This window comes from Gobio gobio (genome assembly GCF_949357685.1).
Source record: "Gobio gobio genome assembly, chromosome: 20".
Taxonomy (NCBI): domain Eukaryota; kingdom Metazoa; phylum Chordata; class Actinopteri; order Cypriniformes; family Gobionidae; genus Gobio; species Gobio gobio.
Window position 1 is genome coordinate 32,429,571 of NC_137113.1, and position 144,179 is coordinate 32,573,749.

Here is a 144,179-nt window from a genome sequence, read left to right on the forward strand (position 1 = left end):
TTTGTTCAGCTGCTGGCCCCCGGGTCAGCAGCACCCTATGTTGGTCAAAGAAAGAATTAACACTCCCATCCCTGAGCCCACAGAGTCCGGTGATGACGGTGCGCGCCACCCACGGGTCCCGCCACTCGCATCCCACTCTGTCGCCAGCCTCCTGGCAGAGCAGACCCCAGTGGAACGTGCAGTCAACCGTGCCCCCGCACCGGGACGCCCCTCAGCCTCCCATGTCAGGGCCGGTGACGCTGCATCGCTGCAAGCCCACACCGGGTACGTCTGTACTCCGTATGACGCTGGTGCAGTTTCTGGATGTCTGGCTTCAGCTTCCAGGGCTGTCCTGCTGGGTCGCGCGGACCGTCAGGCGCGGCTACGCGATTCAGTTCGCGCAGGTTCCTCCCTGCTTCCGGGGAGTCCGTTCCACTATGATCGGGGCCAACGCCCCCGTCATGCGAGCGGAGATTGCCACCCTACTGGCGAAGGGTGCGATCGAACCTGTCCCTCCAGCCGAGATGAATTACGGGTTTTACAGCCCGTACTTCATTGTACCCAAAAAGACCGGTGGGCTACGACCAATCCTGGACCTGCGCGTCTTGAACCGTTACCTTCACCGGTTTCCGTTCAAGATGTTGACAGCGAAACGCCTTTTTGAATGCGTTCGTCCGGACAATTGGTTTGCAGCGATCGACCTGAAGGACGCCTACTTCCATGTCTCCATTCCACCTCGACACAGACCGTTCCTACGGTTTGCTTTCGAGGGGCGGGCATATCAGTACGCAGTTCTACCATTCGGGCTATCATTACGAAGATTGCCGAGGCAGCCCTTGCGCCCCTTCGGCAGCACGGGGTTCGCATCCTGAATTACCTCGACGACTGGCTCATACTGGGTCACTCTCGAGAGCAGGTTTGCGGACACAGAGATTTGGTGCTCCATCACCTAGCCCGTCTGGGCCTTCGGGTCAACTGGGAGAAGAGCAAACTTTGCCCCGCGCAGAGGATCTCTTTTCTCGGTATGGATATCGACTCGGTCGCCATGTGCGCGCAGCTTTCGAGCGAGCGTGCGCAGTCTCTGCTGACTTCCCTTCGTCAAATCGAGGGCAAGAGTGCGGTTCCACTGAAACTATTTCAGAGGCTCCTGGGGCATATGGCATCTGCAGCCGCGGTCACGCCGCTCGGATTGCTTCATATGAGACCGCTTCAGCACTGGCTACACGATCGAGTCCCGAGATGGGCATGGCGGTCTGGCACGCTCCGGGTACAAGTGACTCGGGCCTGCTTACAGACACTCACCCCGTGGTCGAACCTCAGCTTTCTACGGACCGGAGTGTCCTTAGAACGAGTTTCCAGGCATGTTGTTGTAACAACAGATGCATCTTCCACGGGCTGGGGTGCCATGTGCAATGGACAAGCAGCCGCGGGCTCCTGGATAGGACCCCAGCGCCTTCTGCATGTCAATTGCCTCGAGTTACTGGCAGTACGGTTCGCCCTGCACCGCTTCCGAGCGTTGCTGAGGGGTCAACATGTACTAGTCAGGACAGACAACACGGCCGTAGTAGCGTACATCAACCACCAGGGCGGTATACGCTCCCGCCGTATGTCTCAACTCGCCCGCCATCTCGTTTTGTGGAGTCAGAAGCACCTGAGGTCCCTTCGTGCTATCCACATCCCCGGAGACCTGAACTGTGCAGCCGACGAGCTCTCACGGATTCAGCCTCTCCCCGGAGAGTGGAGACTCCACCCCCAGATGGTCCAGTTGATATGGGAACGGTTCGGCGACGCACAGGTAGATCTGTTTGCCTCCCAGGACTCTTCCCATTGCTCCCTGTATTATTCCCTGATCAAGGGCACCCTTGGCACGGATGCACTGGCGCACAGCTGGCCGTCAGGGCTACGCAAGTATGCGTTTCCCCCAGTGAGCCTTCTTGCACGGGTACTGTGCAAGATCAGGGAGGACAAGGAGCAGGTCATGTTGGTCGCCCCGTATTGGCACGGCCAGACCTGGTTCCCAGAACTTCTACTCCTTGCGACAGCCCCTCCCTGGCCTATTCCTCTGAGACCGGACCTCCTCACTCAGAGACGGGGCACCTTTTGGCACCCGCGTCCAGCGCTCTGGAAGCTCCACGTGTGGCTTCTGGACGGGACGCGGCAGGTTTGAGTAGTCTTCCACCTGCGGAGGTCGCTACCATCACTTCCGCTAGAGCTGAGTCTACGCGACGTCTCTATGCGTTGAAGTGGAACCTCTTCGTCACATGGTGTTCTTCCCGCCAAGAAGACCCCTGGAAATGCCCGATCGGGTCCGTGCTATCGTTTCTCCAGGAGGGGGTGGAGCGAAGGCTGTCTCCTTCCACCCTTAAAGTGTATGTGGCCGCAATATCAGCCTACCACGATCTCCTGGGAGACAAAAAGGTAAGTCAGCACGACCTGATCATCAGGTTCCTGAGGGGGGCGAGGAGACTGAATCCTCCTTGCTCTCCTCTCGTTCCCTCTTGGGACCTCTCAGTGGTCTTTAGTGCTCTGCAGAGGCCTCCCTTTGAGCCTTTGCGGTCGGCTGAGATTAAGTTCTTGTCTATGAAGACGGCTCTGCTGACCGCATTGGCCTCGTTTAAGAGGGTCGGGGACCTGTAAGCATTTTCGGTTGACGAAGCGTGCCTTGAGTTCGGGCCGGCTAACTCTCACGTGATCCTGAGACCTCGGCCCGGATATGTGCCCAAGGTTCCTACCACTCCGTTCCGAGATCAGGTGGTGAACCTGCAAGCGCTGCCTTTGGAGGAGGCAGACCCAGCCTTGGCATTGCTCTGTCCAGTACGCGCTCTCCGCGCCTATGTAGACAGTACGTGATGTTTCAGGACCTCAGACCAGCTCTTTGTCTGTTATGGTGGAGAGTGGAGGGGAAGTGCTCTCTCAAAGCAGAGGTTGTCTCACTGGATAGTGGACACCATTGTTTTGGCTTACCAGCAGCAAGGTCGACCATGTCCCCTTGGTGTGAGGGCACACTCCACCCGGAGTGTGGCCTCCTCTTGGGCTCTAGCGCATGGCGCCTCGCTAACAGACATCTGCAGAGCTGCAGGCTGGGCGACACCCAACACATTCGCCAGATTCTACAATCTCCGAGTGGAGCCAGTGTCCGACTATGTACTCGCCCCTACGGGTGGCCGGTAATGGGCCAGGCTCAGGTGTCTTCGCTTGCTCGCCATTCCACTCCAAGGACTGGATACGTGCGATATTTTCCCTCAGGTGAGCTCCCCGAGAGCCCTGAGCTCCTCCAGCACTGCTCACGCCGACATCAGTTCAGTCTGCCCTTTCGAGCCCAGACCCTCATGTCCGGCCAGGTGCTCCGTGTGCATGGTTCCCCTCCGGCGACCCCCACACGAGTATTTCCACCGTAAGCCTCCTCAGCGAGCAGGTGTCTTTCCCTTGGCAAGTCCCTGCCACCCCTAGGGTTAAAAATCCACCTTCGGCTGGTACCCTAGAGTTCTTCCATATGCAGCCCTTAGCGGGTCATATGTGTATTCTCTAAGTCCTCCCCACGGGTAGGCATCTTGGCATTCCCTCACTGGGATATGCTTCCCAGTGTACCTTGGTAATCCTGTGATAAGTGGGAGTCCTTCGTCCGTACTAGTCTTACGACAGGGTACTCACACTTACGCAGGGCACTGGATGACAGCTGAGTGGCGTTGTTGTATTGGAACCCCCATTCGTTAGTCACTAACGTACGTCGTAGTGACTGAACGAAAGGGAACGTCTCGGTTACGTATGTAACCCTCGTTCCCTGAGGAGGGAACGGAGACGTACGTTTCCTTTGCCACGTCAGCTGTGCTGCCTGGAACGCGGAGTTCAGTCTTGGCTCCTGCAGCAGTAACATAATGCGATGTTGCCAGCGTACTTCCTTATATACCCACGAGGTGGGGCGGAGTTACGCATGCAAATTCCGCATGCCCATGGCATTGGCACTGCCATTGGGCGCTGTTGAATACTCGAAGATGATTGGCTTCTAAGCGAAACCCCCATTCGTTAGTCACTAACGTACGTCTCCGTTCCCTCCTCAGGGAACGAGGGTTACATACGTAACCAATACGTTTTTACAGTGTACCGGCGTTATTACTCTGATCTTCAACCATGGAACTGGATAAATATTCTGAATGTTCAGATCCAATCTGACTTCTGACCTGTAATGCTGCCTGAATCATAATCATACACTGTTCGTTCCTTGGCCAGAGGAGAACTGGACTGCATGAGCCTGGTATCTCCCAAGGTTTTTTTTTTCTCCATTCTGTCACCTGATGGAGTTTTGGTTCCATGCTACTGTCGCCTTTGGCTTGCTAAGTTGGGAACACTTAATATTCAACAATATTATTGATTTGACTGCATTGACACCATTGTATGAGAACTGAACTGAGCTGGATGATGTCTGCATGATGTGGATTGAGGTAGGCCTGCTATTTTTATTTGACGAAAAAAACTTATTCTGATGGGAAAAAAACTTTCGTTTTTTTTTGGGAAAAAAAATTTTGGTTCTTCAAAGCTTCAAACGGATTCTGTGTATTTTTGTTTTGTCATCTTAATTTGGTAATTATTAAAGTGGAAAAATATGAAGTGTAGGCCTATTTATTTTATGCTTTTTATTTATAATTTATTCTGTTTTTCTCTGTTGTCAGAAACTCTGTTGTGAAAATTTGATAATTTGTGAATCCAAGTTCTGTTGTTGATCTGATCTGTATGCTGCTGTTTGCACGGTAAAATAAACCAGTGAAAAAAGTGTCTTTTTAACGGGTCACAGACACTCGTCAATTGTGTTTTTATTTAATGCCAATTCAATATTGTAATCTAATCAGTTAACGGTTAATAATCGGATAATGAGCGGCGGTTGTCGGTCGGGAAAATAAACCGAAATGAGCATCCCTAGTCATAAGATATTTAGGGGTATGGTTCGACACTAAAATTACTAAAATTATTATATTCAAAAAATGGTAGAAGAAAATCACAAACAAAAAAATGTTTGTGTTGTGGAGCTGTAGGTGCAAGTAGAAGTAGGGGAGATGCCATTAAAGATCAGTCAGCTCAAATTAACCATACTGGACAAAACTGCAGGGGCATGAAATAACACAACCTACACAAAAGGTACTTGAAGAATGTTGGGAGTATGGCCATACTAACATCAGTAGCTTTGGAAGGAGTGGGGGAAAAGAGGCAAAATAGATAGACTGTATGCTGCAAAAAAGACTGCTATCCCACCGTGGTAGTTATTCTGTTTTCTAGTAAAGATGAAAGCAAAAGACGTAAAATCTAGAGGCATATATCAAAATTTCCAACAGTATATAACACACTGTAAAAAATCCAACTTATGTTTTGAATGACAAATTCAGCTTTTAAAGTTTATTCAACTAGTTAACATGAAAAAAGTTTGTACAACTAATTGACCCTAAGTTGAGAAAACTAAAAAATGTTCTGCAGCTGGTTGCCTTAAACTTTTAAGTTCTCTCAACTTTTTTTTTTTCACAGTGCAGTTATGATGACTCAATACCGATATATATAGATGCATCCAAAGATCCAATAACTGGAGCTGCATTCATCCCAAAATAAAATATTAACATACAAAAAAGACCTTCAGATAACATCTCAGTCTCACAATATATACTGCTGTCCAATAGTTTTTGATCAATAAGAATTTTTATGTTGTTAGAAGAAGTCTAACCAAGGCTACAATTATTTTATTAAAATACTAATAAAATACTAATAAAAAACAGTAATATTGTGAAATATTATTAAAATGTAAAATAACTATATATAGGCTATTTTAAAATTTATTTTAAATACATTTAAAATAAATTTGTTCAACGCTGAATTTTCAGCATCACTCTTCAGTTAACATGTTAGAACATGTCAATCATTCTAATATGATGATTTGCTGCTCAAAAAACATTTATGATTATTATCAATGTTGAAAACAGTTGTGTAAAACATTTTTTTTCAGGATTATTGGATGAATAGAAAGTTCAAAAGAACAGCATTTTAAATAGAATCTTTTGTAACATTATAAATGTATTTACTGTCACTTTTGATCAATTCAATGCATCCTTACTGAATAAATGTATTACTTTCTTTAAGTTCTTTCCCAAAATATTTTTTGCACGTTGGTACAATGTTGCAAAAGCTTTCTATTTCAGATAAATACTGTTCTTATATATGGAAACACTGAAAGGAATGAAAAGTGTCAAAGCATTATATTTGTAGCCGGAAGATTTTGGTTTTATAATAATAATAAAACTCCTTACGCCCCTACTTTTTGAATGTATGCTCAGTCTTGTTTGTAAATTTTTCAGTTATGAAAGCCTTTCTGTTAATGTTCAAAAAATATATTATAAAAAAACTGACATCCCAATAAGTTCACACCTCAGTCCAGAGGATGGCGGTAATGCACCTCGTTTGTAAACTGCCGATAAAAACCAGAAGAAGAAGCATGCATCGCTCAGCGTTTACATTTCCTTGACGACGGACTGGACGCTAATGTGTCTGTGTGATTTGAGTAAAGTAGATTGTAAATTACTTCATTATACAATTGAATGCTTATGAAATGACAGAGTGCAAACGACTTTTGAGACATCTTATTGAGGGGATTACTATCTAAAGTCATCCCGAATTAACAGATATCCTCAACAAATGTCGAAGGGTGTTTTCTGCCGTGTTTTCCAGTTAGTTTTGATCCCTATTGTTTTTCGTCAAACAACTTGTCAGAACACTGCACAACACCACTCAACCGATTCAACAAACTCTTCGGTTTCACCTTCACCCGACGTGCTGAATGTCACTTTCACAGATGGAAGTGCTGTTTCCCCCACTGATGCAACCAATGAGCCCATCATAAGTTCAGCGGGTAAGAGGATGAATTTATGTCAGTAACATTTCTACATCATATTTCTCCCCCTAAATCAAAATAAATTAAGCTGCTTCTGCATAAAGAAAGGTTTCGCCGTTTTAGGACCAGTTCAGACCGACATCCGTGTCGCGTTCTAATTCTCTTTGTATTTTCCTTTCCTTCAGTGACTGATTCTAAAAGCACGATACAGAGCATCACTGATCCGACTCCATTGAGCACCGATCTGAGCCCATATCCCTTCACTTTTACTGATAACGCACCTACTAACCAGTCACGATCAACAACAGAAGCGACTAATGACTTGAGGGCAGAAATTAACTCTTCATATTCAAAAAACTCAACTGACCCATCTGCAACTGCTATACCGAAGGATACATTCAAAGATGGTAGTGCGGTTCTGCCCACTGATGCCACCATAGAGCCCATCAAAAGCCCTTTGGGTAAGTCGAAAAAAGCTGAATCTCATAAAGATATTGTTGTTCATAAATTAACCCTATTTTTAGTAGGAACAATTTTTGCAATGTGACATTCTCATGACAGTTAAAGCATTGGACTAGCTATCAAATTTGTATATATTTTTTTGCAAATCAGATACATTTGATGTAGGGGTGGGGGATATGACCAAAATCTTATATCATGATTAAAGTCATTTTATTTCACGATAATATATATATATATATATATATATATATATATATATATATATATATATATATATATATATATATATATATATATATATATATATATATATATATATTAGTGGTCAGGGTTCCTACGGGGTTTGGAAAAGTATGGAATTTGATTTGAGTAATTTCCAGGTCTGGAAAAGTATGGAAAAAATAAATCAGAGTATGGAAAAATATTTATGTTTCCAGACTATTGTCCCTATTTCATTTTCTAAATATAAAATTAAGAATTTCTAAATGTACATAATAAATATATACACAATCGTTTTTTTCAATGAATGAATAACTTGTAGCCTAGCTATGGCAGTAAAGGTCAGGCCTGTGTGTTCCTTCCTTTTCTCAGTTCAACAGTGGTTAACACAGCACTTTGTAGTTTGAGAAAGCAAGTTGGGTTTGAGGATAAAACAGAGTCGATAGTGGAGTCCTTAAAGGAATAGTACACCCAAAATGAAAATGTGTCATTTATTCACCCCTATGTCTTTCAAAACCATAAGACTTTATTATATTAACATTTTAAATATTTTAAATCTGAGAGATTTCAGTCCCTTTATTAAAGGACTTGTTCACCCCAAAATGAAAATGTCCTAATCATTTACTCACCTCTATGCCATCCAAGATATCCATGACTTACTTTCTTCAGTGAAAGATAAATTAAGGTTTTGAGCAACAAACTGAGTTGGTTGCCATTTTGGATGGCATTGGGGTGAGTAAATGATTAGGACATTTTCATTTTGAGGTGAACTAATCCTTTAAATATCTTCATGTGTCCAAGATTTCCAAGATTAACAAAAGTCTTATTAGTTTAGAATGACATGAGGGTAAGTAAATTATGATAGAAATTAAATTTTTGGGTAAATTAATAACCCTTTAAAAAAATTGTGACTGATTTAGCATTTTGATCGTTAAGGTCACAAAAGGCAATATTTTAATATAGGATTTCTAAATATTAGATAGCCTACATAGAGGTTTTGACTCCGAGTGTAACATACTTGTCGGCGCCGATAGCATTGTGGGTAAGTGCGTCGCCATGTAGTGCTGTTGTGCTTCGGGAGACCCGAGTTCGATTCCTGCCTCGTGGACTTTTCCCAATCCCGCCCCCCTCTCTTTCCCACCTTACTTCCTGTCTAGCTACTTTCCTATCCTAATAAAAGGCAAAAACGCCAATACTAAATCTTTAGAATGTAACACTTGTTAGCAGTTGAATTTGAAAACATTTTATCAGAACAAGTTAAATATGGTCGGAAAAATCTGTAGGAAGTCTGGAAATTCGAGTCTGGAAAAGTATGGAATTTTGAAATGAAAATTGTGTAGGAACCCTGAGTGGTGGGCATAGATTAACTTTTTAATATAGATTCATTCCTAAATTAATCTAGATTAAAATGGCTCATATGAATTCTGCCGAAGGCATTCAGAATATGTGTGCTACCCAAATAATGACTAAAAGTAAGTCTTTGCGAGTTTGCGGGTTTCTCAAGCCAGGTGGCGCATTAGACCAGGGGCTCATCTTCTGTTTCCAAAATGCATCACAAACTGCTTGAGAAAGCTGTTCTACTATGCTAAATTGGTGATGAAAATAAATTAATTTCAATAAGATGTGTTTAAGACTTGTGTTTACAAACTGTTTATTCAGTTAAACATGAATTTTGAACTGTAGACCTAGTACACAAGAGGTGGTGATGAACTGTTTACAGTCAGTAGCTTTGTGTCAATCAGTCCAAGCTCTATTTATCCTTCTTCCACCAGTCACTCAGCAGACCAGCTTGTTCACATTTTCTGGTGACAAACTAGATCTCCTCTTCCACAATATGGCCTGCTAAAGAAAAAAGTCTCTCGCATGGGACAGTTGTGGTAGGAGTCCCCAAGTACAGGCAATTTGGGCCATCTTATCATAGACAGCAGTGTGCTCTGACCACCACTTCAGTGGACACTGATCTAGACTGGCACTGGGCTCTACCTTGTTCCTCTCCACAGTATTGTCTTCTGGTGTCTCCTCATCTGATGATTCTTAGTCTGATCCTATCAGTAGCAGGGCTGTTTTCATCTTTGGTGGCTCAGGGTTCTCCTCCCCGAGTGGCTGCAGAGCAGGTTTTTCTCCCTTCACCAACTCACTTAGCTTTGCCCACACTGACTGCCTTTCTGCTCTGGGCAAGCACTTGAGGTCCTTAAATGGTGGATCTAGAACAGTCGCCACCTTTGATGAATAAAAAATAATAATTATCGATTGATGAAAATTTCACTTTCCAAATCCAACCTCCATATTTCTTCATGACTCATTAATCTATTCATTGACCGATCTACTGGCTTAACAGTCTATAATGGTCAAACAATGCAGTTATCTTCTGGTCTGACATACCTTAAGCCATTCCAGGTTCATATTCTCCCTCCGCTGGTTGAGGTCCTTGGTGAAGGCAGCCTTGAATCGCACAATATAGGCAGGATCATCATCTGAGATCTTCATTGCGTGCTGGAGGTGGCACAGGGCAGGTAGAACCACAGAGCAGGATACATACTTATCCCCACCAAGGAGCTCAGTGATGTACCTACACACACACACACACACACACACACACACACACACACACACACACACACACACACACACACACACACACAGAAACAGAGCAATAAATAATTAATGACTGATTCATTTAACTCAGATTACACATTTTTAAAGTGACATTTAAAAGAACTTGTATGCCAATTCATGAACCCGCTATCTTTGTAGACCATACCTGCATGCCTCCAGCAGTTTCTCTAGCTTTGCCAACTTCTCATATTCAGCATTTGTTGGGAGGGCCAGATTGTGCTTCTGCTGAGACAGCATTGTGTGCAGTGCGTCTCTGTTGCGCCTCACGCGCTTGATCATCTCAAGGGTGGAATTCCACCGTGTTGGAACATCTTGCACGAGTGGCTCCTGAACTTGTCCAAGGGAGGCTTGCTGGACATTCAGCTCATCTGAGTTGGCCGGACTCTGTTTGAAATGTCCGACCACTTTACGGCACTTGGCCAGTGCACCATAAAAACCACCTTCCCGAAGTGACATTACAATAGCTCTCTGTACAACATGCGCAACACAGGGCAAATGCTCGAATGGCAGTATCCTCCCTGCTGCCACCATATTAGGAGCGCTGTCTGTTCCAATAGTGCTGATTTTGTCAGCTATCCCCCACTGATTAGCGACGTTGAGAAACTGCCTGGCACACGCTTCTGCAAAGTGACGCTCCTCTGTTTTCATCACACCTAACGGACAGACAAAATAGATCAGAATAAGTACACTACTAGTAGTAAACAACTAGCAATCATCAAGAAGCAAACATAATGTGGTGGTAATACGTGGTGTCGTGGTAATGAATAGGCTAAGTAATTAAATAAAATTATGTAATTTAAAATTACTTAACGTAGCCTACCTAAAGCGATGAGGTGTACAGTGACGCCGAGGTAGTTATCGTTGTTGACAGATGACCAATGGTCCCCAGTCAGTGCTACACACCTCGCCTCTACCATCTTCTCATCTTTTGCGGCTTTCTCTGTGGCGTGCTGGTCATGTATTCTCCTCATGATAGTTCGCCTCGCAGGTAGTTTGTAAGATGGGTCACCTGTGGCCGCCTGGAGAACAAGCTCGAGCCCATCATCTTCAACCAAGCTGATGGGCCGGCAGCTGGTGGCAATCCACTGAGCGAGGAGATTAGTTATCTTGGCTGATAAATTTTTCACTAAATTTTTCAACTAAACATCGAAATAAATCTAATTAATAAACTAAATTAACCATTTAAACTAAATTACTGATCGAATTATTGATCTAAAGCCCACACTGTCACTGTATGATAATTGAAATGAACTGATGACATCAGCGTTTTTTCCAGAATGGCTATACAGCTGAATAAAATTTCCTGTTTAACACTGTAAAGCTGCTTTGAAACAATCTACATTGTTAAAAGCGCTATATAAATAAAGTTGACTTGACTTGACTTGACTTGACTTGATAGAGCTGTGCTGACGGGCTTGCCTCGGTTGCACTCAAACATAGTAGTTTGACGACGACTCTTCCCCTACACTACATCAGTGCTTGGCCCAGCATTTTCCGCATTATCTAAGGGATGCTTTGCATTTAGGTGGTACTTGAGACTGGAAGAACTCCTACAGTAAACTAATTCCGCATTGCACAAGGTGCAAACAACCTTAGTCTTGTCGTGGTTTCCATTGGGAAGCTTCTTAAAAATACATTTTCCCTGAAGCAAACCCAGCGGCTTCATAGCTGTATCCATGTTAGCACGTCACGTTTGATGTGGTAATTTCACAGTAGGCATACACACAGGTTCGAAGACTCGCCCCCTACAGTGCAATTCGTCTAGGTATACATCCGCGCTAAAATATCAAGGTGAAAGTCATCATAGCTTGCGTAGTATAGACCCAGCTCCCAACCCAACTTTGAGAATAGATTAACGGCGGAATTTTTTTTATCGCCCGATAAGAATCTCACGTTAATGCAGCACGTTAACGCCGATAAAGGCCCACCTCTAATATATATATAAATATATATATATATATTAGTGCTGGGCATCGATTAAAAAAAATTAACTAATTAATCGCACTTTTTTCTGTAATTAATCGCGATTAATCGCAAGTTTTTAATATTTTACGGTTTTAATATTTTGATATTGTAATAATTTCAGTTACTCTCCAAATTAATGTATAAACAATTTAAAGACAGCATATTTTAAATATGTGTTGTATTGTCATATTTTTATGAATGAAGGCCAGTATCACTGATACTAAAGTGTCTATGAAACATTAATGACGTTACATTACAGTATAACTGAAAGCTCCCAATTTCAACATTTATTAGGCTTTAAAAAAACAACTTTTAATTTAAGTGAACTTAAAACAATCTTTACATAAACCCAAAATAATAAATGTTATATACCCATGGCCTTCCCTGTTAGACATACAGAAATGTAATAGTTATCTTTCTTAACTGCATAAATAATAAATTAAATATAGATGAATCATCATTAAAGCTACACTCTGTTCCCGTTGTTCTTTGATGAACATTAATGACAGGCATCATCAGAGCTCCTGTCACTTTAAGAACAGCCGCGGATCTCACGCGCTGTCCCGCGCATCTCATTTCCTCACAACTCTTTAAGTTCATTTAAGACGTTATTTAACTAATTTAAGACTCCTAATATGAGAATACTCAAAATCCTCTGTGTTATTGTTTGTTCAAGAGCAAAAGAGAACTCGATGTGAGCAGGAAACTGACGCGAGTCTATCTATGCGTCGAGTGTGTGTGTGTGTGTGTGTCCCTTGATTAGCTGACACGAGACGCATCCACACAGACAGGACACTGACACACACACACACACACACAGGGCCGGCTCTAGCTCTTTGGTTGCCCTAGGCGAGATTGAGTTTTGTGCCCCCCCCCTTAATTGTTAAGCCCACCGGCAACTATAGTTGCCAGTGTATAGTTGTCATTTTCCTTCTGTAAGTATTTTTCTAGATATTATCCATGTTTTACATCTTAATGACACACAAGCAGACAACCAAATAAAGGATTTCAAGAAGAAAAAAAAAATATTAACTTCCTTCCTGTCACATGAGACTGCCAACTTCCTACCCCTACTTCCAGGGAGCACAGCGAAGGCAAACCCTCCCAAAGAAAGGTAATTTTCATGTTACTAATAAGTATTTTTTGTTGACATATATATATATCAACATAATCATGAAGGTCTCTAGAATCATCCAAACAAAACACATCTTACAACAGATCTATAGTTTTTGTCAAACATAATAAATTTGATTATGAATAAAGATTGATCTGTTGAAAGCAGTTATTTTGAGTTAGATGCTAAATGTTCTCCTCTTATTCATATTTGACATTGAAGGGGTGCATACGACATTTTGCCCACCGGCAACTATAGTTGCCACAGATTCAAATACGAATTTTCAAGAAAAAATGCAAAAACCTGGGGAAAATAAATGCTGAACATGCCATTCAGAAAAAATTGGGCACAAATGGGTTAAGTATTTATAAAAACTATTTAAACAAAAATGCTCCTATTGTTACTCCAAGACTTAAAAAGCTAATTATGACTTAAATGATACACTCTAATAAATTGCACATACAAAAATGCTACAAAGAACGTTGGAGGATATTTAACAAATTATGACTCAAACTATGGATGAACAAACAAAAATGCTTTTATAGTCACTCCAACACTTAATCAAGAAAATTAAGACTTGAAGGATCAACTGCAATACATTGGTCATACACAAATGCTAGAAAGAATGTTCAAGGATATTTACCAAATATTAACTCCAAAAACTGTGCAAAAACTCTCTTAAGCACCTGTAAAGACACTTAAGCAAATGATGACCCATAAACTGGATTAACTATACCCTCTACAAACAAAAGTGCTATTATGGATACACTGTACTTACCACTACAAAATTAAAATATATAAGTTCTTGTAGCTCTATCCCTATCTTAAATAATAAAAGATGAACAGTTGTTTCTGGCATTTCTATTCACCTTGAAAATTGACGCAGCATTAAAATTTGGCTCATCTGGATTTCCTTATTGTCAGTGAAATTTGTAGTAATATGTAGATAACTAGCTAGCTAGTGATAGCTTAGTGACAGCAATAAAACGTCCAATGCCGTCCAATATTAGTTGATAATATCGATAATACGAAGTAAATTTATTTCGTTTGACACCTTTATGGCTGAGATGAGAAGACTTACCTCTATACTGGGCTTTCTTTTGATCGTCTGCCTTTCTCTTTTTCCGTCCCTGTGTACTCGAGGGTTTAGACCGCTTCATTTTTGAAGAACGCGCCAGTGCTGAGCACTTGCCTGACATAACGCCTGTGCTAGACAATATTCACTTTCAATTCAATCTAATAATCAGGTTAAGTAATTAAACTTGCGGCTGAGGGGGCGCCCAAGGATGATCATGTTTAATAAACAGTATGTTTTATTTCGCTTGTTTTAATTCTATGCTTAATGGGAAGTAAGTTTAAGGGCGCCACTAGAGGGCGCCTGGCTGCGCCCCCAACACATTTGTCGCCCTAGGCAACCGCCTAGCTCGCCTATCTGTGCGTTCACACCGCCGCCGGCGAGAGCGTCAAAGTGGCCGGAAGTCATTCATTCTCAATGGGAGCCCGGCGGCGAGCTCCGGCGAGAGCGGCGCGGCGCGTCTTGGACGATTTGGGCGTCAAGGAGAGTTGAAGTCAGGTCAACTTTATGGTAATGAGCTATGACGCGGTTCGGCGGCAGCCGGCGGCAACCAATGGGAATGTAGTAGTGCTCCGCTTGAGATGATTCTAGAGAACGCAGCGCTGTAAACTTCGGTTCCGACCACATTAGTTCCCAAGCAAAATAGAGGAGGTTGATCACTGCTGGTGCGGCGGGTTTGATAAGAAGACGTGCAACATTATTTATCCACCACACAAATGGCTTTTAATTGGTTTATTTCGTTAGCAAACATGTAACTATAATTGTTAAGTTCTTTCCATCGATCTGCTTTTTTTAAACTTTCACATTTAAATTATTTCATGAGGTTATATTATACGGTTATACCCTACTTGTGGTCAGTCAGCACAAATGCCGGTCAACATGAATGTTTGCTTTGCAGCCCCTTTAAATGCCGTTTCAAAAAAGACCAAGCATTCGATCTACGTCAGAGCGGCAGCGCGTCCACGAATCTTTCTACAGCGTCGATGGCAGGGCGGCCAGAGCGAAGTTTGACGCTCTCGCCGGCGGCGGTGTGAACGCACAGTATAGCAAACGCCGGCCCTGCACACACACACACACACACACACACACACACACACACAGGACTTTGGCATACAGCGCGTTCGCTTGTGTCTTGTCACGCTTGGAAGCATTTACATGAATAAGAGCGTGATGATCATGTAATGCTAAGCAAAAATGGATATAAAAACGGACAATGCGTTATTTGCGTTAAATATTTTAATTGCGTTAAGCTGAAAAAATTAATCGCCCGCGTTAACGCGTTAATTTGCCCAGCCCTAATATATATATATATATATATATCACAATCACAATATAGTTATGTTTGCTTTGAATAAGGTTATGTTATCTTAATTTTTGATACCACTGAAATTTAATAATTCGTATCACCATTTTCAATATAATTTTAAAAACTAATACTAGCCTTAAAAAAACTCTCAAGCTTACTGAAGACAAATAAACAGTGATAAAGAAAGAGCAAAGAAACCCAACTACAACAGAATAAAGACAAATGAAATAGATCTACCTGAAAAATTCCAAGTACTAGAAATACAACATAAAATGTAATCAAATGTATAAAAAATGCATAGTCTTTATTAAATATACATTTATTCTTATTAAAGTTACAAAAGTGATTCAGTCAAGATCAGTGAGAGATTTTCTCTCTTTTTTGTTTTTTCTTTAAGACCGACGGTCACATTGACACATAGGAATGTGTATTTAAATTTCAAGCACAATTAGGCGGCAAAAAACAATCAGTTCAGTACTCTCTATGAGTAGCGGCTGCATGTTGCGAGTCTCTCAGACAGAGCTCAGAAACAGTCTTTCAGAGAGTATGCACATACAGGTGAAACTCGAAAAATTAGAATATTGTGCAAAGTTAATTTATTTCAGTAATTCAACTTAAAAGGTGAAATTAATATATTATATAGAATAGGGCTGGGTGATATGGCCCCAAAAAATTATCACAATATAATTTTCCATATCAGTCGATATCGATAATTATCACGATAAATGTAAAATCTTTATTTCTTTAAAGTTTAAAGGCATATTTTTGCTCCTGAGTGAAAGATAGAAAACAGATAGTTAATGTCTCTGTTACGTATGGTAACCCTCGTTCCCTGAAGGAGGGAACGGAGACGTATGTCGGTAATACAGACGAATTGGGATCACTTTAGAGAGCCCCTATCAGCTTCGAGATTTAGAGAAGAGGCCAATGGGCCATTGGCGTGCGAGATTTGCATCTCGCGCTCCGCCCCGCGCCGCGGGTATAAATAGGAAGCGAGAGCATCGCACTGATGTTTTTCACTGAGGAGCCGAACTAGTGGCTCAGCCCTGCAGTGATGGAAGGAACTGTGGCGACGGGACGTACGTCTCCGTTCCCTCCTTCAGGGAACGAGGGTTACCATACCTAACCGAGACGTTCCCTTTCAGTCGGTCACTACGGCGTACGTCGGTAGTACCGACGAATTGGGATCCCTATGGAAAACGCCACAGTTACTACCACTTCCAGCGCCCAGCGAGAGCCCCTCAGACCCCGTTCTGATGCGGGCGGGGAGATTCACGCAGGGAGAGTCACACTGCTGTTCCGCAAGACCCATTCAGCAGATTTATTGGATAATGCTGGGAAAGCGTGCCCGGAGGGACGCTGCGTAAGCCACATCATGCTCGGAGGGAGTTACCATGTGGAGAGTACACGTATGGGCTGGCCGTGGGCAGCACAACATACGGAAGTCCCAGAGGTGGCCCCGGCCTATTACTGGTGGGGGAACGACACCGTACTGAGACGGCAGAGAAACTCTGCCAAGGGAAAGACACGAGCTCGCCGTAGGGAGCTGTACCGTGGAGAATACACATATGGGACCGCCGTAGGGGTCACGACATACGGAACCCAGTCTGACACAAGTTCCACCAATGCATACAAGTGCCAGACCTGGCTCCGCCACATCCGACTGCCGAGGGGTGCGGAGGACTCAACAGGGTTCACCAATCCTGGGAACTCGACTGGAGAATATAGCGCACGTATCCGTTCCATGGGGAAGGGAGTGGCGCAGCAAGCCGACACTAGAACAAGAGCTTCAGTATTGCTGACTATGGGAAGCGAGCACACAAGAAGCAACCGGTTCCACACGTAGGCTATAAAACCTAGCGAACGTGTTGGTGTCACCCAGCCCGCAGCTCTACAAATATCTGGCAGCGAGGCGCCACGAGCCTGCGGCCATCCACTATCCAGTGGGCCATCCTCTGCTTGGAGACAGCCTTTCCCTTCTGCTGTCCTCCGTAACAGACGAAGAGCTGCTCTGAGGTCCTAAAGCTTTGCGTTCTGTCAACATAGACGCGCAGGACGCGAACTGGACAGAGAAAAGCCAGGGCTGGGTCTGCCTCCTCCGAAGGCAACGCTTGCAGGCTCACCACTTGGTCCCGGAAGGGAGTAGTGGGAACCTTGGGCACATATCCAGGCCGGGGTCTCAGGGTTACCTGAGAGTCACCTAGCCCGAATCCCAGGCACGATTTGTCGACCGAAAATGCCTGCAGGTCCCCTACCCTCTTAACTGAGGCCAATGCAATCAGGATTATTGTCTTTAGAGACAATATCTTAAGCTCCGCTGACTGTAAAGGCTCAAAGGGCGCCCTTTGCAGTGCGGTCAGCACCAGAGTCAAGTCCCAAGAGGGTATAAAGGGAGGACGAGGCGGATTTAATCTCCTCGCCCCCCTCAGGAACCTTACGATCAGATCGTGCTTGCCTAAGGACTCACCATTAACCAGGTCATGATTTGCGGCTAAGGCGGCAACATACACCTTGAGGGTGGAGGGAGACAGCTTTCGCTCCAACCCGTCTTGAAGAAAAGAGAGCACAGATCTGACCGAACACTTTAGGGGGTTTTCTCGGTGAGAAGAGCACCAGTCGACGAACAGGTTCCACTTCAATGCATATAGCCGTCTCGTAGAGGGGGCTCTGGCAGAAGTGATGGTGTCAACTACCCCTTGCGGTAGGTCACCTAAAAACCTCCACATCCCGTCCAGGGACCAGACATGGAGTTTCCAGAGGTCTGGACGCGGGTGCCACAGGGTGCCGCGTCTCTGAGTCAGGAGGTCCTTCCTCAGAGGAATGGGCCAAGTAGGTGCTGTCGCGAGGAGCACTAGTTGCGGGAACCAAGTCCTGTTGGGCCAGTACAGAGCTACCAAGAGGAGCTGCTCCTCGTCCTCCCTGACCTTGCACAGTGTCTGTGCAAGAAGGCTCACTGGGGGGAACGCATATTTGCGTAGGCCCTGGGGCCAGCTGTATGCCAGGGCATCCGTGCCGAGGGTTCCCTCGTTCAGGGAATAGTACCACTGGCAGAGGGTCGTGTCGGGGCGGCAAACAGATCGATCTGTGCGGCCCCAAAGCGACCACCTCAGCTGGACCACCTGGGGGTGGAGTCTCCACTCCCCGGGCAGCACGGGCAACCGTGACAGCTCGTCGGCCGCACGATTGAGCGGGCCCGAAATGTGGATGGCACGAAGGGACCTCCGATGCTTCTGACTCCACAGGAGATGGCGGGCGAGTTGGGACATGCGGCGGGAGCTTAGACCACCCTGTTTGTTGATGTACGCAACGGCCGCAGTGCTGTCCGTCCGGACCAGAACGTGCTTGTCTTTGAGCGGCCCCTTGAGGCGGCTGAGAGCAAGACGAACTGCCAGCAACTCCAGGCAATTGATATGCCATTGCAGTTGGGGCCCCGTCCACAGACCCGAAACTGCAAGCCCGTTGTACGTGGCACCCCAGCCCGTGGATGAGGCATCCGTGGAGACAACAGAATGCCTGGACACTTGTTCTAGAGGCACTCCTGCCCGTAGAAATGAAGGGTCCGACCACGGGCTGAAGGTTTGGCGGCATCTCGGCATCACTTGGACATGGAGGAATCCGCTGTGCCACGCCCACCTCGGGACTCGGTCGTGTAGCCAGTGTTGAAGCGGTCTCATATGGAGCAGTCTTAGCGGCGTTACTGCGGCTGCTGCTGCCATATGCCCCAGGAGCCTCTGAAATTGTTTCAGTGATACCACTGTACTGCGTTTGAACGTATTCAAGCAGCTCAACACCGACTGGACGCGCTCCTCGGTGAGGCGAGCTGTCATGGCTACCGAGTCGATCTCCATCCCGAGAAAAGAGATCCTCTGTACGGGACAGAGTTTGCTCTTCTCCCAGTTGACCCGAAGACCCAACCGGCTGAGGTGCCGAAGCACCATGTCCCTGTGTTCACACAACTGCTCCCGCGACTGGGCAAGAATCAGCCAGTTGTTGAGAAAGCGAACACCACGCTCTCTCATGGGAGCAATGGCCGCCTCCGCGACTTTCGTGAAGACACAGGGCGACAGGGACAGCCCGAAGGGCAGGACTTTGTACTGATATGCTCGTCCGTCGAATGCAAAGCGTAGAAACGGTCTGTGTCGTGGGAGAATCGAGACATGAAAGTACGCTGCAAACCAAATCTCGCGGACGGACGCACCTGAAGATGCGTTTCTGCGTTAACATACGGAACGGCATCCTGTGGAGAGAGCCGTTCAGGTAACGCAGATCCAAGATTGGCCGTAGCCCGCCGCCTTTCTTGGGTACAATGAAGTACGGGCAGTAGAACCCGGACTTCATATCGGCTGGAGGGACCGGCTCTATCGCGTCCTTCGCCAGTAGGACAGCGATCTCCGCCTGAAGCACAGGGGCATCCACCTACGCAACAGACGTGAAGTGAACGCCCCCGAACTTGGGCGGACGGATGACCCAGCAAGACGGGCTGGGGAGCGCTAGCCAGGCCCCCAGACCAAACAAGCGGGGTCATCGGTACCACAGACGTACCCGCAGCAGGGCAGCGAGGCGGAACGCAGGGACCCCAGGATGACATGGGAGTGGTCCGTGTAGGGGTCTGGGTCTGACACACGACCTGCATCCGCTGAGGGGGTGTGCGAGTGTGGGAAGGCCACTTGAGTGCGTTCCCACAGCCGGCACCCCCTGCTGGCGATTTGGAGAGGCACCAGAGGCTGACAAGGCATGGGAGCGTTGTACACCGCCAAGCGCGCTCTCCAAATGAAGGAGGGGCTGAACGTGGCAAGGCTTTTGTGGCGTTGCACACGGTCTGCCTCACCCTCTTCCTCAGCGGGGAACAAGAGCAGCGAGGCATAGCATCGCGCACTGTCGTCCACGCACCGCTGAGAAGAGGGGAATGAGAGTGGCGAGGCTTGTAGCGTCACACACTGCCATTCTCGCCCTCTTGTGGGGAGGGGAATGAGAGCGGCGAGGCTTGTAGCGTCACACGCTGCCATTCCTGAACTCCCAAGACCCAGAGATATTGGAACTGCTCTTTTTTTATATATATATATATTATTTTTGGGTACCACTGGCTGTTTTTAACCCCAGTGGCGGAACAGAATTACTAATGGTTTTCTACCCGGCCCTCCTCCGGGGAAAGAACAGTTCCGAACCAAATCCGGGTCAATGGTGTTTCTGGACCAGGGTGGACATCGTCTAGCCAAGGGCCAGCGCCGTGCGCAGCTCAACCTCGGCTCAGAACTACCCTTGTGCACTAAGCAGGGCAGAGGTGGCCTGCCAGTGGCACTGCCACCCCACCGATGAGGGTAGTGAGAGAGAGGAAAACTTTATACAGATTATGGCCCTATTGTTGTTCCATATTTTTGCACCAATAGTTCCACAACGCAAAAGCCTTCCAACGCACATCCGGGAAAGGCAAGGGGCAGGCAAGGTGATTTATGCGTTGCACTATGCCTCAGCCACCCGGGAAAGCATGGCTGTCGAGTATGAATCGGATTCAGCACGAGCGCCCACTATTATAGTGGGAATCTCAGCATCATCTTCATTTTCAACACATAACAGCCCTCTCTCCGATGCAGCGATTGACATCTGTCCTCTGCTAGAGCCCCAAACGAAACGCTAGGTCCCTTTTTAAGGACCAGCAATCCCATCTGTAAGCTACCAGCAGACACGTGAGACAGTGGGCGTGGCCGTGAGACGGCACACGGCGCGCTGAACACTCAAGCCCTTATGAAAAAGGCAAGACGAACAACGCGCCGACGTGGCTATGCTCACCCACAAACACAGTCTTGCGAAGGCGCCGAGTTACACGCGCTGAGCTGCCGTGGCAACCCGTGCTGTTACCCGGCAGCTAGACGGCACACGGCGCGCTGAACACTCAATCCCTCACGCGGAAGGTGAGATGACCAGTGCGTCGACGTGATCCGGTTCCCCTGAGAGAACAAGGATCACCCACGAAAACGGTCTCAACATGTTTATGCGAGAGGGATCGTGGCCAGCAGGACAGGAAACAACCGCATCCAGAAACGCACTGGTGGAATGACGTCTTGAAAAAGACGCAGTGTCACACCCGTGTTGCTCTTTTTGTGAGGAAACACTCTTTTCAGAAGTGCTGAAGAACCCAGGACAGACCGCGGCAACACACAGGAGATAGTGCAGCCTGTGTTTGCACTCAAGGAAACGCCCACCGATACCAACGGTGCTGTTTAAACAGCAAATGTTTCATTGCAGCTGAGTTCTCGTGGTTGCACTGGAGAAATGCCGTCACACCAGCACAGCGTCCTCAAAGTTCTCTGTTGATTCTTCTCTGATAGGTAAACAGGAAGTTTTTGACTCTTCATCTACGCCGTTCGGCTCCGAAGTGAATGAGGTCAGTGCGATGCTCTCGCTTCCTATTTATACCCGCGGTGCGGGGCGGAGCGCGAGATGCAAATCTCGCACGCCAATGGCCCATTGGCCTGTTCTCTAAATCTCGAAGCTGATAGGGGCTCTCTAAAGTGATCCCAATTCGTCGGTATTACCGACGTACGTCGTAGTGACCGACAGAAAGGGAACTGTGGTTTTAAACTATCCTTTATTAACACTTCCCAAAAAGGTGAACAATTGATCAAAACTTGATTTATTTATTACTAATAAAATAAATATTAATAGAGTAGTATATTATTAATATAAATAGAATATAAATAGAATAGGCCTATATAAAATAAATATCTATAGTAAAATCTAAAACTGCAATGATATACAGGTGCTGGTCATATAATTAGAATATCATCAAAAAGTTGATATATTTCCCTAATTCCATTCAAAAAGTGAAACTTGTATATTATATTCATTCATTACACACAGACTGATATATTTCAAATGTTTATTTCTTTTAATTTTGACGATAATTAACTGACAACTAAGGAAAATCCCAAATTCAGTATCTCAGAAAATTAGAATATTACTTAAGACCAATACAAAGAAAGGATTTTTAGAAATCTTGGCCAACTGAAAATTATGAACATGAAAAGTATGAGCATGTACAGCACTCAATACTTAGTTGGGGCTCCTTTTGCCTGAATTACTGCTGCAATGCGGCGTGGCATGGAGTCGATCAGTCTGTGGCACTGCTCAGGTGTTATGAGAGCCCAGGTTGCTCTGATAGTGGCCTTCAGCTCTTCTGCATTGTTGGGTCTGGCATATCGCATCTTCCTCTTCATAATACCCCATAGATTTTCTATGGGGTTAAGGTCAGGCGAGTTTGCTGGCCAATTAAGAACAGGGATGGTCCTTAAACCAGGTACTGGTTGCTTTGGCACTGTGTGCAGGTGCCAAGTCCTGTTGGAAAATGAAATCTGCATCTCCATAAAGTTGGTCAGCAGCAGGAAGTAGGGCTGCTCGATTATGGAAAAAATCATAATCACGATTATTTTGGTCAATATTGAAATCACGATTATGTAACACGATTATTTCACATGACTTTGGGAATGTGTTGCATTTATTAAAAAGACACCTTTTAACAATTCAATTGAAATTGTAACATTTGTTGTACTTTTTGAACTATTAAAATAAATAATATAACATATTCAAATCAAAGTATAAAAGTATTCAAGTAAAAATGTTAACCACAAATAAATAAGATCAACAATATGGTTTGGCTAGATATGCTTTTCAGGTATTAGTTTTCAGGTACAGAAATGTATCAAATGTAAAATAACATTGCATATTTGAGTGCATAAATTAAAGATTAATCCTATTAAACTTACAAAAGCTATTCAATCAAGAGCAGTGAGTGATGTCCTTGTCTTTTGTTGTTTGACATTAAACAGACAGCAGTAAAGGCTACTGCCCCTTTAAGACCTAATGCTCGGATATGCGTCGTCTTTCTCGACTGTACAAAGTTTACTTAAGGCATATACAGACTATGTCTGCTAGGATATTCATCAAGATGGACATGTTGACATACTTTGTGTGAGTTTGTCCGTTCAAGAGCAAGACTTGAAAGAGAACTCAATATTTACCCGGGTGATGACGGCAAAAATTACTGGTCATATTCGAAAATATGGCAGCACTCGCATGCATTGAACAAAGTTTACAAAGAGGAAATTATTTGAAAAATATGAAGGAAAAAAAAGGATGTTTACACTGCACCCCTGCTCTTGTCAGTTTTTGTCTCTTTATTAGACTGTCATAGGTCACTCTGTGTTTAATTTTCAAGTGGTTAAACAAATTCGTGGTGTTCCCTTCCGTTGCAGCCACTACCATGTAGCAAATCTTGCACGTAGCATGTTTCTGCTCGTCGTCTGATTCCTCGAAGCCAAACTGTTCCCAGACAACGGAGTTGGTTTTGCCTTTTTTGCTCACCAAACGCTGCTGTAACTGCCCTCCTTCTGCCATCTTTACTCGCGCAGAGTTTTTAAATTCCAGCGGATGATATGCACACGAGTCACTCGACTTGAGAGAGTTTGTGGCTTCGGGAGGGACGGATGTGCGCGTGCGCGTTTCATTCAGAACGCAAGACAAAGAGTGTTCTTGCAAAACTGAACATGGCAAAATAATAGTTTTTTCTCGATTGTACTATTTTGGTGATCGTTGGGAGCCAAAATCGAAATCGAAATTCAATTAATTGCACAGCCCTAAATTGCTCATTATGGTCTTATCTAGATTGCTCTTTTTCATGAGGGTGCTTAACTACTGCGGTTTTAAGGGAGTTTGGAAAAGTCCCAGAAAGAAGTGAGGCGTTTACCACTTCTAGGAGATCTGCTTCTAAACAGTTGAACACACTTTTGAAAAATGAAGTGGGGAGTGTGTCAAGGGGCGCAGGTTGATTTGTTTTTAAGGTGCTGTACCGTTTCTTCTAAAATTTTATTGTCGATTGCTTTGAAATCAGACATGGTGACTAATTTCTGAAATTGTGGACGAGTCTGTCTGACCTCAGCATAGCATGAGGATATACTGATCGCTTGTGACTGTATCTGACTCTACAAGGTTGGGTTCGGGCGCCAGGGGTAAAAACCACCACAATTATTTAGTTAAATTAATCATTAGAGTCATTACATATGTTGTATGAATCAAATAGAACAAGAAACCACAAAAAGTTGATTTGAAAGTTCTCTATTCAAATTCAATTCCAGTCATGTTGCATATCTCAATACATCATTCAATTCAAAAGAGAAAACAAAACAAAATACATAAATTATTAATTTCAAACCCAGAAACATTTACCTTTTAATTACCTCACAACAATAAATGAGTGACAAATAAATAAAATAATTAAATAATTCAAGGAATAAAGTGCAATGCAATAAACCTTTATGCAGGAAAAAATAAATCCAAAATACAATAAGGCAGCCGCATAAGGATACAGAATTCAGGCAACAAAGGGAAAATCATCTGGATCCAAAGTTCAACAAAAAAGAAAAAAACATTTCTTACCATGTCACTCATTAAACTACTGGGCATGAAACAATTCAATACATCACACACAGTATTTACCAAAAGTCTGGCAAACCCGAGCGCCACAAAAAACAAAACAAAGAAAAACCTCCCTAACTTACACCAAAACCTCCTCAAAACATCCTACCTATATTGCCTTAAATTAACGTCTAAACCACAGCATAACCGGATTGGGGAAACCAACTCTCTCTCTAACGCTCCACTTACACACAAATCGGCAATCGCTCTCCCACAACTTACTAATGCTTTACGAAGTTCAATGAGGGAAACAGAATACTCCAAATGTGAATCGTAAGCATCAGAACAAAAAAAGAACCACAGCATTAAAGGTAGCATTAACCCAATGCAACGCGGCCTACAACAGCAATATTCACAAGCCATCCACTAGCGTGACCATGACCGGGAATAACCCGCGTCTGTCAACAAAGACTAGAGAGAGAGCGGGCGTAGGAGAGAGAGAGAGAGAGCGAAAGACGCCATTACACTTCCTTAAATAACTTCCTACCTGGTTCCCTGCATATACGCTCCACAGCGCCACCCCAGTACGGAATAGGAAAAACAAATAATTGCCGAAAAAAAAATCCCCTAATATTCTGCAACCTGATAAATATGTATGCTCATCTACAAAATGTCAATACATGAAACTCTGCAACAACCACAGCATAAACCACTAGCTCCTGCGTTCGACATTTAGATTTCCGTCATTTGTAAATAATTTGGCCTTGCAATACGGAGTACTAATCAATCCAGGACATAATTCCATCAATATTAAAACCCTAGAAAATCCTCATCATCTGACTCTTCCATAAAAAATGTCAAAACTTCCTCCCTTTCCTTAAGATCAAACTCTGCGGCAGCAGGAAAGGCAGGCTTCAAATTGCACACATTGACTGTACGCAAGTCCTCTCCATTGTCCTCACGCACCACCCGATAATTTACTGGACCTAATTTTTCTACAATTCGATAAGGCCCAATCCATTTCTCTGCAAACTTAGCTGCAAATTGTTGAGAGGCCTTGGAAAGGGGATGTGCCTTCATCCAAACCCTATCCTTACTGGAGTAAGTCACATCCCTACGACCGGCATCATAAAACCGTTTCTGTTTCTCCTTAGCTCGACACAAGTTCTTTTTTACCATCTCCTGTAAATCTTTAATAACCCTGAGACTGGTCTGATGTGGTTCTAGAACACGCTCAAAAGGTCCTTTCAAACTTCTTTGCAAGAGTACTTCTGCTGGGGAGTATCCAGTACTCTCCTGTACAGCGGAATTTATAGCATACCTCAACTCTGGCAAATAATGATCCCAACTAAGGAATGAAACTCACCAAGCCTTGTGCCACAGGGAACATGGCAATCTTCATTTGTCGGATTCATGGCTCGAACCAAGGTCACACCTGCTTTTACGGAGGTTACTGTACGTTCTACAAAAAGACTGGGTACTGTCTGACTGTCAGGGTCTAAGAGGTCAACATAATTGCATGTGAAATCTTTCTCTCCAATATTTGGCTGAATTTTTGCCAAAACGTTCATTTGCGACCTGGCAGGGATCAGAATGGGCTCTAAAGTCACAGCACTTCTCCGAAGAGGGACTATATCCTGCGAACACAAGAGAGGGATAGACCAGATCCACAATTTCAAATTATTCTCTCTGAGATCAACTACAGCATGATGTTTGCTAAGAAAATCCCATCCAAGGATCACTGGCTGTGTTGCATTCCTAACCACCTGAACATCATGTGAAAACACTTCCTCACCAAGCCTAATAGTTATAGGTAACATACCAAGAGTATCAAGATAGTCACCAGTCACTGATTTTGCCAAGAGAAAGGATTTCTGAATTGGCTTTTTAGCGAGAGAAGGAATTTACATTCAGTGTTTCACTGATCAAGGATATCTCTGAACTGGTGTCAACAAATGTGACCAGTCACGGAAAGTAGGGACACAAGTCGGTTCTGGTGCATTTTGAGTTATTCCCAGATTCTGAAAGTGTAGTCTCCAAGCTTTCCAACAATGTGTAACACATGGAAATCTGATAATATTTGGAGAAGTTGTGGCCATTTGAAGGTAGGCACTCAAAAAACCAAAAAGTGGAGAAATCTGCCTCTAAAGATTCTAAAGATTCTGCAGTTCTCACCTCTCTCAGCTGCTGGGAGTGACAACAGGGCTCATTTACATCTCATTTACATAAGCCAAACCCCCTGTAAAGCTCACCCCTAAAGCTGTAAAGGGGGAGCAAAAAGGTGAGGAATGTGCCATCATAGAAAAAAAAAAAAAGTTTGCAAACAGGTAATATATAAATAAATGTCTCTTAGCATCAACCGGTAAAACTGTATAGGAAACTCTTATGTACACTGAATAAAAATCATTTTATTCACAATTAATAAAAATTATTTTATATGCAATGAAAGGTTTCACAGACTAGGAATAGGGATGGGCGATATGGCCTATAATTCATATTGCGATATACATTGCAGCCTCTTGCGATAACGATATAAATTATAATAAAACAATTTCAGAACAGGTTAAACAGACCCTGCTAAACAACTGCTAAATGTACTTTTGAAAGAAAGAAAGAACAGTTCATGTAGTTTTAAGAACATTTATTGTGCAAAACTGTAATGATACAACAATGTTGCAGATAAATAAAATCCAAGTACACTAGCTGCAGAGACTTTAAGTAGGCATTGTTTATATTACGGCTTGGAGCTTATGAAACCCCAAATTTCAATTATTTAACATAATTTCAAAATTATAACAAATAAAGGCTTGAAATATCTCACTTAGCGTCATGCCATAGACAGTAAAAAGTGCAAAACAGTGCAGAAGGCACCAAATGTAGTTTTAGTTAGGCTACATAAAGTACACAAATAAAAATAAAAATGTATTATAAAAATATAAAATATATCAATCAATCAAAACAGAGCTGGCCCTCTTGACCACTTTTACTTGGTAATAACAGCATAAGACAAAGGTCTTTGTGACACAGTCCAAATGATATCACATTCGCATCCTCTTCTGTGGACTCTTCTGTGTTGTGACTCTTCTGGGCATGTGATGTCTCTTGCCTCGTCAGCACAGAATGGCCTGATTTTTTCATATAGATTGGTCTGCCTGTCAATGTTCAGTCCAGGTGGGGCCAGGACAGGAAGACCGTCAATAGGGGGCAGATCTGCTCCGTTGCGCAGTAGCTGATATTCGACAGGTTGTGCATCACAGTGAGTTTTTGCAAGCACCACACCTGGTCTCTTGGCATCAAAGCTGTGACAGAATAAGCACATAAGACATTTTAAACATGGCAAAGTATTTTCTCATAAAAAACTGTCATGTGTATGTTGTTGCTATGTTATATTGTATGTACACAATGTGAAAGTTTCAATAAGTACCTGAAGTGCTGATAACTCTTGATCTGTGGTAGTCTACGGAAGTGGCGAGTCAGATGCTGCTGCCAGTCAAAAGTCTGGACTAAAACTTTGCCCTCTGCCGTTCCAACAAGCTGTGGGATATTGAGGTGACTCACAGAAGAGCTGTTTTCCACAACCTGATGAAAAAAAAAAAGAAGAGAGAGAAAAAAAAAAAAAGATCTTCAGTTAAATGTTCCATTGAAGCAGAACAGAAAACAGCACTGAAGTCATTAAAGCAAAGTAAAGTTAAAGTACCTCAGCGATGTCTGCCAAAGTGTTGAGTCTTGTCTTCATGTAGGCTTGCTTGATGAGTCCAAAGCCACAGTCAGGGGAAAACTTGGTGTGGCCAGCAATAAGGAAGTGTATTTCAATTTGATCGTGAAGCTTGTGTCTAACCCGCCAGGCAAGGTACCAGAGCATGAAGTTGTTCTTGTTCTGCCCACTGCAGTTGTCACAATGAAGGTCCACCTCTGTTTCTCCAACTCCAATGTTGCCGAAGAAATAATGCATGTAGCTGATGACTTCATTGCTTCCCTTAGTAGATGACATGCCTTCATCAATGAGGTAATTCACCTGTTTCTGCAGCCCTTCACAGGAAACACCAAATTGGCCACATTTCCGTGGGGTCAGGAAGTACATTGGTCCTGGCTGGAGAGGGTTTGAGGGAAAGTGTAACTGTAGGAGACAGAGGGAGAGAGGGAACTTGGATTAGAATGAAATATGTGTCTATTCATAACTGTCTAATAAAGATAAAAATTACTATATTGATGCTATTATGCATTTGCGCTATTATCAGGCTGCTTATTAAAGTAAATGTAAATGTGTGTGAAATATTACCTGCTGAGCAAAATCAAAACTGTAATGCATCCTAATCTTCTTGCTTGCTGGTAGGGACGGTCCAAAACACAGGTTAGAGCCAGAGCGAATCTTTCTGCAGGCAGCAGTCATGTCGTTGTCACGCAGGGTCAACTCAAAACCAAGAGGGAGAGCTGAATCCAAATGCAAATTTGTTTAATAACAAAAAAAAACATAACAAAACCACAGAGATCAGAGAACCGAGGAACAGATAACAGAATGAGTCACACCAAACGTACATCCATGTAGGACAAGACCTGACAAAGAACATAGGAGACACAAGGGGCAAACAAGCTCAACAAATTAACAAGTCACACCTGGGGGAGACTAGTCAACATGAAAAACTACAAAGAACTACAAAACAGGAAATAACAAAAGAGTCTTCACAAGACAGGGAAACACAGGCTGGAATCATGACAGAGCCCCCCACTTAGGGAGCGGATTCCAGACGCTCCACAGGAAACAGTCTAGGAGGGTGGTGGAATGGAGGCAGAACAGGGGGAGGGATGGTGGGCCAGGCCCGTGCAGGGGGACAGGACTTGGACCCAGACATGGCAGAGACGGGCCTGGGAGCATGGGCGGACCTGGGCCATTTAGCATTGGCGGACCTGGACCGTGGAGCTTGGGCGGACCTGGACCGTGGAGCTTGGGCGGACCTGGACCGTGGAGCTTGGGCGGACCTGGAGTCTTTGGGCGCCTAGGCCGAACCAGAGCCCCACCCACATGTGCGCCACCCACAGGTACATGGCCCCCCCCAAAAAATGTTCTTTGGGGAATTCAGGAGTGGAGTGTAGGGCTCGTGGAATGGGGTGGTCTCGTGGGTTGGAGCGGGCTCGTTGAAGGCTGGAGCGGGCTCGTTGAAGGCTGTAGCGGGCTCGTTGAAGGCTGGAGCGGGCTCGTTGAAGGCTGGAGCGGGCTCGTTGAAGGCTGGAGCGGGCTCGTTGAAGGCTGGAGCGGGCTCGTTGAAGGCTGGAGCGGGCTCTTGAAAGCCTGGAGCGGGCTCGTGGGAGGCTGGAGCGGGCTCGTGGGAGGCTGGAGCGGAAGAGGGCCTAGAGACAGAGCAGAAGACCAGGAAGGAGCAGGCTGAACAGATGACCAGGCTGGAGCAGGCAGAGCAGGCGGCCAGGGTGGAGCAGACAAGCACCACAGCAGCGCAGACGGTCTTGAAGCCCCCCACGGCGGAGCAGACGACCACCACATCAGCGCAGACGAGGTTAAAGACCCCAACGGCGGAGCAGACGACCACCACAGCAGCGCAGACGGTCTTGGAGACCCCCACGATGGTGCAGGCTGAGCAGGTGGCCCGGTTAGAGCCCTCACTGGGCTCGTGACTGAAGGCTGAGCCCTCACTGGGCTCGGGACACGGGCCTGAGCCCTCACTGGGCTCGGGACACAGGCCGGAGCCCTCTCTGGACTCGGGACACGGGTCGTAGCCCTCTCTGGACTCGGGACACGGGCCGGAACCCTCTCTGGACTCGGGACACAGGCCGGAGCCCTCTCTGGACTCGGGACACGGGCCGGAGCCCTCTCTGGACTCGGGACACGGGCCGGAGCCCTCTCTGGACTCGGGACACGGGCCGGAGCCCTCTCTGGACTCTGGACACGGGCCGGAGCCCTCTCTGGACTCGGGACAGGAGATGGAGTCCTCTCTGGACTGTTGACTGGAGGCGGAGTCCTCTCTGGACTGGTGACTGGAGGCGCAGTCCTCTCTGGACTTTGGTCAGTGGCCGGAGCGATCTCTGGACGCTGGTCAGTGGCGGGAGCCATCTCTGGACGCTGGTCAGTGGCGGGAGCCATCTCTGGACGCTGGTCAGTGGCTGGAGCCATCTCTGGACGCAGGTCAGTGGCTGGAGCCATCTCTGGACGCAGGTCAGTGGCTGGAGCCATCTCTGGACGCAGGTCAGTGGCTGGAGCCATCTCTGGACGCAGGTCTCTGCCATCTCTGCTTTGGCGCTGATCTCTTTGTCTTTTTTTCTTGACTCCCTGCTTGCTGGACTCCTGAAAATACTGAAATGGAATTAATTAACTGGTCTCTCAGCGCGATTGACAAGATTTTCTCACTGAGGAAAGGTGCTCTGGGAGAACCCACCTGCCCGGACGGGACCTTCCCCGCGGGCTACACGCGGGACGCCTGGAACAACTGGCAAGGCCTGTGCCTGGAAGTCCTGTCCGTGGAGGATATTGAGGATTTATTCATAATTGGCATTATGATAGTGGGGTTCCTATTTATCGGCCTTGGGATTGCCCTGACCTATCGTAAAATTGGTAAGACAGCTGCCAGTAAATTCACCCAGCCACTGTCTGTGGTAATTAAAGAGTTCTTCGTGGATGTGTGTGACCGACTGAAGGTATTAGATCAAAGAATGACATTGATTGAGGAGCTGTATCGTAACATCTCAGCCCGGACTGCGGAGACGCAGGGAAGAGTGGGCTCCATCGGGGGTCAGGCTAGTGAACTGCTACGCAGTATGTCTGGTCTGACCGTGAAATTGGATGAAATGTCCAGGTCCATTCATGAACCGGACGCTCGCCACTGACGCTGAGGATCAGAACGGATTGATTGATTATGGTCTGGAAAATTACAGAAGATCAGCTAAATGGATTAAGATATTTTCCCTCATCCCAACGTCCAGCTTGTCCCTATCTCTCGGTTGGGAGGTCAGCTTGACAGCTGGGTCCTGCTATCTTACTTTCGTTCCCTGTGCACGGCCATATCTCCTTTCAAGGACAAGCCACAGAACTGAACTTTGAAAACATCTTAAGTTATGGCTAACATTCTCACACAACACAGGAAGCTTCAAGACTCTTACTCGCATCACACACACCTCACCCCATCCCTGCCCCCATCCAACCGTCTGCCTCCCCTTTCCTCCTTCCTATCTCCCTTACTATTCCCAACAAAAAATCCCATCACGTGACCACGTGTACTGTGTGTTCTATGTATGTAATGTTTGCATGTATGCTTAGCAATCTGCATTTCTTTATTTCCGGAGAGCCTGTGGCGGCGCTTTAAATAGCTGCGGCTCGGAGGCTTGCTCCAAACTTCATTTTGTTGCATTGTACTTGTACATGTGTAATGACAATAAACTTGAATCTCATCTCATCTCGTCAGTGGCTGGAGCCATCTATGGACGCAGGTCAGTGGCTGGAGTGGCTGGAGACTAATCAACATGAAAAACTACAAAGAACTACAAAACAGGAATTAACAAAAGAGTCTTCACAAGACAGGGAAACACAGGCTGGAATCATGACAGTCGTTGTACACAGCCCTCTCTTTCTGCACAAGGGAAAGATGATCTTGTTGCTTCTTTACTGCTGCAGACTTTCTATCATCTGGGAGGTTTGCACTTCGTATCAGCTGCTCGTTCTTGCTTTGGCACTGCCAGTAGAGATCTGTGCGCGGCCGGCAACTTTTGATGTGTGGGAGAAGTTGGTTCCACAGTGCTTTGAAGCTGGTTTTACAAATTGCACGCTCACCTGAAAAACAGATATTGCTTATGGTTAATTGTATTGTAATTGCTAATAGTGCTTCGCATTATTTCACATTATAAGCACTCAACTCTAAATGAATGTTTACACATACCAAGCTCCTTAGCAGTCTTCATGTAAAGACGCCACACTAAGGCCTTGGACACATGGGTTGGCAGCAACTTCACATGCCAATCCTTATGCCCAGGCTGTCGGCCAGGCAGCATGATGGCATTGTCTTCTGCATAGTTTTTTATGAAGTCCACAACTCTGTTGATATCCTCAGGGCTGATGAACCTAGCTGGTGGACGTGGCAGTGAGTGCTTCTTCCTCAAACGTGGTCTTGCCCCATTCTCCTCATAGTGTTTCACTATGTCAGCCAGGGTGTCTTTGCCAATGCTGAAAAAAAGTGGCTGATGAAAAAACGTTTAACATAATGGTCTTGTTAACAGGCATCTTGTCACCTATATCAGAATGTATTGTACAAATTATAGGTACTGTTACTTTACTGAAGTAAATTTTATGATGAATACATTTTATTTTCACTACATTTTAGAGTCTGTACCTGTACTTCCTGGTTTAGTCTTGGTTTAGACCTCAGTTAGTGAATAGACCTGGTTTGAGTCAAAGGATTAAAAAAATCCTGTACATTAAACTCTTCATAAATACTTTTTTACTTTTGACTTATAACGCACATTTTACGGCTACGGATACTTTATACTTTTACTTAAGTAGGAATTTAATGTGATACATTTACTATTACGTTAGTAAATCCTTGGTAAGAATATTTAGTAGTACTTCCTCCACCACTGGCTAAAATTAGCATCACATTCAATTCAAGAATGCTAACAGGCAGGTTTACGTGGCCTAAGCCATTCACACCAGTCAATTCAAGCATTATTCAAATTAAAAGCAGATGCTAACATTACCATCTAAAAGCTCATTATAGTAATGTTTTTTTGGGAAGTGATAATGATACTAACGATTAACGGCTACAATTAAAACGACAGTCCTGAGCTATAACAATAGGTAACGTTAGGTATGGGAAGGTCTAAACATGAGATTCTTAGAATGAACACAAAACGACAAACTTTGATGTTTATGGAAACTCACCCCATAAGAAACAGAAAAGTATTCTTGCAGATCTCGTTGCCTCCAATTAAATAAGTCGTTCGGGTACACTTTCTCTTTGTCAGGGTTTTCTTTGTGGATGACTGTCTCCCTTGCAGAGAGTTCTCTTTTCTCCTCGTGTAGCATTTACAGTCAAAGTTACGGATTTTCCCCATTTCTCTGTCTTTATCCCCATCAAATGTTACTGCGATCAGTATGTCTGTGATAATCTTCGCGGCGTCCATCTCCATTGAATTTTGATATCAGATAGAGCCAGCCAGAGCTGCATAATAAGTAGCCACGCTTCCCGGGGAGGGCGGGGGCAATAACAAAAGAAACAAAAGCCGGCTTTTCCACACACAGACAATGACACGCCCCTACTGCATGCTACAATCTCCAAAAAACAAGTCGATTTCAACCTTAAAATGTACGCTTTTAAATATACCAATACTGCTATCTCAAACTCGGAGAGGCTTCTTTGTGATCTCAACTAACAGATTCTGCAAAAAAGCGAAAATCACCCATTTGAAAAAAAAAAAAAACTTCTTTCTCATTTTGCTTGAAAGTTGTGCTGCCGACTTGTGTCCCTGGTTCCCGTGACGGGTCACAAATGCTTGTACAGCAGCATTCTCAATGATAGCAAAAACATAAGGTGTGGGAATGACAGGAGTTACTGGTTCAGTTTGTTTGGGCCCGCTCATAAACTCAGCAAATACTTGGCCCATTGTACCTGCTACCAGTCGTTTCCTTGAAGTTCAACATCCTCCTCGACGAAACTGACATGATGATCCACAGCTGAGGGTAGATGGTCAGTAGACGATCGTAGGCCATATCTGTCACCCGAGAACCTGCTGGAGGGCCATTCCGTTGCACGACGATCCTGATGATGAGAGGCGTGTTGTAAGCGATGATCTCGATGATCCACACTTGGGCTGACATAATCTCGACGATGTAGATTGGAGCCGACGTGTTGGTCACGATGATAAGAAGTAGAGCTGGCATGTGAAGCAGCATAATGTGGAGGCAGGCTGGCGTGACGATCTCGATGAGGTGGACTGATGTGACGATCTCGATGAGGAGAAGCACTGAAGTGACGATCACAATAATGTGGAGATGGGCTGACATGACGAGCTTGATAATGTGGAGGTGGGCTGGCGTGATGATCGCGATGAGGAGATGGTACAGGTGATGATGGGTATCTCCTCGGAGATGAGAGTGGAGAGTAGCGATGTTTGTCTCGACCACGTTCTGGTGAGTAGCCTCTGTCTGGAGGAAGCATATTGAGAACTTTGCTCGTGCTGTTTCTTTAAATGACTGACTTCCATCCTGAGAGACTTAACATCAGCAGTTAGTTGCTTTACTGCAGTCATGATTTCAGAAGAAATGTCCCCAGTTGAAGTTGTCTTTGTGGACACCATAGCAGAAAGCGACTCTACACTGGGTGAAGTTGAAGATGAGTTCAGTGTCAGGCTAGTCTTTTGACCGAGATGGGAAATGGGTGCAAGCCTGAGAACTTCCTGTCCCCGTTCCCATTTACCAGCAATGGCTAACGCTTCCTCTAGGCTAGTAGCGCCATGCTCATGACATTTTGCTTGTAGAATAGGGTCAAGACCGGCAATGAACCGTCTGAATCTTTCCATAGCAATGGCGGATTCACCATAATTTGGAAAAGCTTCCAAAACCATTCTTGTAATTTCAGCGGCAAATACTTCCAAAGGCTCTTTGGGCATACGCGGTCTGGCATTCACAAGGGTCTGAAAATGTAGCAAAAATAGTTTCCTTCCAAAAACATCATTCAATGCAGCAACACACAGTTCATAGTTCTGTTGTATCTCTGGAGACAGGGAGAGCCAGTAGGCCAAAGCATCTCCACTCAACCGCGTAGGCAAAATGGCGGCCAAATCTTGTGTGTGCGCATCAGCACAAGCTTTAACAGCGAGCTCTAATCTGGCTTTCCATAAGGAAAAACTGTCTTTGTCCCTACCACCCCCATGGAAACACGGTGGAAGATCAACTTTGAAGTGCAGCACCTTTGTAGTGCGATTAGCAGAAGCCACATTCTCTGTACGACGAGCCGTTGTGTCCAATTCGTTATCTTCCAGAAACTCGTGAACTTGAAACCGCTGCCACCAGTCTGTAACCCTTATTTTCTGCTTTGTGCACTCCAGTCTCTTCGGCGTGGATGACATGAATAAAACCCGGGTTACAATGGTGGTGATTCACATTTCTTTGTTTAATCAGAAGTATCGGCATAACATTAACTGACGCCAAACTCACTTTCGTACAACACTTGTCTATCTAGTGTGCTTGCTACTGCGTTCCCTTTCGAGAACGGTCTCTCAACATGGCGTCAGAAGCTGACGCTTGGGGACTCCCTTCCTTCCTACATTACTGAAATCTAATTGCACAACGCCAGTGAAGTTGCAACTCTCATTGGCCAATGCCAGTCAAGACTGGAATGGGATTCCCCCGACGAGCCTACTAAGAGCAAGTTGGATTCCTGGTTCCTTCACTCGGGCCGCCGAGCTGCCGCTCCGAGGAAGCGAGCCCCCTTCTTCCCCGACTTGCATGACGAGGCTGCCAAAGCCTGGGCTGCGCCCCAATTGGCTCGCACCCACGCTGGCGGGCCGGACATTTTTTCTAAGGTCGACGGCGCGGAAACCCGTGGATACAAGCGCATTACGCCCGTCGTGGAATCCATTGCAGCTCATCTCTGCCCTCTGTCAGCCTCGCTGAAGGCGGGTGCTTCCCTGCCATCGAAGCCCTGCCGCCTGACAGCGCACATCGCAGATAAGGCTTATGCCGCCTCTGGCGAGGCAATCTCTGCACTCCACACCATGGCGGTGCTCCAAGTCTTTCAAGCTCAGCTCCTGAAATCACTGGATGAGGGGCAGGCGGAGTCTGACGCGTTCAAAGATCTACGCGCGCCGACGGATTTCGCGCTGAAAGCCACTAAGAAGACAGCCCAGGCAAGGCATTGCTCAATGCGCAAATATCTACCACCAGCCTCTTTGGGGATGCAGTAGAGGCAATAGCGGAACGCTTCTCCGAGGCGCAGAAGCGTTCCAGAGTGATGAGTCACTTTCTCCCGCGTCAAGCTGCAGGGCAGCCCCCAGCTCGCAGCAGATCGTCATCTGCATCCAACCGGTCACCGAAGCGGGCCCCCTCTACTTCCACTTAATCTGCGCCGGACCCGGAACCTTCTGCCCGTACCAAGTACCAAGACCCCCTGGCAGAGACCTCTGAAGTCAAGGCACAACTTCAGGAGGGGTGGCCGTTCCGGAGGTGCTCCGCCATCGGAGCAGAAGCCTCGTTCCTGACGGGATGGCCCAGAGGAGGAGAATGCTGGACGGCGAGCCCGCCGCAAAGCGTTTGAAATGTTCCCACGAGGTCCCCTTGGCGGTTACAGGCGACCACAAGAATGTTTCTGTTGTTTCTGTTTGCAATGCAATAAAAACTGTTACAACTTCAAAAAAAGAGCTTTTTTCTCCTCCTCCACCAACAGCTGTGTCTCGCAATCTAGGTTCAGACGAGAGGTGGCTGATAGAGTTGGGCTCGCAGGCCCCCCGTGTAACGGGCGGTGCTCCCGCCCTAGTTTTGAACGTGATACCTCTGCGGCAGCGGTTCACTCGCGACGCCCTTCGCTTACACGCGTCTGCGCCTATGAAAACACTTTCACCGGAAGGCTCGCGCTTGCCTGTAAGCGGCAATGCACGACCCTCGCAGCCAGACAACGCGACCATTCGTCCCGGGAATTTTCCGAACGCGGCCTCGATATGCAGCAATGTCACTCGGAATGCAGAGGGCGAGGTTATTCGCCCCCTGTGCCATTTCGCGAACGCATGGCGGTACAATCAGATTGGTTACGGAACACAATAGAGTACGGATACACACTTCAGTTTCGGCGCAGACCACCCCGGTTCAATGGCGTGGTCACATCAATAGTGTCGGCGCACAACAAACCAGTGCTGAGACAAGAGGTTCTCAATCTCCTCGTGAAGCGCGCGATAGAAGTGGTTCCGCCTGGCGAGAGAGAGAGCGGATTTTACAGCCGTTACTTTGTGGCTCCAAAGAAAGGTTGTGGCCTCCACCCGATTTTGGACCTGAGACCCATCAACACGCCGCTATACAAATGCATGTTCAAAATGACAACACTGAAGCAGATCTGAGCAGAGCTATTGGCATTAGAGCACATTCAATGAGGGCAATTGCCTCTTCATGGGCAAGGCAATAAGCCTTTGCGTCCCAATCAAGGACATTTGTATGGCGACTGGGTGGTCTTCGCAGAATACCTTCGCGAGATTCTACAATTTGGACGTGTGCTCAGTAGCCTCTCAAGTCCTGGCGGTAGGTCTGAGCCATACTCTGCCTTCGGCTTCTACCGCTAGACAGGCGGGTGGTTTCGACCAGGTCGTATAGTTGGAATTCGGGGGGCGGAGCCTACGCCGCATTCAGACTATGGGGGCCACGCGCTGTGGTGTTATATCAACAAGGTACGAGCTGGTAGCCCGCCTCTGTCCTGTTATACACACGAGTTTAAGCACTCCTCACATATGCCATGATAGCGCTCGCGGCGGCCACTCGCCAAGTGTATGGCGTTATTGTGCCCGGCATAGCCGCTCACATAAGTCATTCCCTATTATATTACTCTCACATAAGGAAACAGGTAATATGTCATAACCACATATATCAGTCATATGCTCGGTTGGGGTTCGTTCTATGTTGTTATACTGTTCATAGCTCCGCTTTTGCCAGGCTTCTCTTCGCTGTTCCCACGGCGTTGTTCTATACAGTCCCCACGCGTCAGATTCTGACGCCATGTCGAGAGAACGTTCTCGAAAGGGAACGTCTCCGGTTACTGTCGTAACCTCGGTTCCCTGAGAGACGGGAACGAGACATGGCGTAAGCCACCGAGCTCACAGCTCAGATCTGCTGTACTCTTGTCAGTCGGAAGATTCTGAGCAAATGCCGCCAAGACGGTACATTATATAGCGGTTGGGCTCCGCCCCCTTTCGCCATCTTGTCTGGCATTGGCCAGTGAGAGTTGCAACTTCACTGGCGTTGTGCAATAAGATTTCAGTAATGTAGGAAGGAAGGGAGTCCCCAAGCGTTAGCTTCTGACGCCATGTCTCGTTCCCGTCTCTCAGGGAACCGAGGTTACGACAGTAGCCGGAGACGTTCTCTCTTTCCGAGCACTTCTCTTTCGGACCCGCCCCCTTAAAGGGGCCGAGGCACACAACTTTCTAACTAACATATACTGTATATAACTCTGCATAAGACACCTGCAAATACATGAAAACATTCTAAATAGATTATTAGTGTCTTCACATCCACTTCACAATTTCTTATTCTTCCTCTTCTCTTTTTAACACAACATGAATTTAACTAAACCCAATATAATGAATTAAACAATTAAACAATGAATTTCAAGGTTACAGAGGCTAGCAATAGCAAGCTAGCTTTGAAATATGTTTGTCAGATCATAATTATGTTAATCTTATACCATGCTATAGTACTGAACTAAAGTGGTGTAAAGTTCAAACAATTTTGGAATGAATTGTGGAATGTGTTCATGGATTCACTTGCTGATATTAAAGGGTTAGTTCACCCAAAAATGAAAACTCTGTCATTAATTACTTACCCTCATGTCGTTCGACACCCGTCAGACCTCCGTTCATCTTCGGAACACAAATTAAGATATTTTAGTTGAAATCTGATGGCTCTGAAAGGCCTCCATTGGCACAATGCACGGTACACTCTCAAGACCCTTAAAAGGTACTAAAGATGTCGTTACAAAGTCCATCTCACTACATTGGTTCTACAATAACTTTATGGAGTGACGAGAATAGTTTTTGTGTGCAAAAAAACCCTAAATAACGACTTATATAGTGATGACGATTTCAAAACACGGCATCATGAAGCTTCGAAGCGTTATGAATCAGTGAGTCGATTCAGCAGTTTGGATCGCCAAAGTCACGCGATTTCAGCAGTTTGGCGGTTTGACACGCGATCCGAATCATGATTCGACTCACTGATTCATAACGCATCGAAGCTTCATGATGCCGTGCTTTGAAATCGTCATCACTATATAAGTCGTTATTTAGGGTTTTTTTGCGCACAAAAACTATTCTCGTCACTCCATAAAGTTATTGTAGAACCACTGTAGTGAGATGGACTTTGTAATGACGTCTTTAGTACCTTTTAAGGGTCTTGAGAGTGTACCGTGCATTGTGCCAATGGAGGCCTTTCAGAGCCATCAGATTTCAACTAAAATATCTTCATTTGTGTTCCGAAGATGAACGGAGGTCTTACGGGTGTCGAACGACATAAGGGTAAGTAATTAATGACAGAATTTAAATTTTTGGGTGAACTAACCCTTTAAAACAGTAAGCCATGGGTGAGTAAGCAACTTAAGTTTAAGAGTCTAAATTAAGAGCAAATTGTATGGGTTCAGTATGGGACAGCCTAAAATTAATGTCAAGTCTAAATAATGGGCGTAAAAAAAAGAGTGGAAGTGGGCAGTTATAAGTCAGATAGTGTTCTTGTGGTGGAATTTAATAAGTTTTATACTAGATTTGAATAGCAGGATTGTAGCATGAGGAATGCAGACTTTTACCATTCACTTCAGGATGGAAGCCTATCGTAACTGTGTTTTACAAGCTATATATTGAATCGATTTTAACGTTTTCATTAATTTGTTGGTTTGCCTCTTTGAAAGTAAAAAAAAAAAATGCACTGGCAAAAGTTGTAAATAACTGTAGCAAAGTACTGTATGTGAAATTGCCTGGGTTGTCAGATTTATTAAATATGCAGGTGATTTAAGAAAGCGAATCATATTATATCTGACACATCTCACCCCTCATGATTCATTTCAGACTCTCCCTTCAGGATCTTTGTATAGGGTCCCCTTAGCCAGGTCAAATAGATATACATTTTCGTTTATGCCATGTGCTATAAATTTGCTCAAGTAAAATAAGAGAGGTTTTTTTAAAGTTGGTATTTTAATGCATTAGGGCTGTAATATTCTTGCTGGTTTGAATGGGTGCCTTTTGTAGTAAACAAATGTTGGGAATTTGTGTAAAAGTATGAGCACTCTAGCTCAAATTCAGTGATGCTGAAGCAAAAATTGTTACAACAATACCTGTTCTCCCCCTACTTTTAAATATACTTTGTAAATGTTACAAGTTAAAAGTACATAAGTATCTTTAAAAGTATGGATATACTGTATACATAAATAACTATTGAGCTATTCCACCCTCATCACACTGGTAAATTCAATGTGTGTTGTCTCGCTCCTGCAGGCTGCCTGTGTGATGTCACACCTGACTTCTGTGATATTGGATGCTGTTGTGATGTCATGGACTGTGGTGTCCTGAACCTTAGCTCTGTGTTTAACAGCTGTGGCCAGGATGCGGGGTAACAGCTACTGTCTGTCATTATATGTGTTCTCTAACCTTTGAATGTGCTTTAAAACGCAGCTCTCTTTGTCACATAAAGGTCTGGTGTCTGTCTTGAGAGCTGGCTGATGTTCAGAACACAAATTGATCCAGCACTGGTTACTCTCACTGAAAGCCTATTTTGTGTTCAGAGAGAAGAGGGTAAATCACCATAAAGTATTTTCACTTCATTGTACTCCAGTCCCTTACTCTTGCAAAATTCTCTTAAGGCCCTGATATACTTCAAGCTAAATTGAAAAATGAACTGTTGAGGTAATTTCAAACAAAATCAGGTCAAAGCGAAGTTTGTTTCAGTGGGTCGAAACAGCTTGCCAAAGCAAACTTTCCGTGAAACTTCAAACTACCATTGGTTACAAAGGGTGGGTTGCACCAATAAGGGTTAATCTTAAATCAAGATTAAATCAAGGTTTATCTAATAATTATGTTGCATCAAACTTTAAAACTTTACATTTAAACTATAATTTTTATCCTGGATTTAATTTATATTTAAGATAGATTAACTTTAATCCTGTTGCTCCATAACTTTTAACTCAGATTTAAATCTCAATTAGAGATTAACTTTAAATTTACAGGTGAGGAGGTTTAAATAAAATAAAGTGCACCTAAAATTAAAATATGTGGCTGATTGAACAAAGATAGACGTTCTTTGTGTGGGTGTGTCATCAGGACTCAGACGTGTTTATTACAAATTAAAATTAAAGCACATTAAGCCAGCAGAGTGTGACGGTCGATCCTTATAGGTGCAACCCTCCCAAAGAGTTGTAATTTTAATTGAAAGCACAATTTGTACTAACATATCCACATCAGTTTTCACTTACATGACAAATCTGCAGCACTGGCATGTCAATTTTTCATCTGATTTAGATCACCTCTCAAAAAAAGAAAAAGATATGTGAATAAACTGCTAGATTTGGGCACTTGCGATCCATATACAGTACCAGTAGCTGTATTTGAATCACTAAAAACAGTGGGACATTCTAAAGCAGGGTTCCTCAAATCTTACCCTGGAGGTCCAATGCGCTGCAGAGTTTAGCTCCAACCCTAATCAAACACACCTGAACATGCTAATCAATGTCTTCAGGTTCATTAGAAAACTACAGGTAGGTGAGTTTGATTAGGGTTGGAGCTAGCATTGGACCTCCAGGGTAAGATTTGAGGAACCGTGTTCTAAAGCATTTAATGTGAAAAAAAGCTTGGTGTGCCTTAATGTACAATGAATGACCTTACTGATGATGCATACTACATGCAGGCAAACAGATGAGCCCATAATATGAACGTGATAAATGGCACGTTAAAAGTTTTCTTTATGATTGCTTTCTATGGGAAAATGGGTTAGTTCACCCAAAAATGAAAATTCTGTCATTAATTACTCACCCTCATGTCATTCCAAACCCGTAAGACCTTTGTTCATATTCAGAACACAAATTAAGCTCTCTGACCCCTCCATAGACAGCTATAGTATTTAATTAACACTTTCAAGGCCCAGAAAGGTAGTAAAAACATCATTAAAATAGTCCATGTTAATTTTATGAAGCGACGAGAATACTTTTTGTGCACAAAAAAAAAGACTTTATTCAACAATTTCAACATGTCTGTGCCAGTCTTTTATGCAGTTTACGTTGTAAATACAGTGCAGCTCCTGCGTCATCCTCACATGCATGCATTGTGTTGCTCACATGAACAGCATCGGCTGCCGTACAACTCGAAAGCGCTGCACTGTTGCATAAACTGCTTAGGAGAATTAATTTACGTTATTAAATTACGTTGCTGTCTATGGAGGGGTCAGAGAAGATGAAAAAAGGTCTTACGGGTTTGGAACGACATGAGGGTGAGTAATTAATGACAGAATTTTCATTTTTCGGTGAACTAACCCTTTAACGTGAAACTTTGTGTCATGCGTTCATATGCATTGTTCAACTACTTTCTTGTACATAGTATGTTTTATAAATAAGATGTATACTGAATTTGGTCCTCCAATGTCCCTGTCTTAACCTGTTAGCCTGCACCCCCGCTTTTGAAAAAATCCTAAGAAATGGCATAATCAGACTAAAACCGTTACAGTTAATGATTCCTTTGCACTAAAATCATAAGTATGGCGTCATTTGAAAGACACTTGGCAGTTTACTGTAAATTCAAAATTATAATTATTTTCATAATCAAAAATAGCTATAATAAGCTTCAGAGTTTTGTCAAGTTATTAGAAATATATTTGTATGAAATATCTTATATATAATATACTGCCCATTCAGTTTCAGTCTCCCCAGAACACTTTCACACCTCTCTGGTCTATTTATGGCTAGTTATCTTATTCTTTTGTCTTCATTGTAATCACTGACGACTCTCTATTCAAACTGTTCTATTCAAACCTCATTTCTTTGATCAAACTTCTCACTTCACCTTCTAAAGTGCTTAACATAACTTAATGCATTTTCTTTATAATGGTTTTCTATGGGGAAATGTATAACGTATAATTTAGACTGTTGTGTTCGTAATCTGGCCGCTTCTGTTTAACTGTATTTAGTATGCATCATGTTCATCATCATCTGTATACTGGATTTGGTCTTTAAATCTCACTGTCTTAGTATGTTAGTACTCAGTACAATATATATATATATATATATATATATATATATATATATATATATATATATATATATATATATATATATATATATATATATATATATATATTATCTGTATATATATGTATATCAGGGTCTTTAGTATGTATACCGTGCAAAATATGTGAATTGCCCTCCTACTACATTTACCAAAATGTGCAGTATACAATAGAGCATACAGAGTACTGTATCCCACAATGCATTTTTGTTCTCATTAATTCATTTTCTTGTTTCATTGTTCTCATTTGTTTCATTTAGAAAAACAAAATCGCATTGAAATATTTGGAATGTTAATCATTGCATACAGTAAACCGTTTTACACAATATTTACTAATATTTCTTTATTTATTTCAATTATATTAAAAAAATTGCAGTAAGCAGTAAACACATTTCCACACATGCCTGTTGTTTCAAAAATCTTTGCTTGTGCTTTATTTTCTTCTCTCTGTGCTTAGAAAAACAGTCTGCTGTTCAGACTTCCTCTGCTCGTTATCAGTCCAAGTCCCTCTATCCACTCTTACTGAGAGAGCTTACAGCCTTCAACAGTCCAAAAAACAAGTTTTACAAGGTAAACTGTGATCACAAGTTGCATATAGCTTTTTATTAGCGTCTTGTAGCTTGTACTTAAACACTATGTCATAACCAGGGGCTGGCTTGCTGGCAAATATACAAGCTAGCTTTAAACACTCTATAAGATTACCTTTGCTTTTATGCTTCATTTTATACAATTACAAAAGGAAGTACATGGATTGCACTACTGTTATGTTACATAGGCAATACATATGAAAAGCATTTAACAGTAGCACTGCTGGACTTTGTCACAGGTTGATGATGTCATTCTGACCTATTATGACCGTACATCTATAGTGAGAATACTTAAACAGCCATCACCAGGTCCGGCGTCATCTGCCTGCATCAACCACAATCCTGCAAGTATGGGCAAAAATGTGTTAACTAGACCTGGTTTTTGCTAAATAATATGAATAGTTTTATACAGATTTATGGTTTCTTTTCCAGGGTTCTTGCGTTCAAGTTCTCTATCTTGCTCTCGTGCTGTGACAGCACGCTCTTGTGCGGATGACAGGAGTTTAAATGCTCTCACTTACTACACTGGCTTCAGACTACTGAGGGTGAGACTAAAGCTCTCTTCCAAAACTTGAGAGTTGAAACAGAGAGATGTCTGCATAGACAGCATCTCAATGGAAAGGCTGTTCCAAACAGTAGTATATTAAAGGTACACTGTGTAACTCTTGGCGCTCTAGCTCTTAATAAACAAAATTGCATGCGTCTTGTGGAAGAACATTGTAGCCGGAGCTACTTCTCTCTGTTAATGTATATGATGAGTCACGCAGTACTGGGCTACTTAAACATTTATAGACGTACCATAGTGATTCAGGATAAGACTAAAACACGGATTGGAAGATGGATTCATGATGTCATCGCTCATTATATAAATTTTGTACATTAAAGAAAAAAAGTTCTTCTAAAATACCTCACCATGGCAGTACTGGATGTATTTTTTGCAGATAAGGGCAATCCCATACTGCATTGCCACAACTAAGTAAAAATTCAGTCAATTAGGAGGTTCTATGTCAGCATGCGGCATTAGAAGTTAGACGTGTATGTAAACATGCATGCACACTAGGCCTCATTAAAAAAATGTTGAGTAGAAATCATCCTACATCTGATCTTACGATAATTTCTCAAATGTGCGTACGTGTGATCCAGAGAACGAACGTACGTACAAAAAAACGTGCGTACATCTCTTTTCTAGATGTGAAATTTATAAATCGCAAATTATCTTGCTGAATGGTTTCAAAACTCTTCCTTGTAAATACCCAATACTTTATGTCATTAGTATATAAAAGAGCACCAGTCAACATTCAAATTCCTTTACTTGTGAATCACAAGTGGTAAGAATAGGTTACATTTCCAAATACCTGCAAGACACTTACTGTCTGCTACAAGGAAAAGTGTGTATGTCTGCTTAGATCCTGACGTGGTTCTAAGAACTTTTCCACATCAAAGACCATTTTTATAAATATGATGATCATTGGCGTGGATTTTAGCAAACGCACACTCTGATCAAATCTGTGCATACACATGTTTTATAAATGAGGCCCACTGTATTATTATTTACCCAGATTGACACAAGTTGTGAAAAATCAAGATTAATAAAAATCTGTGTACTTTCTTAGTAATTAATTATTAGGAGTTAATTATTTCCGGACTGGAGAATGTTAGAATGACCCAAATTGATTCAGTTTCTTAATAACTGAATTGATCTTTTCTACAGTTGATTTAATATTAATTCAAGCAAATGGCAAAAACACTGCCTAAACAGTCATCAGCTTTTCTTATTTGAGTGAAGAGAAATGTTCACTACAAACTCCATGATAGTACAACAAGGACTCCGCTTATCCATCAGTTTCTCTGTCATCCCAAACTGAAATCGCACTGCTATATGTCATGCTCTAGATTCAAACTGAGGTTTTTATGAAGAAAGGGCTGTATCTGTATTTTAAAATGCACGTTATTATTATTATCAATAATAAATTAATAGTAAATCAAATTCATATTAAACAGCTGAAACGTATTTAAAAACAGTGGACTGGAAATATACCAATATTTTAATTTCTTGACTGTATTTATTTTAAATATAGTTTAAAGTAGACTACGTTTACATGACATTTGGTCTTCTCTACATGCATTTTGCAGTATTAACTAATGATTAATTGATTCCTTTTAGTCATTTTAGATTTATAAGTTATTAATAGTTTTAACGATGGATGATTTATGAATATTCCTTGAAAATAGACATCCATGGATGCCTATTGTATGCATATTAATAATTTAGCTTTTGTCTTTTAGGTTCCCAGGGCCCAGGTGGAGAACAGTCCAGAGTTGGTTGTGAGTTGCATTAAAATTATTTTAATTATCTGTAGTGATTTACTTATGGTTTTTGATCCCAGAATGTTTACACATGTTTTGTTTGCATTGTCATAGATCCCAATCTCTACCGTGAGAAACTGGCCTGAACCACTTGAACAAAACGGCTCATGTCTGAATGTGGTATCAAAGGTCAGTGCAGAGGTTTGTGGGGATGCACATATTATTGTCAGAATGTACATAAGTGAAGTCTTTCGTTGTTCTCATAGGTGGAGTATGTGATCGAGTACACAAGCAAAGGAGCGATTGCAAAAGCTACACTGAACACAGAACTGCTGAACACAACTATAGGCAGACAACTACTGCAAAAACATGTGGTTATATTCCAGGTAACTTTAACTCTATATACAGTTATGGTCAGACATTAAGATACACCTTGCAGAATCTGAAAATGTTAGTAATTAAAATAATAATAATAGGGCTCATAAAAATTGCATGTTGTTTTTATTTGATAAAATTACCCCATTCAAAAATTATATTAATCTTAAAACCATATTACCTGGATGATCCATGGCTGTTTTTATGTTTTATGATAGTTGTTCATGAGTCCTGAGCAGTTAAACTGCCCAATGTTCTTCAGAAAAATCTTCCTGGTCCTACACATTCTTTGTTTTTGCAGCATATTCTGCCTATTTGAACCATTTATGTATGATTTTGAGGTCCATCTTTTTTTAGGGCAATTGAGAGACTCTATTATAATTAATAGACAACAACTATTATAAGTGAAAAACGTTGATGGAAACAAACATTAAGAACTTTTGAACAGAATGATCATTCTAAATGTGTATTAATTTATCTTCTGGGAAACGAAATATCTGAAAGGCAATGCTAAATAAAAATATATTTTTTTTTTGTGGCATACATCCGAACAGATTGTATGGGAACTGTTCTGTCCATTAGCTGTTAATTGGATTTTGAGATCTGGGAGGAAGATCAGAATACAAGCTTCTAGTTAATTGTAAGAAAGGGTTTAACCAGACTAAATGACTGAAAAAGTCCAGCATATGTCACCAAAAAGTCTGTTGTTTCACCCAGAAGATAGAGATAACATTTTAATAAAGAATTATGCAACATTTTAAACACCTGTTGTTTGAATGCCAGTTGGCCACACTCACTCAACCCATGGTCACACTCACACCTCCATCACCTCCAGAGGGGCTGAAACCTGAATCACCACTAGTTGGGTGGTTTGGTGAAAAATCACAACCTGTATCCTTTCCACTTTACTGTGAAATTGTTTTTGTATCAGAGTGCACTACTAATTAATCTGAGGTTAAATCAAATAAACTGAGTGTTATTATTTCTGTATAGCAAACATTAATTGCCATGGTGTGCCTAGAGTGTGTTGGAGAATGAATGATAGAGAAATTATTTCAGAGAATTTGCTGATATAAGGTATCCAACTCATCATGTTTCTGCATAGTTTACTAGTCATTATAAAGCATAACTAACGGTGTCTACCTGGATGCTCTCCACCATTAGATGCTGGTGCATAGTTTTTGGTTGTTGTTTTCAAGGTGACTTTGTTTTTGCTCATTTTGCTGACCTATCTGTGGCATTCATTTCACAACTTATTTTTACAATAATGATTGTATTGCAAATTAATTTAATATTCAAGTGAAATTCATATTTATAAAATTCTTAAGCTTGTGAATGTAAGACTGGTTGTATTGGTTATGTCTGTTTTTTTGTCAGTATTTCACTATGGGGTAAGTTCCTCCAGTTACATTTGTGACCTAAATCTGGAATACACTACACAACTTTTAAAATCGTACCAGATTTTAAAACACTTGGTATCATAAACTTGCCGTCTTGGCAAGTTAAATGGTTACACATGGAAAAACTGGCCATCATACACTAAACATCTGAGGATTTGATGGTGTTCCTCCTAACACACTAACTCATGCAGAAACTTGCGCCTTTTTGCTAGGAGGTGAATGAAAAAGGAAAACAATGTGTTCTAAAATCGGCATAAAATATCTAGCATGTTTGATTCATCCGACTGAATGGAATCACAGGGCGTCTCTCAATCAGCTCCCTAGTTCATTAGTCAAGGCACTGATCAGGGAGTCAGCCATTTTAAGACCTATCTCAATTGCTGAATCCTTCCCGTGCACTGAAACGTTTGCTCCCTAAAAAGTCCCACAATGAGCCAACTCATTAAACATAACACATGATATATGTTTTTAAAAATACAAGTCATTATTTTATTATATTTCAGCATAAATCACTAGGCAAGGTAATGAACATAATCTAGCCAACATTTGTAATTTATTTACAGCTGAAATGTTGCTTGAAATGTACTTTAAATAACATTACAGGTAATACCAGAAAGAGATCTGCTCTGCTGTTGTTCATAAATACCAGTAGTGATGTTGTACAATGAGGATGTTGTCACGTTAACGGAAATAGAGTCATCAGTGTCCCAATGTGTAGTGAGACAGCAATATACTGATTCACGAGCTCAGGAGCTGATTAAGACACACCCACAGTGATGCTAAAAAAAATCATGTCCATCACACAATCTAGCCACACGATTTTCTGATTCAGAAAGTGGTCAAATCCATCTGCCCAAAATTTGCAGACTGCAATTTATCAAGACGGCAAATTAGAATTGTGTATTCCAACTTTAAATGGATCAAATTCACCCAAAAATTTAAATTAAGTCATTTACTCACTCTGGTGTTGTTCTAATGCTGTATGCCCTTCTTTCTTTTTCGAACCACAAAAGGAACATTTGATAAAAAATGAAAAAAATGTCCCGCTTGTGCTCATCCATATAATGGCAGTGAATAGCGATGACAATGGCAATAGAAAAACTAGCATTAAGGTTTTTCTTTTTTAAATGCAAAAGTATCACAGAATGATCCCATTTGTGGCGTATATTCCTAGTGTTTTGGGGGTATACAGTAGGGTTTGGTGAAAAACAAAACAAAATTTTATGTTTAGCAAAAGTCCTGTGTGCTTAAATATTAGTTAAATATTTCCGGACTGGAACTCCAGTTGTCAGTTGACAGATAAAAGGACAGTTGACAAATATGAACATAATAACTTGTGATGAACACAACAGATATGTTCACCTCAGAGAAAAAAGGATTGTATTTTGTCATGTTTTTATTATTCTGTTGTTGTTGTTTTTTTCATAACTTTGGTGTTTTTTCTGGGTGAGTCAGAGTAAAACACAGCGCTAATAAAGTCTCATAAATGTGCAGTCATCTCGCATGGGATCATTCTGGGATAATATTGCGTCTTCTTTTAAAAAGCTTTATACTGGTCACTATTCACTGCGATTACATGGAAGAGCACAAGAGGAGAAGTAAAGAAAGAAAGACATACTGGATTAAAACAACACCACGGTGAGTAAATGATGACTAAATTTTTATCCGTTAATATAACTAATGCAAACCAAATTGTGACCATGCCATGCCACTAATGCTATTTTTAATTAGGGGATTAATTGCAAATATTTACACCTGCATAGTACTGAGCTTTAGGTAAGGATTTAATGCATTTCTGTGATGAATATGTAAATTCTTTGACATTTGTGGAAGTTGACAGTTTTGGGGTTGTCTGAGGATGGAGGGTGTTCTGCAGATCTCGGTAATCGCCCCCCTGTTCTTTTTAAACAAAACACTGTAACTGGCTGCACCTTCAGGTATTACACCAATTTACTACATCATAACTTTTTACCACTTAAAGCCTGAAGACATGATGCAACTTAGTACTTGTATATGTCAACATATATGACAAAACCAACAACATAATAATGGTTCTATTTTGATTTTTGTCTTTTTGATTTGTCTAGGTCTTTGTCCAGTGACTGTGGAGTGTTGAGGGCTGAGCTTTTGGGTATTTTAGCAGGGGTCGCAGTGCCTGATCTGATCAGTATGACTGCAGGCTCTCAGACAGACCAGAGCCGAGTCATTTCAAAAGAATGCTCCCCACCAGCTTCAGTGAGTGCTCTGTTGCATATTGTTTGATGACACTTTTGTCAGTTTTATTAATAATCCTTTCTTGGATTAGTGGGATTTAAATAAACACCTACTTGTTTTTTATATTTGATTGCATAAAACTGTTGTACAGTAGTTGTACGAAGCATTTTCGGGAAGGTCTGTTTTACGAGCAAATGACTCTGTGTTTTGAGCGAATCAATCAGGTGAACCAATGATTCAATGACCCATAGAGACCAATTTACTTAATTCCTGAATAAATCAGCCATTTGAACGAATAGAATGAATGAACGACTCTATTTACTCATTAGACATTTAACACCACCTACTGGCAGTATCGGTGCACACCAGTTATGTTTGCCACTTCCTGTTCCAACATGACTGGTGAAGCATTAAAGGGCATATTGCAGGTTAGAGACTCCAGTGAGTCAATGTATAGAAAAATCATGTAGGAACTAGATTTTCTTTAAATATACTTTAAAATACGCTATTAAGGCTTTTGGAGTCGTTTTTGTGAGAATTTTACTTCTGCATCTATAAATGCCAAAACCGGATGTGACGTAACGAGAGGGAGTGCGGTGAATTTCAATGATAGGAAAACAATGGGTCGCAATGACAGTTCGGACGCTGAGGACATTATAAATGTTTATTAATACTCATATGGCAGACCACAGCCATACAATTATGACACACAATTAGGGACAGACCAGGATTAGACAGAACAACGATCAGAGGAGACAAATTGAGTATTCGTGTGAGGAGAAACCGTGGAGAACAGGGAAGGTGTCTCGGTGAGAGAACAGTGTTAGTTTATAGATAACGCTAGCTAACGATGCGAAAACTGTGCTCAGATTACAATACTGTACAGATTATTATCATATCAAGCAATAGCAAAGCTGGTATTGGTCATCTAGGATTATTGATTCTTACCAATAACAGAAACTAATAAGCTTTGACCATCAGGCATAAGTCACACTAAACATATACGTGATATAAGTTAGCGGTTCCTCATCGCGTCTGATTTGGTAGTTAGCAAATGTTTTAAAAAAGACTTACGGTGCACAGTTCACATTTTCTCTGAGCTGCATCTCTGACGGATCCGTGACCGTCACATCTCCCGCCGGCGGCCGACCCACAGACAGTATAACGTTAGTGTTATTGTATGTGTTTCATGTCATCCTTTATTCATTCATTCTATTATGGGTTTATTTCGTGCCTATTCACCGATAGTGTGAGGATGCATATGACGTTATGAGTATGTATTTGAGTGAACTTGAATGTACATACATGGCATGAATCAAATATTTACATTACCAGCAGTCCAGCACATAATTCCAAACTTTTTTGAAAAGTGCAAAGTATGCATTTGTGTTAATGTACATACTTTGTATTCATCAATGTTGAAATTGATTCACGTAATCCCATGTTAACATGGTTGGAGTACAATAATTTACCATGACAATGATAAATTGAAAAAGAAAAACGGTTACACTTTATTTCGATAGTCCACTTTAAACATTCTACTAACTATAAGTAACTATCCAACTACATGTCAACTAACTGTCATTAGAGTATTAGTTGACTGTCAGTAGACTGGTAGGTTATGGTTAGGTGTTAGGGTTCAGGTTTGTAGAATATGTTGAATTGTAGTTGCCAAGTTACTTATAGTCAGTAGAATGTCTGTTGGGGGACCAACAAAATAAAGTTTTAGTAAATATTAATCAGACAGTCTACAAATACTCTAATGACAGTTAGTTGACATGTAGTTGCAAAGTTACTTATAGTTCAGTCAGGACCACTTTGAGAATGAAATTTATTGACAATCTTTGATTTGGCGAAAGGCTTAGGCTCAAAGATGCTCGAGCTGCCATACTAAACAGCTTGAGATACATCCTTGAAACATAATCCCCCAGCCTTCATAATAACCAAAAGTTTCTTAGCACATATTACAGAAAGAGATACAATGATAACAATAGAGTTCTCCACAGAATCTGATACTCGATAATGAAGATACTAGGAGGTGAAGGGGTGGAGGTGGGTGTAAATGTCTGTGCGACAGACTGAGGAACATGAGTTTGAATGAGCTTAAATACTATAGTTGATTAGAGTAGGTGGAGTAACAAATCAGCTGAGCGTCAGCTGATATAATTTAGCGATCAGTGGTCTGCCTGAACTACGCTTGAATTCCATTCGATCACTCAAGCTCCATTTAGTAGAATGTCTAAAGTGGACTATCAAAATAAAGTGTTACCAGAAAAACTACTGAAAACACAGACTCCTACTGAATACCAACTCCCTCTCGTGACATATGACGCAATGTTAAAAAAAAAAAAAAACTTTTTACAAGCGGCCAACGAAACAGCCACTTTATCTACTAAATTATATGTCCTTATGTCCTTTTAAAATATTTTAAATCCTGCATTACCTTTTCATATGGTATTTTCTTCATAAGGTTATATATTCATTTGGAATTTTTTTTTACCTGCAATATGCCCTTTAAAGGGTTAGTTCACCCAAAAATGAAAATTAGCCCATGATTTACTCACCCTTAAGCCATCCTTCGTGTATATGACATTCTTCTTTCAGACGAACACAATCAGTGTTATATTAAAGGGGTCATGAATTGAGAAATCAACTTTTCCTTGAGCTTTTGATATATAAAATGTCATGGTAATATAAGAATATCCTGTAAGTTTCAGAGCTGAAAACTTCCTTGTTAGTCAAAGAAAAGCTTTTATTGACACAAGGCCCAGCAAACGATCAATCTCAGAATATGCCACACCTTGACGTCATCTTGTGGTGAAACACTGCCTCAACAGAAAAAGAACGCCTGATTCTGTAGCCCTGCCCACCGACTCGTGCCTGAGAACTTCTAAGCAATAAACATACCGCATAAGCTTCATTCGGATTCCGGTATTATGAATGCATGGATGAACTTTATTTTTAATGAATATCCAGCTCACGTGGGGAGGACATTGTGCATGTGTTCCTTCATTTCACCACGGATTTGTTTGTAAACAAGAGACTGGATTTGCATACAGGATGAGATTGCATGAATGAATGAAGCAACACACTAATGTGAGTAAAAAAAAATTTTTATATGTGATAGTATTGCATTGTTACAGATCGTATTGATTATGTGTACGTGTCTAACTGAACATACCTTAGCACACTGTCAAAGGCTGAAGAATCCTTTATTTGAGGTGTTGTTGGTTCATTGTGATTCGGTATCAAACTTATGTATGGGCCAGGGCTCGCAAAGCCCAATGTCGCGGGGCTATGTGTTTTTCAGACGGGCTACCAAAACGTAAGCCCAGCCTGCCGACTAGAGGTGGGCAGATCGATACTAATATCGATAATATCGATACCAACGTTGGTATCGGTATTGATCGATACCAACGTGAAAATATCGATACTTAAGTTTCAGTTTCTCTCGTTTTGCGACCTGGCCGTGTTTGTCAAAATGCTGCTGCTGTCACAGAGCAGAGCAAGCTCTCAAGAGTGCTGCTCGTGCTCGACGCTGCTCTCCTCCCCCTCTCCTGTGTTGTACCGTCACGTGACTCACCACTAGCGCTACCACCAGCAGTCAGGCGCGCGCGCCACTCAGCCGCGCATTTCTAACAGCAGTCAGTCAGAGGCGGAGAATGGCAGCAGAGAGAAAGAGGAGCGTTGTATGTAAAACTTTGTGACTTTGTTTATTTAAGAAAAAAATCCTGAAAAGAAGTGCACTAAAGAGGAGAAACATTTTTTGTTAACATGCTACTTGAAAAGAGATTTTGTTTTTACATTTTTTATATTTGTGAAGTAATCATTCTGTAACTTTTTGTTTATTTAAATAAAACAGAAGTAACCAAAAGTTGTTTCTGAACAAAAGCTTTTGTAGTACTGATTAATAACCCAAAATGCAAATCACAAAAACAAATTAAAAGTCATGAAAATTCATTTAGATTTAGGTTGAAGACGCATCCACCTTAATTATTAAAAAGTATCGATATTGGTATCGGTATCGGCGATACTGGCCCTGTATTTACTTGGTATCGGATCGATACCAAATCTAGCGGTATCGCACACCTCTACTGCCGACGAGCTATCTTAAATAGTATAATTCTTATAGTTAAATTCCTTTCTTGATGTGCATTGTTCACTCTCTAGACTTGATATTTGAAGGGCGCGCGCGCGTGTGTGTACGATTCGCGGTTATATCCACCGATTGGGTGGGCCAAGTAATAAAAAAAATAACATTCCAATCAATCCCGGGTGGATCAGAGATAAATCATTGTGTTTGTTTGATAAAGACATTTTGCGAGCCCTGTGGGCGATTCATTTCGGTTGCCGTTTCCCCACGCGCTTTCAAAACAATTCCCACATATACTGACAGGGGAGCTGAAGCTCATTAAATATGCAAATATTATCCAATCCTAGCCATGAGCGTATACTTCCAAGTCTTCAGTGCAGCACACCCATAAAAACTGAGTTACTTGAGACTCAAAACCAGGGCAGAAAATAGCCTATTACTTATTCATTATGTTTTTTTTATTTTAAAAACCACACAAACGTCATAAATTGACCCCAGACAACAGTTTAAAAAAAGCCAGTTCATGACCCCTTTAAAAAATGTCCTGGCTCTTCCAAGCTTTATAATGGTAGTGAATGTTGCACTGTTTTTGAAGTCCATAAAAGTCCAACTATAACTGCATCTAATTTCCGGCAGACCGTCTTCTGTATTCAACTTACGGAAAAAGTGTAGCGCCCACGCCTCTCGCAGTTCAAAATGCTTACGCTACGTCTGACGAGCGTAACTGGTGTGCAATGTCAGAACAGAACTCTCAATAAATCATTGGCTTAAATTATTGTTAGTACACTCAAACTTGGAGCAATTAACTGCATTTGCACATACTATTGATTCATTCAAACAAACTTGGTCCCCTCTTTTCAATACAGGAGAATTCCTCTGTCAAACTATGAGAAATGTGCCTCTCTTTGTAACTTGTGTAGCTTATATCCTGTACCCATTACTTTTCATATCATAGTTGAAATTTTACTGCCCTTAAATTTGTTGTCATCTCACCCAACCTCTGTTGTTCATGGTTAGTTCATGTTAACTACTGCATTAACTAATGTTTTGGCAATATAGTGTGTATATATATATTATATATATATATATATATATATATATAGCTGTAGAATATCCCAATATGTTCACAAGTTTGTAAATGTTTCAGGAATCATGCGAGTCTGGTTGTCTCCTGCCCGTGTCTCTATCATTGAGGGTGCTCTGGGCTCAAAGGGGCCTCAGGGCCCTGCCACAAAACCACATCTTGGGTGCCCAATTTATCTTTGGCTGTCAGAGACTGAAGGTATTAAGCATAATGTTACTGTTGAGCCCTGAGATGCTGACATGATTTTCATATACGTGTCATTTTTAAAAAATACACATTTCTTTGTGTAAAACTTTATTGCATAAATACCTTGTACATCTTTAAGTTCAAATTTGTATAAATATATATGTAACACGTTATGATTGAGCAGCTGAAATTTTGCACACACAGTTAGAGGTCTTTTGGAAGTTTACATGAATTGTGGTCTTCTTCTTGTCTCCAGTGTCCTCTTCGGTCTTCTGTCCCATTGACCACTGAGGTGATGTTCTCTGATGCTACAGTTTACCCAGAAGCCCCTGTGGGGGAACGTCAATCTGAATGGAAGTTTCCATTTGCTTTTTTTTCCAGAGGGGTTGGAGAGTTTGATCTTTAGTTCCTTTAGTGCCAATGATGGAAGAGTTTCTCAGACATTATTTAGAGAACATGTGTAATTTCTGGAGCACCCGTGGCAGCAAAGACAATTGGAAAAGACGCAATGCATGGCCTCTGTGGATGTCCATATGTTTGGAAACAAATGTTTTTATTTAGTTTGATGTAAATAGTTACTCATATAAAAAAGATGTTTTAGTTTTTTTTTTCTCTCCCACACTCTCACTGTTGACTTGTCAAATAATTTTTTCATAATACACAATTTTGATCATTCTTATGAGACTTCAATAACTTTACTATGATTACTGTATTTGTTTCTGTGCACATAGTTAAACAGATGAACTATGGCTGCTGGGGTGATTCCTGGCAGACGGGCAGCAGCTCCCAACTGAAAATCAAAACACAATTGGTTACTATTCTATGCAGGGCTTGACATTAACACCCGCCAAAGACAGCCACTCCCACTAGCCACTTTGGCGGGTTGAATATAATTTCAGCCTACAGCCAAATGAAATGCCCGTTGTATCACAAAATATTACAATTAAATTACAATTCTTTATCGATTAACTTGCAGTTAGTGAAGGCGGGATAGGCAGAATCGCGATGAATGACACAACAGAAGTGCTCTCTCTGTCGCACGCGTGATCAGTTCTCCTTGCGCCTGAATAGTCAAATACACGCGCACACAGATGTCAACATTTCCGTCGTGTGGAGTATATCTCATGAACACAGTCAGTTATGGCTTAAGTGTACATAAACAGGTGGGTAATAACTGGATATGTGTCTCAGAATATTACGTTGCAACGCGTTGTGTATGAATGAAAATAGGGATAGCTCACTTAACGTAACTGGAGTTGATGCAAACACTTTATTCCAGTGGCGGTTCTAGACCACAGTAACTAGGGGGGCCAGGCAGGGGCCACTTGTGCTTTTAGGGGACACACTTTAACATTTATCTTAACCAGTAGTTAAATAGGTAGTTCACCTAAAAATGAAAATTCTATCACCATTTCTATCCCCATGTCGTTCCAAATATGACTTTCTTATGTTGAACACAATATTAACTTATTTATTTTATTAAACTGTTGTATAAGATCAGTATCGCATTTGCACTCATGCTATTCTGGGTAGAAAAACAGAACTTGTGTGATATTGCACTCGTTACTCATGTTATAGCCTATTGCTTATACTGTAGTCTATATCATGTTGTACATTTACATTTTACATTTGCATTCAAGGTACACATTTTACATTTAGTCAGTTCTGTCACTTCTTACTTTCCCTGGGAATCGAACCCATGACCATGGCATTGCTAGTGCCACACTCTACTGTTTGAGCTACAGGAAAGCTCAATGATGTAAATGTGAGGGCGTTTTCACACTGGCAGTTTAGTTCGAATAATTGGTAATGTGAAAGTTGTCATGCGGACCCAGGTGAGCTGAGCTCAGGGGAACTGAATTCGAGACTGCCTGAAGGAGGTGGTCTGAGTTCGGTTGCGCAAATTGCGCTCAAGCTGTGCCGCGATTCATGTGAATGTGAAAGCAACAAGGACTAGGGTGCGCAAGAAAAGTAACCTACACACGCATTTTGTCAGATGAAGATGCATTTAGTTCAATAAAACACATGTAAGGGATGATAGTGTTGATGATTTACCTTGGATACGAGCGAGAGGGAGCCTGCGGTGTAGAACGCGGACGCGGGCCACAACAAACCAGTGTTTTACCAGTGTAAAAACGCTCTGAGACTAAAACTCAAACAGGGGCATTTCTGCCGCATATCTTGAATTTTATTGACATTCTAACTAAGAAGCACTGAAATGGTTTGGTTTACGACATTCTAACTAATAGGCCTGCAGGTTTTTGGAACAACACGAGGGTGAGTTACATTAGGTGTTTTTATTTTATTTTTGGGGTAACTAACCCCTTTAACTTATTTTCCGGATTATTGAAAGTCTTTTTTATTTGGCCATGTAGGCTACTGTATCACTCTGCAGTCTCTACACGTGAAGTAAAATAATTTCAAGTATTTGAAAAGTAATGTATCTGTAATATGATCATTCATGCTCAATTTATAAAAGTAAAACTAAACCATTTATTTTACATGTTGTGTAGCCTACCTGCTCTCTGTTAGCGGACTCTTCGCAAAGTTAGCATAAGTATAAAAACAAACATCTAATACTCTATAAGCAACACTGGAGAATTTGATAAAATAATATTATTTCTCGCTATATGTGAACAAGACTGAAATTATATTATTTTCTGTATCTTTTCTCGGGTATGCATCTCTGTGGTGAAACACGTTCTTTCATTGCATTGGTCATAATTTATCTTTGGCTGCATCTTCCTAATTCAGAATATGATTAAAGATTACATATGTGGACGTGTTCGGAGAAATTAGCCATTGAAAAAATATATTTTAATTACCAGTATGTTTAAATGAACGAAATGACTGAATGGAATTCAAAGTCATCAAGTCAGTAAAATTAATCTACAGTATCACTGCTGCATATGGGTGAAGTTACACACAACACAACGTGTATAAGAGAGCTTATTTTTTCTAAAATTAAGTGCGTAGCAAGCCTGCGTTTTACAACTATTTGAGTGAATGCAGACTGAGTGACGAATCATTCATAAACAGACTTCTTGAGCGCAACCTCCTCATTGTTTCTCTGCATTGGTTATTGGTAATGACACAATAAAGTACTATTTTCATCACATACCGCCACAGCAAAAACTGCATATTGCAACCAGTTTCAGAAAATTGTTTGGTGCGATATGATTCCAAATTTAGGGGGGGCCAAGATTTATGACACTCCCAAGAACCGCCACTGCTTTATTCCCTGCAAAACTCTCACAAGAGTGCGTCACAAACTCCATTCCGTCCACAGCATTACTTAATAAAACAAAATAACTAAATGTTAGCAACAGAAAATAATCCGCACACATGGGTGCTCGAGGCGCAAGGCGCACACACACAAAACGCAGTCAGTTCAACAGGGAGCGACACCTCTTTGGCCACACTGTTTTCATACTCGTTACAATGTCATTAATGCTAATCAAACAACTACAGGTGTTAAATAAATGTATACATATTAAATAAACCTACTGTATCTTTTTTTTAGAGAAATGTACTATTGTTTTTGTAATTTGCTTCTTTGTTCTTTTATATAGCCTAACAAAAATAACTCTATATAAAATTTCTCATTAGCCATATTGCCCACCTGCACACCAGCTGATATACACTGTAGTCTTGATTTGGGTGGTCACTCTGCATTGAAAGTTTGAAAGGGTTTTAAATCTTCTAAATCAAGTAAAATGACTCAAAATCAAGTAATTTAAGCTTGCCAAAGTCAACTTTAATCATATAAAATGTAATTTCCAAGCAGTAAAATTGTGGCCAGTGAAAATGCTGAGTGGCTAGTAACTTTTGAAAAGCACTAGCCACAGTGGCTGGTGAGCAAAAAAGTTAATGTCAAGCCCTGATTCTATGTAATGGCTGATTTTGCACAGAAATGCAGTTAAGCAGCAAATACACATTTTCTGTCCAGTTTTGAGAAGCGTTTGAGACGGAAATGATGCTCAGTCTCACTTGCCCACTTGTGATCTTAATAGCAGGTTGAAGCGGGTCTAAAAATAGGGCTTTCTGTGAACACCACACAGTAATTTCTTAAAATGACTACATACTTTAAACACTTAATACACTTGTACAGCTTGACTATTCATTTGTTGGAAACCAATTCTTTGACTATTCTTATTATTTCTGCAGAAAGCATGTGTGCACATGACACATTTTCTGTAAAAAGTAATACCTGCTTGACTTAAAATTGCAACAAATGTGCTGAATACATCAGAGCTCACTACAGATGCTGTATCCCACAATGCAATGCACCTGATTTGCTCAAATGTTGAATAAATGTGTGAATACTTAAAACTAGACAGTTTTAAATGGTGAATAAATCAGTACATCGGGGTGAAATAAACATGTACTGAGCTCAGGTGACAACAATGTAGCATACTTCTGTTTGAAATGGTTTATAGTTTCAAATACTACATTTTAAAAATAAAAGTAGAAAATAAATAAAATAAATAATAAGTAGAACAGTTTATACTACACTACAAGTGGTACGTTAGTATTCTGGTTGAAACAATGCCTTAGACTCCTGGTGAAGCTAGTGAATATTTACAAGGAATTCTGGTTCCCTTTCAGTCGGTCACGTTTGACGTATGTCGGACGTCACTGACGAATTGGGACGTACGTCTCCATTCCCTCCTTCAGGGAAGAGGGTTACCATACGTAACCGAGACGTTTCCTTGTTTAGTAGTTGGTTTATAAATACATATGTTGAAAATGTCAGTATCAAACCGCATTCATCCCCGGAATCTCCTACTATGTAATAATACAGTGAAATAAAGAATTGACCAGCGCATAACATAACTTGCATTTAAAGATACTAAGAATGTATGGCGAAGTGACTCATTTCTGTCACTTGTGGCACCAAACTGACAATAATGACTGGATTCTTACATTTTGTGATGCTTGCCCATGTAAAACTAAACTAACCTAAACCAAATTGCTGGAGTGGTGGTCAGAAGAGTCCGGCCCGAGAGTGTATCTCAGTCGGTGTGCTGCTCTGCCATTTCTAGGGCTGTCAGATTACTTACTTCCTAAAACAATCCCAGCAATGTCACTGATAAACACTATTTGAGGCAAGATGTGTGTCCGTTAGATACCTGAGCTCTGTTCAAATCTTGTGCCACTAGTGTTACAGAGATGACACACTTCACCTTTATAGGCGCAGGTCTTACTGTGCTCGGTCGCATGCTATCCAGAATCTCTCTGACCTCCTGAGAGAGGGACACGGGTAGAGTCAGATAGTCAATGTGCTGTGGCAAATATAGACTCTCCTCTGCTTGCATTCTTTCTATCTCTCTCCTCTGCTTCTCACAGTGTGGGCGGTAAATAGCTACAGGAACAGACAGAAGTAAACGATGCACATTAAAGAAGTTCTGCAGGTGCCATTTCAGTTCACACATAACTGCCATTAATTTAAAAAACGCAACACTAAATGTTTTGAAATGTTATATTACCTTCGACTTTCAGTCTCTCTGAAAATTCTAGATACGGGCCAGAGAGTTCTGGGAATGCAGAGGCCAACATCTGGAAAGAAACATCTTTATACTGCAGCACCTCCACTCCACTGAAAAAGAAACGGGCACTTTCAGGACTACAGTCATTTATTCTCATATTAGTCACTGAGATCTCAATGAGATTAAACAATAAGGAATCAATTATTTGCATGTGTTGCAAGTTAAAGTCTTACTTGAGAATGGAGCTCTTAGTCTCGCTGATGTTGACATCTCCCAGTTTGTCCTTCCAGCGAGTGGCAGAGAGATGTATGGACTGCAGGGCAGATAAAGCATCATTCAAACTCACTTGAACCCGAAGAGCTTTATTATAGCGCTGCTCAGAGACACAGCCCAATTCCTCAAAACCTGTAAATAATAAACAGTCATAGATGGTACATTTAAGGCTTTTTAAGACCTGAAGATATAAAAATGAATACTGTTGTGACTCAAATACAGCTGACTCAAAGACATTCATATTATTCATATTTTATGCGGCCGGTGGTCAGTTCACAGTCGTGACAGAAATACAATTTTTTATTAAGGGGCAATATTTGCCACCTTAAATTGATTTCCAGGGGCATTTTTACCTCTATAAGGCCATTTTTTTCTAAACGTATTAGATGTATGCATCACCTTTTATATCAAATTCTAACATTAAAATTAAATTAAATTAAAAATGATAGTATAGGGCTGTTACTAATCAAATTTAATCATTATGAACAAAATTCATCTTTGCAGTGCAGAGGTGACACAGAAACAGCATCAGAAGTAGCATTAATATATTTACAATTGCATAAATAATGCTATGAGATGCTATGAGAATATTTAAATATGTTTAATTTTAACTTTTTATTAACAGGTACTTTAAATATGAAACTAAAACCTCCAGTAGGCGGCGGCAAGTCATTGTCTTAAGTGAGTCATTTATTCAACAGATTTGTTTAAACAGCTGATTCATTCGGAAATTACCGTCTTTATTGAATCATTAATTAAACTAATTCGTTCAAAATGTGGATTCATTCAAAAACGAATCACCACTCTGTGTTGCTTAGAGACTTGATTCTGCTGTGATTTTGACATTTTCGTTCCGAAATAAAGGAAAAACAAACAATATTGTGTATAAAATGTAACTCACAATGTTAATTTATTTAACTGTTGTATAAAATAAATATTAAATTTGCAATCATGCTGATTTTTGGGAAAAGCGGCACTCTTGCTCGTGTCATATTGTAATATAACTACATCATATGATATAAATATAAGATAAAAAGTAATTGGAGCAAAAATACCAGTGCATCTTGAAATTTGGGGGCATATAATATGGAATTATTTTTGTCTAAAAAAAATTTACATAACTTTATAAAACTGAACGCAACTTTAAAAAACTGAACGTAACTTTTTCAGAAACTATCAAAAATATGCCATTACAAAAGAAGAAAAACACAATGAAAATGAGAAAAAAAAATGAACTCAATCACTCAAATTTAACAGCCTCTTCAAATACGCTTCATTCTTTGTTAATGTTTTTCAAAGATTCGTTTTCACAAATCGTGGATTCCGAATGCATTGCCAGATTTCGCTTACGTTTCTCAGTTCCCTTTCGAAAGGGAACTCGCGCTGCGTCAGCTTTGACGCTACGGGGAACGCCTCCAGCGTGACTGGTGCCTGAAATCACATTGAATCACGTCAATCCTATTGACCGGCGACAGCCTATGATGTCATCAAGGTGCGACCAGGAAGTATATAAGGGCGCCTTGCCAACATGACAGTATCTTTTCGTCTTCAGGGACTGTTTTGCCTGTCTTCACGTGAAACGTCTACAAGAAGGATAACAATGAAGTGTGCTGAGAACGCCACTTCTGCAGGTGTGTTTTGAATGTGTATCTTGCGCTTTGGATACACACACACTTTGCGTTTACTGTCTGGGAGAAGAGCATGCTGAGAGGTTTGCGAACCTCTTGTGAAAGTATTTGTGAGCGTTGTCCTCTGGAAACGCTCCGCTCTCAGTGGGACCTCTTCTCGAGGGGAGAGGTTTCAGCATCTGGGAATGGCCACGCTCGAGCTGAGGCTGAGCGGCGTCTAAATACCAAAAGCGCTTCCCAGATGGATCTGGCTCGTCGCTTGGAGACAGTTATGGTTCTTGAGGACGATGCAGATCGCGAGAGGCGGACCTCGGCGGAAGGAGCTGGATTTATGTTCCTCCTCCTCGTCTGCTGCTCTTCCACTCGAGCAGAGGATGGGTGAGTCAGTTAAAAATGCTGAAGCTTTTCTTACCATCCTGTCCCATGTACGGGAGTTGCTGGAAGTCATGGAACGCGCTGCGGGTAGACTGCAGCTGCCTTTGCGGCGCGTGAGGAGAAAGGCTGAGCGTCCAAACAGTTCGGACGATCGGTTTCTCTCCGCCCATGACCTCCCAACTCCTGGGAGTCTTCCATTCCTTCCAGATCTCCATCAGCAGATCTCGAGGGAATGGAAGAAACCATACTCAGCCCCGCATATGTCGACATCGGCGAGCTAGATGTCGCTGATGTCGAGGGACTGCCTGGCTGGGTATGTGTCGATGCCGCCCGTGGACGAGATGTTATGTTTATCTCGCCTCTGGGCGGCCGGCGACACTGTGGCTCCCACCCTGCCGGTCTAAACGCCTGAATGGCAGGGCGTACATGTCAGTGGGTCGCGCTGCAGCGGCTTTGCACACCACAGCTGTGTTGCAGGCTGTGTTGCAGGCGGACCTGCTGAGGGACCTCGATCAGGGGGGAGGGACCCCCTGAGGCGGTAGTCGAGTCGCGCCGGACCGCGGGTTTCGCTCTCCGGGCCACCGTACAGATAGCGCCGATGGCGGCGAGGGTGGCCACGGAGAGACATCTGTGGTTAAACCGTTTGGACATCAGGGAGAAGGAAAAAATCCTTTCTCCCTGATGCCCCGGTTTCGCCATCTGAACTTTTCGGCACCTCCGTAGAGGCGGTGGTGGGAAAATTCGGAGAGGCGAAGGCGCGCTCGGCGGCATTCAGGACATGCATTCCGCTGAGGTCCGGGACCGCGCCCAGGCAGTCGGGTGTCCCCGGCCCGTCCCAGTCTGAGGGCTGGAGACGGGAATAGCGAGCCAGCGTCGCCTCTCGAGCGCCCCGCCGCGGAGGACTGGGGCGCAGGGGAGGCGGGACACCCGCGACAGGAAGAGGAAGGAAGCCGGGGCTGGTAACCGGAACCAGCGCAGGCAGCAGACTCCACCCCCCGAGGAGCGCGGAGATGAACGCTGCCTTTTTTCCCTTCCTCTGGTTTTTCCCCCGGGCGCTTTTACATCAGGCCGGTGGCCTATGATGAGCAGAAAATGTAAGATTCTGCCGGCTCGCCTGGCTTGTTTGGTGAAAGCGCCCCCCTCAGGATGGCGGGCGGATACTAGCCTTATGGCTGGCTGGAAGCACCGCTGGGAGCGATCGGTGAGTCCCCCTCTCTGAGGGTGAAACATTTTCAAAACTATGTTTTTCAGAACTCCTATACCTTCGCTCGCCTGAGAGGTTTTTCTGGGGAAATTTGGATCGCCGCTGGATCTTCGCAGGGCCTGCAGCTCCCTGTGAGTAAGCTAAGAACGATCTTCTTTGCAACATTATGTGGTTGTGTGTGAATACCTCACTTTCTGCTAGTAGAGTCTGCTGCCTCTCCGTGCTATGTTTTCCCCCACTATGTGGGTAACTGATTCGCGCTCTTGCCCGAGGGCTTGTAGTGTAAGAGGCGAGCTGTGTTTTTTCCTAGCGTAAAAGTGGGAAGTAGCTGAAGACCGGGTATGCACTAACGCACGAGCTGTAGTGAGATCTGCGCCCAGCTCTGCGGGGCTTTGGGAAAAGGGTTTTTGGGGCCTCATTGTGTAATATTAGAGGTGATAATATTTTTTTCCCGGGCCCTGAGTAGATCTAGTGCGGACTTATGTCGCACCACTTGGCCTAGGCTTTGTCAAGGATGGGAGCGTTCCCTTTTAATGAAGATGTTCGCCCCTGGCCTGTCTTTTTATTTAAGAACATGGCGTTGTTTATGCATCCTTGTTTCAGCCTCCTCTGTTACAGAGTCGTCCGGCCAAGGCCCGCCCCCTTCTCTGCGTTCTGGGGTCACAAGTAATGCAGACATGGTGGTGCAGGAGACAGCGACTTCGCCAGTGGTCGTGGGGTGGAACTAAGCGTCTTTGCGCCAGTGGCGATTAGACTTTATCCGCTGTTTCCGCCTTTCGGAGCTTGGTGGCCGCCATCTGCTGGCGGCCCCCGGCCTTTTCCTGGAGGATGGTACGGCCGGTGGATTTCACATTTCTGTGATATTGTTCCCTTGCTTTATGTCTCTGCTCCACCTCCTTTAGGGCCCGGGTCGAGCTGAACATCGGATAATCCTCTGTCAATACGGTTTGGTCGGATGCTCCCCTGAGGCCCGAGCATTGCCAATGGCTGACGCCCTCGCAATCAAGGTTGGCCGCTGCATGGAAAGTAAGACAGCCGCCCCGATGCAGGTGACGTAAGTTGTACTCCGCTCGCTTTAGAGGGTCTTTGTTTAAGCACTTCCGCTGAGTACACTGCTGTTGGCAATGTGATTAGGTCCATGTTTGTAGGCACTGCCCAAGAGACTGCGCCGTCCTGGGGGCCCTAGGACACGGCGAAGCAGGTTGTCCCTAGCTGCCTCTGGGATGGAGCCAGCCCCAGGTGCGGGCATAGGAGCCAGCTGGCTTTGAGTGGCCAGCTTGGACGGTCTGGGCAGTAGGACTTCAGGACAGGTAGTAGGCGCTAACCGGCCTCCTTGCAGGAAAGTCCCGACACCGTGGCCCACGAGTGGGCCTCGGAGGCTTTTCTCCACTGGTGTCGACGTCAGCAGTGACCCGTCATTTGGCCCTGGGGATGAGTCCCCAGGTGTTAACTGGATTTCCAGGCCTTCGTCAGCAGCAGACAGCTGCCGTCAGCCCAGGTAGCAGCAGCCAGCCTTCTTAAAGTCTCGGCAGGATCCTTGGAATCTGCAGACCCCCTATTCGGGGGATAGGTCCTGCCAGGCCTCCCTGAGGGGTAGGCTCCCGGTCTGGGTTACCTTCGCTCAGGAGCTAGGCCCTGTTCGGCCTCCCTGAGAGCCTGCTGTGGTCAGCAGGCGCTGCCTGGTCTCCCCCGAGGGGGCACCATAGGCATTAAGTCCCTCGACGGATGGTACGCCTCCCTATGGGCCTCCCTATGGGCCTGCTGTGGGGAAAGCAGGCTCACTCGATATCCTCTGCGGATGGCGTTCCTGGGCCCCAGTCACTGGATGGCTAGCATGAGTGCTAGTGGGTAGTAGGCCTCGTCCGGCCTCCCTGAGTGACCTCCCTGGAGGCAAACTCCCGGTGCCCAGCCACTGTGGCGGTGAGCATGAAGTGCTATGAGTAGCACCTTCTACTATCAGGTGGTAGGCACGGATGGCCTCCCTGACGACGAGCTCACGGTTCCCGATCGTTGTGGCAATGAGCGTGAAGTGCTACGAGTAGCACGTTCTGCTTTCAGTTGGTAGGCACGGTCGCCTCCCTGAGGGCGAGCACCCGGTTCCCAGTCGCTGTGGTAATGAGCGTGAAGTGCTACGAGTAGCACGTTCTGCTTTCAGTTGGTAGGCACGGTCGCCTCCCTGAGGGCGAGCTCCCGGTTCCCAGTCGCTGTGGTAATGAGCGTGAAGTGCTACGAGTAGCACGTTCTGCTTTCAGTTGGTAGGCACGGTCGCCTCCCTGAGGGCGAGCTCCCGGTTCCCAGTCGCTGTGGTAATGAGCGTGAAGTGCTACGAGTAGCACATTCTGCTTTCAGTTGGTAGGCATGATTGCCTCCCTGGAAGCGAGCTCCAGGTTCCCAGTCGCTGTGGTAATGAGCGTGAAGTGCTACGAGTAGCACGTTCTGCTTTCGGTTGGTAGGCATGATTGCCTCCCTGGAAGCGAGCTCCCGATCCTCAGGCGCTGAGAAAGCGGGTGAGACGGTTAGCGAAGCGCTACGGACGGCATGTTCTGCTACTAGGTGGAGGCATTGCGCCTCCCTGGAATCGTTCCCTGGTCCCCAGTTTCGGTAACGGAGCGTAGCATGGGCTACTATCAGGCAAAGCTGCACGGGCTTCCCTGAGGGGATTCGCTTGGAGTAGTAGGCCCACGTGGCCTCCTCTGAGGGCACGCTCTGGCTCATGGTTTTCTGGAGGGGTCCAGTCACTGAGCAGAGGCCGGCTCCCCGGCCGCTATGGTGAGCATGAAGTGCCGTGAGCGGCACGTTCTGCTGTCAGATGGTAGGCATGGTACCTCCCTGAGAGCGAGCTCCCGGTCCCCAGCCGCCGTGGTGAGCCTGAAGTGCTACGAGTAGCACATTCAGCTAGGCTGTGAGTGCCCGATGTCTTTGCAGTTGGTAGGCCTGCTTGGCTTCCCTGATAAGCGAGTCCCTGGTCTTCCCAGCTACCTCGAGGGCTAGCACGACTGCGATCAGGTATCAGGCCCGTTTGGCCTTCCTGAGGACGAGCGCTGCTGTTGGATGCGCAAGCGGTCTATCAGGTTACCAGGTGGAGGCCTCTCTCGGCCTCCCTGGGGGACGAGTTCCCCAGGCGGGAACACACAACTGGCTTTATGCTGACAGCTAGTGGCCACCCGCTATCAGGCGCCGGTCTCTGGCCGTTTCCGAGACCTGAAGGCGGTGTTCTTACCCTAGCACGACGAGGTGTCACTGCGGCTATGCGGTCCCGACAGGACGGGACCTTCATAGTGTGCCTACGGCATGGTTGCCTACCGGGCAGGCTTATGAGCTCCTCTCAAGCGAGGGTCTGTTGTGAGCTTACAGCCTCCTGGCGCTGATCTATTGGTGGTAGGTCCCGAGGGGCCCCTCCCGATATATTCAGCCTATAAGGCCTTTGGCCTCCTAAGCACGTTTTAAAATAAGTGCTTGGTAGATCCGAGGATCGAGCGGCTTGACTCCCCTCGCTAGTAAGGGTTTGAAAGCACTTCGCTGAGCGCTGCTCTCCGGGATAACCCGTCTCTGAGGTCTGGCTAGTCGGTGGACTGCCTTTCTTGCAGCACCCTAGCGGGATGTCTCTTCGGAGGCGAGTACCAGAGGCTCTGTACTGTACAGACAGGGTTGACCGTATTACGTGTCCCATACTAGACTGGGTCACCTGGTCAGGTCTCCCTGGTGGCATTCGGTGATAATCTCCCGAATAGTGACTGGCATAGGGTTCCCTCGTAGTTCCCTTGCCACGCTCCCTTAAAGGAACCCCTTCTAAGTCGAATGGGTTGGTTCCAGGCCTTCGAGCAAGGCCTGGGAAGGACCTCATGTGTGTGAAGGTTTCCTTCTCAGGTGATAGCTTGGGCTATGACCGTAGGGAGCGCTGTCACTGACAGCCTAATGTGACCAGAAGGGGAGTGCTTCAGGCATTTCAGCAGAATTTGCTTGTCTTGACAGTTGTCACTGCCATTGGGCATGCACTCCCGTCGGCATGGCGGCGTGGGTATATCGTTCCCCGTAGCGTCAAAGCTGACGCAGCGCGAGTTCCCTTTCGAAAGGGAACGTCTCAGGTTACAAATGTAACCATTGTTCCCTGAGAACAGGGAACGAGACGCTGCGTCGCTGTGCCATGCCGCAGGGCCTGCCTGCCGAAACAGTCCCTTCAGACGATAGATACTGTCATGTTGGCAAGGCGCCCTTATATACTTCCTGGTCGCACCTTGATGACATCATAGGCTGTCGCCGGTCAATAGGATTGACGTGATTCAATGTGATTTCAGGCACCAGTCACGCTGGAGGCGTTCCCCGTAGCGTCAAAGCTGACGCAGCGTCTCGTTCCCTGTTCTCAGGGAACAATGGTTACATTTGTAACCTGAGACGTTTTTCGTTTGCATTTTTGACACAAACCTCTCGTGGGGGCGGGCTTAACAGTGATCTACTCTGATTGGATATTGAGGTTTTGATGGACAGGTGCTCTCTGGCCTGGAAGTACAGACATCACTCAGTTGTGCGCATATTGGAAAGATCTCGCTGTGATTTGTGCGCAATATGTCGAGCTTTGTATTAAGTATGTATATAATATTTGACCTTCGATCGTCTCAGGCTGTAAAGATGAGCTCTCAGGATCAACACGGAGTGGCATCATCTTCCTCATCCCCTTGTCCTTCAAGGCAGCTTGAAGTAAGTTAGTGTTACTGAAGTAACCAATAACGTCGATAAAAGTTTTATTCATGTAACGTTACAGTGTGCAACAGTTCGTTGCGGGTTATTATTGTCATTCACAAGTTTGCAATGTCATTATGTCATGCCATTATGTTATGTAATTTGATTGTTTGCTCTTTTGTACAGTTATTATATTCAAGGACTTGTATTAGTTGCGGGTTATTATTGTCATTCACAAGTTTGCAATGTCATTATGTCATGCCATTATGTTATGTAATTTGATTGTTTGCTCTTTTGTACAGTTATTATATTCAAGGACTTGTATTTGGCATAATATTTCGCTTTTTTCACATATTGCTTAATGTTTTTTGTTACAATAATCGCTCTTCAGGAGCATGGTAGACCCCTTTGTAAATGTGCCTTATTTGACCACTTGTGATGTGTATAATTTAAAACACATCTTAATAATAGATTTGAACATGAGCAAAGTTAGATGAGTTTATAGCAACATGGATTCAAGTCATTGACAATATTTCAAAACAGTTGGCATTTTGACCTACTTAATGTTTATTTGATTTTGCAGCAAACTTCTGATACTGACCCAGATGGTGGTTCCAGAGATCCAGTGCCCTTTATCTGAACAGAGATTGAATTGTTCCCCTGACATCACTGAACTACCCGAGAGCTATATGTCCAGTCACTTGATATTATAAGAATGTGCTTTACTAACATTTTACATCTGACATTAAAAAAAGAAACTTACAAAAACATATGTAGTTACATCAGAAATTTAACATCACAAGTAACTTTGTAAGACACTCTTTTGAAAATAAATGATAAAGTGTGGTCTTTTCTTTTTTTTAAGAGGTCAAATTAAACAATTAAAAGGACATAAAAGTGTATTAAAAAATCGGTTCTAAACCCTGTAAAAAGTAAGCTCCCTTTTGCACTGCAATTTTCATGTTTTCTTTAAATTAATTTATACTTGTTAAATGTGCAGTGGGAAATGTGATTGTCTGGGTGCATGCACTGACAACAGAGTAGCATATTCTGTGGGTTGGCATTCGTTCCATGCATGTAATGTCAAATAGAACAGTGATTTTAAAAGCTTGTCTCTCTGAAAGAAGCAGATGTCGGTGTGCTTGACCAGACAGTTTATACTATATAAAATAACTTTTTTTTACTTCAAATGTTTGTGTTACGTTTGTGCTTGAAAATAAACTTACTATCCTTAATTGGTCTTGTTATTTAGCATTTTAGGCTTATTTTAAGCAGAAAGTATGTGTATTCTGCACATGTATTTGTTGCGAGTGTAATTAGGTTATTTTATAGTTAAGATGTAGGCTATCACTGCTTTGTGACTGTGTAACTTTTGGGGAAAAAACAGTCCTGCACCCTGTTGAGGCTCTGTTATAAAGCACATACAGTATTACTTAAATTTAACATGACTAGTTAGTATTTTACTACCTTGAAAGCGATAACGATGTTTCTTTTGATATTTTATATTTTATAATGGCGCTCTGCTCTGTTACTACTCGATCTTCATGAAGTAGTAACCGTGCGCGACCAAGTAGAGTCAGCGTATCTCACAGAATCATCTGCTGGTGAAAATAATCACTACACGATTGCTCCTATAACCAGCAGCTGCTGTGTTTTGATAGGGCGCTTTTTTTGCAATATATGCTGGTTGTTTTGAACAAGTTGTAAAACGGGGACAGCTCCAGTCGGGGACAGAACACCAAATTCCGGGACTGTCCCTGGGAAATCGAAGGTCAAATATTATTTACATACTTATTAATCAAAAAGCACGACATATTGCGCACAAATCACAGCGAGATGACATCTGTATTTCCAGGCCAGAGAGCACCTGTCCATCAAAACCTCAACATCCAATCAGAGTAGATCACTGTTAAGCTTGCCCCCACGAGAGGTTTGTGTCAAAAAAGCAAACGAAAAACTGAGAAACGCAAGCGAAATCTGTGGCAATGCATTCAGAATCCATGATTTGCGAAAACAAATCTTTGAAAAACATTAACAAAGAATGAAGCGTATTTGAAGAGGCTGTTAAATTTGAGCGACTGAGTTCATTTTTTTTCATTTTCATTTTCGTTTTTCTTCTTTTGTAATGGCATATTTTTGATAGTTTCTGAAAAAGTTACGTTCAGTTTTATAAAGTTGCGTTCAGTTTTATAAAGTTATGTTCATTTTTTTTTTTGACAAAAATAATTCCATACAAAAATACCAGTGCATTTTGAAATTTGGAGGCATATAACTGCATACATCACACAGTGAAAGTGTAAATGACAAACTCGATGCCAGCTCGCATAGCCTACATTATCTTACATTATCCATTATTCTTCTCCTTCTCTCTTCCTTTTGCATGCAGGAGACAGTAGGCTATGTAATATGCTGTCGTAATTGCCGCAAATTGTCATGAGAACGAGCAAATCCTCAAGTTTTAATTTGGTAAAGTATTTAGACAAATCTAAGTGTCATCTAAAATTTAAGAACTCTCAAAACTAAAAAGACTTAAGACTTTTTATGGACTTAAATTTTGGAGTCGGGAGGGTTACTTTTACTCCATTACAGTTACAGTTAGCGCTATATAAATGCAGTCCATTTACCATAAAAAGTAATGTAATCTGATTACTTTTGGATTCCTTCAAGGTCATGTATAAAGGCTGCATCAGAAATCTGAAGTACCCGGATGATCTACTTCTTCCGGCGAGATTCTGAAGTGTGCATTCCAGGGCTCCAGACTAACTTTTTTCACTAGGAGCACAGTGGCCCCCAACTGAAAATTTTAGGGGCACAACCAGAAATTTTAGGGGCGCACACCGTAAATTAACATGCTAACCAAATCTACTAATTTCCACTGTATTACTAACAGGGATCGGAATCGTTAAGGTTTTAATGGTATTACTACTCTTACCGATACTGCTTATCGATCCGGTACTTTAACAGTATTCTTACCGGTTCTTTTTATTATACTTTATTTATTTTATTTTTATGAAAAAAAAAAACATAATTAAGAACATAAATAACATGGCTTTATAATCTGAAAAGTAAAATATCTATAGCAAAAGAAACCGCAAAGTTTGAAAAAAATATAAACATCCATTTGTAAATAGACCAGTGTGCAGGCGTTCAGAAGGTCTGCTAACATTAATATTACAGTAAAGAACAAACCTACAAAGAAATCTAATAAAGTAATGAAATGTAAAATAGCACTGCATAGTTTTCACTGTATAAATTGATAGATTAATGCTTATAAAAGCTAAAGTTATTAATTCAAGAGATGTGAATATTTTCTATTTGCCTTTTGTTCGATTCTAATTAATGGCTCAATCGTCAGCAGGTTTATTAGACGCTGCCCCTTTAAGACCGATCGAATGTAGAACTAATAATATCATATTCTCCTATTTCTCCAAACTATTTACGCCCATTTAAGATATAAACTGTTAAAATAACTACTCTCCAATCCGGTCATTTTGACACCGGCGGCGGCTATTTGTTGTTTATTTGATGGTTTAGACGCGCACACGAAGAACTAAAATATTAAGTGCAAGTCGGTCCATTTCGCAGCACACACACATAAGCCGCCTTGAAGTTGGAAACAGCGTCTCTTGCTTGGATTATTGTGCATTTAATAGCTCTTTATTATCGAACACATCCCGCAGTTTAGCAACAGTAGAGACTGCAGTTTACAACAATCACTGAATCTGGCGTTTAGTTTAGGTTTAGGGAGAAATGACAGCGCAGCTGTGAAGGGAAGCATGAGCTCGACGAACACGGCTATAGGAATAGTTTTACCTCATACCATCTTTTTATAATTCTTGGAAGCCAAAATCGAAAATAAAATTAGATTAATATCACAGCACATCCCTAAAGTTTAAGCAGACTAAACTTTTGTGTAGTTCTCTTGGCCATCGTCCCTCATTAAGCTGACTGTGGTGTTGTGTTCGCTGTAGCTCCACGTGAGAGAGCTCACTCGCTTTCTCTCTCTTCTGGATTGCGAATGGCAAAAATGCATCACGGACAAATGGTTTAATATTCTCTCATATAGAAACGGCTGGCAAAGATAGAATTTGCCAGACATAACGTCTATCAATTATAATTAGTAAGTGTATTTTCTTAATTTCTCCTGTACCGACAGCAGGCAAATTTACTGGTCGCACATGTGCGACTGGATGTAAAATTCAGTCGCACACTCTCAAATTTTAGTCGCAAAATGTGACCATTTAGTCGCACTCTGGAGCCCTGCATACAATGGACACTTTACTAGGCCAAAAGAGAGAATTTATGAATGGCAGTGAGGCGACGTTAACTGACACTGGTAGGTCACATGATAATGACAACATGGTGTACGTCCAGATTCAGTTGATAATGTCAACCAAATACGCTGTTAATATAGATCATCCAGCCACCACCCACTCGAACCTTTGGTTTTCTGTGATTTAGATATCTGCACCCGATCGTCACATTACAATTATTCTAATTATTCTTAATAATGATATGGTAACATTATACTAGGCTGCTTTTAAATGAACATTTAGCTTAAAGTAAAAGCAAAATTGCATTTCCTTAATAGCCTAAACACAGGCGTTACAGGCTTTACTTACATTACCTTCAACCATAAATTGTCACGGTTTCCGTCACTGCAATTTCCCGAACACACAAGAATTTAAATACATTCATCCCAAGCAAAGGCCAGATATGTGGGCTTTATTGTCATATAGGCTACATTCACTTGATTCGTCGTGGTTAACACTCCCACAATTTTTTGTTTTTAATTCTCTTTTCAAAATTTCTCTCTGATGTGTTTTGCCTGCTTAAACGAGTGATTACGGCAACTGCATAGATTAATGAGAGAATGTTAATTAGTGCTTGATGAAAAATTAAGCTTTAAACACCTTAAAGCAGCACTAGGTAACTTTTCAACCTTTATAATATATTTTCAAGACTCTTGTGATGATACATCGACTTACAACAGGTTGAATGACACGTCTGCCATAGCCTGACGGGGTCTGTATCGTTTTTAATCGTACTTTTAAACTTCGGGTTTCGGGTAGTAACCCGAGAACAAAAAGAACTACAAAGTTCGACCGCTTTACGGCATATACGTCACTTCCACCACCACCCCCACTTCCTTAAATTCGGACGTGCGAGCCCAACTATCATTTGTTTGCCGAATGTTATAGTCATGGCCGAAGCAGCACAGAAAAATAAGAAAGCAAAGGTTTTGTCGGAGGAAAGCAAAAAGAGGAAACGAGAAAGTGATCGGATTAAAAGCAGGACGAGGATCAACATTGGGCCAGCGTTTGCTCGTTGGCGTGAGCTGAAGGAGGAGGGGCTACATTCTTGCAAGTAAATACATAAGACGTACAAAATCATATTTTAGGATACCTAACATGTCTGTGATATTTGTTTATTTGTCTTGCCTCAAGCTATAATGCAAATCGATTTTTCAAATTTGCAGATTCATCTATGGTAGCTTGATATTATAATATTGACGATATATGGTTATTACCTACCACTCAAACATTGAATTGAAGTATCCTATAGATTCTGTAAAACGGTAACCAATAGACTAGGCTACTATAATGACGCTGGCTTGTAAACGTGAGCATCGCGATCATTTGGCGTTTGAAAAAAAATAAAACCCATGAAATTATATTTATATGACATGCTGAAACATATGCCACTGTACCTGGGATGAAGACATTTCACACGCGACGCAAGCAGAACACCTGCATGTGAACTCCTCCTGCAGTGTTCAGGGCTATCATGGTTGTCATGTCAATAAATGCACGTGCGATGCATCCCCTGTGTAGGATGACAGTTTACGACAGAAGTAGAGGACAATACTGTTTCCCAACTGTAGGGGGACCCCGAGAGCAAAACCTACCTAGTGCTGCTTTAATATTTACATCATGTTGGAAAACATTCGTATCAAAATAATTTCTGTTAAGTTTTGTATATATATTTTGCAAGTTCTCCCACTTAGAAATCATGGAGGGGTCTGAAATTGTCGTCGTAGGTGCATGTCCACTGTGAGACATAATCTAAAAAAAAAAATCCAGAAATCACAATGTATGATTTTTTAACTATTTATTTGTATGATACAGCTGCAAATAAGTATTTGAACACCTGAGAAAATCAATGTTAATATTTGGTACAGTAGCCTTTGTTTGCAATTACAGAGGTCAAACGTTTCCTGTAGTTTTTCACCAGGTTTGCACACACTGCAGGAGGGATTTTGGCCCACACCACCACACAGATCTTCTCTAGATCAGTCAGGTTTCTGGCCTGTTGCTAAGAAACACGGAGTTTGAGCTCGCTCCAAAGATTCTCTATTGGGTTTAGGTCAGGAGACTGGCTAGGCCACGCCAGAACCTTGATATGCTTCTTACAGAGCCACTCCTTGGTTATCCTGGCTGTGTGCTTCAGGTCATTGTCATGTTGGAAGACCCAGCCTCGACCCATCTTCAATGCTCTAACTGAGGGAAGGAGGTTGTTCCCCAAAATCTCGCAATACATGGCCCCGGTCATCCTCTCATTAATACAGTGCAGTTGCCCTGTCCCATGTGCAGAAAAACACCCACAAAGCATGATGCTACCACCCCTATGCTTCACAGTAGGGATAGTGTTCTTGGTATGGTACTCATCATTCTTCTTCCTCCAAACACGTTTAGTGGAAATTATGACCAAAAAGTTCTATTTTGGTCTCATCTGACCACATGACTTTCTCCCATGACTCCTCTGGATCATCCAAATGGTCATTGGCAAACTTAAGACGGGCATGTGCTGGTTTAAGCAGGGGAACCTTCCGTGCCATGCATGATTTCAAACCATGACGTCTTAGTGTATTACCAACAGTAACCTTGGAAACGGTGGTCCCAGCTCTTTTCAGGTCATTGACCAGCTCCTCCCGTGTAGTTCTGGGCTGATTTCTCACCTTTCTTAGGATCATTGAGACCCCACGAGGTGAGATCTTGCATGGAGCCCCAGTCCAAGGGAGATTGACAGTAATGTTTAGCTTCTTCCATTTTCTAATGATTGCTCCAACAGTGGACCTTTTTTCACCAAGCTGCTTGGCAATTTCCCCGTAGCCCTTTCCAGCCTTGTGGAGGTGTACAATTTTGTCTCTAGTGTCTTTGGACAGCTCTTTGGTCTTGGCCATGTTACTAGTTGGATTCTTACTGATTGTATGGGGTGGATTCTTACTGATTGTATGGGGTGGACAGGTGTCTTTATGCAGCTAACGACCTCAAACAGGTGCATCTAATTTAGGATAATAAATGGAGTGGAGGTGGACATTTTAAAGGCAGACTAACAGGTCTTTGAGGGTCAGAATTCTAGCTGATAGACAGGTGTTCAAAAACTTATTTGCAGCTGTGTCATACAAATAAATAGTTAAAAAAAATCATACATTGTGATTTCTGATTTTGTTTTTTAGATTATGTCACTCACAGTGGACATGCACCTACGATGACAATTTCAGACCCCTCCATGATTTCTACGTGGGAGAACTTGCAAAATAGCAGGGTGTTCAAATACTTCAAATACATATATACTCACTGTATATATATATATATATATATATATATATATATATATATATATATATATATATATATATATATATATATATATATATATATATATATATATATATATATATATATATATAATTTTTTTTTTTTTTTTTTTAGAAAGCTATTAAGGCCCGGGTATACTTCGGCCGTCCGCGTTCGTGCACCGCCCGCATGACGTAATTTTCGTCACTCGGAGGGCTCGCGGCCGGCCGCACACCCCGTCCGCGCGCAGCCCAAATTTTGTGACCGCGCGGACGGTCCGCGTGCAACAGCGCATGCGCCAGCAGTACAGAAGAGTCCACTAGGTGGCAATAAACACAGTATTGAGCACAGTGTTCAGCCGTCGAAGAAAGTTGTGTGCAAAGACCGGTTTAAAAACAACACGCTTGGAAAAAAAAGAGAGAATTTTTGATTCTTCAGTGTTTCTTCCAAACTATGTAGCAATGGTGGATGCACTACAGTTCTTCTCCGATCATGCCCAGCGAATGTCCCGTTGATGACAGGACTCAGTGCTGCCCTCCGATGTCTGGTGGAGCATAGACACTTTTTTACTGCGCATGTGTCGAATGCGATCCTCCGCGCGCATCCGTTGTGTAGTATACTTTGAAAGACGCGCGGACAGGGCTGCGCGCGTGACGCGTCCGGGCGCGGTAAGTGAAGTATACCCGGGCCTTTAAGCGGAAGGTTTTTTTCCTTTGTGTTGCATATAATGAACACTAGGAGGTGCTCTAGGCATATGCTTGATTAATTCCTTGATTAGTTTTCCCTGAAGAGATATGCGCGTTCGTTGCGTTTTGTTACGTGTCTTTATTAAAATCAACACATTAATGATTTATCTCTTATCAACCTGTGACCCACCGGCAATAAGCTGGAATATAGGTTATTTTGTATTTGTATTATATTAAGTTTTAAGTGATACCATTGTAATTCTGACAGTATTTCTAATTCTCAAGTAATTAGTTATTTGTTTTTTGACGTAACTGTAATGAATTACAATTACCAAATTTTTGAATCCTGATTACGTAACGCTGTAACAAAATTAATTCTTTTAAATTAATACCTTAAAAAGCAAGAAATTCCTTAAACCAGATCGTTAAATGGTCTAGTCCGTTGGTTGGAGAGTCACAGTTCTCCAGCATCCCTGTATACTAGACAGTTACAGAGGATGGCTACCTCTATTTTAAATGATGACTCCCACCGTTTGCGCAGTGAGTTTAAGCTTCTTTCCTCTAGACGGAGGTTTTTAGTCCCAAGATGCAGAACAAAACGGTATAAAAGCAGCTTTATTCCTGCTGTTTTAACAGTGTTGAATAATAAATAGGGTTTTTTCCGTGTATGTATGTTTATATAGGTATAGGTATATGTAGATATGTAGGGATGTGTATTTGTATATGAAGGTACAGGTTTATATACTAAGTCTTGAGTGGTGGAGCCTTGAGCACATGTATCATAATAATTTTTTTTGTTTGTTTGTTTTTTATGATACGGATGCCTTTTACTCATTATGTCATCATCATACTGCAAAACAAATTTACCTGCGGGCATCAATAAAGTAACCTAACCTAACCTTTTCTCAGCAAGCAGTCATATAATGGATCAAAAGTGACAGTGTTTTAATAATGTTAAAATAATGTTTAATAATGTTACAAAAGATTTGTATTTCAAATAAAGGCTGTTCTTTTGAATGTTCTATTCATCAAAAACCTAAAACACAATATTTGGATCATTTTTAAACCATCGTTTAAACCAGTGGTCTTCGCTATTTTTTTCAGGAGAGCCACACTGATAGGATAAAATCAATAGGAGAGCCACTTTTACCTCAAAGTATCAAAGGTTACATCCAGTCATAAATAGCATGTCTGCTTATCAATCTGTCATCCCTGAACATACAATATGCAATGCAATAAATACAAAAGGTAGATAGTGGGTATGCATAATATATTTTTAATGTAAACTTTATTTTAGTGCTGTCAATCGTAAAAAAAAAAAAAAAAACTAGATTATTCACACATTTTTCTGTTTAAAACACGTTTTTAATATATTTTATAATGTAATAATTTCACAGTAAATCACCAAATGAATGTAGAAAAAACAAGCATTGTTCAATGGCATCGTTTTATGAATGAAGGACAGTTTCACTGATATTAATACAAATATTAGGCCTACTGATGTCTCTATGAAATAGATTCCCCCATTTAAGACGTTATTTAACTAATTTAAAACTGTTCTTATGATGATACTCGACAAAACGGACATTTTGGCATAATTCTGTGTTATAGTTTGTTCAAGAGCGAAAGAGAACTCGATTCTGGCGCGCTGTCTGTGCTCATGATGCTGGCGTGTAACCCACACCACTAATCCTAGTTGATATCATATGCACGTAAAAAGTCATTTTGGTGTATAAATCACACGATAAATACAATTTGTGTTACAGATACGCATTTTATGAGAATGTGTTGATCAATAGGAGTACATTCGGCGGGTAAAAGCTGGAAAGACAGTCAAAACAGGCAAGTCATGGACGTAAGAATAGAGCAAGTTTAAATATCCTTTCTAGTCTATATTTCCATCTTGTAATTCCACTGTTTTTGGGTATTTTTTTATATAAATAAAGTGTCTGCTCTTTTAGCCTACAAATAGATTTTTTAATAGGTTATGTTATAGCCCTGCTTGTTTTTAATGAAATATAGGCTATGTATTGACTGCATGATCATTTCACCATATTATGTACTGCCATGTGAGCTGCAAATTAAGCTGGTGCGAGCCGCGCAATGAGTAACACTGGTTTAAACCATAAAAAAATATGCATTCCTTTTTTTTCCTTGTTCAGCTTTTTAAAATATGTAAAGGCACAGCTTTGTGCAGGAAATATTTTCTTTTTACACTCTAGGTACCTTACAAATCTTACTGTACCTCTGAGAGTGAGCCGTAGGTCAGCATTGTCTGGTCTGAGGGAGGTTCTGAACTCAGCCCTGCTTGTGAACATACGGTATGGCTCTGTCACTCCACGTCCAATCAGATCATCAATTAGAACTCCGATGTAGCTCTGAGTGCGTGAGAGGGACACCGGGGGCATGGAGAGAGATGTTCGACCTGCATTGATCCCAGCACACAAACCCTTAACAGAGAACAGAATAAGCATGCATAAGAGACAGCCAGAAAACACTGGAAAATAACACTACCATTCAAATGTTTGGAAACATTTTATGTGAAATATTTTAAAAAGATGGACACTTTTAATGAATTTAGGATGCATTAAAGTGATCAAAATTATTGTGAAGACATTGTAGTGTTGCAAATGACCATTTCAATTTTAAATAATTGCCAAACATTGATGCAGTCTTTTTTTGTTTAAGATACACAGCTTGATTTACACATCATGCTTTCTCCGATATGTGTTGTCAACCATCTGCTATAGTATCGCAATATACAGTACACTATAGAACACCCGAGAAACAACTCCATTCATTCTCTGATATAGGAGAGGATGAATTGTCTAAACTTGTTAAATCTTCTAAATCAATGAATTTAATGTCAGACATTATAACTACTAAGCTACTAAAAGACATGTTTCCTGAAGTTGTAGAACCTCTTCTTAATATTAATACATTGTTATTATTCAAAAACGTTCAGGCTGGCTGTTATTAAACCACACCACTACTTGATCCTGGAGAATCAGTTAACAATGGACAGATCAAGATTTCTAGAAAAAGGTGCATATTCCAAACTACAGTATGTTCCTTTTAAAGAGAAATTATATCTATGAAGTATTTCAGTCAGGTAACATATTTCAGACTGTATCATAGTACAGTAACTGCACTTATCAGAGTTACAAATGACCACATTATTTTGGATAGACTCGAAAATTATGTTGGCATTAATGGAATGCCATTGGTATGGAGTGCTGCAAGGCTTAGAACTAGGACCATTGCTTTTGACTTTATATATGCTACCCTTGGAATATGTTATTAAGACACATGGAGTTAGTTCTCATTGGCCGGTTGATAATACTTAAAATATCAAAATCAATTAGGGATGGTAAATATTTATCTTTGGAACAGTCTTCCTAACGTTGTTCAAGAGGCAGACAGACATATTTTCTGTCAGTTTAAAAAAAAAAATTTAAAGACCCCCTGTACACAGTCAGTAAAGACCCTAATGACTAGACAAGCCTTTGGCAGAGATCCCAATGGCCAGCTACAGCAAAGCATCATGCATGGTCCAGCTGGGACCACAATGCATATTTTAACAACTAGTACGAGCATTGTGCAAACAGATAAGCCAGTCGTCTAAACTGCAACTCTACCTTCATGTTTCAACTTACTGGAAAGACTACAACCCCACCAATGTTCTCACCTAATTCATGTCTCCACCTAAATCTGAGCTGTTTTAGTTCAGAAAAAGACTTGTGAAAAAGTGAAAGTGAAGTAACGTGTGGCCAAGTATGATGACCCATACTTGGAATTTGTGCTCTGCATTTAACCCATCCAAGTGCACACACACAAATTAGTGAACACACACACACCGTGAACACACACCATATTGCTGCGGCGCCCGGGGAGCAGTAGGGGGTTCGGTGCCTTGCTCAAGGGTCTCACCTCAGTCGTGGTATTGAGGGTGGAGAAGGGTGGAGGAGGAGGGTTCTGGTTATTCACTGCCCCCACCGACAATTCCTGCCGGACCTGAGACTCGAACTCGCAATCTTCCGATTACAAGTCCAACTCTCTAACCATTAGGCCACGACTGCCCCTACGTCATATACCAGGCTTTATTGTAACAAATTCATTCCGATTGATGAATCCAAACAAAACAAAGGTCCACATTACATAAACCTGACAATAAGCTCATTAGGCTATTGTTATATGTATAACAGTTAGTTCCGATCCTCGAATCTGACTGGACGAGAGGCTTTATAAGACTATTGCTATATCACCAGTATCAGAAGCACTGCTTGTCACTGTGTGTTCTAGACAGGCTGACAGTAAGTGTAGCTTACATTACCACTTATTTTTAAGTAATTAAACGGCCCATTCAACTAATATGATCAAAAACACTGATTCATTCATTAATGAAACAAGGTGTTCAGATTATTTTTATTTTACACCTTGCCACTTTACAAGCCTCAACTGACCAGCAATGCGTCACCAGGGTAACCAAATGGCATGGGATGCCTTGACCTGAAGAAGAACAGACGCAGGAATCGCACATGTTCATTCGATCTGTCTCTCTCACTCGCTGTCTGTTTAGGCTTATTTAGTGCAAATCTACGGAGCCTCTGTACAAATCACAATGGTACACAAAGTCTTAATTAAATTTTAAAAAATGACATTATTTACTCTTGTTATTATTAAATTATTTAAAATTCGATACAAATGCATGAAGTGTAAAACAAGAAGGATATAGCTTTATGAAAGAAAAGAAAACACGTGAACATCGTGGTTGCTTGCATTCCTCTGCAGTTGGCTTGTCAGTATCGCGGTATTACAATATTGCAGTTATCACAACAGCCCTACCTGTGCAGCTGCCTCCTCATAGCCTGTGGTTCCATTTATCTGCCCAGCCAAGAAGAGACCCTGAGTGCTCTTTATCTGCAGCCACGGGAAGAGTTGTGTTGGACAGACATAGTCATACTGCACTCCATAACCTGGAGCAAAACATTGACAACCTTTGAGCTTTCTGTACAGCCCATTGCAGATCAACACAGTGAATTACAGGGTTCTTGCAGGTTTCAGAAAGTCAAATTTAAGACCTTTTTAAGACATTTTAAGACCATAAAGATTGAAATTTAAGACCTATACGATGCATTACCAAAATTATTTAAATCAAAGAAATAATAAAAAAAGCAATAAAGCAATGACATTAGTAACCCTCCACAGCCAACAACGTGCCAAATGCCCAAAACCTTAGGCCCAAAATGAAAATAGGCTAAAACAAACTTGCCCTCAAATAGAATAGATTACAAAACAGCATATTAATAGCCTAATAGAGATTGAACAGGGGATGCACTAGGGTGATAGGATAAACTAGGGATGCACGATTTGGGGAAGATTTCTAATTGCGATTATTCTGGTTAAAATGCAATTTTTATTTTTAATTTTTTTACAAATTAAAAGTGTATGCATATAACATTTTATATATTAATGTTTATATATTAACGAGACTAATAATAATGATTATATTCAATAAATACAAATATTTAACAAATTAGAAATATTACTATTACAATAACATTTTAATTTTAATTATTAAAAAAATTAAAAATAGAGTATTTAAGAATAAATATAACAATATAATAATAATACTAATAAAATAACATTTATATTTTACAGAAAACTTATTTTACAAAAAAAAAACCTGCTGGGTTACCTGTTAATATGCAGACAGCCTATGACTAAAAATCATTAGAAAGGTCTAAAGATTTATTGTAAAAAAGAAATAAAAAAATAAAGAAATTCTGTGCTTTTTATCTGTGATATCAATTTCTTAAAGTCTATGTATTTAATATGAAATATGAGCCTCTTATGCATCCACTGAGGGGGAAAAACTGTACATTGGAGAAAAACATATGGGTTGTCATATAAATTTATTTAGAGAGAAGTATTATTTTTCATATTTGTTACCCAAACGTTTAATTCATACTGGAAGCCAGAGGGCGCCCTCGAGCAGAAACTCCACATTTCCCTCAGAGAAGTAATCCTTAGCCCTAATGTGAAGCTAGCGATGTAGGATAAACTGAAGATAGAAACGCTTTGACTGATGAAACGAAGACAATAAACACGACTGCATCAAGCTATGGTGTATTTGAGTTCTTCAAGCCTTCACTATTTTCATAATAATAAGGTATGCAGTGCTGATTGAGTGCAGACTTTATCACTGTTTAGAATAATATAAAACAATGCATGTCTGCCTCATTCTGTCCAGAAAAATACAAAGTTATTAAATGTAGACGTATTTTGCGGGCAGGTAATTGCATTTATCATGGGATTTGTAGTTTTATCACCGAGTACGTGTACCAACACCCCCAGAAAGAACTACAACACCCCGAACGAACGCTCTGAAGGCGGAGCAGCAAAGACTCTAGAGCTCCGCTTTCGCGATTCGATACTTTTTTGCTACAGTGTAACGTTAATAACTTTCTGCAGCCAGCATTTCTGGAAATGAACGAGGATAACACTTTTTTTAAGACCTAACTAAATTAAATTTAAGACCTCGGGCGAAAATCTGGCCGTTTTTAAGACTTTTTAAGGCCTTAAATTTAAAAAAAAATAATTTTAGACATTTTAAGACCCCGCGGGAACCCTGTATTACCCATTTTATATTTACCTGCCCCTTACTGCCCCATTTTTTACTGTCTTAGTTGGCAGTTCTTTACCATAAAATAGCAATACATACATACATCATATATATATATATATATATAAAATGTAAACCATATCGCACAGCTCTATATATCATTTTTGGATATATATTATATCCACATACAGATGATGCACTCATGTAAAACGTTATAAACCATATAGCAAATCTTAAGACTTCTTTTTCGTCGCAGATTGTAACTATATTATCATCCAACTCTTTATATAAAGTTGGATATAAAAGTATGTCCAATACACGTAAGGCGATTTATACTATATACTATATACTTTATAGCCAGGGTTTGAAATGAACTTTTTCACTCACCAGCTAATTTGGCAACTAAATTTTAAGTTACCTGCCATTCAGAACTTCTATTTAGCCATGATAAAAATATCAGAAATAAACCAGATTTTCAAATTGTCAGCTTAAATTTTAATATATATATTATTAAAGCTGATTCTGAATCATTGAATGGCTTTCAGCTTTCAATGTCAGTCACTGTTTGCGGATACCATAAAAATTATATAAAATCGAAATAAAAACATAATTCATAAACATAAAAACATAATTCTCAATGAAACAGCATTCATTTTGTTGTAATTTCCAAATACAGCTCACTCTAAAATTAATGTTTAATGGTAAACACGTTGAACATCAGCAGCCATGCTGCCAATTAAAAAAGTGATCAGCTGTTTCCTTACAAAAGTAAGTGTATTGAAGCCTTACCTCCATTGACATCCATTCAAAAAAGCCAACTCATTCTCACTCCAAGGAGTCCAATAATAATAATAATAATGAAAATCATGCCCCAAAATATCATGTCATAATGACAAAATCATATCCCCACATAGTGCCGATAAACGCAGTGACTCCGGTGTGAAGTTACTGCAGTACACACATAGAAAACAGTGTGTTCACATTTTTTAAGACATGGCATGGCACTTTTCTTAGTGTGCGGCACTCTTTAGGCTTTGTTTTGGGGAGGGGCTCTGATAGCGATGTCATGCAAAGTGATTGGACATCATTTATGAATCATTACCCGCCATGTGCCAAATTGGCTAGCGAGTCGATGTTACCTACCATGGTTGATTTTAAATCACCCACAATTGGCGGTTTGGCGGGTGCTAATTTCAAACCCTGTACATAGCGTATCTCAATGGCTTTATTGCTTTTATCATTGCATAATGTAAACTGTATTATTTCCCCACTCAAATTTGCTAGATACAACTATACGAAACAAATATATTAATGTCAACATCCTAATTTTCTGAAAAGTGCTATACAACTAAATTTGACTTGACTTGACTATAAATGTACCTGGAGAGCAAATTTTTGCGCGTTGCAGCCCAGGGATCTCTCTGATGAGGCAGAGCTGCTTCTCAGGGGGCATTGTCATTGACAAACCCTGAGGGTATATGAGGTCAGAGGTCAGACCCTCCGGTTCCAGCCATACCTGGTGTTGTCGCCCTGGAAACCGAAGCACCTTTGACTCAATGGAGGGGCAGTACCTGTGAAAAATGCTGTCAGATTTAACATTTGATGCAAGCATTCACTTAACAATGCCCCATTCACATCTTGTTGAAATTAGCTTAATACAATATATAATCAGTCTATAAATTCAACTTGAAATGCTCCTCTAATGCCAAAACAGAGCTATGAACTGGCAACAGGCAACACTGGCTGTGCTAAAATGGTATATAAACTAATGTGTGTGTGGTAATGTACCTAGCTACCTTTGAATGCTGAGGCCACTGCCATTTTGCTTTTTATATGACAATAGAAAAGTGGTAGAGGTTGAAGTTTTCATACGATTTGGAGCTCCAGCTTGAATTTATGAGGATGTTAACAGCTTTACTAGTCAGAAATTCATTATTATGGTAATTCCAAAAAGACTTGACCTTAAGCCATAGGAAAGTGTTAATTTTGGTGCTCAAACATTACCTGGGTCCTTTAGTGTCTTGCTGTATGTGTGAGTTAAGGTGGCTGCTCTCTTTCACCACTCTGTCTACCCCAGGAGTGGTGTACGTCAGATAACATGGAAGCTGCTCTTCAGGCTACACAAACAATTAACAACATGTTGTTTACTAATCCAAACAATGATGACACTGAGATTTTCAAGGCACATCATATGACAGCTTTGTGTGAAGAACCAAGGGGTTGCAAGGCTGAAAAGTTTTAATTGACACGCATTTAGAAGTAGCCATGACAAATTTTTTTTTTTTATCATAATATATATTTAAAAGTTTCAAAAATCAAGAGCATTGAGTGATATTTTCTTTGTCCTTTTTTGTTTAATATTAAAAACATTTTTGTTTGATTAATATTGAAAACAGACAGCAACAGGAATATAAGGCTGCTGTCACTTTAAGAGCTAATCACAGATCCACTGATACTGTACACATACATTGTCTTTCTCGGCTGCTTACATTCACTCAAGCCATGCGTTTACTAGGATACTCGCAGAGACTGCATTTTTTTTCAAATATAATTTTGTGAATATGTCCGTTCAAGCACAAGAAGACTTGAAACAGAGCTCATTTCAATATTTGTGGATGTGTGCGCACACTAAACTTCCCACACAGCACGTGAGTAACGAATTGAGTTCCATTTTGCATCTTCTTGTGATTGAATATTTAAATTAGCAAGGCTTAAACTTTTGTGACGATGCAGCACTAGCCCGTCAACTGTCCCGAGTGTAGTTCACGATTATTCACGTTTATGTTCTCACAACGTTGCATTTCTTAGAATTCATAAAAATGTTACTGGCCAACTGGCGATTCACTCCGCTTCAAATACTCGCCAATGCTAATTTTTATTCGCATTTGGCATTTGGCGAGTGTTCATTTTAGGCCCTGAGTGAGTAAGCAAAGTAACCCGAGTGAGCACAGATGGAAGCATGCAGGTCATGTACTTCTATGGAGACCTGTGCCCGCCAAACAACTGCCATTGAGAGAACTGAAAATTCTAACAGATAGCTTTCAGTAGGCATTATAGGCCTCCTTGTGAGGAACCAAAATTTGTGTTTTTTGTTTATTCTTGTTATTTTGTGCGTAATGTTTTAGTCATGATTTAAATGGGCAGAATGCAAGCTTACCAGTGAATAACAATGAATATTTGGCTCTGCTACTCACACAAAGCTGTTGTATAACTTCATGGAACATAGCACACTACTTTTATGTAGTTTTGTTTTTCATATGTGGTAACTATGTTATATGGGGGGCAAAGCTGCGTTTCTTTCTTAAAAGAGGAAAAATTCTCCTTATGAATTTTATATTTAGTCAGTCATACAGATTTGGAATGACAGCTTTGGTGAGTAAATGGGGTGAACTATTCCCTTAATACTTTAAATGATTAGCTAAGTATAGCATATGACTGGTAATTCATACCGTGCAGTGTGTGTGTGTATTGATGAAGCTGAATGGAGTGGGACTTGGGTCAGGCAAACGAATAAGGGTGAGGGAGAAGTCGATCGTATCCTTGATGATACGGGGAGGAGTACCAGTCTTCAGCCGGCCAACCTTCAACCCTAAAACTTCTTTCAAGGTATGAGAGAGACCAGCACAGGAAGGCGGATCACCCATTCGCCCCCCTGGAGAAGTGTTTTGGCCGATGAAGAGAGCACCAGACAGGAAGGTGCCAGTGGTCAGAACCACTGAGCGGGAATGGATTTCACCACCTCCATGAGCTGCCAGAGACGACATTTGGTCAAAACATGAATCTGTCACTCTGTTATTAGGAAGAGTAGAGTATGATGAGTAAATGATGCTCCTCACCCAAGCGTATTCCGTAAATTTTGTGTCTTCCTGGTTTCTCTGGATTAGCTGTAGTCAATAGAAGGTCCTGCACAGAGCCCTCTAGGATGGTCACTCTCGGTGTAGATAAAAGCTCTGACTGAAAAACAGAAGGTCAAGATGGTGTTACTATGAAACCCATAGAAATCTATGCATAGATGTTCCTTGGCAGCTGTTCCTATTAGGGGTGGCACGGTTCACAAAACCCACGGTTCGGTTTGTATCACGGTTTTAGGGTCACGGTTTTCGATTCTGTACGGTTCTTGTTGTTTTTTCTTTTAATCGTTAACACTCCAGAAATGTACTTCAGCATATGATATATAGCTTAATTATCCACCATTTAGGATACAGTGTTAAAACAATTGTTATATCATGTAGAAGTGGTTCCTAACTGGCTGTCTCCTGCTTACGCTGTCTACCGAGTCTGACACATTGGCATAAAATTTTTAATGTTAATAATGTCAATTTTGATCAGAACAATGCACTGTGGCTTTAAATCAGCGTGAGCAGCTGACCTGATTAACATGAAAAATAACAAATTTCACCATGAAATCATGTAGTGAAGTGTTCCGTTTCACAATCACCATATGACATCCAGCGCTGTGAAAAAAAGAAAAGAAAAAAAAGAAAACACCACTGCCAGAAGTTTTTGCCCAAACTTCAAAGGCCTGTTTAAATTATTAAAACTAGAAGCATATCTTAACTTTAATGTTACGTTTATCATGTGAACTACTTATATACAACATGTTATATGCATGTCTGTTTGGGACAGAGTGGAACACGGTCACATTTGCAGCAGATATATGCAGCCCATCATAAATCAAAGCATGAGACAGACGGGTCGGACGAGAACACCGGAAAATGTGACAGAATGGACAATATTCGTCTGTATTTGCAATACACGACCCGCGGTTCAGCTGCGCGAGACAAACACTGCCAGTGTGTGAATGCACAACTGCAGCTCCCGCTCTCCATACGCACTGCTTATGACGCTCGGAATGTTCCATTCGGCGACTAGACTGACAAGCATGACAGATAACACACGTGTATACGTGCGTGTAAGTCTCCATTTGTTTTATATGGAGACGTACACGCTAATATTACGTCACGTAGACACGTCAGTAACATGTAGCTGTTGATCTATGCAGACGTCTCGGCGGCGTCACGTTAGAAGTTAACGTGTGGATTACGTCTGCCCATCTGAACGTCACAACGATCTAAGTTTAGAAACGCGACTACGTGCATGCGACATGCGTGTGGAGAACATCTGCCCGTCTGTCCGTCAAATGCCCGATAATTTAAGCTATTATTAAAATAGATTAAGTAATTTAGATGAAGTGGTAATTATTAAATTAGATTAAGTAAAAGCACATTCATAGCTACTTGAGTATATTCTGAATGTATGTTTTAAAAAATTGTTCTATGAACTTCTTGAAAGCTCATTTGAACCGGGTTGCCGAAATGAAAGGAGGCCAAACAAATATGAAACTATTAAAAATAAATATAAAACTGTTCTATTGAGATTACTGGAAAATGTTCTACCAATTCTTTCAAAAGCACAAATATATATTTAATAATACCCACACAACTACTCCTTTTAGACAAGGGCCAGTGTTCTGCTGTTGTGCGGTTTGGAACTATTTTCATTGATTATTGTGTGAAATGTCAGTCATTAACAGTTTATCTGCAGGCACTCTGGTTTTCTAACGATTTCTTTTTTATAAGCTAAAAACTGCACATATTAAAAAAATATTTACAAATTTGTGTTTTACTTGGTATTTTTCCTCAACTTTTGTCTCAATTGGCAGTTAAGTTTCATTATATTTTAAAATATATATATTTTCCAAATTATATTACCCAGAAGTAAAACATTATGTGAATTTAAAGTGGCTGCGTTAAAAATAGAAATATAGCCTAAATGTATGTGACGTTGTTGGTTCCCATGGCATGCACTCTTAAAAAAAAAAAAAAGTGCTATAGTTATGGCACTAAAAGTGGTTCTTGGTCGTAATCTTAGGGGAACCACTTTTGGTGCTATAGCACATGTTCTGTATATGGTAGCGGTGCTATATAGCACCTCAGCCAAAGAACCGCTGAAGAACCCCTGAAGCACCAAGATTGGTGCTATACAGCACTTAAAAAGGTTCCCCTATGATTACGAGCCAAGAACCACTTTTATTGCCATATAGCACCTTTTTTTAAGAGTTTGCTACATTTTAATGTTTTAATGATAAGATTTTCTTGGCTATACATTTTGAATTTCACTAATGAAGGGCAATGCAAAGCATTAAATCAACCAGTGATCAACCAGTTCTCTAAAATAGCTCAGAGTGCAAGAACAACAATGGAGTAAGAGGAGGATGTGTGGTGGCAGAACAGTGGAAGAGCTGGATATTGTGGACATGTTTCTAATGAATTAAGGGCCACTATTGTAGACCATGTTCTCAATCATGACCTTAAAGGGTTAGTTCACCCAAAAATGAAAATTCTGTCATTAATTACTCACCCTCATGTCGTTGGACACCCGTAAGACCTCCGTTCATATTCGGAACACAAATGAAGATATTTTAGTTGAAAGCTGATGGCTGAGAAAGGCTTCACACAGGCCTCCATTGGCATTCAGTACATTGACACTTCCAAGATCCATGAAAGGCACTTAAAACGTCGTTACAAAGTCTATCTCACCACAGTGGCTCTACAATAATCATACAATGCGACGACAATAGTTTTTGTGCGCAAAAAAAAATCAAAATAACACCTTTATCCAACTTGTTCTTGTCTTCCGTGTGCGCCTCCACGACGCATGCGCGAGAATATGACGTAGCGCCGGTGTTCGGGAATCGATGAAATACACACTTAAGCTCCATTTTGAGCACTACGCCGAGACCTAAAGCACGATCAATGTAGAATCCAACAGCTTAGACACGCGCGTCTTCCTCTGCTCGTAAACAAATCGCTTCTGGGTCATATGTCCGAACGCCGGATCTGCGTCATATTCTCGCGCATGCGTCGTGGAGGCGCACACGGAAGACAAGAACAAGTTGGATAAAGGTGTTATTTTGATTTTTTTTTGCGCACAAAAACTATTGTCGTCGCATTGTATGATTATTGTAGAGTCACTGTGGTGAGATAGACTTTGTAACGACGTTTTAAGTGCCTTTCATGGATCTTGGAAGTGTCAATGTACTGAATGCCAATGGAGGCCTGTGTGAAGCCTTTCTCAGCCATCAGCTTTCAACTAAAATATCTTCATTTGTGTTCCGAATATGAACGGAGGTCTTACGGGTGTCCAACGACATGAGGGTGAGTAATTAATGACAGAATTTTCATTTTTGGGTGAACTAACCCTTTAAAACGACTGAGGTGGGTCAAAAGGTACAGCCGAATGTTGGGAGAACAACAGTGTCTTCAATCATTCAAACGTTTGTAGACAGAACATATATATATATATGTAATATATAATATATATAATAAGACATTGTTTTCTGTACTGTACTACAGTAAGCCATTTGCATTTTACAGGATACAGTAAATATACTTTATAGAGACAATATAACACACAAACACACACACATATACATATATACATACATATATATATGTATATGTGTGTGTGTGTATATATATATATATATATATATATATATATATATATATATATATATATATATATATATATATATATATATATATATATATATATATATATATATATATATATATATACACACACACACACACACACACACACAACCCGAATCCCGGAAAAGTTGGGACGTTTTTTAAATTTGAATAAAATGAAAACTAAAAGACTTTCAAATCACATGAGCCAATATAGAACATAGATACTATATCAAATGTTTAAATGTAGAAATGTTACACTTTTGTCCACTAATTGAGCTCATTTCAAACGTACAGTGACGCATTGCTGCCACATACATATTTTTTTCACTCAATTATGTCGTAATAACGAGATCTTATGTCGTTAAAACGACATTTTTCTCGTTAAAACCACATATATTTTCTCCTAATAAGGGCATGTGTTGTAGGTATAGTGATGTGTGTATATATGTCTGTATCCACATTAGAGAATTTATTTAGCCCATGCCTGTCACATTTGTTTGAAAAGCAGAAAAATAGGCTCATCCTCTGCCTGTATCAGTGGCAGTGCCCATTGCACGAAATTGTTGTAATTTAGAGATGTAGCCTACAGTTCCGTACTACGGTGACGCATTGCTGCCACATACATATTTTTTTCACATAATTATGTCGTAATAACGAGATCTTATGTCGTAAAAACGTCAATTTTCTCGAGATCTTATGTCGTTAAAACGACATATTTTTCTTGTTAAAACGACATATATTTTCTCCTAATAAGGACATGTGTTGTACAGTGATGTCTACAAAATATGCCTGTATCCACATTAGAGAATTCATATAGCCCATGTACCTTTGTCACACTTCCATGTCTGAAAAGCAGAAGCAAGCTCAGTGTAAAATAGGCTCTTCCGCTGCCTGTATCAATGGCACTGCCCATAGCACGAAAGTATTGTAATTAATTGATGTAGCCTGCAGTTCATAACAGCCATGGGTAACAGGTGCCATGGACCGCTCATGTTCGCATTAGTGGCATAACTTTAAAGGTCCCATGGCATGGCATTTTTCTATTATTTTATAGTGTTTCCTGAGGTGTACTTATATTGTTAGTATGATTTTTACATCATAAAATGTCATAATTTAGAAATAAAAGGCATTTTGTCTATACTGCTGTTTGCCCTGTGGCTGACTGCCCTGTTTCAAGAGGCGTTTCTGCTGTGAGACTTCAGTAAAAAACGCCCACTGTTGTGATTGGCTGACATCTTTGCATTTGAAATGAGCGGAGGGGGCGTGGTTTAACGAGGTCTACGACGCACGAGCTGCTGCCACTGCCAGAGAGACGGATGGACCTGAGTTCACTTCTCATCAGTTCTCTCAGCATGTCTCAGTTCAGGGTGAACTGTTGTAGTTACTAGAATATACTTCAGGTTATTAGTTTATTTTTTAGTCGGAGGGGCTGTCACTCATGTCAGAAAGTTAGTAACTTTAGTAAATTATGGATCAGCGCTGACTCGAGACGCGAACCGTTTAGAACGATTCAGTCCGATTTGGTGAACTGGTTCGGTTCACTAAAAAGAACCGATTCAAAAGAATGATTCGTTCGCGAACCGGACATCACGGAGACGGAGCGATTGCTAACAAAGTTATTTATAGTAACTACTGAGTTGTGAGAGCGCTGTCTGTCATCGCGAGTTTATTGTGTTTGTATCTGAGAGTTCTGAATAAACACGAGTCCCAGTCACACCGAGTCCGTCTTCATCATTATTCTACCAACTTTGTATCACATGCAATGTAGCCTACCATTACAGCGAGATGAACGAGTTAGTAAGTTTGATTAAAGCATTATTTCTAGATATGTTCCAATCATATGAAAAGCGTCAGTGACACGCATTGAGTAACTTACACAGCGCAAACAAATACAACAGCAGTAATCGAATGTAATCCAGTTTATTGTGGGGTTAGCTGGCTAGCCTAGCCGGATATGCTCACGCTTACCCCCCTTCTGCTTAATCTCACGCCGCGTTTGGTGCCTCCGCTGTGGGCCAGATGCAGTACTGGGGGTCGGGGATGTTGAAGGCCGAGCTTCGGCGTGCGTGAGGTTTATCTCTAAAGATGTGGCTCTGCCGATGTTAAGCAGAAACTCCCGACTGTATGCACATTTTAGAACAGATAGACGCGACGAGGACGTACAAAAACACTGACTCACAAGATAGAAAACACGAAAACACCGTTCTGTCGGGAGAGAGAGAAGCCACAGCGTGTGCACGAAGAATAAATAATTAGCTACACATAAGAAATCACTGATCACAGATCAGAAGGAACTGAAAAAAGACTTCTGTTTTCATTTGTACATCCAAACACTGAGAAACTGCCAGCGTTCACTCGTTCACAACCCATGATCTCTCCAGCGTTTGCATGGGCGTGCCAGATTCTCTGGGCGGAGGAAAGGGAGGTAACCGTTCCTGCTTGGACGTCAAACCAGGAGACTTCAGGATTGGCTCGTCTGGCCTGTCATTTTCTCAAAGGCAGAGAAAGACAGCCAGAACTGGGGTTTACACCGATCAACATTTCTATCCACTTGGGGACAATATTCAGGCTAGGGGAACTCATATTAATGTTGAAATACCTCATAAAATGAAAATTTCATGCCATGGGACCTTTAACCTAGAAATCACGGACCCCGGTGCACAAATATCATAACTATCTATAATAGGCCTACTGTATTATATTGTATGTTATACTGTAATGCATATATTCTAGAAATGTATTAAAAAGAAAGACGCTTTCAGCCTTACTCAAAGGCTGCAGAAAGAGGCCAGTGGGTTCGTTACACACGTCAATCCATTCCCTGCGTTCTTATTTTGCTTCTTATGTATTAAATATACAGGCAATTAGTTTATGAAACCTTGATCAAAATTAAAATACAATTTATAGAAAACGAAATTCACTTTAAAGAAATGATTTCAGCAAAACAACACTCAATTTAAAATCATGTCTGACCCCTCTCCATGTCTCAAGACATATTGCGTGTCTTATAGCCTATCTTACTCATGCTGCTCACTTTTCATCATCAACATATGAAATTGAAACAATAATATAATAGGCTAATATTTAAACATATAGCCTAACTATGAATCTAAATAGGCTACGTTTTTCATGTAGCCTACTCCACTCCAAACGCTTCAAAATTTATTTACCAAATTTACTGGGCAAAGTTTTTAATTTCAAATTTACTTTCTGTCACAGGGTGTTTTGGTGTTGGTTCATGTTTCTTGTTTTTAGTTTATCATGTTCAATGTCATGTTTACTGTCACGTTTCTAAGTTTGTCATGTTCTGTCAGGTTTCCTGGTCTTGTCATGTGATTTCCCATGCCCTCATGTGATCTTGTCGTGTTCTGTCATTGGTTCATTGTTTAATCACTGTTCACAGGTGTCACTTGTCTTGTCATTAGTCTTTGTGTATTTAAGCCCTCATGTTTGCCATGTGTCTTTGTCTGTTATTGTATGTGTAACGTTATGATGTCATAACAGGAAAATTCCAGATCAGCTTGTCTGGGCTGTCATTTTATCAAAGTCAGAGAAAGACACCCAGAACTCGGTTTACACTGATCAAAATTTCTAGCCACTTGGGGATAATATTCAGGCTAGGGGAACTCATATTAATGTTGAAAAACCTCATAAAATGAAAATTTCATGCCATGGGACCTTTAAGATTTATGTTGGAATAAACTGCACTTGGTTCGAGCAACTTGCCTCTTCAGTGGAAATTGTTACAGAATAACAGACCGTCAATATGGACCCAGCAGTTGCCCGCCCTCGTCAAGGCCAGCGTCCCATAGAGGACTATGTCAAAGACATAGTCTATTAGGGCTGCTCGATTATGGAAAAAATCATAATCACGATTATTTTGGTCAATATTGAAATCACGATTATGTAACACGATTATTTCACATGACTTTGGGAATGTGTTGTATTTATTAAAAATACACCTTTCAACAATTCAATTGAAATTGTAACATTTGTTGTACTTTTTGAACTATTAAAATAAATAATATAACATATTCAAATCAAAGTATAAAAGTATTCACGTAAAAATGATAACCACAAATAAATAAGATCAACAATATGGTTCGGCTAGATATGCTTTTCAGGTACGTCTAACATTAGTTTTCAGGTACAGAAATGTATCAAATGTAAAATAACATTGCATATTTGAGTGCATAAATTAAAGATTAATCCTATTAAACTTACAAAAGCTATTCAATCAAGAGCGGTGAGTGATGTCCTTGTCTTTTGTTGTTTGACATTAAACAGACAGCAGTAAAGGCTACTGCCTCTTTAAGACCTAATGATCGGATATGCGTCGTCTTTATCGACTGTATAAAGTTCACTTAAGGCATATACAGACTATGTCTGCTAGGATACTCATCAAGATGGACATGTTGACATACGTTTTGTGTGAGTTTGTCCGTTCAAGAGCAAGACTTGAAAGAGAACTCAATATTTGCACGCTTAGAGACGTGTGCGCGCTCTCGGATGAGCGCACAGAGACACATTTTCTCACAGCGCGCGCGGCTTGCCGGCTTCTCATTCGCGTCTTCAGGCACTAAACCCGGGTGATGACGGCGAAAACGACTGGTCATATTCGAAAATATGGCAGCACTCGCATGCATTGAACAAAGTTTACAAAGAGAGAATTATTTGAAAAATATGAGGGGAAAAAAGGACGTTTACACGGCACCCCTGCTCTCGTCAGTTTTTGTTTCTTTATTAGATTGTCATAGGTCACTCTGTTTAATTTTCAAGTGGTTAAACAAATTCGTGGTGTTCCCTTGCGTTGCAGCCACTACCATGTAGCAAATCTTGCACGTAGCATGTTTCTGCTCGTCGTCTGATTCCTCGAAGCCAAACTGTTCCCAGACAACGGAGTTGGTTTTGCCTTTTTTGCTCACCAAACGCTGCTGTAACTGCCCTCCTTCTGCCATCTTTAGTTTACTCGCGCAGAGTTTTTAAATTCCAGCGGATGATATGCACACGAGACTCACGACCTGAGAGAGATTTGTGGCTTCGAGAGGGGCGGATGAGCACGTGCGCGTTTCATTCAGAACGCAAGACAAAATAAGAGTGTTCTTGCAAAACTGAACATGGCAAAATAATCGTTTTTTCTCGATTGTACTATTTTGGTGATTGTTGGGAGGCAAAATCGAAATCGAAATTCGATTAATTGCACAGCCCTATAGTCTATGTCTATGAACTATGTCATAGTTCATACATTATCATGGATTTTTTGCCCTGGGATGAGACCATGTTGAAAAGGTGCTTTTGTTCTGGTTTGGACTCTGACTTTTCAGCCCTAATGCCCTCAGAGGAACACCCCTGCACCTTTAGGCAATACGTTGATTTTATTTTGTTTTTAAGTGGTCATGCTCCAGGCCACGTCCATGCGCCAGGCCACGTCCATCCGCCATGGCCATCCACGGCTCCGGGTCCGGTTCCTCCCATGCCACAGGGTCCAGGTCCTCCCTCGCCACAGGGTCCAGGTCCTCCCTCGCCACAGGGTCCAGGTCCGCCCCAGCCACAGGGTCCAGGTCCGCCCACGCCACAGGGTCCAGGTCCGCCCACGCCACAGGGTCCAGGTCCGCCCACGCCACTGGGTCCATATTTGGATAAATCAGGCTCTGAGTTTTTACGTTCTCCTCGTAGGCGATTTATTCAATCTCCACCAAACTCGGTCAACATGAAACAAAGATACAGAAGATGCTAAAATGCGAACGGATATTGGATATCTCAAACGGTGTTGCCATGGCGAGAGATTAAATAAGGACAAAAAAGGGGAACAGAAATTCTCTCATATCTTGTAAAATCATATTTTGATTTAAATTAAATTAAGATTGTATGTTCGGTAATTGACCTTGGATTAATTTAAAAGGACTATACTATTTTTCAGATCAATATATTTATTTATTTAAAATATTTCTTTGAATAATCTATTCTGTGTCTGTGTGTGCTGCCCTCCCCTCAATGAACAGAAGATGGCAGAATTGTGTTAGTTTTGAAAAATTCCATCTCTCTTTCCATCTGCCAATCACTCTTGTGTGTGTGTGTGTGTGTGTGTGTGTGTGTGTGTGTGTGTGTGTGTGTGTGTGTGTGTGTGTGTGTGTGTGTGTGTGTGTGTGTGTGTGTGTGTGTGTGTGTGTGTGTGTGTGTGTGTTTATGTGATTTATTAGGGACACAAATTTGTATAATGACATGGGTATTACACTGGTATTACAACGTAGTGGTTAATGAGGACATTTCATGTGTCCACATAATAAAAATATCTTTAAAAACATACTAAACAATGTATTATTAAAATGTAACCAAGTAGCTTTAAAAATATACTACAAATTACAATGTAAACATGGTTTATGAGAACATTTCCTGTGTCCCATAAATCAAAAAGCTTTAAGGGTGTGTGTGTGTGTGTGTGTGTGTGTGTGTGTGTGTGTGTGTGTGTGTGTGTGTGTGTGTGTGTGTGTGTGTGTGTGTGTGTGTGTGTGTGTGTGTGTGTGTGTGTGTGTGTGTGTGTGTGTGTGTGTGTGTGTCTGTGTGGCCACCAACTGGCAGCAGGAAGTGTGTCACTTTCAAAAATGCTAAATCACTGTCTTGTTTTCACCTGATTTACTTTGTAAGGTGGAAAATAATCAAAGATATTTGAAATAGAACAAAATCATCTGCTTTGCTGTTAGCAGCCATCGTCGTGATCAAGATATTTGAAATTGACTCAACCCCCTCCCCTTAACGCCATCAGAAGGGCCAGTTGGAGTTAGAAGAACAAAAGAATGGATGGATGGCAAAAAGGTTTTTGCACCTTTGATACAATGGGGGAAGTTTTGTCTGATTGGTTACATTCAAACGTCTTACGGTTTGGTCTGATTGGTCAGTTTTAAAGGAGTCAGATTTGAATTCGGTGACATCAGGGAAGAGGATAAAAGAGGATTTCAACTATAGCTCGCTCTCTCTTAATGCTCTTTGGATTCTCTGGCTTTCTCTGGAGAGAGCTGCTCTTTAGCTCTCTCTCTCTCTCTCTCTCTCTATCTATCTCACAGGTAACATTCTAGGCAGAGGCCTACTGAGCATAATTAAGGGTTTATGTTTACATCTATTTGAAACTATTTTAAGTGTAACCATAACTAGAATTTGTGTTTCCTTTTAAAAGAGATTTATGTCTATGATGGAATTGACATTTTACATTTACTTGATTGTTAATAAATTGTTACATTTTTGATCCTTTCTGAATTAATCTGTAATTATTAACTATCTCCAATGTGGAACGGTATAATTGCAACAAAGGGTTAAAACGGAACGATTAAATGTATGATTGACTATCAAATATAAATGATCAAACAACCAGTTGGCATTCTCTTCTAAATGCGACAACTATGATAAATGGAGTCAGATAAAGAATATTATAATCAAATCCATTCTTCCAGCTGAAACACTGAACGCGTGCGGCCTTCACCGTGGTTTGCTACCGATCCTTGGAGCGAATTCATGCGGTCTTACAACTTCAAACTTCATCAGTATAATGACAAAACATGGCAGATATAGACATACAAATGGATTTCTGATATTTTAAATACTGTTGCCATGGCAGTGTGTCAAAGTTTAAATCATCTTTTGGCTGTTTTTGAGGCTCTTAGCATGCTTGAAATTGCATTGATTTTTTTAGTGCAACTTGAATAGTTAAGCAGGTAAGTGGCGATAAGTTGCTGAAAATAATTTATCATTAATTAATTTAGCTTATTCTTTTGTGTGTTTGAGACACACTTCTACAATTTAACCTCAATTTTGTGATCTCTGTACTTATAAAACTGCTGCTATACATATAAATTACCCATATTGGAAAGGTCAAAAGCTGGTCCATGAATTCTTGAGAGCAAGTTGAAAACCTAATTATTAACATCTATATATTCTATATCTGCAATAGTTGTTAGCTGCTGATTTTCACAGGAATTAGTTGTCACTAATTGTTTGTTACATAATTCTGCACCTAGTAAATAAAAAATGAATATTCATTAAAGCTCTTACATATATATTATTGATCATCAGAGGATCCTACAGTAAAAAATGATGCCACGGGGTAACACTACAGGCTGCACAAGGATCAACACACATTTATAGAGCTCATCAAATATGGTAAACAGCAGCTCAACCATAACTTTTGGATGTGTGAGGTTTGTTCTAACGAAGTAAGTAAGAAGTATATTTCAGCTTCCTATGTCATTTATACTTTTGTTAATTGCTGTATGAGAATAAAGACCTAAATCAAATCTGTTTATCATATAAAGCATATCTTTCTCTTTAGAAGACATTGTTTAAACTGCTTGATTCATATTGATATAACATTTTTGAAGATTTAAAGTTTGGTAAGTGTGGAGTCTCAATGGATGGACAAAAACAAATAATTATTTTCTTTAGTTATGCTGACAGAATGGAACCTGTATAAAGTCTTTATAGCGTTGGCGGTCCAGCTGGGTTCTGGGGCCCCACACCGCAGGCCCCTTACTGCGGTTAAGAATAGAGAAATGAATCCCAGCCCAGTCTCCTGCCCGTCCCATCACACCATCCAGAGCATCAATCTCCTTCACCAGATGACCTTTCCCGACACCCCCCAGTGATGGGTTACACGAGAGCGCCCCTACAAGACAAATAGAGAACTGTGTTTAGAGGTTGATGTGAATAACATTTAAATAAGGTGCTATAGTAAACCTTCAACATACCGATAGCTTTGATTTTCTGAGTGATGAGAAGCGTCTTTGCTCCAACTCTGCTGGCGGCGGCCACTGCTTCGGTCCCGGCATGACCGCCACCGACCACGATGACATCATAATGTTGAGTGTGAACATCAGAGGCCTGAATGGAGCAGGTGGAGAGAGTCTTTGGAAAGCGCAATCTTCTTACCAACATGTCTCAGATGGTAAGGATTTTCGATCTGTGATCAAAAAGGGAGGTCTGTTTTTGATCGGTAGGTTCCATCTGTACTCAAAAGTAGCACAGAACACCCTCCAGCTGTAATACTAAATGGTTATATTAAAACGCAAATCTAATCTCTTTCATAAATGTAGCATCTGCAAAATCTGCTGTATTATTCAGACAATTGACCACTTACAAAAAATGTTTGTAGAAATTGCACCATAACAATGTCATGGTTTACGAAAATTATTATACTAATTATTACAAATAAAACCAAAATACCATGGTTAATATAGTTAAGTCATGGTAACCACAAATTAACCATGGTTTCGCTACACTAACCATAGTTTAACCATGTTATTTGAAGTAAAAATAAGCGCGTCGATTCAGTGGTTCGGGGCGCCAAAGTCACGTGATTTCAGCAGTTTGGCGGTTTGACACGCGATCCGAATCATGATTCGATACGCTGATTCGATACACTCCGAAGCTTCATGAAGCAGTGTTTTGAAATCGGTTATGAATATATAAGTCGTTATTTAAAAAAAATTTTGGCGCACCAAAAATATTATCGTCGCTTTATAATATTAATATTGAACCACTGTACTCACATAGGCTGATTTAAATATGTTTTTAGTACATTAATGGATCTTGAGAGTGTAAATTGCTTTGCTCCCTCACTGAGCCTTCAGATGTCTTGGTGTGGAACGGCATGAGGGTGAGTAATACATTATTTTCATTTAAGGGTGAACTAACACTTTAATTTTCGTAAGGGATGTTTTCTGGCAATGTAATATGCTCTGACCTTGCAGGACACTGATGCAAAAAGCGTTTCTGTTTATTACAGTAAAGCTGCTTTGAAATTATCTGTATTGTATAAAGCGCTATATAAAAACGGTGACTTGACTTTAATTACAGCGAGTCCTTGACTTGATTTAACTGCATCTTATTTGATTTATGACTTGATGCTCACAACTGTAACTCTAACATGACAATGAAACTGCAGTGCAAGAACTACTCACCGCTGCTCTTGATGTAATTTCTCCTGTTTAAACAAGTTATTCTTTGTCGTTACAGCGAAGACCCTCACGATGATCAAAAACAGGACGCAGCCATGTCTTAATTTTTTTTTTACCCTAATAACTGTCGTAGATACGCAATTTACCGTAACGTCAGACGTAGGCATTCGTTTGACCCATTGTTTTTACCTTATTATTATTTTCTAATATTTGATGCACATTTATCACTGACATTCAATAAACATTTAAATATAGCCTATCTATTATAATGTTAATTATAATGCACATATAGAAACCAAAACTGCACCAAATAAATAACCAAATGTATTTTATTTTTATTTTATTATTATTATTTTTTATTGGCATTTTGTGCAGATACAACATCTTGTATATTTGAAAAATATATATAATAAAATAAACCTCAGCTCTGCTTTTCTCCCCAATTTCAAGCATTAAAAAATTATACAAAAATATTTTTCACAGTGCAGCCCTCAAATACTAATTAATAGTCATTGCAGCCACAGTGCAGCCCTCAAATACTAATTAATTGTCGTTTTTAAATCTTTATACTTTGCTAATATCCTTCAAACCACTAGGATTTACCCATTTTTCATCATGAAGTTTTTGTAAGAAAGTGATCTCATTTAGAATATTATAAAATTTAGCATGATAATATTTTATATTGTAATAATTACATTTTAATAATTACATTTAACATGGTTTAATTTTTACATAAAATGATCCGTTACAGATCCGTTATATTAAATGTATCCATTACTGCCGAATGACTATGACTGTCTTTTATATGATTTCAGAATGGCTTCGGTTCTGTTTAGACTGAATTATCTCTTACAATCTGCATTTTCGGGACAAAAGTCCCCTTTTTATTTAAATACTTAAAAATAATAACAATACATAGTCCTTTTAATATCAAACAGTCAACACTTATTTAAAAATGGCATGACTTTTTTTTTTTACTTGGTATTTTATATGTTTATTTAAAGGTGTAATGGCAAAATCAAAGTCAGGACTATTATGCTGAGTGACAATTTTTAATTTTGGAACATTATTTCCCCCATATGTTGACATTTTATTTTCACAAAAGTTATTTAAAATATTTAAGACACTTACTTGCATTTAACATGTTTTTATTTATATAAAATGTCTTTGTAAATTTAATTGGATGCTGACACCAAAATCGTCGTGTCTTTGACCTGTTTATAGAAAGAGGTTGGCAGCTGAAAGATGGCGGTCGTATCAGTTGAATGTTATTCATCTGAGCACTTTTTAATGTTTACATGCCAAATATCTATTAATGTTTATTGACTTGGGTCATTAAACATTTTAAAATCATAAACATTAAGTTCTGAAGTCGTGTTTAAAAGCTACTAGTTTACAAAGGTTAACAAAAGTTTACTACATTGCGAAGCAAATGTGTCATCTCATCTCTAATCAATTAGTAAAATTATTTTTACTATCATGGAAAAGTCAACACAGGTAAAGCATGATTCCTCCTCCAAAACAAAGAAAACTGTTTTTCAGACTGAGGACATGGTAAATGTTGCTGAGATGGACACTCTTTCTTACCCAAGAATAGAGAGCAAAAGGTTTTCACCACCTGACATGCCATCAATGAGTCCCGATTTGAAAAAGGCAAAAAATGAACCTATACATGACTTGAGATTAAAAACAACATAGTAAGCCTGCTAACGGATAAGTTCAACAAGAAAGTCAATATTCTGGAGGAAATTGTCAAAAAGAATACTATGAATATTGATGCCCTAAAGAGCTCACTTGACTTTGCCTTTAAAGAAGTCAATGACTTAAAAACTGATATGAAAGCTATGAGAGACTATGAGAGTTAGAACACAAACTGAATGAGGATGAATGATATTGTCGTGGGTGGAATGAGAATATCATGCAATGTGTGATAAAAATATGGGAAGCCATCAATCCAGAAGAAAAGGCCAGACTGACAATGGATAGATAATGGATAGACATCGTCGTTTTGGGAGTCCCCAAAACAACAATCGTAAAATTTTCAAGTAGAGCTACATGCAATCTCCTATGGAAATGGGCAGAAAGCTGGGAATTTTTGAAGACACACTACCTTTGGATTTAAGGAAGATTTTACCAAAGCTGACAAAAATGTTTGCAAGGAACTATGGCCAGTGGTGGAAGCAGCATGAAAAGAGGGCAAGATGGCAATCTTTGCCAAGCTCTTAAAGTCACGTTAGTAACATACAGTGTTGGGTAAGTTACTTTTAAAAAGTAACAAATTAGCTCACTCTAAAAAAAAAAAAGGTTCTATATTGCACCAAAAATGGTTCTTGGCTCGTAATCATAGGGGAACCTTTTTTAGTGCTATATAGCACCAATTTTGGTGCTTCAGTGGTTCTTCAGAGGTTCTTCAGCGGTTCTTCAGAGGTTCTTCACCGGTTCTTTGACTAAGGTGCTATATAGCACCTCTGAAGAACCGCTGAAGAACCACTGAAGCACCAAAATTGGTGCTATATAGCACTAAAAAAGGTTCCCCTATGATTACGAGCCTTTTTTTTTAGAGTGTACTAATTACATCTTCACCAATGTAATTCAATTACTGTACTAATTACTCCCTCTAAAAAGATGTGTTGCATTACTTATTACTACTTACTTTCTAAATCCCATATCAACCTCGAACAGTTGAACAATACAAGGATAGAGATGAAACTGCTCTTTTAATTATTTTAAATTAATAATATAAAATTGCAGAAATTATTCCTGGACTTTATTTTACCATTGATGTAGGGTTTATTATAATGTGCACTAAAGTTAGGTAGCTAACAGTTACTTTACTAGTTAAAACTTGTTAGTGTGGCGTTGCAAAGGGAGAGGGCAGGAGAGAGAGAAAAAGAGAAAGAGCTGACTATGCCACCCTGGTCACTAAACCAGTGAAATATCCTAATAAGGACACACAGGTTCAATTTCCCCAGAGACTCTGAGACGTTAGTTACAAAAATACAAAAATTCTTTATTAAGCCAGGATAAAAATGTTAGAGTGAATCAATTATATCTTGAACATCGCAGAGGCGAATAACTGCTGGCACAGACACACCACAAGAATGACACAATGACAGTTATAACTCACAGGGCTCGTGGTTACCAGAAGCAGGGTGAGCTAGTGCAATGCATCACTAAATTTGACGATGGTCAAGGAGCACCTACATGTGCACTGCACTTCACACACACGCACACTCACTTCAACCAAGGGTTGATCACTATAGGTTGTAAACCATGCTCTGTGTCTCATAAGAAACCACCACCAAAAGAGCAACTAGCCCTCGTGCTCCGGACCCATGGCACCTGTCCTGGAACACATGAAACACAAATTACCAAACAAAATAAAGGTTCATAAATGTGGGTATCGCCTTTAAAGAAAGGAATATACAAAAGACACAATTAACCAAACGTAACAAACAAAGGAAGACCACAAACCACTCAAACCTGCAACCATTGGTTTCAGTGATGGTATATGGAGCAATGCCACAGGCCGGGTACAATTCACCACACTATTACCTGTGCAGTGACATGGAAAAGAGGATTACAGGTGTCAAAAAAAAGGACAAACACAGAAACATGGAAATGACCAACAAAATAAGAAAACCACTCCAACCTGGGAGTCAGTAATTATTGGAGTAGTGCCACAAACCTCAAATAACCAGAGGATCACTCACAGTGACATAACTACCAGGGCGGTAGAGAAAGTTACCAATTACCGTGGTGGGATAAAGAAAAAGGAACATGTAATTCAAATACATATAATGAAAACTTACAAAGGCCACAAACAAGGAAACCAAAACACAGTAAAACAAACGAAAAGCAAAATAATAATAAAGAAAGCAGCAAGGAAAGATCAGTATTACAAATCCAAATAAACTCAATTGCAATCAAACTAAAAGAAAAATGAACTAGAGCAACCTAAATAAACTTAACAAAAGAAAAACATAATGCTCAAGCATGCACTATACTGTAGACAAACGCACATGGGCATGCTGAGCAAACAAACAAAACAGAACAAAACATTTAAGTAAATAAGAACAAAACAGCAGCAATGAAGGTCCTAAGCCAGGCAGCACAGTCTTCGAACGCCCTTTAACAGGCTAATTAATTAACCTACAAAAAACTACATGTAAGCTAAAATATCAATGTGAATGACTCGGTCACTAACGTAACCTCGGTTCCCTGAGAGAAGGGAACGAGTATTGCGTATCATACGCTAGGGGAAACTCCTTTTCCTCGATAATATGAAGCAAAAATTATATCCTTACAAATTTGTATCCATGTAAAACGCATTGCAGCTGCACAGCAGATACAGCAGAGCATGTCTACGTGCTGATTGGCTGTGCTGCGGCAACTGCAGGGAGCCTATGGAGAGGTGGCTGAGCGGGAGGACCAATAAGGTGGCTACCTGAGTTCCCGCCTAAAAGTCCACCTGAATTTGCATAACGAGTCTATAAAAGACTGTGTCGAGCCATAGGAATCAGGTTTGAAATCGACTGAAGCGATACCCTGAGCAAAAGCACAAGCACGGCAGGCTACGCAATACTCGTTCCCTTCTCTCAGGGAACCGAGGTTACGTTAGTAACCGAGTCGTTCCCTTTCGAGAGAATCACTTGTATTGCGTAGCATATGGTAGTGGACGCAATGTAAAATGCTGTGCATGCTAGATCTCCAGCACTAAAGTCTGTAGACAACTACATGCCCTTACTATAACGAGATAGTGAAACCCTTGGAAGCCAACCATGGTGGGCCTCAAAAGGGGTAACAAGGAAAACATCCTTTAAAATTAGGCCGGATATAATCGGGCCTTATAGGAGGGTTTATCATATAATAATAATGATATGTTAAGTTAATATAACCAGACAAAGTCGGGCTTATAGTGTATGAAGTGAACACATATGCTTGTGAGTACATAGGCTTTTTACAATATATTATATGGAAAAAAAATACCAGCTTGTAAAGCAGGAACTTCCACATTGTAAAATCTGATAAAAATGGACGGTGAGGCCCAGCCTGCCGCTGCACAGATATCTTCTAGTGGTATGCCACTAGACCAGGCCCACGATGATGCCATGTCTCTTGTAGAGTGAGCCCTGATGCCTATAGGGCAGTTAAGGCCTTTAGACTGGTAAGCCAATGAGATAGCATCTACTATCCATCTTGATAGTCTCTGCTTCGTGACCGAACTCCCTTTAGTGTGGCCACCGAAACAACCAAAGAGCTGTTCCGACTGCTTAAAGGTGGTGGAACGCTCTATATACAGTCTCAGAGCCCTAACTGGGCAGAGTAAGTTTGCATCTTCCTCGTCGTCTGACGAGGGCAAAGCTGATAGAGAAATGACCTGTGCTTTGAATGGAGTGGAAATCACCTTTGGTACATAACCATGTCTTGTCTTGAGGACGACTCTGGAGTCGTTAGACCCAAACTCTAAACATGATGCAGGTCACCCACTCGTTTGACTGAGGCTAAAGCCAGCAACAAAGCAACTTTAAGTGAAAGGTGCTTTAAGCTCACCGACTGTAGGGGCTCAAATGGGGCTCCTTTCATGGCCTGTAAGACTGTAGAAAGGTCCCATATAGGTACTGAAGGGGGGCGAGGAGGGTTCAGTCTCCTGGCCCCTTTAAGAAATCGTGCGATAAGTTCGCATTTGCCCAGGGACTGCCCAGCCACTTGGATATGATATGCTGCTATGGCAGCCACATATACTTTGAGCGTGGAGGGGGCACGACCCGCGTCCATCAGCTCCTGAAGGAAATTAAGCATGTCTGTTTCGCCACATGACTGCGGATTCAGGTTTCATGCTTTACACCTCTACTCGGCAGTCATTGAGTCTGTGTTATGCACTTCCATCACTGTCTGGTTTGGTTCAGCTACCAAATCTGACATCAAGAGACTACAACGCACAATCCGGACTGTGGAGAGGATTATTGGTGCTCCCCTGCCAACCCTCCAGGACCTGTACTCTTCCAGAGTGAGGAAGAGAGCAGGGAAAATCATCACAGACTCCGCTCACCCTGGACACCGCCTGTTTGAACTGTTACCATCAGGACGGCGACTCCGATCACTGGCCACTAGAACATCTAGGCACAGGAACAGTTTCTTGAACAGTTAAATCCCCCCAATACTCTGCAATACTCTGACTGATCTTCTACACTCAGGAGATTATTTATATTTATATATTCATACTACTCGAATACTGTAAATATGTTCATAATCTGTAAATGTTTATTCTCACTAAACGTAACTGTGACCATTTATTTTTTATACTATTTTTCATATTTTTATTCTTAGAAATTGTATTGAAAAACAAATCGCCCAGGCGAATGTGCGAAAGGATTTGTTTCATTGTAAGCATTCTGAACGAGCACTTCATCTGCGCTTTGTTCAGATGTCTGAGATCTAGGATAGATCGGACCCAATAGGCTCGATAGGATGGCATCTTTTTTCGGAATGAGGAAATAACAGCTGTAGAAGCCTGATTCGCTTAGCGACGGGTGCACGGCTTCAACCGCTCCCTTCTCTAGCAGTTTCATAACTTCGGCGCAAAGCACGTGACTCATGCTGCTTCTCACCAAGGTCTCGACCTCGGTGCGAAAGCGCGGGGGTCTGATAGCGAACTGTAGCGAGTAGCCTCGCTTTATAATGTTTAACACCCATGTTGATATGCCCGGAATGGCCTGCCATGCTTGGGCGCATGTAGCCAGGGGCTGAATTAGGTTCGGGGGCGGGCCACTTTGAGATAGGGGCCCGGTTGCTTTGTGCTTGTAACACAGTGGGAATAGTTAGTGTGTTTAGCGGTGCTCACTGAGTAGTGGGCACACGCTTTACATTCATAGCGCTCGTGGCGCGAGAAAACGGGTATGTTGTGGGGAAAGTGCTTATGTGCAGGGGTGCATACTGTGAGGTTGGCACACTGCCTACATATGAAAGCTCTTTTTGTGATTTATGCCTGGCGGTGCGCACTGTGTAGTGGGTTCGTGCCTCACATTCAGAGCGCTCTTGGTGCGAGTGCGCATTGTATCATGGACACACAGCCTACAGTATAGCAGAGGAGAAAACTCCTCTGCTATAGAAAGCGAGGCTCGAACCGGCAACCCTGTGTGCGAAAGCTAGCAGCTCTGAGCTTTTATTAGGATCGCCGTTAATACAGCGTTATATATACTTGTATCCACTTGTATCCGTTAAACGGAGCGTCGCAACAGCGAGGGCAAACCTTCAGCACGGTGTGCTGCACAACGTAACAGTAACCAGGTTAACATAACCGGAAACAGCACTCACCTCCAACAAAGGAAACCAGGGCACCGTAAAGGCTGTTGCACAATGACGCCACCCCTGGAAACAAAACAACCACCTTAATATACGCTTGGAAATGAGAAGCTGATTACCTGCGCCTAGGGAAGAGTAGTCGATCCCAGAGAGGATGTCTCTAAATGGTGGCACTCCACTACAATCGGCTAACTTAAATATTTTATTTATTTATTTTATTTCACAATTTTATTCTGTGAGAGAGTAGCTTAAAGTTTGTCTGTGTTAAAATATTAAGATTTTATTATTATGCCCTTATTTTGCTGTGAAGGTCTGTAGACTGTAGTATAAAAATGATAACTTGCAAGTGCTAATACCAGCAGCAATACATTTGCATATGTCAGGCACATGTGAACATATTGGTTACTGATGTAACCCTCGTTCCCTGATGGAGGGGGCAGAGACATTATGTCGAAAGACTGACAAACTGGGTCTCGCTTGGGAGCCCCAATCACCAATTGTAGAAACTCGTTAAGATATTAGGGGCCCTATTTTAACGATCTGAAACGCAAATGTCAAAGCGCGAAGCGCAAGTAACTTTGAGGGCGGGTCTCGGCGCTGTTGCTATTTTCCCGGCGGGATAAATGGCTCTTGCGCCCGGCGCAAATCTAAAATGGGTTGGTCTGAAGGAGCTTCATTATTCATAGGTGTGGTTTGGGCGTAACGTGAATAAACCAATCCGACAATCCAACATTCCCTTTAAAAGCAGGTGCGCAAGTTCCATTATGGATTGCTATTATTATGGCGTATTTACCAGGCGCACGCCAGGAGCGGTTCACAGCCGAGGAGACTGATGTTCTTGTAAGAGCAGTGAAAGACAGAGAAGTGAAGTTGTAATGTACTTTATGGTAAAGGTGATTTCACAGTCTTTTTTTTTTTCAGTCTTTCAGTTTTTTCAGTTTTTCAGTCGATTTTTTTTCCTGGTTCTTGACGGACAAACCAATTTGTCAGATGTCCTTATATACATATATGTCTTGCCACTATTGGGCAAACAGGTCTTATCCTTAATTATTACAATTAGCCTGAATCATTTGTAAGCTAGATTTATGCCTATTTTTTCACATCTTCGTGGCACACCACAATGATTTCCGTCATCTCATGTGTTAATATTTTTTTTTCAAAAATAACTGTTGCATCAGTGTAGGTTACTTGAGCAAAGTGTATGCGCGTTGTGCACGCTATACATTATGGTCAAGCATGCGCCCTTAAAATAGCATAATGAACAACGCGCAACGCGCCACTGACTTTAGACTAGGTTTTTTCTGGTCAGTGGCGCAATTGTTTAATGGAACAGCAAAATAGCACCAGGGATTGTTTGCGCCGGAACACGCCTCCTTTTTTGCGCTGAACCGCCCAGGGAGCGCAAGTTCATTCACTAGTTTAGCAACGTGCTTCTGTGGAGGGAAAAGCGCGCTTTGCGCGGGTGCAAAATAGGAATGACACATGCGTCGGTGTACAAAGTCAATTGCGCTGGGTGCAAGATAGGGCCCTAGGTGTTTTTCTGCCTGCAGCTCTGCAGGAAACACTCCTTGTGGAGGCAAGGCTAACCTTGGGATTGGTACGCCAATGCAATGGCATCCACTATCCAGTGGGCCAACCTCTGCTTGGAGACAGCTGTTCCCTTCTGCTGACCTCTAAAGCAGACAAAGAGCTGCTCAGAGCTTCTGAATCTCTGCATGTGGTCCACGTAAACACGCAGGGTGTGAACAGGACACAGCAATGCAAGGGCTGGATCTGTCTCGTCCAGGGGAAGCACTTGCAAGTCTACCACCTGGTCCCGAAAAGGAGTGGTGGGAACTTTGGGCACATATCCAAGCCAGGATCTCAGGATCACGTAAGAAAAGGTTGGCCCGAACTCAAGGCACGATTTGCTGACAAAAATGCCTGCAGAACAGATTTTTATTTAAACTTCATAATACTCAGGAACACACAGGGAAACGTAGGAGGAATACCACACATACGAGAACCGACAAGGGACTGAACATAACAGGTAGTTTAAAAACAGGTAGTTTAACTACATAATGACTGAAAGGTGATAACTATACGTAACCATAGAAACAAATTAGGTTATAATCAGTAACCAAAACTAAACAGAGCAGAGAAACAGGGACTAAGGGATTATAAAAGTCAACTGTGACAGTCTGTGGAATTTAGCTGTGGATTGAGGGAACGTGATTCAGAGGTGGGCATGGAGCTGGTGATGGACATACACAATGGTGGAGACAGACACCATGGTGGAGCCGACGTTGGGAGGAGCCAGGGTGGAGCTTTGACTAAAGGGCTGGGCGGAACCTGAGGGCTGACTGACGGAAGCGTCACCAGGGTACCTAGAAGAGCTGGTGAAGCAGAGGGGCCGATGGACCAAGATGATTCTACAAGATGATAGGGACAAGGGTGCCTGGATAAGTCCCAGGGCAGACAGGCCACAGTGGAGATGAGGGAACGCAGAGCTGGGGCAGAGCCAACAAGCTGAGGCATTCCTCTGGACTCCTCCTGTGAGCTGGTGGAGGGGAATACCGAGGTGGAGCTGAAGAGATGCTCAGAGCTAGCATTGGGGGCAGAGCCGAGGAGCTGGACAACACCAGCAGTGCCGACAGCTCCAGGGGACTGGACATAAACAGCGGAGTGGATGGGACCATGCAGTCGAGCTTGAACATTGGAGGAGGAAGATTTCCAGACAGAGCATATAGATCACTGGACAGGACCAGTGTAGAGGGTGAATACTCATGGGTGGGGACTCGGGAGAGAACTGGATCTGTGGACCACAGATCTATAAGGAGTCCGCTCCTGGCTCTGGGATGGACGGAGTATCATGTGAAGACTCCGAGACTCTAATGTTAGCTGGCTCTGGCTGCGGTCAAACTCAGTGGCTGTCTCTGGCATGTACTTCATGTCACGTTTTTCTTATTCTTGAATGTCTTAGTGTAGATTTACTTAGATCTTGAACGTGTGCTTTTTCGGGACAAGCCAGAGTTTTTTTTTTACCAAACCCTATCGTATACCCCCAGGGCACTCTGTATATATGACATGTGTAGCTTTGGACTTTTTTTAAAAGCTTGATGCTGGTCTCTATTTTCTGCCATGTTTTGATGAGTGTGAGCAGAACTGTTTTCTTTTTTTATTTCTTTTTTTTTTTCTTTTGTGGTCCAAAAAAGAAAGAAGGGCATACAGCATTAGAACAACAACAGGGTGAGTAATTGATGGCTTCATTTTCATTTTAGGAAAATGAAACTTTAATAACGCTCGATTTAACCAGTCCATGTCCTTTGAAAGATGCAGCCTGTGAATTGGGACCAAGTATGCCGCACCAGATATATATATATATATATATATATATATATATATATATATATATATATATATATATATATATATATATATATATATATATATATATATAGAAAGACGGTTCACTCCTATTACTTATCAATGGGAGAAACTGCAACACGCAATATGGTGGAATATGTCCCACCCTCTAAAAATACCAAAATAAATGCATAAATTGATAGTTTTTATTTTATCGAAGATAGTAATATGACATTTATTTAAAAAAAATATGGGATCACACCTGAGACCTTCCAATTAAGTTCTGCTATACAAAGGATGCTTGAGGGTTAAAAGAGGTCAAAAGCCTAAAAAAAGATTTCATGAGATTTCAAAATATTTTTTTTAGTCAAAAGATTTAATGATGACTGTACAGGAATTTTTATCTCAATGAATGCAGCTAAGGCTCATATTTAATATTAAAGGTATCCACTCTTTATATTTAAACACAGGTCAAAAAAACTTTGTCTTAGACCACTTTATTGAAGTATAGTTTATCAAGTTAATTACATTCATTTACATTATAACTAACAGTAACTTTGAACTAATGTAAACAAAGAAGGATTCAGAGTTTCTGTAATATCTTTGCTTGTCTTTTTGCTTGTTTTGGACTCTTTCTTTGCAGATTATTTCATGCCCAGATACTTATTTGCTGAGTAAACTAAACATAACAAGAGGATGTTGTCACAGGGTCATTATCGCAAAATAAATCCCTTCATGGTTATACAAGACACACCGCAACACCCTGTCAGGGTTTATTGTGCGATAGAGACTGGTTGGTTGTGCTCTCTCTTGTATGTATTAAACCAAAAACAGAGGCTACCTTCCTGTACTTTGTTTTTGCACCTCTCCAAGCTTATAATATGATGAAGTTACACATTCCATCTGATGTCCATGATTGGCTGTCTCTATATTTGAGCACTGAACTTCTTTGAATCATGAATTTCAACAGAAATGATTAGGAACTGACTAGCATAAAAACAAGCCAAGTCATCTGGTGTGTGCCACCTGGGGTGGTCAACCGGATTTCAGTGTGGGGGCGGTGCCACATCCATGGAACTTTTTCTTTACATAAAATGTGCATCACTGTGAAAACCCACTTTTGGAACCTTTATTTTTAAGAGTGTATTATCATTATTGCCTGATGCTAGCTACATTCTGTCTGATCATTTCTGTATTTCCTTTGATATATTGATCTGTCCTGCCATTGAAGCTAGACTTGTCTCTGTCAAAAAATGCTTAAATGAGAACACTAATGTACTGTTTGAAGGCTATGAAGGCTGTATATCTAACACCAAGCATATCTGCAGACTCTGACTTGTTGATTTTCTCCTTGACTCCTTTAACTCAAAATTTAAGAGTGTAATTGATAATATTGCTCCTGTGGAAGTCAGGAAAAAGAGTCGCAGACAAAAATCACCTTGGAGAAACTCAACAGCAGTCCAAAGTATGAAAAGACAATGCAGAAAAGCTGAGCGCATGTGGCAGAAGACAAAACTTGTAGTCCATTATAACATCTATAAAGACAGCCTTCATGCTTTCAATGTGAAACTAGGCAAAGCTAGACAGACCTTCCTCTCAAATATTATAAACATAAACAACACACACACTCTTTTTGCTACTGTAGTGAAACTAATAAACCCCCCTAGTCACATTCTCAGTGAAATGCTCTCAGACAGCAAATGCAGTGAGTTTGCTTCCTTCTTCTCTTCCTTCTCCCAGAAAATCAATAATATCAGAAATGCAATCAGCACATCCTTGAATTGCTCTAGGGTCAGTCAGATCAGACCACAACCTCAGAAAGTTACTATGTCTGATTTTGAAGCAATTGATGGTAACATTTTTGAAGAAACGGTACAGCATCTTAAAACATCAACCTGCGCTCTTGACACACTCCCCACTTCTTTTTTCAAAAGTGTGTTTAACTGTTTAGAAGCAGATCTCCTAGAAGTGGTAAACTCCTCACTTCTTTCTGGGACTTTTCCAAACTCCCTTAAAACCACAGTAGCCTCTCCTGAAAAAGAGAAATCTGGATAACACAATATTGAGCAACTATAGACCAATCTCAAATCTCCCCTTCATAGGTAAGATCATTGAAAAGGTTGTTTTCAATCAGCTGAACAAATTCTTAAGCTCAAACAGATACTTTGATTTTGACACCTTGGGAGAATGGGTTGCAACAGGCCAAGTTTGAGTGACGGGATTAGCGCAACCTGATCTCCTGATTAGCGCAACCTGAATCCATAGCAGTTTCACGGAATCGCCGAAAATTCCGTGATGGGTCCACGGAAGTGTTGCCTATGTAAGTCAATGAGAGTAAAAAGTAGACATGATTTTATGAATATTTATTGGCTACTTTTATATTTTGGAGTAACTAACTCCACTCCTACTCTAAACCTACCCACTCTCAACAATATAAAACACATAACAAATACAAGTAGAGTCACAGGTATTTATTGCAAACACTGACCAAAACTGTATAAAAGTATTAACTCGTGTTGCATTCCAAGTCTTCTGAAGTCACACGATGTCTTCATGTAAAGAACAGAGTTGATCTTAATGTTTTAATCCCTAAAATGATGATCCCGCCGCTCCGTGAACACACTCATTCATATCTCATTCAAATAATACACACGACTCTTTAGCATGACGCAATCTTTCACGAGACATACGAGAGCCAATGGCATTTTACAATCAAAGCCAACATAATGACGCAATTGGTCACAAGACATACAACAGCCAATGCTGTCAAAGCTGACGTAACGTTTCTTCCGGCGGTAAAATTTGAAATTTGTTTGTTTTTATGATCTTTGGCGGATGGACTCGACGCTGCTGATCGCTTTTGGGGATTTTCTTCACACAAATCAATCGTTTGGGCTCGGAACACTTGGAATATTTGTACTTTTTGAATAAATTGTGCCTGCAGTCGTATCTGCCTGTTGTAAGGTGGAAAATAATCAAAGATATTTGAAATAGAACAAAATCATCTGCTTTCCGGTTAGCAGCCATCGTCGTGACCAAGATACTTGAAATTGACTCAACCCCCTCCCCCCTTAACCTCATCAGAAGCGCCTTTTGGGATTTCTAAGGACAAAAGAATGGCTTGCTGGCCAAATGTTTTTCACACCTTTGGTACAATGGGAGAAGTTTTGTCTGATTGGTTACTTTCAAACGTCTTGCGGTTTGGTCTGATTGGTCAGTTTTAAAAGAGTCATATTTGAGTTTGGTGACATCAGGGAGGAGGATAAAAGAGGATTTCAATTGTAGTTCGGCCTCTTTGGATTCTCTGTTTTCTCTAGAGAGAGCTGCTTTTTGGCTCTCTCTTTCTCTCTTTTTCACTCTCACTCTCTCTCTCTCTCTCTCTCTCTCTCTATCTCACAGGTAACATTCTAGGCAGAGGCCTACTGAGTATAATTAAGGGTTTAAGTTTGCATCTATTTTAAGCTATTTTAAGTGTAACCATAATTAGAATTTGTGTTTCCTTTTAAAAGAGATTTATGTCTATGATGTAATGGACATTTTACATTTACTTGATTGTTAATAAATTGTAAAATTTTTGATCCTTTCTGAATTAATCTGTAATTATTAACTATCTCCAATACGGAATGGTATAATTGCAACAAAGGGTTAAAACGGAATGATTAAATGTATGATTAACTATCAAATATAAATGACCAAACAACCAGTTGGGATTCTCTTCTAAATTCGACAACTATGATAAATGGAGTCAGATGAAGAATATTATAATTAAATCCATTTTTCCAGCTGAGACACTGAACGCGCGTGCGGCCTTCACCGTGGTTCGCTACCGATCCTTGGAGCGAATTCATGTTACGTGTTCAAAACGTGTTTGAATACTGTAAATAAAAAAATAAAAAATAATTGTAAATAAAATTATGCTGGCTGATTAAATCGAGAATCACACTCCATGTCATAATGGCAAAATCATAGTTTCATGACGATAACCATGCCCAATGCGTCTGTATACTGTCATTGACTTACATAGGCATCACTTCTGTGGACCCATCACGGAATTTTCGGCGATTCCGTGAAACTGCCACGGATTTTGAGTTAAGGGGCCCATGTTCATTTCACGGAATTCTGTGAGAGCAGGTTGGATTAGCGGCCGGAAGCTTCTTGCCATGTGAGGTTATTCAATACTGGCAGCTCCAGTTGGGGATAATAATTTTCTCCCATCCAGTAAATTAGTTTAAGTGTTGCATCATCAAGAAAGGAGTGTTGTGCCAACACACAAAACCGGACTGAACAATTCAAAAAAGGAAGTCCTTCTCGGGCAAGAGCAATGAACAGTGCTGCCTTTTCCATTATTGTTTTTAAGGTTGGTTCTTCTGACACTGTTGTTTGCAGGAAGACACATGATGATGAAGAATCAGATGTAAACAGTCTTAAAAAGTATCCACAGGGAATTAAACACAAGGCAGGTAAGGAAACTGAAGAATCAGATGTAAACTGTCTTAAACAGTATCCACAGGGAATTAAACACAAGGCAGGTAAGGAAACACAACCGCAGTATAGACAAGACTGGAAAAAACCCAAATAAAACATAAGGACAAATACACAGATAAAATAAGGTAATTCATGACAGATAGCTGAACAGAATGACAAAATCAAATCAGTAACTATGGTGACAAACTAAGGCAGGAAAACGGCAGTCTAAACACATTAGAACCATGAAGCAGAGTTGCATTTAGATTCAGTTGAAAGTAGATTCACTCTACAATTGATGATTGACCCCTAGTGATGACACCTGCAGTTAACAAGCAGAGTCACTGAAGATAAGAGGAACAACAAGAATAGAAAAAAAAGATGAGACAAGCAGACAGCACAACAACTAACTGACTCACAGCCTTAGATGAAATCAACTGCAAATAAAATCAATATCTCAATAGAGGACACTTAACTCCAAAAACAGCATTACTGTTTAACTAAATATTACATTTAAACTTAATTTAAACCCATTTGGATTTATTTCTTTCATATGATACATATACAAAAGTTGGTGTCTGTTGGTGATTAGTTTCACCTTTAGTTGGGCACTTGGCCTTTGACTTTAGTCAAATTAATTATCTTTCAGTAATTGTTGAAAGTGCATGCTATCACTATTTTCTACCATATTTCAAGCTCCTGGCTGCCTTTTACTATATGCAATTTTTGGAATATGCACTCCACGTTTTCTGTCATGCTCTGTGCTAAAAGATCTTGCGGTGTTTCCCATGCAGTCCAGCTTAGATTGCAGAGATCTCGCGGTGTTTCCTGTGGAGGGTGCTTCTCAATATCCCTCCTCGGGTTTGAGGGCCGGCAAGATGGCAGTGTAAGCGGTTACATTTCGGAGCTGTTCACCTTCAGACTTGCATATTAGTGATTCATAGTTACGTAGAGTATATTTTTTGGAGATACCTTAATGCAGAGTTAAGTGCACCGTGTCATTCTATTGTTAAGCTTGTATCGTATAGAATTATCACCTATTTACGACACGTGGGGAAAAAACTAGGCTAACAGCATCGCTAGCTAGCATCCCACATCTACGACAGTATGCAGGTACACTGTAAAATCCAAAGGTTGTTCTTACTAAGACTTTTTTAGTAAACTTTACTTAATGTCCAATAATTTGTTGACCTTACTTAAAACAAGTAAGTAATCTGAACTATTTGCATGCTATGCCTTCGTTACTTAGAAAACTCAAGTAAACATTACTTGACTGGTTTGAGTACCATTTTGCCAAAGCAAAAAAACAAGCGGGTGGACGGGCGGACGGGCAAAGTGTTTTTGAGGCGGGGCAATTTTTTCTAGACTTATCACTCATTTCCTCCACTTCTTCTCACCATAATTGTGATTAGTGTTCCCTTTGGTTGGACACTTGGAACTTCATTCATATTATAGTAATTAACTTCCTATTAATGCAGCAATGCAACAAGAAATTGATTTCAAAACAAGGGAAGTAACATATATATATGTCCATTAATGATATGGAACATAACTGTTTTTCATGTCAAATAATGACCTTTTAACATTTATTTTGCTAATATTTATGGCATAACCTTTTAATTGAGTTGATATAATCTCTCTATATTTGTCACAATATCATTTGACCATGCTCGAGTGTGTCACACACACACAGTTCAACATTCAGCATGCAAAACACAACAATGGTAACAAGGATTTTTTTTAATTTATTTTTTATTTTTTTATTATTAATACGACCTTTACTATTTTACTTGCTGTCATTATTGGGGTTATACTGACAAAAGACAAATAGTAAAATAAAGGCAAAAATAGTAAAACAAAGCAATTAATTTATTCATGCCACAATGCACTCTGGGAGTACACTTCCTCAGATCCCAGATAGAATTAAGTTGACAAAACTTAAACGGTTTAAGTAAGAACAACTTAATGCAATTAAAAAGAAAAGTGAAGTAATTAAACAGCGTTATTACTTAAAATTAAAGTATTTAGTCTATTCAACTTAAAATAGTTATTAGAACGACTAATATATTTAAATAAATTTAACTCAAGTTTATCAAGTAATCATTACTTAAATTTTTTAGGGCAACTACTTTCCTCAAATTTTTTAAGTATCGACGGACAATCCGCTTGTGAACAACCTACACGACTACTGTATGACAGATGTTCCAGTGATCTCCCTCGTGGACCAGATTTCCCCCCTCTCCCCATAACTCCTTCCACAACTCCCTCCAAACCTCCTGCACCAAAAGAAATGACGCCACAGCGCTCCGTGGATCTAGACAGTGAAGGTATTGTGCAGAGAATCTCAGTCATCTTCAACACGAGAATTGACTGAGTGTGGAGAAAATGATTTCCAATAACACACTGAAGATTGAGGGGCTAAAGAAGACTGTTGATTTTGCCTGCGCTGAGATCAGTGAAGTGAAAGGTAAAGTGATACACATTGATAACCTAGTCAGCGTGGCGGAGAAAAAGACGAGCCTACTGGAACAACGAATTACTGAGCTGGAAATTATTTGTGACGGTGGAACCTGCGACTCTTCGTGTGGCTGAAAACAAAGACCAGAACATCCGCCAAGAGGTTATACACATCTGTCAGTCCATCCTACCGGAACACAAGCCCAAATTCCCTGATGTTATTGACTCAGTGCACCGTCTTGGCCAACTAAAGAAAGGTGCCACCAAGCCTCGGGGGATAATTATACAGTTTAGTGCTCGTTTTTACCGCAACGTTATCTGGAAGGCTGCAAAGAAGTCCACTTTCCTGCAAAACAACAAACTACGTTTTACCGAAGACCTGTCCCCAGCAGTCAGAGAGCAAAGGATGCAGCTGTGGCCACTGGTGGCTAAAGCACGAGAACAAGGGAAAGCTGCTTACTTCGTTGGAGGTCGAGCCTTTGCCAACGGGGCTGAACTGTTTCTAGATAACTGATTGTGGTAAACGTCACAACTGTCAATATGTGCCTTAAGTCAAGTTAAGCTATAATATCCTAAATGCTCATTATTTACTGTGTTTATTTTTCTATCTGTTCTGAGAAACACTATATTTTTCCATTTTTTTTATAAAGGTTGTTGAGCTCTTTAATGACACTCAACTGAATAGGTTCACAAGACAACGTCTCTAATATCTGGTTTGAATTAAGTTGTCGACTGAGAACCTAGGTATCTCCTTAGTTTTCAATGTTTCACTAAGTTTTGCTATGCACCTTTTATTTAAGTTAATTGGTGCAGCTCCTTACAGTAAGATTAAAGTCTAATTTCTTCCAAACTTTATCTCTTATTTTGTTATATCAGTTGTTGTTAATACGTCTTTATCTATCATTACTCTCAATGCCAGGGGGATAAGGAATATTGTTAAACACAAGGCGTTATTTTTGTTTGTCAAGCAGCACAAATCTGATTTCTGTTTCATTCAAGAGTCGCACTCAGTTCCAGACGATGGTAGATTTTGGAGATCCCAATGGGGGAATGTTCTGTGGCAGGCTCATGGGTCTGAACACTCTGCTGGGGTTGCAACTCTAAAATATAATTTTCCAGGGACTATTCTTTTATCTGTCAGTGATACATCAGGTAATTTTATTTTTCAAGTATTAACCATTGAAAACTTTACTTTGATAGTTATTAATATATATGGCTATAATTCTAACCATGAGAAGGACATAATGCTTGAAACCTTAGAGAAGCATATACACAATACCCTTAATAACTTTCCAAATTCAGGTATAGTAATAGGGGGGATTTTAACATGATTCTGGATCACAAAATTGACTGTTGGCCTCCACGTGTTTCCACTGCAATAAATGATAACTTAATACTATTTATGAAAAAATTTCACTTGATTGATGTATGGAGATTTAACAACCCTAAGACAAGTGCTTTTACTTGGAGTAAAAGAAGTGCCACTAGACATTCACGATTGGACTATTGGTTAGTTTCTGATCATATGAATATTGAGAAAATATCAGTTAATATCATCACAACCCCATTAACAGATCATAATGCAGTCTCCATCTTTATCCCTTTGCACTCTGCCCCCTCCACAAGATGTAGGAATGCTCACTGGAAACTAAACAGTTCGCTTCTACAACAAGAAAAAGTAAAATCAGACATAAAGAATCTAATAGTGACATTTTGGAATAAAGCAAAGTCCGAGGATGCTTTTGGTAGCAATTGGGAACTTCTAAAGTTTAAAACTGGCCAATATTTGAGGAATTATGGTAGTATCTTAACCAAAAATCATAAATTGGAGGAAGAAAGAGTGGTCTCTAAAATAATTTCCTTGTACCAGAAGGACCCTGCAGATATATCAGAGGAGGAACGACTAACTTTAATTTCGGAACAACTTAAATTAAATGAGATCTTCTCCAGCAAGGTGCCTTTATAAGGTCAAGGAAAAGGTGGATTGAAAAAAGAGAGCAGAACTCTGCCTATTTCTTTGGCTTAGAAAGATATCATGGGAAATTAAATTTAATCCAGCAATTTAATATTAATGGTACTGTAACTGATAATCCAAAGAACATAGCTGTTTTCTGTGCGGACTTCTATAGAAATGTATACAAATCTAAATATTGCCATCAATCATCCACTACTTACTTGAACTCTCTTATCGTCACTCCAATCTCTCAAGATGGTAGAAAACTCTGCGATGACCATATAACCTTGCAGGAAATTACATTTGCAATTGAACATTGTAAAACTAACAAATCTCCTGGTGTTGATGGCCTCTCTGCAGAGTTTTATCAGGCGTTTACACAAGATTTAGCTCCCTTTCTACTTGAAGTAATATTAGAAAGTGTTGAAAAAGGTTCTTTACCTCCTTCGATGACCCAAGGCTTAATTACCTTAATCCCCAAACCCAATAAGGATCCACTATTTATAGATAATTGCCGCCCTATTTCATTACTAAACACTGACTATAACATTTTTGCCTCAATTATTGCAAAACGATTAAAAAATGTTTTAGACTCTATTATTGATGAAGTCCAATCAGGATTCATGAGAAAAAAACATATCTCAAACAATATTCGGCTTATCTTAGATATAATTGATTATTCATTTTTATGTCCTGATGATAGTTATATCTTTTTCTTGGACTTCTATAAAGCCTTTGACACAGTAGAACATAACTCTATATTTCAAACTATTGAGAAATTTGGTTTTGGTTATTTTTTCTGTAAAGCTGTTAGAACAATGTACTGCAAAGGCAATAGCTCTATCAGACTAAAAAATGGGACTTCACCTAGATTTGAGCTGCAAAGAGGCATCCTACAAGGCTGCCCTGCCTCCCCCTACCTATTCATTTTATGTACTCAACTTCTTTCTACCCATATTAAAAATAGTTCTTTAAAAGGAATTTTTAAAAGGAATTGCAGAAAAAGGAGTTATCCTCACCCAACTAGCAGATGATACTACATTATTTTTTAAAAGATGCCAACCAAGTGCTAATAGTAGTGATATGATCCGGCTTATGTCAAAATGATTGATTGCTTTGACCTTTGACCTTTAGGGGCGGGACTTCCGGTGTGTGTGTGTGTGTGTGTGTGTGATGGGATTAACCTTTGACCTTTATGGCAGGTGTTATTCCGGTATGTGTGTAAGGGGATTAACCTTTGACCCTATCTATCATCGCTAATGTTTTTTTTTTTTACTTACCCTATGTTATATCATATGTGTGTGTGTGTGTGTGTTCATTTTATAGGAGCGTGTCCGCATTCCAGACATTATGTGTGTGTGCTTTGCCGTCGTGTTCATTTTATAGCAGCGTGTCCACATTCCAGAGCATACACAGGGTATATAAATGGGGCCACTTTTATATCATTTATTTATCGTTTCCTAAAACTGCACCATTCATAGCAGAAACTTTTATCCAAATATAATACTAGAAAATGTAAAGGCACAGTCTACAACAGTGACAAAAATGAAAACAATAGTAAAAGAATAGTTTAACTGAACCGGCTTTGGAAAAAATCATCCAGCATAGAGATAGGGATGAAGAAAACATACAGCTTTAGAAACAATGCAATGTATGAAACGTGATCACAAAAAATCAACTTACATGTTTAGAAATCATTCCCCCTCTTTTCACACCGCAACGGTCATATTGCCTCTCAAAAAACAAGGGGCCGCGCGCCTGTATGTGTGTCTGTGTGTGCGCGCCCCTCGCATTCCAGAGCACGGTGAAATCCTAACTCACATCTCTATCTCTCTCAAAGCGGGGTGTTACAGGGCGCAGGGGACCCGTGTGTGTGTGTGTGTGTATGTTTGTGACAGGTTCAGGTAAATAAGCGTGCTAAAGTTATTTTCTGAATGTCTCTCATGCAGAGGACAGCACATATGTAACCGTATATTGTATGCATTGAACCTATTTTTTAAGCACCTGTTGTTTTTAAGCATGTTCACACGCAATAAATTACTACCAGCAATGAGGTGACCTACCATCGACCTCGTACAAAAGCCATGTATTGTATTCTCATCATGCGCTGCGATCTGAGTCGCTTCCATTTCATAAAAAATGTAAAAAAAAATTGAAATGACTACAAAAGATTTTTTACAGAATAGTTATATCTCTCCAGAAAACAAATAATGTCAAGTTGACTCAACTAAACGTTGTTGTTTTTTGTTATAGTTGAGACAACAAGAAAAAGCTAGAGGAAATTAGCACTAAAATATTTTTACAGTGTGGGGCAAAACAGTGGCCTTGGACCTTGCACAAAGCGGCCCATAACAAGCGGTCCACAACACGTCAAGTCCCCTTCATTTAAAAACGCTTTTACAACACAGATTGCTTTAAAGCAGCTTTACAGTGATAATAGGACATTCATTTTGCTTTTGAAGAACAGTTTTTCATCTCACCATAAACTCACCAGCTCATTAAAGCAATTTTAAACACCACTTACTAACATAACAATATAGATGCTATTTATACAGAAATATGAATGCTATTTTTATTGAAATGCTTATCATTAACATTAATTAATGACAGACATACTTCTTTAGGTTATAATTGTTTTTTCCTGGTGCACATGGCAATTAATAAATAATTTAGATTTTTAGTTTTTTGTTTTGTTTTACAGATTTTGAAATCTTTTCCATACAGTGAAGTTTAATATCACTAAAGTTGAATACCTACGATGAGATCAGTCCATATAAAGCAATGCTCTGGTCTAAGACTTGGTATGTAGTGCAGAATGTGGAGTGTTTATGGTGCCGTTCTGGTGGTTATATGTCATTTCAGGAGCTTGACATCTGTCATTTTATGGAATAGAGCTCCGATTGTTTAAAAATTATATTGGTCCTGATTTTTAATGAAAAATACAGCATATGAGAATGATTAGTGAAGGGTCATGTGACACTGAAGACTGGAGTAATGATGATAAATTCAGCTTTGATCCCAGGAATAAATGACTCTTTATTATATATTCACAGCAACTATTAGAAATTGTATTAATATTTCTTAATATTTTTTTTACTGTATTTTAATTAAATAAATTCAGCCTTCTCCTTTCAAAAACATTAAAAAAGTCTTGAAAAAAATCAAAAAAATGATTTTATGATGTTGTTCACTTTATTCAAGCAATTCCTCTTGATTTAACACCATTATATCAGGTTCAAATGTAATTGCTTCATGTTAAACTGACTTAAAACTGTTACTCTTTGGTTTTCATTTTGATAACATGCTTCAATCAAGTAACCCAATCAAACGAGACTTTCACTTCCCATCATGCTTTGCAAAGGGGCTGAATTCGGAGAGTAAATGTTTTAATTAAAGTGCTATTTGATGCATTTTTAACCAGATGAGAAATGGAGAGACTTTTTAATGCTTAATGTTATGTTGGTATTTAAAAGTTTGTGTTATGTTTGGAGGTTATTGTGGTGAAGTGTAGAGCGTGTGCTTGGGATGAGGATCTGCTAATAACAATTAGTTTCAATAAGAACAAACAACTACTTTGGGCACGCCACGGATGTGACAAAACCATCTTCTGGCTAGCCAATAAGATCTAAGGTGTTGTAAATGTTGTAAACATAGTACTTCACTAAATAAAAATAATCAATACAACTGTATTATTTGTTATGTTTTTATATTCATTTTACAATAATTAAATTGAATAGTTTGGACAAAATTAGGAATGTTAACCTGATTTAAGTAAATGGCATTGAATTAATCTTATGTAAAAAAACTTAAGTTTACTGAAATAAACAATGTTAATTAAATCCAACATAACCCAATTACGTGGAACCTGCTGACATAAAATTAAGTAAATCCAACGTATCATTTTTTTGAGTGTGTGTAAAATAATGCATGTGAACTAACTAGCAAATTATAGCCTATATGTATTTTAGTATATGACCCGTTCCTTCATGGGACACTTGAATATGAAAGTTGACAGTTTTACCATGTTTTAGTGAAAATAATATTTTGAGTTTTATGAATCACTTTCCAACGACAGTCTTTAGATGAAGACTACTCTTTGAGCACGGTCAAACAAAATACAACATAAGAAAATTAAACTATGATGTTCTTTCAGATCGTCTTTTTGGTCTATCTAAGAAGTGGTCACAAGCCAAGACACATTTCTGTTACATTTACAACTTTTGCGCTTAAAACACACCCGTCTATTACAGTTAGTTACAACATTTTACATTTGAGAATGATGTGGTGGTAACACTTTTTTTATAATATGCGAACTTCAATAAAAAGTAACCTTGATAAGTAGTCATTCTAAGTAAAAAGTTAGATGATTCAGGCTGTTTTATTTTCCCCACGCTCCAATACTATCTTTTAGGCATCTGCCTTTTAGGTTTGATCCATGAAACGGGGACAAAAACAACATTACAATTTGTTGTCATGGTTGTCTCAATAATTATTTAATAACCGGTAGAATTGTTTAACATCTCTTAATTTTTTATTATTTTCAACTTAAATATTAGTTTTTAGTCATTTACAAAGGTGTCACGCATGATATCTTATATATAATTATGATATTGTTACATGTTCTGGGTTGTTGGTACCTGTAGGCGGTATACACTTAGCAGTAAATGAGAGACGTGATTAGGTTGTTACTCAAGCGGTCCTCTGTGACGTCTTTTAATAAAACATTTCAGCGTCATCAAGGCAAACTCATTAACGGTATGCAGTGAAATAAATATAAACATACAAAACTTTATGGTAATGAATAGGCAAGAATGAATATCTTGACGTCATCAACATTTAGGGGTGCTGCACTCGTCCTCATGCGCTTATTATTTTTTGCTTAAAAAGTTTAATTGATTTTGTTCCATTTTTTTCTGAAACAGTGTTTTACCACACTGTAAGAAAAAATACACCATATCTACTCAATAAAAATGAGGCAACAGATTACAAGCAATATTATTAATTAAATTTCACAAGGTTTGGTATTGAGTAAATATTAATTAAATGAGACCCTTAATAGTTATACATTTAATATTAGTAGATTTGAATAGAAAACGGTACAGAATTAATTATAACCTAAACAAAAATATTGAGTTGATTTGAAAAAGATAAACTCCCTAATGTGTAAATAGTACTAATAAAAATTAATTAGATTCTACATATCATAATTGAGTAATCATCATCTACATTAATCTGCACACTGATTTGAATTTAATCAATGCAATTAATTAAATCTAAATATTCCTTTCTTATAAAAATGGCCCAGAAAATACAGAATTTAAATACTCAAGAATTTTAGAAAGCAAAGATAAAGTGACTTCAGGTGTTGTTAGTTCCTTGTTGATGACTAAATCAGAAGTCTAGAATCTGATGTTGTGCTTTTGAGTTTTATGTTCTTGTTTGGCAAATAAGAATTTGTTTATATACTATGACCTTGTGAATCTGCTGTATTGACACCAATAGCAATAAAAAAATCACAAAGATGAAAAAAAAAGCAGTTGCACATTGTTTTGAGAAAATACTCTCATAGTCACACACAGACATCAAGATTTTGCATATGATTCACAACAACGGTGACGGTGACAATCAAGCATGAGTTTTGTACTTTGAAGCTACCCATCATGCATTGCAGCATTAAGTTTTTTTTGGTATGATTGTCACCGTTGTTGTGAATCATATGCAAAATCTTGATCTCTGTGTGTGACTATGTAAAATATTTTCTCAAAACAACGTGCAACTGCTGTTTTATCATCTGGATAAGTGATTATTTTATTGCTAATAGTCCCGATACAGTAGATTCTCAAGGTTATTGTATATAAACAAATTATTGTTTGCCAAACAAGAACATAAAACTCAAAAGCACAACATCAGATTCTAGATTTCTGATGATTTAGTCATCATCAAGGAGCTGACAACACCTGAAGTCACTTTATCTTTGCTTTCTCAGCCATAACTATTGTGTTTCACACACACAGTTACAGCAGCCAAAGAAAAGCGATCACAAATACGGGGACCAAGAGCCCAACTAAAGCAAACGCTTCCCACCACAATGGTGACTTCAAATGAAACATAAACATCAACATCTAAACCTCTGTTAATTCTCAGTAAGAGCTTCTGTAGACGTCTGACAGAAATAGTCAAAGTGTGTTTTATGTCTGTGATTAAGGGCAGCACCAGTGTCTCAGTGGGAAACACTGTCTCCTCACAGCAAGAAGATCCTGGATTGAATCCCACGATTCTCTCACGATCCAAAGATGTGTGAATTACAGATGATAAGTTGTCTAAAGTGTCTAAAGGTGTGAGCTAAGTTTCTTTTATTTCATGATTTCTGGACAAACACACACTGTCTGTGAGTTGCTTTGCAATTACAAATGGAAAATATGTCCATAATTTGAACTAGTTTTTAACCTTGAGGTTCCATGAACGTCTATATCAGACGTGCAGAACACGTCAAAAACAGACGTCATAAAAACTTTCATTCTGGCTCCTCAGTGGACGTCTTTTCAACGTACGCCTTTGCTCAGTGGGTACATGCGTTCTTCTTACTAGCCCAGTGATAACAAAATAAGTTTTCTTACCTAAGTCAACCAGTTAAATTTAGCAAGATGAGCAATGTAGAAGAAAACGAACATTCACTGTCTGTAGCCTAACGTTACTCTCTTGAAATGTCTGATAGGCCAGCTGACTTTAAAAAAAAAAAAGGCGCACTTTCACAGGAAGTGCTTTTCAATTTAAATTTGCCCGATTACATTAATTTGAATTCACTCAATATTCTCTCCATTTGGGATTAGGTAAATATAATGCTTAAGTTTTATTTAACTATATGGGTAGATATTATTCCAACCATTTTTATTTGAAATTTAATTAAATATTTGCCTCAAAATCATAAACACTATTATATTGAATACATTTTAACCAAAAACATTAATTCAAATCTACATGACCACAGAATCATTTCTTACAGTGCACTTTATTTTTTTAAACATCAACATTCTTCTTTGTGCGTAATTGTAATTATGTGCATGTTTGTTATCCCCTTTCCACTAAAACTACGTTTCCAACATTTAGCTGTAATGCTAGCGACCATTTGATGTTCTACATCTCTTGGTTCGTATACAGCATTTGGTTGATTTAATCAGATGATGCATTAAACCACCGTATTCATCATTTACATAGTATTTAAACCTTAAATGTTTTTGGAGGGGGATGAAATTTTTTTATTTTGATTGTGTAATACCATTCAAAGAACAGGGGTTAGATGCTGTGACATGATTAAAAGTGTGTTAAGGCTGGTGTTTTATGAAATTTAAGGCATCATATTCTCTCTAACCACCTCGAAGCTACAGGTCCTACCCAATGAATTTGGTATTTAAAGAGGCTAGGAAACGGTCTACAAGTCTAGTGTTATAATGGCTACTCCTGAAACGCTCCTGTGCAGCGCAGGATGGCCGTTGCTCCACATGAGAGGAGATTTGTTCACCTGTCCGTCCACCGATGCCCTGGCGCACTGCATCAGTGAAGACTGCCGCATGGGAGCAGGGGTCGCTTTGCTCTTCAAGAAAAAGTTTACTGGAGTTGAGGAGCTGCTGGCTCAGGGTAAGTGTGATTTATCATTACTGACAAGTGCACTAGATATAACACTCAAATCACACCCAGTTGATTCTCAGTTTTCTTTGTTGTATTCTGTTTAGAGAAGCAACCTGGGCAATGTGCAGTCCTTAAAATATCTGGTCGTTTTGTGTATTACCTGGTAAGATGGCTTGTAGCGTTTATTTAAAATGTTCTGTTTTACTAAATCAATTATGATGAGGGTAGAGTTTTCTGGATTTTACAACTTTCTTTGTTTTGTTATCCAAAACTTACCTTGTCCTCCTTTTTCTTGCACTAGGTCACAAAGAAAAAGTACTACCAAAAACCCACCTATGACATTCTCAGAAAGAGTCTTGTGTCTATGAGGGAACACTGCTTGGCCAATGGCGTTAACAGTATATCCATGCCTCGGTGAACTGAGAGGTTTAATAATAGCCGCATTTTGATTTTGAATATGATTCTACCTGAATGACTTTAAACAATGAAAAATTATTTTGCAGAAATATAACTTGATAATTACATTTTTAAATACTAATTTTGGAAAGAATTAGCGTAACTTGTTATTTAAAATAGGTTTTTTTTTTTTTATTGTTCTGCTGAATAGACTACAATAACTGATGTCATTTTCTCTTGCTAGGATTGGCTGTGGTCTGGATGAACTGAAATGGGAAAATGTGTCTCCCATTATTACAGAAGTCTTCCAGGACACAAACATCTCCATCACTGTGTACACAATCTAGACCACAGCAGGTCTAAAACCCACATTATTTCTTAACCGTTCTTAAAGAATGGTCAAAGGGTGTTTATTAGTCTTGTTCTAGGAAACATAAAAAAAAATCTAAAGACTATTCTATTTATATATAGGAATTTAGATGCTCTTTTCACTGCTAGAGCGTGCATGTCTTACTGTTGTTCTCTTCAAATCTGTCAAGATTGCCTTAGACTACCTCTGCAAAAGCATTTAGAAATGATCCTCAATTTAAAATAATAAAATATTATTTTCATTGTTTCATTAGATTGTTTGAGTCTCAAAATGAAGATATTGTTTAATAATTTATGCCTTCAAGTTCACATTTTTCCAGTAAAACATTACTAATTAAGTGTACTAAAATATAAATTACGCATAAATAATGATTTCACCATTATTCTGATATTCTTATTTCCGATTGATTCCTGGAAACATTCAAAAGTTGATTAATTAAAAAAAAAAAAAAAAAGTATACTAACATTGTACTTTTAATAGTAATAGTTGTATACAGTTGTGAATTCAGCTTGTCTCATTTCGAAGGCTACACACACACACACACACACACACACACAGGTTTAATTTGCGGAGTTGAGTTTAATTCATTTTAAGATTTTTTTCAAGATTCAAGATTCAAGAGTTTTATTTGTCACATACACAGTTATATACACAATATACAACTGTGAAATGTAAACAGGTCCGCTCCATGGACAGTGCAAATAACAGTTACAAGAAACACAAGGGGAAATTGAAATAGAAATAGAATAAAATTAGAATAAAAAGTATTAACATAAGTAGAATTATAAATAAATCAAGTATAGGATAAAATTAGGAAATAAGATAAAAATAAAAATATAAAAATAAAAATATAAAAATATAAAATAAGTGGATATGATAAGTGAGATAAACTGTAGACTTAAAAATAAGTGGTTAACATAAAATATATATATATAAATATATAAAGAAGTATAATGGATGTGTAAACAGGAGTATGATGTGCAAACAGGTTTATTACAGGTTGTTACGCAGTAACAATAGGAACGTAAAGTGCAGTGCAATGGCAGTATGTGGATGTTAATGTTAAAAAACTGAATGTTTATGCGTGTGCGGGGTGAAGTGAAGTCACGTGACACGAGGACACTCCTCCTGAGTCTTTCAGTCTTAGTGCTTTTTAAGTCATGGTGATATGCTTCTTAGTGCTTTTTAAGTCATGGTGATATGCCTTAATAAGTATTGAATAGGAACATGTGTTCTGGTAAAAGCACTATTTGTACCATTATATTGTAATGTACAATTGTTACAAGCCACGGTTGTCCTGGACTCAGTTTCCCATGATCCTCCCAGTCCTACAACTGAACTCACTTCGTCATCCTCTCTCCCGCACTCCCCGGATTCCCTGCACTCCCATTATATTGGACTCACTTCCCTGTACTCCTTGTCTATTCTTATTGATATGTTTACCATGGTTGGTATTGTGTGTTTGGTTGCTATGTTATCCCCTTGCTGAATAAACCCGTCTATTGTTGGAAGTCCGATTCTGATTCATCCCTGCTGCACCCAGAGGTGGACAGTAACTAAGTACATTTACTTGATTACTGTACTTAAGTACACTTTTTGAGTCTCTGTACTTTCCTTGAGTAGTATTTTTTCTGGAAACTTTTACTTTTACTTTACTACATTTGAAAGACAAATATCGTACTTTTTACTCCACTACATTTCTATCAAGGCCCTCGAAGTAGAAAGTCGTAGCCGCTTTGAAAGACAATGGATGATTTGTTTTCTTCTTTAAAACGTGATTCTTTTTTTTTTTTTTTTGCAGACAGCCTATCAGTAATCACTCTTGTAGGATCACATGAAGTTCAATGATTTCTAAGTATTTTTTGAACACCAATCAATTGATGGCAAAATAGAAGGTGGCAGTTCCCAGACGCAGTGCGTGCAACCATGGTCATACTTAAAAGTTCAAATTCAGAAGAGCAGACGTGGATAAGTCTGAAAAAGTGCGACGACACGAAAGTGCACACAGAAAGCTGCCTCTCAGACGCCAGACCACAAGTACTGAATTTTTGTCTATTGAGTCTACTAAAAATTTTTTTAAAGTTAATTAAAACTAGACTAAAACTAAAACAATTCAGATGCCTAAAATGTTATAGTCAAAAGACTATGACTAAAACTAAATCACAATTTGCGGTCAAAATTAACACTGGTATTAAGTATGCTCGTTCAAATGATTTTTATAGATTTACCCGTCAAGTTGCCTTGTGGAGACAGCGCTAACGCATAGGTAACGTTAGACAATGATGTTAGTTGCAAACGTAGTTGGGCTAATAATGTTAACTAAAGTCCTTTCAGAAATGTGTTTTACATAATCCTGTCAAATAAACACAATGTAGAAACCTTTCTTTTCTAGTATGATTTTGACTTTGTTAAGAGCTTTGTAACTTTTAAACAAGTATTTAAATGAGTTCAAGGTATGCTAGCGTGTCAGATGGAGCATGACTGGCTTAAACCACCATGATGGAACAGTGCATTCATACAACAATGCAACAATAATAAAATAATGCGTTTACTTTTACTTTTGATACTTAAGTACTTTTAAAAGCAAGTACTTCTGTACTTTTACTTAAGTAAAAATCTATCTTTACAACTTTCACTTGTAATGGAGTAATATTTGACCTTTTACTTTTACTCAAGTAATGGAGTTGTGTACTTTGTCCACCTCTGGCTGCACCGCACCAACCATAACAACTATGAATTTGTTTAACTGTGATTGGATACAATTTCACTCGCCTCTAAAAATCTGTTACCAGGCAACATAATGGCTTATACAGATTGTAGAATATTGTTTAAAAGTGTTTGTATAATTTGGAAAAACATTTAAATTATTATCGATGTGTTACATACCATATGTACATTGCGTTTTAATATTACTTAAGCCAAATTAATATGACAACGTTAATAAAAGTATTTAACTGAACATCTTATCATTATCTTTAGTATATACGTGACCTTAAAATCTGAACAAAAATAAAATTCCATCCATCTACTTTTTAAATACGTTATGAATGAATGTTTTTTTTTCCATTTCATCCAATCTATAGTCACATTTTCCAAAACTCTAATTACAATTAGCACAACATCGTTCTGTTGTTACCAATACAACACAATCCAGGTTGTTTTGACACAATATACAATCAGTTAACACGATTCTAAAATTGCTTACATTTTTTCATTCGAGCTTACCCAATACCAAAATCAAAGATTCTTCTGTTCGTATTTATAAATGGTTAAACACAGTAAGTCACAAATGAAGACCTAATGCTCTAATCTTTAAATATAGTATAAAGCCTCGAAACAACAGCAGCAGCTCAAACGTATTGAAAAATGTATAAAACAAAGACTGAAACAACTGATAAGCATTTTAAGTAGCAGATCTCTGAAATATTTTATCTTGTTAAAATAGTGTTAGAATCATTTAAGATGATTATTTTATTATTATTACAGTTTTTTCAATTGTTAACACACTAAAATGACATGCACGGCACAATTATTTAAACTGACACTCAATGAGCAAAACCTCACCCTTGATCTGCACAACTATAATCACATTCTCAGCCTCACAGTTTTTGCATAACACTACACACAGTGTTTTGCAAAACCCTAAACACTCAACATTAGACACCGAAATCTAACCTGATGTCACTTCTTTGCCATTTCAAGGCACTGTTTTCCAAAATATCACCCCCTATAAACCAATTGATCAAACATCAGGCATGTAGACACTTAGGTGCTTAATTGTAAACTCAACAATCAGGGGTAAGCACTATAAAAGGGCAACAGGTTAGATACCAAAATAGAAGGCAATGTTGTAGTAAGAGGAAGAGTGAGGATAAGAGGGGGAGCCCATGGAGGACAAGGGGTAGAGAGGGTAAATGGGGTATAGTGAGTAGGAAGAGGTAGACGTGGGATGTGGACAAAGAAGACTGGGGACCAAATTTATGAGATGCGATTTGGGCAACCTTGGTTGACCATGAGTTCTGAGTACCCATGGGTTGACATTGAGAGAATTAAAATGCATGAATGAATTGAATGATTTTACAATGTGGAGAGAAATAAATATTTTCATCAATATGCAGTACTGGTCTTATGTGTACTGTTTGTTCAATATATTCATATACTTTACTCTAACAAAACTCTCTGAAAATCAAACCCAGATTATATCATTAGAAAATTAGAAATGGTACAGTTGTTTAAGATTGAGAACAGCAGAGTGTAAATGAATCAAACAGAATCAGATTGTATGAACTGTGTGCCATACGGTGTCAAAATTGGGTTTTGTTAAATTATTGTAAAATTTGAAAGAAGGGTTTCATTTTGCAAAATAACTGAGGTGTTCTGCTACTTGTGTGTGCGGATGTGTGAATTGTGTGTAGTGTTTTGACAAGTCTTGTTTTTAAAATTGTGCTCACGCAATCGAAAAAATCCGTATTTACCTCCTAAATAATCAGGGTTGCAAGCGGTGTAATACTGTTTGTAACTAGCTCAGACATACATGAAATAATAACAAGTGATTGCACCTTTTATTTTTCAAGAAACTGTTTCTGACCCTTGATGGACTTAAGCGTTCTCCTAAAGTACATTCTTTGAAAAACAAGCTGCTTTTGTGTACTGCGGATGTTCATAGCCATGTATCTGCCTTGTTGACCTGCTTTTTTTTTTTGCGACTGGAGAAAACTTGTACCCTGTGACATTCAAAAGGTTCATTGTGTGCAACTTTTACGTATACATTTGCGCATCTCTTATGCTGTATTACAGTTTTTTTCAATTGTTTACACGCAATTTTGAAAACAGAGTTCTTTTTGTCAAAATATAATCACAATTATCCAAACACCACACTCAATTAGCAAAATTCCTAGATTGTTTGCAAAATGACACACTTCAGTCAAAACATACACACTTCAGTCAAAACATATACACATATTTGTGAAAATGCTATTTGTTTTCATTTTACCAACACAGTCATCAATGATCATACACTATTGCAGCCAGTTTCACACTGCTGTGATAAATAAAAAACACATTTGTAAAAAAACAAAAAATAGCTTTTTGGCCAGACATTCTTACTGTATGTAAGAGATAATTTAGGTGACAAATAGTGAGAAACTCACAACATTATTCATGATTTGTTTTGAATCGTCCATCACCCAAGCTGAAGTCACCGAGGTGGTCAAGAAACTCCTCGGTGGCAAGGCACCGGGGGTGGATGAGATCCGCCCTGAGTACCTCAAGTCTCTGGATGTTGTGGGGCTGTCTTGGCTGACACGCCTCTGCAGCATCGCGTGGCGGTCGGGGACAGTGCCTCTGGGATGGCAGACCGGGGTGGTGGTTCCTCTTTTTAAAAAGGGGGACCGGAGGGTGTGTTCCAACTATAGGGGGATCACACTTCTCAGCCTCCCCGGGAAAGTCTATGCCAGGGTACTGGAGAGGAGAATTCGGCCGATAGTTGAACCTCGGATTCAGGAGGAACAGTGTGGTTTTCGTCCTGGTCGTGGAACACTGGACCAGCTCTATACCCTCTACAGGGTGCTGGAGGGTTCATGGGAGTTTGCCCAACCAGTCCACATTTGTTTTGTGGATTTGGAGAAGGCATTCGACTGTGTCCCTCGCGGCGTCCTGTGGAGGGTGCTCGGGGAGTATGGGGTCCGGGGTCCTTTGCTGAGGGCTGTCCGGTCCCTGTATGACCGAAGCAGGAGTTTGGTCCGCATTGCCGGCAGTAAGTCAGACTTGTTCCCGGTGCATGTTGGACTCCGGCAGGGCTGCCCTTTGTCGCCGGTTCTGTTCATAATTTTTATGGACAGAATTTCTAGGCGCAGCCAAGGGCCGGAGGGTGTCAGGTTTGGGGACCACACGGTTTCGTCTCTGCTCTTTGCGGATGACGTTGTCGTGTTGGCCCCTTCTAACCAGGACCTTCAGCATGCACTGGGACGGTTTGCAGCCGAGTGTGAAGCGGCTGGGATGGGGATCAGCACCTCCAAATCCGAGGCCATGGTCCTCAGTCGGAAAAGGGTGGCTTGCCCACTCCAGGTTGGTGGAGAGTTCCTGCCTCAAGTGGAGGAGTTCAAGTATCTAGGGGTCTTGTTCACGAGTGAGGGGAGGATGGAACGGGAGATTGACAGACGGATCGGTGCAGCTTCTGCAGTAATGCGGTCGATGTACCGGTCTGTCGTGGTGAAGAAAGAGCTAAGCCGTAAGGCGAAGCTCTCGATTTACCGGTCAATCTACGTTCCTACTCTCACCTATGGTCATGAGCTTTGGGTCATGACCGAAAGGACAAGATCCCGGATACAGGCGGCCGAAATGAGCTTTCTCCGCAGGGTGGCTGGGCGCTCCCTTAGAGATAGGGTGAGAAGCTCAGTCACTCGGGAGGAACTCGGAGTAGAGCCGCTGCTCCTCCACATCGAGAGGGGACAGCTGAGGTGGCTCGGGCATCTGTTCCGGATGCCTCCTGAACGCCTTCCCGGGAAGGTGTTTCGGGCATGTCCAACCGGGAGGAGGCCCCGGGGAAGACCAAGGACACGCTGGAGGGACTATGTCTCCCGGCTGGCCTTGGAATGCCTCGGTGTCCCCCCGGAAGAGCTAGAGGAAGTGTCTAGGGAGAGGGAAGTCTGGGCATCTCTGCTTAGACTGCTGCCCCCGCGACCCGGCCCCGGATAAGTGGAAGAAGATGGATGGATGGATGGATGTTTTGAGATAGGAGAATGTAGACAAATACTGTAGGCCTACTATAACCTTACTGCACTGCACAACACTTGATGCTGCAGACTGAATATTTCAAGTATTTATTTCAATACTTACAGTATTGTAAGTTACAGTAATCAACCAACAATGATATCAATTACTGTAAACAAATAAAATCTATAGACAAATAAAAATTACTGCATGAATTACAGTACATACACTTTGACTCTGAAGAAAAGTAAAGTAAAAGTAAACAGAAATGAAAGAAAACTCAAAGCAACAAGAATACTGTAACTATCCATCTCTCCGTCTGGCTGGATCAGGCCATAAGATTTCATCAACATCACAGGCTATGTCTTCATTGGCAAGGCACCGTTGGAAGAATCGCCTTGTGTGACGAATCCACCCATGCACTGAAGCTGCTTCAATAAGATCACATGCCTGTTCCATGGCCTGAATGAGGGGCAAACGGTCATAAGGCCGCAGGTCATATACCTTCCACCGCTACGCTGAAAAAAATTCTTCTATAGGATTCAGGAAGGGGGAGTATGGGGGAAGGTATAAAACTTCAAAATCAGGGTGATCATGGAACCAGTTCTGGACCAGAGCAGCCCGATGAAATGAGACATTGTCCCAAACGACAATGTACCGCATCTGGTCCACTTGGTGTAATGCTGTGACAATCTCATGCAATCGGTCAAGAAATGCAAGTATCAGATTTGCATTATAGGGTCCCAGATTTGCATGGTGGTGGAGGACCCCATTTTGTGTGATAGCAGCACAAAGGGTGATGTTACCCCCTCGCTGCCCTCGCACATTGGTGATTGCCCTGTGCCCAATTACATTTCTCCCTCTTCTTGTTTTTGCAAGGTTAAATCCAGCCTCATCCACATATATAAATTCATGTTGAATTTCAGCAGCATCCATTTGCAAGACTCTCTGAAACACATTAAAGAAAATAGGATGCTATTCAATATCTATAGCACAGTATTTTTTTTGTGACAGAACATTATGAGCAGTGCATGATACCACACCATAGTCAGATGAACAATGCATACCTCCACATACTCATTGCGCAGATGTTTCACTCTCTCTGAATTTCTGTCAAATGTTACCCGATACAGTTGCTTCATGTTTATTTGATTTTTCTTTAGGATTCGATCTAATGTTGACAGAGAGACTCGTTGGATGTTATTGAAAATATTGTCATCATTGATGATATTGGCTTGGATTTCTCGTAGCCTGATACAATTATTGGCCAAAACCATGTTCACAATGGCGGCCTCTTGTGCACGACTAAACATAGGGCCCCTTCCACCTTGGTGTCCTCGACCCTCAATCCTATGTAAAAAAAAAAAAAAAAGATATATATATATAAATAATCAAATATACTGTCAAATGTCACAGTAAACAATATTGATTATACAAGCTTCAGTTTCAATGTATACTGTGTGGTTAGCTTACCTGTTTTCTCGATGAAATGTCTGAATTACTGACGCAACAGTATTTCTGCTGAGATTTGGTTGAACTCTTTGTCCAGCTTCCATCAGTGTCAGTCCATGGTTGATAACATGGTCAATAAGTGTTGCACGGATTTCTCGAGTCAAATTTGGTCCTCGTCTTCTTTGTTCAGGTTCTATCACCTCTTCAAGTCCTTCTCTACCTCTTCCTCTTCCTCCTTCTCCTCTTCCTCTACCTTCTTCTCCTCTACCTATGCCTCTTCCTCTAACTCCTTCGCCTCTTCCTCTTCCTCTACCTCTTTCATCTCCTCTTTGAGCTCCCCCTCTCATTCTCACTCTTCTTCTTCTTCTAACTCCTTCCATTTTTGTTGAAGACAGGTGAACTCACCTGCTGCCTTTTATAGCACACCTGAGTGCTGCGTTTTCAAATTAGCGTTTTCATGTGTGCTTCCACACCTGGTAGATGTGTTTATCCAATTAGTTCATTAGTGTGGTAATTGGCAATCCGGTGCTTTGTAATTACAAGGAAGTAACCTCACAATCCTTATCTGTGTCTAAGGTGTGAAAATGTGTGTAGAGTTTTACAAATCACTGTGTGTAATGTTGTGCAAATCTGTGGAGGTGTTTTGCTCATTGGAGTAAAGTTTTGCTAATTGTGTGGAAATTTTAATTTTAGTGTGTAAACAATCTTAAAAAACTGTAAAACAACATAGTTGAACATGATGGATGCCATCATTTTATAACTGTTTTGAAAAATATGTTTACATTCACAAATTTATTACAAATTTATTTTTGTTAGATTAAAAGGTTTTTCAAATGTTTTGATACTGAGATTAAGCTATCTATGCATAGAGCTGCTAATTTTAGAGTTGTAATATGTGTTTAATATGTCATTAAACGTGGATGTTTATCATTGCTCAAGTTGCTTAAACCTTTAAAGTGATTATAAGCATTATAGGTTTCTGTAAGTGCTTGTTATTTCTTCTTAATGAAAATTAACTGCACTTTGTCACAGTATTATTTTGTCACAATTTAACATAATAAGCACTGTAAGTAAAATGTATTTAAAGAGTAAATGATTTTGTGTAATTATATTAATTACATCAGATTTGTAAGTAAAAATTACTCTATATAATTTAACAGGCCAAGTTATATTTACTTGTCCACTTTGTTAATTTTACCTCACATAGTTAAAGGGTTAGTTCACCCAAAAATGAAAATTCTGTCATTAATTACTCACCCTCACGTCGTTCGAGACCCGTAAGACCTCCGTTCATATTCGGAACACAAATGAAGATATTTTTGTTGGAAGCTGATGGCTGAGAAAAGCTTCAGATAGGCCTCCATTGGCATTCAGTACACTTATACTCCCAAGACGGATAAAAGGCACTCAAAACATTGTTACAAAGTCCGTCTCACCACAGTGACTCAATAATCCCGGCGCTACGTCATATTCTCGCGCATGCGTCGTGGAGGCACACGCGGAAGGCAATAACAAGCTGGATAAAGGTGTTATTTTGATTTTTTTTGCGCACAAAAACTATTGTCGTCGCATCGTAAGATTATTGTAGAGTCAATGTGGTGAGATGGACTTTGTAACGACATTTTAAGTGCCTTTTATCGGTCTTGGGAGTAAAGTGTACTGAATGCCAATGGAGGCCTATCTGAAGCCTTTCTCAGCCATCAGCTTTCAACAAAAATATCTTCATTTGTGTTCCGAATATGAACGGAGGTCTTACGGGTGTCCAACGACATGAGGGTGAGTAATTAATGACAGAATTTTCATTTTTGGGTGAACTAACCCTTTAAGTAGATTTACTTAAAGGAGCTGTATGTAGGACTGTGGCCAAAACTGGTACTGCAATCACTTTCAAATGACTGTAGAGCGGTGTATCCCCTCTCTCCCTCCCCCTGACTCGAGGTTGCCAGATAGGATGCAGGATCCAGCAGGAACGTAGGCTGCTACAAGGAGCTTTCAATGGCAAGTGACGAGTCGTACACAGTAAGGTTTTTTTCTTTCTGTTAATTATGTTTATGCTTCAAGAGCGATGTTTTGTGAAGTAACAATCGCAAAAATTTACTAATGGCGATTAGCCAAATATAATCGTAAATATGAACGCTCGTATGTGACAGTACATTCCCACAAGAAAAAATACTATAGTATATTATAGTAAAATTACAGCAAAGCTAAATAACATTAGCAATGGTCATACAGGTCAACTTGCAGCATGTTTTGTCCACTATATATGCGAAGAACGAATGAGGAATAATTTTTACCGAGGTAACGTTAGGCTACTGTCTCAAATACGTTTTCACATTGCCATAATAGGCGTGCTAATGTTGTTTTCCTCAGCGTCCCAGCATAATGACAGAGAAACGGGCTCTGATAATGCATTACTAATGTTAGCAATGACGACTCGCCGTTTTTATTTACCAAACAATTCCTTAACGTTACCTTTTCAATTCAATGACCCACCTCCTCCATCTGCGCTAACCTAACGTTACTTTGCACGAGCATGCATAACTTTGTTCGACTGTCATGAATATTTGAAATGTCCATTTACATTAAGTACAAGTTAGCCAAACATAGATGAACCTTACCTGTCCAGGAGAAAATTAGCAACGTTGGCATCAGTCTTCAAATTATTCTCAGTTTTCAGCCGTCTCCATCTTTCAAAGGCATCTCTTATACAAATCCTTGTTTTATTTCGGACACTGTCACGACGTTTTTCTGATTCATAACGAGGTCGTTTAGGTTTCGTAAAGTTAGACATTGTTTATCCAAAAAGTTTATAGCTGCAGCTGTGGTAACTAGAGCAGAGCTGGCAACCCAAATGCAGAAACACTACTGACTTCATGATTGGTAGATGGGTGGAGATGGTGGCGCTTCAGGCCAAAACACAACATGTCAACATCAACATCAGTTGAGGGCTGCAACTTCACTTTTAAAATGACAATATCTTGGCCGGACAACCGTTGTCAGTGAAATAAGTATTTGAAATTAACATGATTTCTTAATGTCTGGTGACATGTCAGGGCCATTTTATGATTAATTGAAATACATTTCTTACATACAGTTCCTTATATCCATATGTGTAAAATGAACATAATTTTTTTGCAAGTTTATGCACAAATATTTTTGGAGAAAATCTAATCTAAACCATTTTTCATTGTTTTGAAAATATATAAAACAAAGACTGAAACAACTTATTTTAAGTAGCAGATCTTTGAAATATTTTATCTTGTAAAACATCTATAGTGTTAAAAATCATTGTTGAAGTCATTTCCATTGCTTGAACTTACCGTAAAATAGGACTCTATTGCTTTAAATAAGTACTTTAAAATAAAATTGTTGAATCTAGTAATTTATAAGTTGAAAATTGCTTAACTTATTCTGCTTAGTTAAAGCAATGTAAAAACATATGCTTTCCTAACTTATTGATCATATAAGTTTTAAAGTGTACAGTGGAGTGGAGGGAGAGGAGTAGATGGAGGAGAGGAGTATTAGGATCAGGACAATAGGTGGAAGGAGAGGTAGAGGAGAGAAGGAAAAATATGTACATTCTTGGCAACACACTATCTAAAAGTGAACGAGTCTGTAACACAGACTCAGGTTGAGTAAGATCCATTCGCAGTTTATTAAAGTTAGACAAACTCACAGTGCAAACAGGCTTGGGTCGATTATCCAGGAATAACAGCAGTATCAGAGACAAGACGTGAATCGTGGTCATAACAGGCAGAGATCAGGGCAGGCAGCAAACAGTCGAGAAAACAAGGTCCAGGCAAACAATAATCAAACGGGCAGGCAGAGAACAATCAGAGTCGATGAACAGGCAGGGTTGTACACAAGGCAGAATCAGATACAAGGACAAACGCTCAGAAATGTCGCCGGGGCAAAACAAGACTTCGCAATGTGTGTGTGTGGCTTAAATAGTCTGTAATAAGAGTCAGGTGCAAGGTGATCAGGCCAGGTATGTGGGATTGTGGGAAATGAAGTCCGGGAACGAGAGTCAGTATTCAGGTGAAAGCGACCTCTGATGGCCGACGGTGGGTTCTTCACCAGCGGTTGTGACAGAGCCCCCCCCCTGCGAGCGGCTCCTGACGCGGGCGCACCTCCGACGCCGGGGTCTTCCTCTGGGTCGTGGGGCCGGTTTCTCCGGGTGAGTCCTATGAAAGTCATTGATTAAGTTGGGGTCCAGAACGTCTTCTGAGTTGACCCAGGACCGTTCCTCCGGACCGTACCCCTCCCAATCGACCAGATATTGTATGTGGCGTCCCCGGCGTCTGGAATCTAGCAACTCCCGCACAGAGAACGCCTCCTCGCCTTCCACTATCATCGGTGGGGGGCCTGCTTCGCTGGACTCCTGTTCCACCCTCGGACCATCAGCCGGTTTAAGCAGAGATACATGGAAAGTAGGAGAGATGCGGTAAGTGGCTGGTAATTCAAGACGATATGAAACTGGATTAATCTGCCTAATGACCTTGAATGGACCCACATACCTGGGGCTGAGTTTCTTGCAGGGTAGTCGAAGGCGCAGATCGCGTGTGGATAACCAAACCCACTGGCCCGGAACGTAATTGGGGTGTGGACGTCGATGACGATCTGCTTGTACTTTGGCCCGGTTGATGGCTCGCTGGAGGTGTACGTGAGCTTGGTTCCAGATGTCTTCACTGCGTTGCATCCAGTCGTTGACCGCAGGGACTTCAGATGGTTCCCCGGACCAAGGAAACAGCGGCGGTTGATATCCTAAGGTGCACTGAAAAGGTGTGAGTTTGGTGGCTGGTTTAAGGATGGAGTTCTGTGCATATTCCGCCCAGGGAAGGAAGCGACTCCAGTCTGTCTGGTTCTGGTGACAGTACATCCTGAGAAACTTGGATATTTCTTGATTAAGTCTTTCTGTCTGTCCGTTAGACTGCGGATGATAACCAGAAGTGAGACTTATGTTTATGTTGAGCAATTTAAAGAAGGCTGACCATACCCTTGAGGTGAATTGTGGTCCCCGATCTGAGACGATGTCCTCCGGGAGTCCATAGTATCGGAATACGTAATGGAAGAGGTGTTCGGCAGTTTCGAAGGCTGTGGGAAGCTTGGGCAGAGGGATGAGACGACATCCTTTAGAAAAACGATCAATGACCGTCAGAATAGTAGTGTTACCTTGAGAGGCTGGGAGGTCTGTGACGAAATCAATGGAGATGTGTGACCATGGGCGATGTGGAATGGGTAACGGTTGCAGTAGACCAGCGGGAAGTTGCTTGGGTGTCTTGGCCATGGCGCAGACCTGACAGGCATTCACAAAGGTGGTGACATCGGCTAGCAATGTATCCCACCAGAATCGGTTCCTCAGTAGTCTGACTGTGGTAGTGATTCCTGGATGGCCGGAGTTCGTGGTGGCGTGCACCCACTGAATTACTCTCTCTCTGAATTCCGGCGGAACAAATGTCCGATCCCTTGGGCATGCTAGGGGAGGTGGATTCTGTTGGTGGGTCTGGGCGATCTCTGCCATGATGTCCCACTGAACTGGAGCCACGATAAGAGTGGGAGAAATAATGGGGTCTTGCTGATTGTTTGTGGGCGTGTTGTCATATTGACGTGACAGAGCATCTGCCTTGGTATTCTTTGAGCCTGGAATATAAGTGATGGAAAAGTCAAATCGGGTGAAGAACAAAGCCCACCTGGCTTGCCTGGGGTTGAGGCGTTTAGCTGATCGAAGATACTCAAGGTTGCGATGATCGGTTAGAACTAGAAATGGATGTCTTGCTCCCTCGAGCCAATGCCTCCACTCCTCAAATGCTGCCTTCATCGCCAGCAGTTCCCGGTTGCCTACATCATAGTTGCGTTCTGTGGGAGACAGTTTTCTTGAGAAGTAAGCACACGGGAATAATTTAGGTGGGTTACCTTGTCTTTGCGAGAGGATGG

General features: G+C 40.8%; 4 protein-coding genes across 7 annotated transcripts; 2 read left to right on the forward strand and 2 right to left on the reverse strand.

Annotated features, from left to right (window-relative positions):
- Positions 1-6,433: 6,433 nt before the first annotated feature.
- Positions 6,434-56,882, forward strand: LOC307143960 (tectonic-3-like). Of its 3 annotated transcripts, XM_079845852.1 has the most exons (15): positions 6,434-6,862; positions 7,030-7,305; positions 41,186-41,300; positions 41,382-41,482; positions 44,418-44,530; positions 44,787-44,895; positions 44,980-45,092; positions 46,834-46,872; positions 46,969-47,043; positions 47,121-47,240; positions 48,013-48,120; positions 50,463-50,566; positions 50,717-50,864; positions 56,084-56,218; positions 56,463-56,882. In XM_079845852.1, exons 1-15 carry the CDS (start codon positions 6,649-6,651, stop codon positions 56,610-56,612), a joined length of 1,920 nt encoding a protein of 639 aa, XP_079701978.1. In that variant the 5' UTR covers positions 6,434-6,648; the 3' UTR covers positions 56,613-56,882. The 3 variants fall into 3 exon arrangements, with proteins under 3 accessions (XP_079701978.1, XP_079701979.1, XP_079701980.1); XM_079845853.1 differs by lacking the exon at positions 48,013-48,120 and having other exon boundaries at positions 6,437-6,862; positions 56,463-56,881; XM_079845854.1 differs by lacking the exons at positions 41,186-41,300; positions 41,382-41,482 and having other exon boundaries at positions 6,437-6,862; positions 56,463-56,881.
- LOC307143962 (uncharacterized protein) lies at positions 27,643-29,120 on the reverse strand. Its single transcript, XM_079845856.1, has 3 exons — positions 28,707-29,120; positions 28,434-28,588; positions 27,643-28,308 (listed from the first exon to the last, which is right to left on the reverse strand). The coding sequence occupies exons 1-3, from the start codon at positions 29,088-29,090 to the stop codon at positions 27,993-27,995; spliced, it is 855 nt and encodes a 284-aa protein (XP_079701982.1). The 5' UTR covers positions 29,091-29,120; the 3' UTR covers positions 27,643-27,992.
- On the reverse strand, positions 56,305-102,287 carry mto1 (mitochondrial tRNA translation optimization 1). 2 transcript variants are annotated; one of them, XM_079845851.1, is made up of 13 exons: positions 102,169-102,287; positions 100,957-101,089; positions 100,675-100,874; positions 88,580-88,697; positions 88,193-88,491; positions 86,748-86,860; positions 86,124-86,314; positions 82,964-83,094; positions 80,364-80,568; positions 61,929-62,100; positions 61,696-61,805; positions 61,414-61,571; positions 56,305-56,996 (listed from the first exon to the last, which is right to left on the reverse strand). In XM_079845851.1, exons 3-13 carry the CDS (start codon positions 100,792-100,794, stop codon positions 56,883-56,885), a joined length of 1,731 nt encoding a protein of 576 aa, XP_079701977.1. In that variant the 5' UTR covers positions 100,795-100,874; positions 100,957-101,089; positions 102,169-102,287; the 3' UTR covers positions 56,305-56,882. The 2 variants fall into 2 exon arrangements, with proteins under 2 accessions (XP_079701977.1, XP_079701976.1); XM_079845850.1 differs by having other exon boundaries at positions 100,957-101,168; positions 102,169-102,284.
- Positions 102,288-129,138: 26,851 nt separating this feature from the next.
- Positions 129,139-130,059, forward strand: LOC307144208 (ADP-ribose glycohydrolase OARD1-like; the record flags this gene model as incomplete). The annotated part of the gene is made up of 4 exons (XM_079846313.1): positions 129,139-129,325; positions 129,421-129,479; positions 129,618-129,730; positions 129,957-130,059. 4 exons carry the CDS (start codon positions 129,139-129,141, stop codon positions 130,057-130,059), a joined length of 462 nt encoding a protein of 153 aa, XP_079702439.1.
- Between the last annotated feature and the right edge of the window lie 14,120 nt (positions 130,060-144,179).

Excerpts from the sequence above, each read along its gene's own strand:
- LOC307143962 (XM_079845856.1), bottom strand. The coding sequence starts at position 29,090 with ATGTACTTCCTGACCCCACGGAAATGTGGCCAATTTGGTGTTTCCTGT. Across the intron at positions 28,589-28,706 it reads CTTTGGCAGACATCGCTGAG|GTTGTGGAAAACAGCTCTTC; the intron begins GTACTTTAACTT and ends TTTTTTCATCAG. Across the intron at positions 28,309-28,433 it reads AAGAGTTATCAGCACTTCAG|CTTTGATGCCAAGAGACCAG; the intron begins GTACTTATTGAA and ends ATTCTGTCACAG.
- LOC307143960 (XM_079845852.1), top strand. The coding sequence starts at position 6,649 with ATGTCGAAGGGTGTTTTCTGCCGTGTTTTCCAGTTAGTTTTGATCCCT. Across the intron at positions 44,896-44,979 it reads CATCAACCACAATCCTGCAA|GGTTCTTGCGTTCAAGTTCT; the intron begins GTATGGGCAAAA and ends TTTCTTTTCCAG. Across the intron at positions 56,219-56,462 it reads TTGGCTGTCAGAGACTGAAG|TGTCCTCTTCGGTCTTCTGT; the intron begins GTATTAAGCATA and ends TCTTGTCTCCAG.
- mto1 (XM_079845850.1), bottom strand. The coding sequence starts at position 101,143 with ATGTTGGTAAGAAGATTGCGCTTTCCAAAGACTCTCTCCACCTGCTCC. Across the intron at positions 88,698-100,674 it reads GCTATAAAGACTTTATACAG|TCAGAGCTTTTATCTACACC; the intron begins GTTCCATTCTGT and ends TCTGTTTTTCAG. Across the intron at positions 56,997-61,413 it reads ATAGCATGCGACCGAGCACA|TTGGGAGCTGCTGCCCGTCT; the intron begins GTAAGACCTGCG and ends TTTGATTTTCAG.